The 144,179-nt window shown below is 40.7% G+C and overlaps 1 protein-coding gene across 1 annotated transcript; it reads right to left on the reverse strand.

The window, feature by feature from the left end:
- Positions 1–38,420: 38,420 nt before the first annotated feature.
- On the reverse strand, positions 38,421–109,585 carry LOC122810937 (chemokine-like receptor 1). The gene is made up of 2 exons (XM_044082467.1): positions 109,515–109,585; positions 38,421–40,886 (listed from the first exon to the last, which is right to left on the reverse strand). Exon 2 carries the CDS (start codon positions 40,828–40,830, stop codon positions 39,739–39,741), a length of 1,092 nt encoding a protein of 363 aa, XP_043938402.1. The 5' UTR covers positions 40,831–40,886; positions 109,515–109,585; the 3' UTR covers positions 38,421–39,738.
- Between the last annotated feature and the right edge of the window lie 34,594 nt (positions 109,586–144,179).

A 144,179-nucleotide genomic window follows, 5' to 3' on the forward strand; every position in this document is an offset into this window, starting at 1 on the left:
TTGGGAGTCCTATTGTTTGGCACCAGACAGTTGCTTAGTGTTAACAGCATCATACCTAAAAGATCATTAGTATCCTGTTATGGCAGTTAGACTCAGACAAAAATAAGGTGAGAGATGTGTTTCCTCATATTTTGCATGTTCTCCAAATTTGTGCGATCTCAGAGTTGGCATATGTATTCTTGCAGTCATACTGGGTGTAAAGAGACTTTGCACTGTGCAAAAAAAAATGTTTTTTCAGTTTTGCGATTCTGGAAGTGTCACTATTTTTACTAGTGACCAACCAAGGTTTTAGATTTTGGGTCTGAATAAAGTTTCATCTCAAATATTCAGTGTGGGTTGAAAAGTATGCTGATAATATCAAGTTAGGAATTCTGATGTGCAAGAAAGTTATGACCAGCTTAAAATGAAAATATAGTATTTGTTAAAATGATTACTAATGATCCCTAAGAAATATTGCTTACTGATACTGATCTGTACAATATTAAACTAAAAATAAGTGATCATGTTACATTTACATGAGAGTCAGGCTGGCTTAGGCCTAGTTATTGATAAACGTTAATTTAAAGCTCCCACATAAAATGTAGTACCAATAACAAAATCAAAGGCATTAACCTCATGGGAATAGTATCAGGAGTTCCAAAGAAATTTTACCTTTACCTGTAGAAATGTGGGAAAGTAGTTTGAGCCTTGTCTAATACTGGTCAAATAAGAAAGACTGATAGAATACTGAAGGGAATGACCATGTCCCTTAGGAGTTATTCCCATTTGCCATATAATGAAATATTAAAACCATTTGGTTTGCATAGTTAACACAAAAGAAGACAAACATGGCATTTAATTTCAGTGGCAAGAAACTGAAAAAAAAAAAAAAAGAAAACAAGTACACATTTGATCACATCCTCCTTTAGTGTATAGTGCTAAGGCCATTCTAATTGAGTACCGAAATGATAAAAGGACATGATCGTAACATTTGTGTGGAACTGGCTGCATTTAGTAAAAGCAGAAAATGGTCTTATTTATTAAATTTGAAGAAGCTATGTTTGCCACCCATTGACAATAAGTCAAAATACAGTTTCATGGCATAGTGGGTAAAACAAACAAGGATAAAAGTATGTCCATTTGTTCTGATAGTACTAAACACCCTTAACATGTTTGGTAACGTTTTGTTGCTTTTATTCACATGTAATTCATGCATTTTCTTCCCACATGGTTTGCTTGTTGAAAAAATGCTTTATGAAGGGACATAATATCCAGGTCTGAACTGATTGTTACACATAATGAAAAAAAGAGACTGAAAATGTATGAATACCAACAATGGAATTCTAGAGGAAATTAAAACAGATGATAGCAAATATGTTCTCTTGCTTTTTCACATATATTTGCTTGTGTGTGTACCTGTGTGTATCTCCACATTAGATATAGCTTTTCCCCATTAAATTTCTTGATACAGCATATCTTTAAAAACTATTGCTTTGTTTTTGGCTATCTTTTGATTGCAGCTTTGTCACATTGAGAAGAAGACGAGTTTTGGACTTGCTCTTACTGTTTAAAGACAGAAATAAAGTTAAGTGCTTACATGTATTGAGAAACAGTTCACTAACATTAATTTTTAAATCAGACCCATATCAGTACTGCATGTATATTGTATTTTAGCAACTAAACTTTATACAGTATGCCTATTAAATGCTCTAGAACTTTGTTTGATGTTTCTGTTTAGTGATTTTTTGATGTTATCCCAAAATACCCACATGAACACACACACACACACATATATATATATATATATATATATATATATATATATATATATATATATTTATTTTATTTTATTTATTTATTTGCAGTTGTTTAACCAGGATAGTCCATTGGGCCTAATGAACCCATTTTCAATGGAGTCCTGGGGAGAAAAGCTCTTAAATACATATTACACAAAGATTAATATACACACAGATTGCATGTAGATTACAGAGGTAAACAAACTATGCTTAATATACTCTTAAAAGCTCGTAAATACATGTTACACAAAGATTAATATACACACATAGATTGCATGAAGATTACAGAGGTAAACAAACTAAGCTTAATATACACACACACAGACTGCAGGTTCATTACAGAGGTAAACAGACTGATGAAAAGTACTTCAATCAAAGGAAATGATATCAACATTTTTTATATATATATATATATATATATATATATATATATATATATATATATATATGGTTTACCTTTACAATGTCAAGGTCCACTTTTGCGGTGCTCAGATGTGCAAAAGTCTGTTTTCAAAATTATGTATTAGAGAATGACAAAATGCTGAACTCACAAGAGCGAATGCTAGTCACTCTTGTGAATTTGGCATTTTGAGTGGAGATCACACTACAGTGGGGATTGGGACATATACCTTTTCCCTCACTGTATTTCCATCTCGGAGTTAGTATCTATAATTTGCAGGGGGTGTGCAGGATGCAGGGGGGATTGCCCCCCTGCATAACAGTTGTCGGAGACATCTGGAAGTGACGTCTGTTTCGCACAAAGTCAACTTTCCTGAGTGTAGACTTTTTTAAGTACCAGGCTCGCTTTTCCAAGCATTTGACGTTGTAATTTTTGACATTTCAAGTTGGTTAAGTAAACAGTCCCACAACTGTAATATATATATATATATATATATATATATATATATATATATATATATATATGCACACACACATATGCATCTGTATTTAATATGACTTACCTTCTCCCACTATACACCTAGAGCCAAGAAGACAAATTAGAAGTATTATTATATTTTTATTAAAAATATAAAGGTAATGATTTGATCAGTACATTCTCAACAGCACATAGTTTGCATACCCTCTGTATGCCAACATGTTTTTTTTCCTGAGGCTTCTTTTTTCTTTCCATATCCCAAGACATACAGATGCGTCAAACAGCAATATATAGCTACAGTGTACTTGTGACTGTGCATGCGTCTTGAGATCTTATTGTATCCCATCCAGAAATGGCTTGTATCCTTGCCTATTGCTTTCCTGGATAACCACCATTTCCTCATGACTCTGAATGTGATAAAACAGGTATTAAAATAGATAGATGTATACAAATGTAAGTCAATTTGTGAGACAATCTTGTCTCCTGTACTCAATCTGACTTTGTTCTTTTCTTTCTCTCCAGCTTATCATTTATACTTTAGTAAGTCTGTATTCATGACACGTCAGGAGATCTTTTACAAGTTTCCCTTTTCCTTGATTATTCCCAGTTATTGCTTTAATGACAGCATCACGATTGTGTGAATCACAGTACATGAATAAGGAATCTCCTTTTCAGTCATATTTTCCCTGTCTTCATGAAGTGACAGTACAGAAATTGATGTCATCCATTTTTGCTTTTATTTAGTCTGTTGTGACTTCCCCTTTTGTTGGTACAGTCTCAGACTGGGACAACTCTGGTTCATGGGTTCATAGGTTGGTACTAGGCTATCGGTCCTAGGGCCTATACAAGCCTAGCCATAACAATTCCCTGGCTATTTCTTCCCACACTATTTACTTCCCTGGACACCTGTCTAGCAGGGCAACTGACGTGATCCCCAGGGTGAATTTCCTTTCTCCCATCCAATCGTCAAGGTTCCTTTTGAAAAGGGCCAAAGAGGCACTCTGCTAGACATGTATGAGCAATCTATTCCTGGGGAGTCTCTGGGTCAGGAACCTATCCCTCTAGCATGTTTTGTTTATTGTAATGACAAGGTTTAGATTCCTGGAGCGTGTGGCTCTGAGGGATTGGGATTTCTTTAAGTGTAGCATGTCCAACAGCTCAGGGTTTGACATGGCTTTGTATGTTAAGCAGAGAACGCCTCTGAGTAGACGATATGCGACAGTGTATAGCTGGAGTTTTTTAAGGCGGTCAGCATAGGGCATCTGCTTTAGGCCTGTGATTCTTTTAGTGAGATATTTCTGCGGCCTTCCAGTTGTTGCAGATGTCTTGAGAGGTACATACCAAACGGAGCGTTGTATTCTATAATGGGTCTAATGAGGGATGAGTACAGTGGGACAATGACCTCCTTTTTTCTGGATGAAAAGCCCTTACTGATGAGGTGTGCCACATAGAAGGATTTCCTGACTGTTGTGGCAATGTGGTTATCGAAGATGAGACCACTGTCAACCTGTGTCCCTAAGTCTCTTGTCACACTTTCGGTGTTTAGTGTACTGCCACCTATATGGTAATTCACAAATACGTGTTTTTTTCCCAAAGGGGATAACTATACATTTCTTGGCATTGAGCTTGAGCCCATGGTTCTGGCACTGATTACCTGTTTCTTTAAGGCCCTTTTGTAGATTATCCACATCATTTGGGGATTCAATAATGGCTCCCAGTTTGCAGTCATCTACGAACTTTGTTAGCCAGAGTCCCTTAGTGTTGGCCTGTACTTCAGAGAAGTAGATGCCAAACAAGAGCGGTCCCAGGACTGAACCCTGAGGTACTCCACTTGTCACTGGCCTGGAAATGGATTTGGAGTCGGCTACTTTTACATTGTGGGTTCTATCGGTAAGCCAGTTAGCAACCCATTGGGTGACGTAGGGATTAATGCCCAGCTTAGTAAGTTTATCTATGATTCCAGAGTGGGGGATGGTGTCAAAGGCCTTGGCAAGGTCTAGATAGGCTGTGTGGACCACCTTACCTTTGTCCATGGCTCTGGAGACTGATTCGAAGAAGTCAGTCAGGTTCAGGAGACAAGATTGGCTCTCCACAAACCCAAACTGGGTGGGGTCCAGTGTTTGAAGGTTGCCAATGTCTTTGTTTATAAGTTCCATGATAATACGCTCCATGGCCTTGCAGATTAGGCTTGTCAGACTGATGGGGTGGTAGTTTCTGGGATCCAAGGTGGATGCCCCCTTGTGGAGTGGGATAACTGTAGCTCTGCACCACTCAGTGGGCATGAAACCTGAGGTGAGGCTATGATTAAACATGACACTTAGGTGAGGTGCCAGTTCATATTGTAGTTCATGTAGTACACAGCCCGGGATGTCATCTGGTCCCATGGATGCTGTATTCTTTGCTTTGGAGAGTGCGATTTTTACCTGTGTGGCCGTTATTACTAGAATTTGGCAATCTTCCGGTATTGAGATGGGCCATTTAGGGGGTGAGAGGGGGGTGAAGTTGGCACTGAATCAATTTGCTAGGATATTGGCAATATCCTTGGGATCAGTATATTTAATACCATTCTGTTTTAGCTCAGAGCAGATCTGAGCATTGCCATTTAGATTCTTGACATAGTTATAGAATGCCTTATGGTTGTCTTTGGAATCTTTGGCAATTTTATTTTTGTAACTAGCTTTGGAGGATTTATGAGGGATCTCAGTTTCTTACTGAGGCTGGTAAGGGAGTTTTTTGCATCCTGGGATTTTCCTCTTTTCTGCAACAGTTTCTTCCTTTTGTTGTAAAGTGGACAAGGCAGCATCACTGTAACTCAACTGGGCTTGAAATTGTAGTTGCAATATGTTTCTCCTGGTATGAGGTGGTGTTGCAGTTACCTTGCAGTCTTGTACCCTGGGATATGGGTGTTGCAGTTACATTGCAGGCTGGTACCCTAGGACATGGACATGTCTGTCCATCACCTTTGGAGTACCGTATTGATCAACTTTCCTTACTGGGGAATAGTACTGCTCACTCCTCATTCTTTAAAAATTCAACCATCTTTCAGTGGGATAAAGACCTCCCAGTAATCCAAGTACCGCAAGTCATACTGTATTCTGTCCCATAAACTCTCTCTCTCAGTACTAAATACATCAGCAGTGTGATCTGGTAGCTACTGATCGGTTCTGTTGTAATATTCTAGCACATCAACCCATCATAAAGGTATTGGTTGGCTTGTCATTTAGGTGCCTGAATATTAGTCTTGTACCTCTGTACAAACACCAGGCTTTCAAAAGGACCAAGTATGAGATAAAATTTTGAATTAGAAAAAGTATTATTAATACGAAGGCAATGGTTTCATAAGATATGTTTCAATATCCAATAAGCAAACATTGTTTGCCTCTTACTGCGGAGTTTTATTATTGGTGTTCACAGTTTTAATACCCTCTTGAATGTTTGAACTAATATCACATTTATGGTTGGGAAATGGGGAAAAGATATGAAGCCCTAGATGATGTTTGGTTTTATAACTGCTTTCCATTGTCAGTCCAGATCTGTTGTGATAGACCATTTTTTATAAGCATTGTCCTTACCACTGAAATAGTCTTTCAGAAATGGTTGAAGCCATTCAAAAATTACCTCTGCCAATTCCAAACATATAGTCCATAAACAACCCTGCAAAATCAGTGTGGATGTAGTGTCTTGATGCTGCTAGACATTCCCATGGAGAGCAAGGGTGCTTTTTGTGGTACATTTTGGACTATAAGGCATTCAGAAAAGATCCTGCCTAACAACGTCCCTTTCTTGTCAATATCTAGCCCCATATACAAGTTCAAGTTCAGAGCTTCATTGTCATAGTCCTGAGGTGCATTTTATATATGGTAAGCAACACCTTGGTGTACATCTTGAAATGAATTAGCTTTCTGGCTCCTCATTTTAGGGTTCCTTTACATAGGTTCATAGGTTCATAGGTAGGTACTAGGCTATCGACCCTGGGGCCTATATAAGTCTAGCCAAAAAAGTTCCCTGGCTTTCGCCACCCAAGAAAGTTATTTTTCTGTGCCCCTGTCTAGCAGAGCCACAGAAGTTATCCCCAGGGTGAATTTCCTACTTCCCATCCTATTGTCGAGATTCTTCTTAAAGAGGGCTAATGAGGAGCTTTGCTTGACATGAATGGGTAGTCTGTTCCAGAGCATGGGAAGTCTCTGGGACAGGAATCTCAGGAATCTATCCCTCTAGCATGTTCTGTTTATTGTGCTGGCAAGGTGTAGGTCCCTGGATTATGTGGCTCGGAGGGATTGTTTTTTTTTTAAGTGTAGCATGTCCAACAGATCTGAGTTTGACATAGCTTTGTATGTTAGGCAGAGGTCGCCTCTGAGTAGGTGAGAAATGATGGAGTAGAGGTGTAGTTTTTTGAGATGGTCTGCATATGGCATGTGTTTAAGGATGGTAATCCTCTTAGTGAGGTATTTCTGCGGCCTTTCTAGTTGTTGTAGATGTCTTACGAAGTACATGCCAAATGGAGTGTTGTACTCTATAATGGGTCTGATGAGGGATGAGTAGAGAGGAACAATGACCTCTTTTTTTCTGGAGGTAAACCCCTTTGTGATGAGGTGTGCCACGTAGAAGGATTTTCTGACTACTGTGGTGATGTGATTATCAAAGGAGAGACTACTGTCCACCTGTGTCCCAAGGTCTCATCACACTTTTGGTGTTTAGTAGGCTACCACCTATGTAGTAGTTCATGGGTACAACGTTTTTCCCAAAGGGTGCACTTCTTGGCATTGAGCTTGAGGACATGACTTTGACACAAAGCCTCAGTGGGGCCCCTTTGTAGAATGTCCACATCATTAGGCAATTCTATTATGGGACCTAGTTTACAGTAATCTGCGAACTTCATTAGCCAAAGACCTTCTGTATTAGCCTGGACTTCTGAGAAGTAGATGACAAGCAGGAGAGGACCCAGGACTGGGCCCTCTGGTACTCCACTTGTCACTGGTCTGAAGTTGGATTTGGAGTAGGCTACTTCCACTGTGTGGCTTCTGTCAGTGAACCAGTTGGCCACCCATCTTATGACATAGGGATTTATGCCCAGTTGAGTGAGTTTATCTATAATTCCAGAGTGCGGGATGGTGTTGAAAGCCTTGGCGAGGTCAAGATAGGTTGTGTGCACCACCTTACCCTCATCCACGGCTCTGGTGACTGCTTCAAAGAGGTCCAGCAGGTTTAGCAGACATGACCCACCTTTTACAAACCCAAACTGAGTGGGTTCAAGGGTTTGGAGGTTACCTATGTCCTTGTTTATAAGCTCCAAGATGATATGTTCCATGGCTTTGCAGAACAGGCTCATCAGTCAAATGGGCGGTAGTTCCCAGGGTTCGTGGTGGTGCCCCCTTTGTAGAGTGGGATAACCATCGCTGTGCACCATTTAGTATGCATAAAGCCTGAAGTGAGGCTATGATTGAACATGGTACTTAGCTGGGGTGCCAGTTCATTCTGTAGTTCATGCAGAACGCAGCCTAGTATGTTGTTAGGTCCTATGGATGCTGTGTTCTTGGCTTTGGAGAGTTCAGTCTTTATTTGTGCAGCCATGATTACAGGGGCTTTGCATTTTTCCAGTATAGTGATGGGCTCTTTGTGGGGTGAGGGGGGATGATGTATGCACTGAATCTATCTGCCTGGATGTTGGCAATATCAGTTGGTTCTGTACATCTAGTGCCATTGTGCTGTAGCTCAGAGCAGATTTGAGTGTCACCATTACGATTCTTGATATAGCTGTAGAATGCTTTATGGTTGTCTTTAGAATCAGTGGCAATTTTTATTTTGTAACTAGCTTTGGAGGATTTTATGAGGTATCTCAGCTTCTTTCTGAGGCTGACCAGGGAGTTCCTGCAATCAGGGGATTTTACTCTTTTTGGCAACAGCTTCTTCCTTTTGTTGTAGAGTTTGTTTATGACAGGGAACCACCAGATTGGCTTCCTTTTTTGGAGGATATCATCTTGGTTCTGTTAGGGATGGCACAATCCATGCACTGGTGTATGTGCTTATACAGTGCATTTGTATAGGATTCAGCAGTCGTACTTCTGTTTTCCATTTGTATGGGTGTCATGAAGCTTGCCACTTCTGTCTTAAGAATTTATTTATTTTATTTATTTTATTTTAATTTACTGGACAAGGTCCATTTACAGCGGAGGCCCGGGGAGAAAAGCTCCAGTTACATTAGGATAACACATTACAGAAAATAAGCATCTAATACAATATGTAGGCAATATTATCTATTGAACAAGAAATTTCTAGACGGAAGTGAAAAAGAGTAGACATTTGCAATAATAAAGAAAAGCAATTATATATATATAGTTAGCAAAGAGCACTGTCAGATTTTATTAGGTACATGTTTTTCATGTAAAATATTTTGAGGAAATATATTTATTGGGCATGAAAAGACAGATAGAAGTTGGATGTAAAGGTAATAGATTGTGGTCTATGTGATACATGGACAGAGCCAAGAACTTGTGAGATGGGCCTTAAGTGAGTTTTTGAATAGAGTGGTGCTAGCTGCAGAAGTCACAGATGGGGGGAGATTATTCCAAGTTTTGGCTATAGTGTGTGAAAAGAGAGATTTTCCTGCTGTATTATTTAATAGTGAGGAGTGACTTGTTGGCTGAGCGAGTGGACGATTTGGAGTGTGGTGGGTCAGTAGATGCCTTAATGCAGGAATTTTATCGGGTTGTTTTAGGATGTTATATGATAGAACAAGTTGGTGATATAGTAGCAACTGTGGCAGTTCTAGCCATTGAAGTTGTCTGAGAGGTATGCAGTGATGGGTTCTAAATGGGGTGTTTTTGGCAAACTTGGCAATTCTGTTATAACAGGACTCAAGTTTGTCTAGGTCAGATTTCCTAATGTGAGTGAGAATTGGGGCTGCATACAGTAGTGTAGATAGGAGATGGGTTTGAGCTAGGGTGACTTTAGCTTGATTAGTTAGAAAGTTCTTTTGCCTGTATAAGGAACCCATTTTTTTGTGCACCTTGTTTATAGTTTGAGAGATGTGGATGTTGAAGTGGAGGTTGTTGTCTATTTCAATGAAATGAAATGAAATGAAGCATGAAGTTAGCTTTGGAGAAGTTTTTTACAGTGGTTTCCTTAATGGGGGGTGGGGACGGTGTGAAGGCTGCCAGCCTAGCCAGATAGAATTTTATAGATAATGCTATCATTTGTAAATATTAATGTAAGGCACAGGTTTGTCTTAAATGGAAGAAACTTCTGTAAAGAAGATAAGTCAAGCATTTTGTGACCTTTGATCTAAAGTCAGCTCCAGCCTGTCTAGATGAAGACATTCTTTCTATTGTTTTAACCAAGAGTTAAATTGTTAGATTTAAACATGCACATGTATTTTTATTGTTCTGCTTCCTGACCAGCTGCAAGATAACACAAGAAGATGTTAAGAATGTAAATGCAGTTTCTGTTAGCCTGGCAACCCAGAGAAGTGTGAAGAATGATGTAATGGGAACCAGGAATGTGATTTTAAAAACAGAGAGAATCAAAGATTATTATGCATTTTTGTCTTGACCATCCAACTCAGCTCTGTCTTGCTCTAAATGTAAGTTATCTTAGACTTGTGTTTTCTCTTAGAAATAGCTAGAAACTAGAAAGATTAGACTAAGTGCTTTTCTGTGATGTAAAAACTGTACTACTGAATTATTTAAGTATTCTCTGTGATCTCTGAACTCTTGACTAGCACTGTGTAGAAAGAAGTATTGTCTTGTGTTTTTATTATTTATTATTAAAAATTTTTAAACCTTTCAACTGTGGCTGTTTTGTGTAGAGATAATTTAAGCTCTAGAGTACATTGCATATTTATAGTGATTGCTGTCTAAAGTCACTCCAAATAAGCCTTGCTGTTCAGTCACACTTACCAATTGGATAATAATATTGCACAGTAATAATTGGACATTCTTTTAAGGGCCTTTGAGTAGCTGATAAATATTAGCTGGGTGGTGGAAGTGATTTCTACTGTATAATCTGGGTAAAAAGGGGCACAGCTGGAGAAACTGTGCCAGCCTTCCCCAGGAGTGTCTGTGTGGTTGTACAAACTCTTCTCAAAGTGTGTGTGTGTGGGTGTGTGTGTGTGTGTGTCTGTGTGTGTGTGTGTGTGTGTGTGTGTGTGTGTGTGTGTGTGTGTGTGTGTGTGTGTGTGTGTGTGTGTGTGTGTGTGTCAGCTACTTGGGCAGGGACATGAAGCACTGGTTAGACAGAGAGGGTGCTGTAGGTTTTAGCTTGCCCACTAGGCTAAGATCTGGGCCCTATAGCTGTGCCAGTGGGGAGTCTTATTGGGGACCTGGAAATGAAAAGGAGTGACCAGCCCTGGACTGACTGTGATCTTTGCGTGCTCTTAAGGGAAATTGCACTTTACTGTGTGTATTTGTTATCCTTTCCTCCTATATGAGACGCCCCTCACTGGTGTTAGTGGTGAGGATTGAGGGTCCTTGATTGCTGGGCCAGGGCATGGGCATCACATATTAATTGTTTGGCAGTAGTGGGATATCCACATCACATATTAATTGGTGGAAAATACTAATTGGCTAGTAGTGGTGTGGGTAGAGTAAATCCCTGTAGCTTGTGTAACAGTGAGCTTTGAAGCTGTTTTGTACTCTAAATCAGCCACGCAGTGAATACTCAGAGTTGAGATCACAATTGTTTTATATCTTTTGTTAGCTTAGCTAGTCAGGGTGAGCAAGCAGCATGTCAGCAGAACAGTATGGAAAGCTGACAAGGAGCCAGCTGGTGGAGATGTGCCAGGCTAGGGGACTGGTGTATGGAAACCTGACTAAGGCAGACCTGATTGCAGCCTTGGTTACAGCTGCATCAGAAAACAGCAACCAGAAGGACAATCAAACTGACAGTGGAGATATAATACCCTCAGAGAATGGACAGCTCAACCTTTCTGCAGAGGACATAAAAATCCATCTGGAGCTAAAAAGACTTAAGTTGGAGGCCAGGCATGTGGAAATAGAAACAAGTGAGAGACTGCGGTGTTTGCAGGCTGAGGAGAATGAGAAACTGCTATTCCTGGAGGCTGAGGAAAAGGAGAGGCAGATGCAGCATGAGAAGGAGATGCTGACTCTTTGCCAGAGTCATGGAGGTAATGGGGAAGTAACTGGACCTCAGAAGCACAACAAGTCAGTAAATTTCTTCCGCAGTTTAAAGAGGGGGATAATTTTGATAATTTAATTCATATGTTTGAGAGGGTATGGTGTTGACCAAAGGTTCTGAGTACTGTTCCTGACCCCCTTACTCCATGGTAAAGCTGTAACTGTATTTTCAAAAATGTAAGATGTTGCATGTTTTGATTACACTGCTGTTAAAAAGCATCTGTTAGAATTATTAAAGCTAACACCTGAAATGTATAGGAAAAAGTTTCATGAGCATAAATGCAAGGCAGATGAAAGTGTGTGTGAATATGTTGCTGAACTGAGCACTTATTTCCATAGGTGGGTGAGTTGATGTCAGATCACAACTTTTGAAGGGCTGGCAGACCTTTTAGTGAGGGAACAAGCCCTTAGCACTTTGCCTGAGGACATGAGGATCTGATTAGCTGATAGACAATGTGCTACTTCAGATGAGTTGGGGAAGAAGGGTGACCTATACCTGTCAAGCAGGGCAGCCCTACACAGGAAAAAGACCTCCAGTACTGCTCATGGCTCTAAAGGAACTCATGGTGGGCAGCACAGACTGCCCTAACAGATTCTGCCAGTAGCAGGGGAAGTCACTAGTCCAGGTACAAATCCAGGAGCTAGGTTTAAATGTTTTGAATGCAATCAGTGGGGCCATCCGGCATACAGGTGTCCACAGAGGTAAGGTGGGGAACAAAAGGTGAGGGAGCCAGTAAGTGGGAAAGACAAAATGCCAATAGTAGGCTGTCTTGAGACAACAGGGGTACAGAATTACCAATCCTGTAGATGTCCTGGTAGGGAAGGATTTGGATGAAGCAGTACCATGTGCTTATAAAGTTACATGCAGTAAGGCTAGGAGACAAGCATGTGGGTCTGGTAGCCTGGGGGAGACCCAGACAAACTGCATACTTGCATCCAAGACTGGTGAGGGGGTTACTTTAGGGCGGGAGCTACTCTGTAGCAGTGAGACTGAATGTGAGCCATAGATGCTTGTGGGTAATAATGGTCCCTTGGGCAGTGTAACTGCAAAGGTAGAGGTGAGTAGTAGTACCCAGGTTGACAGTGAGGCACCACTGTCAGAGGATGCCAGACTTCCTGTGGAAGGGGAGCTGGGAAGGGTTACAAGGAGAGAGCTGAGACAGGCTCAGCTCTCAGACCCTACATTGCAAGGCATGAGGCAGGTAGCTAGGGATGCACCTGATTCTCAAGGAAAGGGGGAATCTGTATACTGGGAAAAAGGGTTACTATACAGAGAGTGGAACCCTGAGGGAGGACTAGAAGATGAGAGAGTACAGCAGTTGGTAGTGCCTAGAGCCTACTGTCTGGTGCATCTAGCCATAGCCATTGATATTCTCTTTACACATCATATGGGCATAAAACGTACAAAGAAGCGTATTATGCAGAACTTCTATTGGCCTGGAATTTCCAGAGATGTAACAGGGTACTGCAGGACCTGTGAGCAGTGCCAAAAGGTAGGCAAGGCAGGAGACAAGGTGAGAGCTCCTTTGATGCCTTTGCCTGTGATTGAGGAGCCATTTCAGAGGGTAGCTATGGATATTGTGGGTCCTCTGAGTACCCCAAGTTTCACAGGGAAAAAGTATATCCTAGTGGTAGTGGATTATGCTACACGATACCCTGAGGCAATTGCTTTGTCCTCCATTGAGGTAGAGAAGGTGGCAAATGCTTTGTTAGAAATTTTCAGCAGGGTTGGTTTCCCAAAAGAAATACTGACTGACAGAGGTGCCAATTTCATGTCAGACCTGCTGGCTTGTCTGTGGAAGTCCTGTGGGGTGAAACACATGAAGACCACCCCCTACCATTCCCAGACTAATGGTCTTGTTGAGAGGTTAAACTCTACAATCAAGTCCATGCTGCAGGCATTTGCAGATCAGTTTAAGAGGGAGTGGGACAAATATTTGCCACATCTGTTGTTTGCTTACAGAGAGGTTCCCCAGGAGTCCACAGGTTTTTCACCCATTGATTTGCTGTATGGGCATAGGGTGAGGGGACCTCTAGATTTAATTTGAGATGAGTGGGAAGGTGAGTGTGAGTCTCACAAGGAGTCTTTTGTGGCATACGTCCTAAACCTCAGGGCAAGGCTCAGGAAACTCATGGGCTTGACCCAGGAGAACCTGGCAGAAGCTCAACAACAGAAAAAGGTGTGGTATGACAGGAATGCTCGAGCTAGAGAGTATACTGTGGAGCAGCAGGCAATGGTTCTCATTCCTGTCAGACACAACAAGCTGCAAGCAGCTTGGGAAGGACCCTACAAGGTGGTAAGAAAGGTAAGTGCTGTTAAATGCATGGTGGAACTGCTAGGCAGAAGGTAGGGGCACAAATTGTACCATGTTAACATGATGAAACCTTGCCATGATAGGGAGGCCCTTGTACTGAGCATTTGTAGTGGATTTCAGGAGGAGTCTGAGGGAGATCTGGGGACTGATCTCCTCAGTGAGGCTCAGGCTGACACCTCAGTGGAAGGGGTAGCAATGTCCCAGCAGCTATCTCCTACCCAGGTTCGAGAAATCCGAGCAGTGTTGCAGGAATATGGGGACATGTTCACTGGGAAACCAGGGTGCATCCACCTGGGGCAGCACCAGGTGGATACAGGACCCTGAAGGCCTATTAGGCAGGCCCCTTATAGAGTGCATGAGAGAGTCAAACAGAGGGAGGAGGTACAGGAGATTTTGGAACTTGGGGTGATTTAAGAGTCCAACAGTCCCTGGGCCTCCCCAGTGGTGCTGGTGCCAAAGAAGGATGGCAGCACCAGGTTCTGTGTGGACTACAGGAAATTAAATAGTCACTCAGAGTCAGATGCTTATCCCATGCCTAGGACAGATGAGGCCCTGGAGCAGCTGAGTGTGGTTAAGTATCTTACAACCATTGATCTTACCAAGGGTTACTGGCAGGTACCCTTGACTCTCAGTGCTAGAGAGAAGTCAGCCTTTGTGACTCCTTTTGGCTTGTATGAGTTCACAAAGATGCTCTTTGGGATGAAGAATGCCCCAGCAACTTTCCAGAAGCTGGTAGATCATATCCTGGCAGGGGCAGGAAGGTTTGCCCTTGCTTACCTACATGATATTGCCATCTACAGCCATTCCTGGCCAGAGCACCTTCAGCGTGTCATGGAGGTGCTGGGCAGACTACAGAGGGCAGGGTTGACCATTAAGCTGAGCAAATGTCAGGTGGGTATGGCAGAGGTCTCCTACCTAGGATGTAGAGTGGGGAGTGGTAAGATAAGGCCAAAATTTGCCAAAGTGGAAGCCATTCAGGCATGGCCTACACCTGTTACTAAAAATCAGGTGAGGGCATTTTTACAGACAGCAGGGTACTACAGAAAGTTCATCCCCAGTTATAGTACCATAGCTGCTCCCCTCACAGACCTGACAAGGAAGAACAGGCCAGATAAGGTAGTGTGGACCCCAGCATGTGAGCAGGCATTCCAGAAGCTTAAAGAAGCTTTGGGAGGACATCCTGTGTTAGCCAGTCCAGATTACAGCAAATAATTTGCTGTGCAAGTGGATGCTTTGAACCTTGAGGTGGGGGCTGTAGTTAGCCAGATTTCTACAGAGGGAGAAGAGCACCCAGTGGTTTATCTCAGTTGTAGGCTCCAACCCAGGGAGGAATGCTATGCAGCTGTAGAAAAGGAATATCTAGCTATAGTGTGGGCACTGCAGAAACTTCAGCCTTATCTGTATGGAAGGAAATTCACTGTTATGACAAATCACAACCCCCTAACATTGTTAAACAGAGACAGCCAGCAAAATGTCAAGTTGTTAAGATGGGACCTGGGGTTGCAAGCATATGATATGTCTGTGCAGCACCGCAGTGGGATTAGCAATGCCAATGCAGATGGGCTCTCAAGACAGGGAATAGGGTAAGGTACACTCAAATAGGCCTAACCCTCTCAAGCAGTGTTTCTCAAGGGTCACTTGAAAAACTAGCTTGAGTTCTCCGGGGGAGAAATGTGAAGGCTGCCAGCCTAGCCAGATAGAATTTTATGGATAATTCTATCATTTGTAAATATTAATGTAAGGCACAGGCTTGCTGTCTTAAATGGAAGAAACTGCAGTAAGGAAGCTAAGTCAAGCATTTGGTGATCTTTTGATCTAATGTCGGCCCCAGCCTGTCTAGATGAAGACATTTTTTTCTATTGTTTTAACCAAGAGTTAAATTGTTAGATTTAAACATGCAAATGTATTTTTATTGCTCTGCTTCCTGACCAGCTGCAAGATAACACAAGGAAATGTTAAGAATGTAAATGCAGTTTCTGTTAGCCTGGGAAGACAGGGAAGTGTGAAGAATGATGTAATGGAAACCAGGAATGTGATTTTAAAAACAGAGAGAATCAGAGATTATTATGCATTTTTGTCTTGACCATCCAACTCAGCACTGTCTTGCTCTAAATGTAAGTTATATTAGACTTGTGTTTTCTATTAGAAATAGCTAGAAACTAGAAGGATTAGACTAAGTGTTTTTCTGTGATGTCAGAACTGTACTACTGAATTATTTTAAGTATTTCTCTGTGATCTCCAAACTCTTGACTAGCCCTGTGTAGTAAGAAGTACTGTCTTGTGTTTTTATTATTTATTATTAAACATTTTTAAACCTTTCAACTGTGGCTGTTTTGTGTAGAGATAATTTAAGCTCTAGAGCACATTGCATATTTATAGTGATTGCTCTCCAAATCACTCCAAATAAGCCTTGCTGTTCAGTCACACTTACCAATTGGATAGTAATATTGCACAGTAATAATTGGGCACCCTTTTAAGGGCCTTTGAGTAGCTGATAAATATTAGCTGGGTGGTGGCAGTGATTTCTACTGTAAACATGTATTTCTTTGATGTGAATTTATTTTAACTGTTTGGAGCTTATCTCCCCGGGCCTCTACTGAAAATGGACATATATCCAGCTAGACTAGCCCGGTCAACAAATGTAAAATAAAAATAAAATAAATAAATAAAAATAGTCTGGGTAAAAGGGGCACAGCTGGAGAACCTGTGCCAGCCTTCCCCAGGAGTGTCTGTGTGGTTGTATACTCTCCTCTCAAAGTGTGTGTGTGTGTGTGTGTGTGTGTGTGTGTGTGTGTGTGTGTGTGTGTGTGTGTGTGTGTGTGTGTGTGTGTGTGTGTCAGCTACTTGGGCAGGGACATGAAGCACTGGTTGGACAGAGAGGGTGCTGTAGGTTTTGGCTTGCCCACTAGGCTGAGATCTGGACCCTATAGCTGTGCCAGTGGGGAGTCTTATTGGGGACCTGGAGAGCAAGGGAGCAACCAGCCCCAGACTGACTGTGATCTCTGTGTGCTCTTAAGGGAAATTGCACTTTACTATGTGTATTTGTTATCCTTTCCTCCTATATGAGATGTCCCTCACTGGTGTTAGTGGTGAGGATTGAGGCTCCTTGATTGCTGGGCCAGGACACGGGTGTCACAGACAAGATATTGATGTCTAGGGTGATTAGCTTGTGGTGGGATCTGACCAGTGAGGAGCTGACATCTGGAGTGGAACATCGGTTGCCCATATTGGTAATGACCAGGTCCAGGATATTGCTGCCCCTGTTGGGGTTATGGACAAGCTGATCCAGGGTGTTGGAATTTATGAATTCCAGAAAGCATTGAGCAAATGAGTTAGTGCATGAGTAGTTTTCCCAGTTGATGGTGAGGTAGTTGAAATCACCCATTATTCGGGTATTGGACTGTACCTTAATATTACCCAGTATATCAAGAAACATGGAGTGTGCATCCTGGAGCGTGGCAGGGGATCTTTAACAAACTACAACCTGGATTGCAATCTTGCCCAGTGTTAGTTGCACTTGGATAATTTGGTATGCATTATGTTGTGCAACTAGCCTGGAGGTGTCGATATCCTTAACGAATATGGACACGCCTCCTCCTTTAGTGTTTCAGTCCAGGTTACGTGGCCGAAAGGTGTGGTATGAGTTATAGCCTGGTAATGCAGATGTGCTCTCTGGAGCCTTGAACCAGGTCTCTGCCACTGCACAAATGTTGATGTTCTCCATTTTAAGGAGTGCCTCGAGTGAGTGCATTTTGAGGTTTAGTCTTCTAGCATTAAGTAGCATTACCCTCAGATTTTGCTTGCTTATACCTGCTATGGTGGTGAGTTTGTCATTTGAACCTTGCCTAAAAAAGGCACTATAGGGATGACAATAGCCATAGCCAGGATCCAGAATCCCAGGGATGACAGGTGCTGGCCATCTCTGACAAAGCATAGTCGTCTGTCGATCATGTCATCCCAGAAAGACAGACACTGGATCCCCATAGAATGACACCAGAAGCTTAGCCAATTGTTGAAGTCAATCATTTTGTCCTTGTATTGTGGTATCATTATGGGTGATGGCAAGATGCGACTTAGGGCTAGAGTCGTACCTGCCTGGGCTACATGATCCGAGAGCTCCTCCATGTCTTTTTTCATGTAGGCCAGGGAGGTACATCTCAGGTCATTCACACCAACATGGACAATGACAGAGTCATCCAGGGAGGTACGTCTCAGGTCATTCACACCAGCATGGACAATGACAGAGTCATATTTGTACTTGTGGAGTGACCTGAGTGCTTGCATTATGTGGCGGATTCTGGCACCCGACAGGCAGCTGACAGTAACTTTCTCCTTGTTTAGCCTAGTGAGTAAGACATCAGTGTGCCTGACTATAGAGTCACCTATGACTAGTGTGTTGGGTACATTGTTTTGCCTTATGGGCTGAGGTTGAGTGCCACACTGATTTTGTGGGCTATGTGTCATTTGGGTAATTTTGGTGGTGGTGGTTGCTTGCATTTCAGCTTTGGAGGTCTCTGTTGTTTGGGCAGATTTTTATTGTGAGCCTCCACGAATGTAGGTGTGTGTTTTGTGTTACTTTGTGTGGGTTTAGGTGGCATAGGTTTTGCTGGACTATGTGTTGAGTGTGGTGTGGTGCAGGTGTTTACCTTCTCCTCTTGACTGTCTAGTACAGTCTTGGCTGGAGAGAGCTTGACTTCAAGTTTGGCTATGTAAGTGCATCTGTCACAGGCTGTAGTGTTGGGTGGTAGGAGGAGAGGGTTGTCAGTGTACATAAGGCAATTGCTACATTGCCCCAAGATGCCCAGATTCATCGGGTGGACAGAAGAAAATACCGGGAGCTGACCATTAGACATGTCTGGATAGGTGCTTATTAATTTAAGCACTAAAAACTGTTTTCCTCCCAAGTGGGAAAAGTTGAGTGCTGCAGTAATTTGTAGATTTAATGTTTGCAACAAGTTTTGAACAAGTGCTGAGCACAAGGAAACAGTTTTGAGTGCTAAAACTAGAAAACTGGCTAGTTCTAAAGGAAAATTAGAAGACCAGTCTTTCTGGCACCAGGAATAGTTTAACCCTAGTTAAACAGTGCTGCGCAATACACAAAACTGTGCCAACATGGCTTTTTAAACAGAAAGATGAAAGGGATAGAAATAGCCCAAAATGGCCAATAAAACTACAGATTCTGAGCTGAAACCACTCCTCCAGCAACAGATAGGCTGTTCAAAGCTCACCACTCTCACTGATGAACAGAGAAGCTTCTTTCTATCTTAGTAAGGTCTAGGCAACACAGGAACTACAAAACACCCCAGAATTCAGCAAAATCTGAAAAATGGACTCTACTGGTTATAGAAAGGTGGGAAACAAGTAGAGAGTTAGGATTTCTTTGTTTTTTTATTTTTATTTTTTTTTTCAAAAATGAAAACAGATACAGTAAAACAAACACTTTTAAAGCAGAAAAATGGCTATTGCACTTGAGTGTGTAGCCCTCAACAGTTCAACAGTTGAAAAACACTTAGAAACGATCAAAGTGCAAACAGTATCAGAATTCAAAAAACAGTTCAAATAAGTTGCAAAGTTAATAAACAAATGCTCAGAATAATGCAGCTAATGAAAATAAGCAAAACAGAGGTACTTAATCCACTCAAAGTCTCCCTTTTCTCTCTCTCTCTGCTGCTGTAGAACTCTGCAGGAGATCCAGGCAGGATCTTGCTGACGTAATACAAGCAAAAAAACCCAAAAAACGCACAAATCTGGGTTTTTAAACAGAAAGATGAAAGGGATAGAAATAGCCCAAAATGGCCCGTAAAACTACAGATTCTGAGTTGAAACCATTCCTCCAGCGACAGCTAGACTGCTCAAAGCTCACCACTCTCACTGATGAACAGAGAAGCTTCCTTCTATCTTAGTAAGGTTTGGGCAACACAGAAACTACAAAACAGCCCACAATTCAGCAAAATCTGAAAACCAGACTCTACTGGTTATAGAAAGGCAGGAAACAGGTAGATATATGATTTTTTGTTTCTTTTGTTTTTTTTTTCAAAAAATAGAACACATACAGTAAAACAAACACTTTTAAAGCAGAAAAATGGCTATCACACTTGAGTGTGTATCCCTCAACAGTTCAACTGTTGAAAAACACTTAAAATGATTAGTTAAAGTGCAAACAGTATCATAATTCAAAAAACAGTTCAAATAAGTTGCAAAGTTAATAAAAAATGCTCTGAATAGTGCGGCTAGTGAAAATAAGCAATAAAAAGCAAACAGAGGTACTTAATCCACTCAAAGTCTCCCCTTTCTCTCTTGGCTGCTGTAGAACTTTCCAGGACACCCAGGCAGGATCTTATTGAGGTAATACAAGTGCAAAAACTGAGCAAACATGGGCTTTTAAACAGGAAGATGAAAGGAAGAGAGAGAGAACTGATCTTGCCTAACTGTGAATGTAGACCACACTAAATCTGTATCTTTAAGCTGCCTTTTTACAACTGTATAATAGAATATGGACAGTAATGGAGTATTCTTTGGTTCCATTTGGATAGGGGCATTTGTTATTGGCAAGTGACTAATGACATTTGTGTAATACACATCTAATGGACTGGTGCTGCTGTGTTTTACTGCTGTCTGTTGTATCAAACAAAAAACTGAGGGTAATGCTACTCAACGCCAGAAGTCTAAACCTCAAAATGCACACACTTGACGCACTCCTCAGTATGGAGAACATTGATATCTGTGCAGTAACAGAAACCTGGTTTAAGGCTCCTGAGACCACCCCAGCACTACTAGGCTATAACGCATACCATACCTTTCAGCCACAGAACCAGGACCGAAATACAAAAGATGGGGGTGTATCCATATTCATCAAGGATACCCACACCTCCAGGTTAGTGGCACAGCACAATGCATCAGAGATCATCCATGTGCAACTAACAATGGGCAAAACTGCAATCCAAATTGTAGCTTGCTACAGATCACCCACCATGACCCAGGGCCCCATTCCGCATTTCTGGAGACACTGGGAAATATGAAGACCCTACCAAACACTCTAATACTGGGTGATTTCAAATACCCAAACATAAACTCGGAGAACTACTCAAGTACTAACTCCCTTGCCCAATGCTTCCTAGAATTTATAAACTCGAATGCCCTAGATCAACTAGTCAACACCCCCACCAGAGGGAACAACATATTGGACCTGGTCATCACCAACATGGGCGACCGGTGTTCCATACCGGAGGTCAACCCCTCGCTGGTTAGATCAGATCATAGACTAATCACTCTGGATATCCACATTCTGCCCCCACCCCCAATCAAGGAAACCACCATGAAAAACTTTTCAAAAGCAAACATCACGTTACTTAAGACTGAGTTGAAAAGGTTCACAGCCCCCATGCTAAAGAACAATGCTGTCCATGCTGCTAAAACCTTTACAAAGGCACTCTATGAGCATCTGCAGGAATGCATGGATCATGCTATCCCAAGTAAAACCAAGAATCACTCCTCCAAGGAAAGGAAACCAGTCTGGTGGACCCCTGCCATAAACAAGCTATACAACAGAAGGAGGAAACTAGTACAGAAAAGAGTAAAATCCCAAGAAGGAAAGACATCCCTGATCAGTATCAGCAAGAGACTACAATCCCTCATTAAATCATCCAAGGCTATTTTCGAAAGAAAAATTGCCAATGACTCCAAAGATAACCACAAAACATTCTTTAGCTATGTCAAGAACCTAAGTGGAAACTCTCAGATCTGCTCTGAGGTAGTGCAGAATGGCACAACATACACTGAACCGACTGATATTGCCAACATTCTGGCAGACAGGTTTAGTGCAAACTTCACCCCCCCCTCACCCCCTAAAGGGCCAATAACCATACCAGAAGAATGTAGAGCCCCATCAATCACCGACACACAGGTTAAAACAGCCCTATCCAAAGCCAAAAACACAGCTTCAATGAGACCGGACGGTGTCCCAGGCTGTGTCTTACAAGAGCTCCAAAATGAACTAACCCCCTCACCTAAACACACTGTTCAAACTCAGCTTCTCTACAGGCTATGTACCCACAGAATGGCACACAGCAACAGTTATCCCACTCCACAAAGGTGGAGCCACAACAGACCCTGGGAACTATTGCCCTATAAGCCTGACTAGCCTGGACTGCAAGGCTATGGAGCACATCATCATGGAGCTCATTAACAGAGACATTGGGAAACCCTACCCAGTTTGGCTTTGTTAAGAGCAGATCATGCCTCCTAAATCTGGTGGACTTCTTTGATACAGTTACCAAGGCATTAGATGAGGGAAAGGAGGTCCACACAGCCTACCTAGACCTCGCAAAGACTTTCGACACCATTCCCATTTTAGTATTATAGACAAGCTCACCAGCTTGAACATAAACCCCTACATCATGAGACGGGTTGCCAACTGGCTCATGGATTGAACCCACGTGGTGAGAGTTGTAGGCTCTATGTCCGACTCTAAACCGGTTACAAGTGGCATTTCCCAGGGCTCAGTCCTAGGACCCCTCCTGTTCAGTATATACTTCTCAGAGGTACAGGCAAGCATAGGAGGACTTTGGCTGACCAAGTTCACAGACGACTGCAAACTAGGGGCCATAACTGATACAGACACCCTCCAGAAGGGTCTCACTGAGACAGATACCTGCTGTCAAAATCATGGCCTCAAACTAAATGCCAAAAAGTGCATAGTCATCCCCTTTGGAAAAAACAAAGTACCCATGAACTACCACATAGGTGGTAGTCCCCTAAATACAGAAAATGTAATAAGGGATCTGGGGACACAAGTAGATAGTAATCTCTCCTTTGATAATCATATTGCCAAGGTGGTTAGAAAATCCTTCTATGTCACCCACCTAATCACAAAAGGATTCGCATCTGGAACAAAAGAGGTTATTGTGCCTCTCTACTCATCACTCATTAGACCCATCATAGAATACAACGCCCAATTTGGGATGTACCTTACAAGACACCTCCAACAGCTGGAAAGACCACAAAAGTACTTCACCAAGAGGATTACTGGCCTCAAACAGATTCTCTATGCAGCCCGACTCGAGAAACTCCAGCTGTACTCGGTTGCATACCGCTTACTCAGAGGTGATCTCTGCCTGACATACAAGGCCATGTTTAACCAAGAATTGATGGACATGCTCCACCTAAAAAAAACAAATCCCAGAGAGCCACACGCACTAGACATATAAACCTCACCACATAGATAAATAGGACATGCTGGAGGGATAGATTCTTGTCCCAGAGACTCCCCATGCTTTGGAACAGGATTCCAATATATATCAGGCAGAGCACCTCACTAACACTCTTCAAGAGAAACCTTAACAGGTGTATGGGAAACAGAAAATTTACCCTGGGGATCACTGCAGTGGCTCTGCTGGACAGTGGCACAGGGAACTAATGGCTCTTCTGTTCAGGGGCATAGGGAACTAATCTAAGAGGGTGGTGAAAGCCAACACATTCTGGCTAGGCTTATAAATGCCCTTGGGCAGATAGCCTAGTACTTGCCTATGAACCTATGAAATGTGACCATCCAGTGGTACTTATGAGCTGCGCTATGCCTTTGAATTTAATATCATATGAATGCATGCCTAGGAAAATGCCAAGTATTGTAGACATATGGTGATACTCAGTAATAAACTCATCCTGGGGTTAAAAAATACAAAAAACTGATGCTCCAGTTTAATGTGATTATTTATTTATTTATTACATTTGTTCACCAAGATAGTCCAGTTGCATCAACAAAAGTAAACTCCTTTTCATAGAATCCCAGGGCCACATACCTCTCAACCTCTTAGAGCAAGAAATCTGGACAAAGTCATAAATAAAAGTGGGACAAAGACCCAGAAATAGGGATACATTTTAAATATTGCTCCTACAAACTTAGAAAGTTGATAGAATAAGAGATTTTGCATTAGCATGAATGTTCTGAAGGGTTTGTAGTCTGAAACTCAAATGTCTTTCATTATTTTCTGACTTCAGTCTTTAATGATTTGCCACTAATTTGCCAGAAAACCACAATGTTATGAAAAACTGACCAAACATAGGAGGCAAAAATCTGGACATTCTGCCAAAATCTGTACAGTTGAGAGGTATGCCAGGGTGAAAAGCTCCATAAATTAATATGAATGCTAATGTAATGTTATATTAAAGGTACTCTACCTCATAGTAGGATAGAGATTTGTCTATCCATTTAAACATAATTAGATTTAACTATTTTCAAATACTATAAAGAAAATACATTCCCCTACTCTTTTCAATAGGGTGTGTGGAAGGGCTGTCCCAACACAGAAAGAGTTACCAAGATAGAGGTGAAGAGAAGAGTGGGGTTATTGTTGAATCCAGCAAGCAATGCATAAATGCTATTCAGAGTGAAGTTCTTGTACAGTCCAAGAAGGCAGTCATTACTATATTAAGCAAAGAAGGACAAAATGAGCCAAAGCTGGGGAATTTAATTAATGAGGTTAAGCCTGCAGGTGAAAGCATGTCTAATCAGAGGCAATGGAGAAATAGTTTTACTGCTAGAAGGAACCATTCAACAGGGTGCAGCTTCAAACAGAACTGGTATATATCAGTGAACCAGCAAGACATGCTGGAATGTTCTATTAAGCAGGAGGAAGTGGATAGCGAACTGAAGACTGCAGATTGCAGACACCAAGGCAGGTTTTTGCATTTCTTTGTTTCTGTGGCCTCAGAGTGAGAATCATGAGTGGACAGACACCTGTAGCAGAGAAGATATGCTGAGAACTGATCAAAGAAAGACTTGCCCATTATAAGTATGTCATTTGAGATAAAGTAGTGGAGTCTTGGGTTTCAGGATTAAGGACATTTGTTCACTTAGGTAATAAGCATATTCATGACTTAAATTTTCAGATACTGGAGAAGTTTGTTTTGCTAGTTGAAAAAAGGAAGACATTCAACCCTTGAATTAATATAGTTTTACAAGCATAATATTCAAATGAAAAAGGGAAAATAATAACTGCACAACTTAGATCAGATAAGATTTCTGAGAAAGAAATAAACGACTTTTCAAAGACATGCTAATATAGAAAATAGTACAACAAAGTTGGGAGAGAGACTGCTGTGGACTAGGGCATAGGAAGGTAAAAGAAAAGGAAGTACAGAATATTTCTTGTCTGGTTGTAATGAATGGAAAAAGGACTGTAAACTATGCTGGCCAAGCAAAAGATGTGCTGCTGTTGTGGAAAAGATGCAAATTTTATTAATGAATGCAATATGAAGCATTTTAACCAGCGTGGGGAGGTGGGACAGACAGCAGCAGTTTGATTATGTGCAGAAAGTGGGCAAACTGTTACTTAAAGTGAATTGTAGTCTGAAAATTAGGCAATATTTGTTCTGTGGACAAAGAGGATGAAAATGAGGGGAGTGCAAATGAAAATGAGTATCCCCTATTATGAATGATTATATTGTTAATAAAAATAGATATACATGTTTGAAAGAGAAGGAAGGTAGGGAAGGGGGGTGGAATGACTCTGGCAATGATGAAGAAATGGTAAAAAAGTCTACTGGAGAAAAAGTTAGGCAAAAAATTGAAGGATGTAAAAAGAATGAGCAACATTTTGTAGTATATCTATTAATGCTAATAATATAAAATCTAGTTAAGATGTTTTGCGTTCTTTTGACTAGTAGGTCATTATTAACAAGGGAAGTAGAGATAAAACAGGATAAGGTAGTTTGGTGTCAGAAATGCTTTGGTAGGTTATGTTAGGGATATATATGAAGAAAAGAGTAAGAAGGTAGAGATTATATGGATAAATAAAAGATTAAGTGAAAAAAAAGTAGTGACTGCAAAGGAAAGTTGAGCTGAAGGAATTGGATAATGCAATTAAATAAGGAAAACACAGAGTGCACCAAAGAGGATGTGTTACAGTACTTTTTCACAAAGGGATAATAGAAAACAAGTTTCTAATATTCTAAAGGAATGGATGACAGAAGGTCTGGATGCTGGAAAGATTTGTAAAGGAATAATTCATTTTTTGTGGAAAAAGGAGAAAGAATTGGATGTCAACAGCTTCAGGCAATGTGAACAATGAAATCTTAATAACATTGTGCAAAAAAGTGTGAGGTTGTGGTTGCTGTTATTTTACAAGAATAAGTGTATAGGATTAAGGGAAAGTGGTATAAGAAATGTTGGATATTATAAATAAGGTAATACACACTATTAGGAAAGGGGTGGCGGAGGACATTTTTTTTGCATGTGATGTTATGAATGGTTTTGGTGATGCTCAACACAAGTAATTGTGGTAGCTTATAAAGGCACATGAAATGAAGAAAAGCTGAAAGATGTATGCCAATACATATAACAATTCAATGGTTAAGGTACTAGTGAATGGATAAGTTAGTGATGTAATAACATTGTATAAGGATATGAGACAGACACATCTTAGGAATGTCATTTTCTTTGTTATGGTAATGAATGTAGTGATGGTTCAAGTGAATACTGAGGTGAAGGAGGCTGGAAAAAAGCTTAGGGAAGGAACAGAGCTATCTTTGATATTAGGATATACACATGTTTTGGAATTAAAATTAAAAAAATGTTATGGGCTAAGAAGATGATAACAGCGGTGGAGAAGATTTTTATTTTATGTGCGGTTAATGATAAGTAGAGAAAAGGATAAAGGATGGGAGGTTGGCATAATGGTTAAGGTGTTTACCTTACAGACACAAGTTGCAGGGTTTGATTCTCACATGGGATATAGCCTAGTACTAATCTATGAACCTATGAACCTATGAAGGAACTGGGGATATAATTACATTAGTAGGTATTTATTTTATAAAGAAAAGTATGGAGACATTAGAGAAAAAAACTGAGAGAGAGAAGTTAAAAGAGGTTAAAAGTAGTATAGGTATTAATGGTTTCTAAAATATTCTTTCAGAAAAAAGTTTATTTAATTCAATTTGTGATGATTTGAAAATTAGTTTATATGGGAGGGGCATTTTTTATAGTTACAACAACAACAAAAAAAAAAAAAGCAAAGCAATGTCTTTCGATTTTTCCTGGTTAGAGGTCGCCACATTGGATCACTGGTCCACAGATATAGTGGCAGTGAAGTTTTTTTTATGGTGCTAAATTGCCAACCTTGTTTCAGATTATTTTTGGCATAATAAACAGGTTTAGACTAAATTCAACTAAAAGGCACACTGTGTATAATAAGAAAGAAAAAGAATGTTTAGATTTGATTAATTATATGGTGTTATAGGTAACACTATATTTGTTTTGTGTTTTAAAATTAGCAAGGTATGAAGAAACAGTATAGTAGGTAAAATTTTATACAGTAAATATAAGACATTTTTGAAGATGGTAGGAGCAAAAAAGAAGAAAAAAACATAGAAGCTGAGGGGGAACCAGAGAAACATAAGAAAAATGTATGGCATGAGAAATAGAGGGGTGAAGATTGCAGAATATGGAAGAAATTGTGTGAGTAAATAATGCAAAGATGCTTTTATGTTACACCAAGGGAAAAGTTGTCAGATTATGAAAAACAACAAATAAAAGAAAGAGAATGAGAAGTGGGTAAGATGTGGAAGTAGAAGGATTTTATAGAGAATGATGTTAAAAAATATACCAATTAAAGTTTTGATGATTATAAATGAAATGGCTCATGTTTTAGGAGGAAAGGTAAAGCATACATTGTACTGTGATAGGGTTAGACATTTTTGGAAATGGTTGGATTCTCATCTGGGGTGCCTTCTGTGAGGAGTCTGCATGTCTCCCCTGTGTTTCCATGGGCTTCCTCTGTGTGCTCCTGTTTCCTCCCATATCCCAAAGACATGCAGTAGTAGAACTGGACACTCTAAACTGGACATAGGTGTGAGTGTGCGATGTGGAAAAATAAACACAGCAGAGCTACTCACCCAGTGTTGTGAACCTTGGGTCTAGGTGATTGTCACTGTTGAAGTGACACCCCAAACCCATGTGCAAAAATGGGAAAAGGGAGTTGTTGTGGATGGATGGGCTAAAAAGTCATGGAATGCAGAAAGGGTAGGGGAAATCAAAATTGAGATGTAATTGTACAGCAAATGTGATATTACAGGGGAAAGGAAAACTGAAACGATAGATAAGATTGTTTTCTCATGTATTTGGTGTATGTGGAAGGCAAGGTGTGGTAAGATTTTGTATAGCAAGAAGTGGAAATTACCAAGGATATTCACAAGAGTTAAGTTTTGATTGTGGTGAAAACAGTGGGAGATAAAGTGCTGCATTTGTAATTTTTTTTTTTTTTACATGAAAATTATTCCTGTAAGTATGCAAAGGGGGAGTTGTGAAAATTCTGGGAAGTTGGTAGCATTAGGATTCCCAATGTGGAATGTTTGTTAATAGTTTGTTTATGGGGAGATCACCCTGTAACAGCACTGACTAAGTTCTAAAAGTGTTTTTGGTTCTGTAATAAGGCTTTTTTTGTGAAGAGTGAATAACTTTTTGTCTTTTTTAGCTAGATATTTAAAGAGTTTGCTTTTTTTCTTTGTTTTCTAAGGAGGTGATCTTTTTCCATTATTTCCATGCAATATCTTTGAGTTTGCATAGTGTTTGCAATTATTTGATTATCCTTTGCTTTCAACTAGCTTTACTGATTCATGTGACTTTGGGGGAGTGATTATTTGTAACTGAAGTAAGATGGCAAGAGTTTTGGGTTCTAGTGTGACATTAGTAATTAGATAAAAGAGACCAACTGAAGTTAACTAGGTAATTTTTTAAGTTTGTAATGTTTGTTGTACTTTTGGAGTGAAAAGAGGTTAATTTGGAAGGGGGCTTCTTTGAAGGAATGCTGAAGGGAGAAAGCGATGATGCAGTGATCACTTAGATATGACTTTAAAATCATGATAAAAAATGTTATTGGGGTAATAGTGATTATAATGTTGAGAAGGGAATTACTTCCTGACCTCTAGGAGAATCTGGTGGGTTCCTGCACAATCTCATTGAAGGCTAGCATGGCTAAATAAGCAATTATAATGTTGAGAAGAGTAAAGAGAATGGAATTAATTATTATAATAACATTGTCAGGATATTTCACTTGCATTAGCGTTTGATTTTTTTGTTGTGCTTATTACGGCAAAAATAGGCAAGAATAAAGATAAAGGTATAGAAGTTATAGAAGTCATTCATAGGTTCATAGGTTTATACTAGGCTAACTGCCCTAGGGCATTTATAAGCCTAGCCCAAAGTTATGTGGCTTACGCCGCCCCTTATGTTAGAAATACTGTGCCCATTAGTTTGTTTTGCCTCTGTCCAGTAGTGACACAGAGATGATTCCCGGGGTAAACCTATGATCTCCCATCCACCAGTCAAGATTTCTCTTGAACAGAGCCAGCGAGGTGCTCTGCCTCACATGGACCGGGATTTTATTCCACAGCATGGGGAGTCTTTGGGTGATAAATCTATCCCTCCAGCACGTCCTATTTATATCCATGCTAAGGTTTAAATCTCTTGCTCTAGTGGTTTTGGTGGATTTGGTTTTTTTGAGGTGGAGCATGTCCATTAATTTCGGGTTGGTCATGGCCTTGTATGTCAGGCACAGGTCACCTCTGAGCAGACAGTATGCAACTGAATAGAGTTGGAGTTTCTTCAGTCTGGCAGCATATGACAGGTTTTGGAGTCCCTTTATCCTTTTGGTGAGGAACTTTTGGGGTCTCTCCAATTGCTGCAGGTGTCGGGTGAGATACATCCCGAATGGGGCATTGTACTCGATCATTGGTCTGATAAGTGAAGAGTACAGGGGAACAATGACCTCACTTGATCTGGATGTGTATCCCTTCATGATCAGGTGGGCAATGTAGAAGGTCTTTCGAACCACTTTAGCAACGTGAGTGTCAAACGAGAGGCCACTGTCAACCTGGGTCCCCAGGTCCCTGATAACCTCTTCTGTGCTTAGTGGGTTGCCACCTATATGGTAGCTTGGGGTTACCTTGTTTTTCCCAAAGGGTATGACTATACACTTTTTCGCGTTTAACTTCAGGCCATGGCTCTGGCACCAGCTATCAGTTTCCGTGAGACCCCTCTGAAGGATGTCTGCGTCAGATGTACTATCCACTATGGCACCCAGTTTGCAGTCATCCGCAAACTTTGTCAGCCATAGTCCTCCTATGTTTGCCTGTACTTCTGAGAAGTAGATGCCGAACAATAGGGGGCCAAGGACTGAGCCCTGTGGGACTCCACTTGTAACCAGCTTGGAGTCTGACATGGCTCCAGCAACTCTAACCCTGTGGGTTCTGTCCTTTAGCCAGTTTGCAACCCATCTTGTGACATATGGGTTTACATTTAAGCTGGTAAGTTTCTCTATAATACCCGAGTGGGGTATTGTGTCGAAAGCTTTTGCAAGGTCAAGGTAGGCTGTATGGACTGCCTTTCCTCATCAATGGCCTTGGTGACTGTTTCGAAGAAGTCGACCAAGTTCAAAAGGCAAGATCTGCCCTTGACAAAGCCAAACTGGGTTGGGTCCAAGGTCTGCAAGTCCCCTATGTCCTTGTTTATGAGTTCCATTATGATCCTCTCCATAGCTTTGCAGACCAGGCTTGTTAAGCTTATGGGGCAGTAATTACCAGGGTCCGTAGAGGCACCGCCTTTGTGGAGTGGGACCACAGTTGCCGTACGCCACTCCTTGGGCACATATCCTGTGGTGAGGCTAAGATTAAACAGCTGCCTTATGTGCGGGTTTAGTTCTTCATTAAGTTCATGTAGCACACAGCCTGGGAAGTTAAGTTCAAGCCAGCTGAAGTTAATATGATTGGACAATGTATTTTGAAAAGTTAAAGGATGCTTTTAGGTTGTTTTAATTAGCATAAGAGCTTTTCATCCATTCCTTTTTTCTGGTCAAGCATTGGAAGAATATTTGAAACCAGGGGATTAGTGGTTTAGGCTAGCAGTATCACTTCTAGCCCAGAACTTTGTTAGTCCTACAATGTGTGAGCTGTGGGGTGAGAGAAAGGATTCCAATTGTTCTAGCTTATTCTCTATACTTCCATCATTGATACGAGCGTATTTCATGGCTATCTCATTTAAATAAGTTAGTGTGAGATAGATGGAGTGAAAATACTATGTGTCTGGGTTACCTTTAAGATGACTATGGAAAAGAAGAATATTTATTATGGTGATAATTTGTATGGTGATACATGGAGATGTGGATTTGTAGGGACCTGGGATGGGTGTGCTGTGTGAAAGGCAGGAGAGGCTGTTGTAAAGGAGAGGTAATGGTGACATAGTTTAGTTGCAGCTGGTGGGGGAGGGTGAAACATCATTATTAGGATTGAAAGAGGAAGCTGTAGCAGTAAGACTGGTGGAGTGGATTTAGTGTGGTTTTGGTGTGACGCATTTTACATAAAAGAGCATGTTTGTAGGGAGAGGATGAGAAGAAAGAGACAGTACCACATGACTCATAGTGAGCAAAGATGGATAATGAAAAAGAAAAACAATGTACAAGTTTTCTTTGTTAATGGCAAAATCTGAAAGACAGTAAACATTCAACTGTAAGGCAGTTCGTGTTGGTTTAAAAAAGTATTGAAAAAAGAGCTGTGGATACATGCATTACCTTTATTTAAAGAGAGCAGGAGCAGTTTGTTTAAAAAGGTATTTGAAATCGTGGTTGTAGATGCACGTTAACTTAACTAGGAGAAAAGAGAAGCAATGTAAGGCAAGTAAGGCCGTTATTAGCTCTGCTGCAGTAGGATTCCATAAAAAAGGAGCGCTGCAGAAGTGTGTATTAATTTACTACAGAAGAGAAGCACAACACAGTGTAGCTTTAAACATGTGGCAGTTTATGTAGAAATGGTCTTGTTCCCATGGCTATATGGCTAGTGAGGATTCGGCAGCTGATGAGGGAGGGAGTTAGAGGTGAGAGATGTGGGCCTCCAATCAGATTGCATGGTAGCCAACCAGTTCAAGTATGCACACTGCAAGAAAAAAAATGGACAACACGCAGGTACGTGGACTGCAACTGAAGCCAGTAAATATTGGATTTAATACAGCAGTTCAGCTATAATTATTTAATTATCACTAAACACATTACTGTCAAGCAATGTAATGCAGCTTAAAATAGAATTTCAATGAATTTGCATGACACTCAAGCATTATATAAAAGGGGGTTACAGCATGTGCCCACAGACTAAGTGGTGTAGGTCACTAACATGAACTATGAGAAAAAAAAAGTTTTGCCAAAAACCTGCAGTATCCCACGGTGGTGGTGCTGCAGTAGCGTTGTCGTCTCACAGTAAGATACTGTCCGGTTCAATTCTCAGCTAGAGCGTCTTCTGCATGGAGACATGTGTGAATGGGCATACCTTCATTGAAGGTTGTGCATCAGGCCTGGCAAGCCGGTACATATAAATCAACTGCCAATCATTAGCGGACCGGAGTTCCGCTGTGGCGACCCCTAACTGGGAAAATCCGAAAGACACAAACAAACATAAAGGTTCTGCAGTAATGCAGCTGTTAAGGTGGCTCAGGAAAATCATAGCACAATAAAATTACTAAGTTGAAACTATGGAAAGTGGAGAAACATAGCTTGGAAGGATACCATCAGCTGTTGTTTGTATGCAACATTTTTACAAATGGGGCTGCTGGAGAAAAATGAGAAACAGTGTAGTTGCATGACTTTTGCATGACACTGGACGATCTTGACAGGGACAAAAACTATACTAGGTTCATTGCTAGTTACTAGCCATGTATTACAGGAGACTACTAAGGAGCCTAAACCCAGATTCCCTAAACATACCTCTCAGCTTCTTAGCACAGGAAATCTGGACAAAGCGGGTCAAAAGCCCAAAAATAGGGACATATTTTAAATATTGCTCTTATAAACTTAGAAATTTGCTAGACTAATAGGTTTTGCATTAACATGCATTTTCTGAAGAATATGAAGTCTAAAACTCAAATCTTCAGTGATTTGCCACAACACCAGAAATTTTATGAGGAATAGTACAAAATTATGGGGCAAAAATCTGGGAATTCTGTGAAAACCTGGACAGTTGAGATGTATGTCTGGTTAAGTGACTTACACAGTACACACATAGTAGGTAAATAAAGGCCGAGGGACTCAAGCCCTGTACCATGAAAAGTAGTTTGTTGACAGCTCATAACCTTAATCCTCTGTGCTAGCTGCCACTTCTGTGCTACTCTATCTTGCAATGACTATGAAGAGCAGCTTGGACATATCAAATGCAACAGAGTAGTGCTGCAGAAAATAGTTACGCAAGTAGAAGAAGAAAGGAAAATTACATAGTAGATATCAATGTGAAATGTATAGGTACTAAACACAGCGAAGAGACAGTCAATGTCAACCATCCCCCTGTGCTGCTGTTGTCACCAGTTTCACCATTTTATCAACTGGGGACCACTATGGGAGTTGTTTGCTGTAATCTGGAATGGCTCCCATAGAATTTCCTGCATAGAGGATGTAAGATCTATGGGCCATCCCTCTGCCTCATCATTCCTGATCCTTTCCCAAATGGTGGGTGACTGGGGGGATTAAGGGAATCAGCATCCTTTAAGTTATTAATATCTGAGGTAGGTGGCACTACAGGTGAAGCAAAATGCTTCTTCTTGCATTTTTATTTCTTAACAGGCCTTGAAGGTGACAGGTCTCATGATGATGAATGATGAACCACAAACAGATCCAAATATTCTAGAATGCCCATGCATGGAGTTTCCAGGCTATTTGTTCTTCTGTCTGACAAGCTGGATGGCTACAGGATCAAGGCCAGCATTGTAATGGATGCAGGTGTCAAGGGGAGGGTGTTGCAGAACTTCCTTAACCAGTGGTGTTGATACTGGTGCTAATATAGGGTTTGAGGCTGGGAGCATGGGTCCCAGTTGCTGAAGATTCTGCAGAAAAGGCCAACACTAAACCCAACAGGACTGGCATTGAGTTGAACCCCAAGGGATCAATCTTCACCATATGAGCCAACAAACTCATCACCCTAGGCCCAAAAGCAAAACAAATCAATCTGAAGGCCTGAAGGCTTACCCCACTGAGGTCAGCATTAATGTTAATAAGCATAGCATCAAGTGTGACCCTGAGGGGCCACCCCTTGATACTGGGACCAATGGTCCCACTAATGTAGGTAACACCGATGTCAAAGCCATTGATACCAGCATCAGCATGGTCAGCATTAGAGGTACTATAAATGTTCACATGCTAATAGCTTGTAACATACTTGCTCACTGCCACTTGCTGCAAATGGAAAGTACCCTAACTCCCACTAGCAGCACCATAATTAATTATCTAACTCGTCTATCAACGGACACTATTAAGCTACAGAGCCCTAGCAAAACCCTAACTCTAATTCTAAAACTCCCACTCAGTTCCTAACCCTAATCTGAAACTTCACTCCCAAATCACTTCCTAAACCTAAAATTCCAATCCTTCTTCCTGAATCTTAAGTTCCTGATCAATCCTTAAACTTAGAACTCCCGTCATGCTCCCTAAACTTAAATCACCCTCGCAATCAGTACCTGTAATCCTAAAATACTCTCCCAAATCTCTTAATCCCGCTGGACTGCTGCTGCACATACCTCGCTCAAACTCAGAAATTATATTCCGGAAAGGTGCTTCAGATCCATTCATGCCACATGGCTGATGCACCTTGTCCAAACTCAAACTCAAATTAAGTCTTAGATTTAAATCCCCAGCTCCATAAGTGATCAATATAGCCTTCATAGCAAATATTGTACCATTCTGCTGTGACTGAGTGAATGTCATAAGAAGGAAAGGTTCTGTGTGTTTTATGAAAGAGAGAGGGTGCCTGGCTGTGCGCAACAGTTACCAATGAATGCTATGAATGAGTATTATGAATGGAAGCTACATATGAGTGTGAGTATAACTGAAGGCACAAAGTGACTCACTGGGAAGCTATGTACTAAAGAGGCAGTGTAAATGCTATTTAGCCTTGTGATTTCCCCTGGAAATGGCAGCAGCATAATATTAGCTCAGCAGAGTAATTCAGAGTATAACTCTGCCATAACCTTCTAGAACTTCAGACAACATGAAAAAATATACAGCTTTTCTTCCACAAACCTTACATATCGCCCTTTATCCTTATAAGACATTTCAGTCAATGCCCTTTTCAGTCCCTATTTTGTATTTTATCCTAAAAAAAGAATGCATAGATAAGTAAGCAAAATAAAAAACAGTAAGTCTTTGCCTTAAGAGAAACCACTCCTACAATCTTTAAGCTTTATTAGTCAACATAAAAAAAGATTACATTAAAGATGCCCATTCAAAGTCAAAAACTTGCTCACTGCCACTTGCTGCAAATGGAAAGTACCCTAACTCCCACTAGCAGCACCATAATTAATTATCTAACTCAGTCTATCAACGGACACTATTAAGCTACAGAGCCCTAGCAAAACCCTAACTCTAATTCTAAAACTCCCACTCAGTTCCTAACCCTAATCTGAAACTTCACTCCAAAATCACTTCCTAAACCTAAAATTCCAATCCTTCTTCCTGAATCTTAAGTTCCTGATCAATCCTTAAACTTAGAACTCCCGTCATGCTCCCTAAACTTAAATCACCCTCGCAATCAGTACCTGTAATCCTAAAATACTCTCCCAAATCTCTTAATCCCGCTGGACTGCTGCTGCACATACCTTGCTCAAACTCAGAAATTATATTCCGGAAAGGTGCTTCAGATCCATTCATGCCACATGGCTGATGCACCTTGTCCAAACTCAAACTCAAATTAAGTCTTAGATTTAAATCCCCAGCTCCATAAGTGATCAATATAGCCTTCATAGCAAATATTGTACCATTCTGCTGTGACTGAGTGAATGTCATAAGAAGGAAAGGTTCTGTGTGTTTTATGAAAGAGAGAGGGTGCCTGGCTGTGCGCAACAGTTACCAATGAATGCTATGAATGAGTATTATGAATGGAAGCTACATATGAGTGTGAGTATAACTGAAGGCACAAAGTGACTCACTGGGAAGCTATGTACTAAAGAGGCAGTGTAAATGCTATTTAGCCTTGTGATTTCCCCTGGAAATGGCAGCAGCATAATATTAGCTCAGCAGAGTAATTCAGAGTATAACTCTGCCATAACCTTCTAGAACTTCAGACAACATGAAAAAATATACAGCTTTTCTTCCACAAACCTTACATATCGCCCTTTATCCTTATAAGACATTTCAGTCAGTGCCCTTTTCAGTCCCTATTTTGCATTTTATCCTAAAAAAAGAATGCATAGATAAGTAAGCAAAATAAAAAACAGTAAGTCTTTGCCTTAAGAGAAACCACTCCTACAATCTTTAAGCTTTATTAGTCAACATAAAAAAAGATTACATTAAAGATGCCCATTCAAAGTCAAAAACTCCGGCATCTTTACATTCCTCAGCAGGGGACACAGTCTGTAACTCACTTTCTTGGAGAAAGCTTCCATCTCCTTTTGTCTTTCAAGCAATTTCTTTTGGATTATGGGGAAGGGTTTCAACAAGAGTCTGGTTCCAGTCCTACCTTCAGATCTATTGGGTGTATCAGTCATGTGTGCTCGAGGATCCATCTGTTCACCATGTTGCAATAAGTGCATGCTCTGAGACTTTAGGGGTACTCTTAAAGCTGCTTCCACACACACATCTATGTTTTAATACCCTTAGAAGAGAAAAGAGCTGGATATAGAAGCTTGAACTTAAGGGAGAATTGTTTGCACATTTTGATAGCTGGTACAAATTTATTTTACTGTACGCGAGTTGTGGCTGAATAAGTATTCGCTACAAATAGGGTATTCTGCTGAATTTTAAGATTAATCCCCAGTCATCATAGCTGATCCTTTCATTGATATGACTGAAACTTGATTGAAGGTTGATTACTATGGGCCACGGTGTTTTCTGATTTCCTGCAGTCAGAATATATACTCTGTGTGCTCCTTCAGTCTTCCACTCACCTTCCAAGAGTCCATCTACTTTCTTGTCATGCTGCCATATATATTCTTTACATCTGCCACTTTCTGACCTTTTTAGGTATAACTATAAGGTACAGTTTTTTCTTTCTTGAGCGATCTAACTCTATTCATTTCAGTTTCATTTCTTCTTGAAGGGATTATTGCTCCTTGTACTTTTCTTTGACCTCTAATATGATGGGTTCCTGACTGTGTGTGTGTGTGTGTGTGTGTGTGTGTGTGTGTGTGTGTGTGTGTGTGTGTGTGTGTGTGTGTGTGCCTGTCTGTCTGTATATGTGCATGAATGTGTATCTGTATATGTGTATGTTTATGTGCTAGTCTGTATGTCAGTGTGTGTGTGTGTGTGTGTGTGTGTGTGTGTGTGTGTGTGTGTGTGTGTGTGTGTGTGTGTGTGTGTGTGTGTGCATATGTACGTGTGTGTGTGTGTGTGTGTGTGTGTGTGTGTGTATGTGTGTGTCTGCGTGTGTCTGTGTGTCTGTGTGTGTACACATGTGCATGTGTGTGCATGTGTGTCTGTGTAAGGGGGTGCCTATGCTACCACTATGCATGGCTGGAGAACACTAATGTAGTCAGGTATGACAATGCAGTGTTTGCTTTACAGGCATGGTAATGAGCCACTAATGAGGTGCGTATCTGTGTAACTTTACTATGTTTTCGAATCTGAGATTGTCACCGTTGTGCTAGCTGAGTAACCCTATTTGGCCAGTAAACATGGACGGAGAGAATCTCTCTGAATCAGTTAACCCTCAATGGCCAGTTAGCATGATGGAGAGAATCTCTCTGAATCATAGACATTGTGTGTTTCAAACTTCACAATATTTAACACAATGAACTCATAATAATTACTTTTTAACACTGAATCGCAAACAAGTGAATTATCACTGAAGATTCAAACTCTGATCTACCCCTCTCCCTGCAATAATATGCCTTCACATTTCTTTTGCCCCCATGCTAGATATATAAAACAAGAACATGTTCAAATTTAATCATATCTTATGTTTAAGGAATTTTAGCCTTAATTTTTAACTGATTTATCCCTTTTTTATAATCATATTTATTTTATGAAACATACCTTATTATGCTCAGTTTTATATGTTTAGTAAGTTTTTCATCTTCTATTTTATATAATATGTCTGGTTAATTTTTTTTTTCCCACTAGGCTCATCTGTTTTTTTGTAACATTTCTTTTCTAGATTTTCATAGGATAATACGTTCTTTATCAAATCAAATAATGATTTACTGACTATATCCCAAGCTTCAAACCAGGGTTTGTTGCAGTACACAAACAATTCCAAAAGGAAAAAACACATCTTTACTCCTCCAGTGAGCCTAACTAAGAACTGGCAGCTGTAGTGTTAAATGCTGAAGATAAATACAAGCACAGCAAAACACTTATGACACTGCTTTAACCATAAATTAAGCAAAGTTTATTCACAAAGTACAAAATCTTAATGCTTTCGCCTTGCTATATTTTATACGTTAACATTTTTTTACTGTTTCTCACTGTTGTAGGATTTATTATGGTATTTTAACATTGTTTTGTTACATTGTCTTTTTAAATGGAAGGCAAGTCAAATGCAACTGCATTCCAGGTTGGTCACATGTTTTTTTAAAGTTATGTAAGCCTCTATTAAGGCTAGTTCTTTTATCTCTGATGATGCCTTCTTTAGCAAGGCGATGTGTTCTTACTCCTCTAAGCTAACTTATATATCATATCCCATGCCAGGTAAAATGCACTGTTTCTTTTAACTGAAGAAAAATAAGCTATTGTATTAGGATCACATCTCCAGCACTCATAACAAGTGGTATAACTGCTCTTACGCTCTAGTACACTGAATTCACCTCTCAAGTATATCTTCAGATAACAGTGCACTTTAAAAAAGTTCCACAACAGTTAGTATCCCAGTTTGTTTGTTTGTTTGAATTTCGTCTTTTCCCAGTTAGGGGTCGCCAGCAGAACTCCAGTCAGCTAATGATTGGCAGTAGATTTTTTATGGTGACGAGTATCACAGTTACAACAATTAGAACATAATTCTCCATGAAATGATAATGTTTATAACAATTTGCAGTATCATAATCCCCATGTGAGCAAAGCCTACATATGTTGTTGTTGTATTCCTGCTTAAAAAAGAAGTCTAATGGATATTTTCCCTGTTCCACCTGAAAGACTTACTCTTAAGATAGGCTGTCCATATTGCTAGTGAAAATGTTGCCAAAGATGTGTGCCTCCATTAAATTCTTTTAACAGCATGAACAAGCATTACAGATCTGTAAGAAGTTAAATGCATGTTCTGAACTGTACAATTTTCCAATGAAAGTATACATCACTGTCATGATAAGTGTCAGATTTATTCAATATCACATCATTTCAGACTGTATTAATGAATGTTATGCAGTGTAACTATTAAAGTATAAAAAAGATGGACAGTGTTTAAAAAATGCCTAAACTGAACTTTAAGAAACTGATAACTGATGAGTTACTAGGAAAGAATTATCTCTGATCCCTCAGACAACTGATAGGCAGTCAACATTTGTTTCATTATTGAATGCGGATGAAATGTTGATTAAACCAAAGCAAAGATACATCCTAGTAACAGACTGAGACTGTGGAGTAAGCTGAAAGCCGCTGTTGTTTAAAACAGTTCAGCACTGTGCTCATCAGAAGCCAGTGGCTTATGCTGCCCATTCACAACACACCACCTAACAAGCATTATTTAAAAGTTCAAAGGTCAGGAACATGCACTGCAGACAAGGGCTGGTCTTGCGGGACTGTGGCTTGGGCTTTCCTCCTACTCCAAAGTTGAGTAGGACGCTTACGGATGGATATAGTGGATGACACTTCATCTTCAAATGCTTTCTGAAAAGTGGCAGTTAATGTTTGGAACAGTTTCTTTTTAAAGCCTTCCCCAAAGAAAACATAGAGGATGGGGTTGATGCAGCTGCTGGTATAAGCAAAGGTGTAGACCACTGGATAACCAATGTAAACCACTGGATGGTAGCTGCAAGCAGGGCTAGAGAAATGGACTATGTAGATGAGGTTGAAGACATGGTAAGGTGTCCAGCAGATGAAGAAGGCCACCACAGTTGCTATGGTAATCTTATACACCTTACTAATTTTTTTCAGTTGCATCTTGTGAACTTTCATACTCAGTATAGTATAGGTGCTAATTAGAACAATACTAGGAATGAGGTAACCCAAGACAAAACGTGTTATCACCATGATCCTTTCTCTGTTTATCTTCTGTGCTCCCACATCTTCATTGCCCAGTGTAGATGATCTATAGTTGATATAACAAATAGTCTTGTTTATATCTACAATCTGGATAAATGGAATATAGGGTGTACTTAAGGCAAAAGATATCAACCAAATAGCAATGATTCCTACAAGCGATGTATGTTGTGGACGCTTGTTGCGATGCCAGATTGGTAATGTAACCAAGAAGCATCTGTCCAAGCTGATGGCGGTTAAGAACAAGACACTGGCATACATGTTAAAAAAGGCCACAAAGAAGTCAAGTTTGCAGAGGAACTCTCCAAAGGGCCAGTGAAACACTAAGGCTGCATAGATGATTCTGAATGGCACCATCACTGTGTAAATGAAGTCTGCCACTGAAAGGTTGAGAAACCAAACAGTGATCTCTGTCCGCTTGACATGCCGGCTTAGCATCCAGATCACCACTCCATTACCAGCAACACCCAAAAGGAATATGAGGCTACTGCCTAATATGAAGATCCAGGTTGAGATCTTTACACCATGTTGAAATTCAGGATTAGTTGTGCAGCTTTCATTTACTTCTGACTCCAAACCTAGCATGGTCTGCTGAGCAAGGCTGGCAGGAAAAATACTTCAGGTCCAAACTGTCTCCACACCTGGAAGGGAAAATGCAACAACATAATTATACATCGTCACACCTCCTAGGTTCAGAGTGTCTCTATTATAACACAGGTTTTCACTGCTGACATTCAATAAAGACTAGTGCCACCAGCAAGTTGTATTATGATCTCAAATGCCTATTACTGTATCTATTTAAAAAAGCCTTTAAGGAAAGTAGTCAGCTGCCATTGTGTATCTGGATAATGGCGTGCAGTGATTGTACTGAAAATGTATATCTTTGCTGTTTTGTGCTATTGCTAGGATCCATAAAGTATGCAATAAAAGTAAATCAAGCGTTTCAAATAAAACAAGCCTTGGTATATTTAAGTAAGTTGTCCATGTTTAAGAAGAGCAGATTTATTTATTGTGGTTGTTTAAAGGTAGGTTGGCTGGGCCTTAGGTATCCATTTTCATCCAAAACGTTGTTGCAAATTAGTGATAAGCATCAAATGGCTGACAGAACAGTAAAACATATAGTATCACATCAGTAGCGGTTACTCTTCAACAACAGTTATTACAGTTGTAAGTAGCAATAACGCAAATTGTACGCTTTCAATTTTACACAGATTTACTCTCTTGTAAGTTTAAGAATCTACCACCGTCTGTGTTTCCTTAATTAAAATAATCAAGTATGCGACAAGGATTTCCAGCTGTCTTTCATCAGTAATTGTAATTGAAAACATTTTTGTGTATTAGTTGTCTTACACATAGGTAACTTATCTGCTAAGAGATTTAAAAACTGTTATAGAAAACATTTCCTTTCTTTTTGATAAGTTGATAAGTGCAAACCTGAAATAATACACTTCTGACTCAAGACTTCCACTTATTTAAAATAATTTACCCACCATCAAGTGTCCATAACTGGCATCTCTGAAATCACTCCTCTGACCTTCATATCTGAATTTCAAATAAACAATACAACCAGGCAATGTCCTATAACTATATATATATATATATATATATATATATATATATATGTGTGTGTGTGTGTGTGTGTGTGTGTGTCTATAAATAGGTACAGTAATACTGCCAGACCCTTAATTGGGTTCACAGCTTTTCTGCCTATACTGTTTGGTCAACAGGGAGTCTTAGTGGCAGTGCTCGTGCTGTGAAATCACTGTAATAGTGGGTGGGGTATATGCCATTTCACTGCTATTGTGGGATCTCAAACTTGGTGTATATATATATATATATATATATATATATATATATATATATATATATATATATATACACACACACACATATGTGTGTGTGTGTGTGTGTGTGTGTGTGTGTGTGTGTGTGTGTGTGTGTGTGTGTGTATATGTATATATATAATATATATATATATATATATATATATATATATATATATATATATATATATGCATACTTTACAGTAAATGCATAGCAGTGGATGTCAGTGATTAATGGTATTATGATGAGATTTACAAATAATTCATTTTTTTCTTTAGATAGCTGGTGTTGAATGTGGAGAGGAGTTTTGTCTGGGCTTGGAAACAATTTGCAGATATTTTGTGTGTATATTTTGAAAGATGGGGGAGTCAGATCAAATCCCTAAATATTTATAAAATTGGGTATGCTATTACTCAAGGGTGAAGGAACACTGGAAATGTTAACATGGGTCAGCCATTCTTGCATTCATAAAAGCATGCAATTTTGTTTTTCAGGAATTTATGTTAAGACTTAGTATTTGCATCTAGTTTTTCAGGATGGTCAATTTTTTAGTAGTCTTTCTTATATGAATTAGTCCTGACTAAAGATCCAAAACACCATGTTGTCTGCAAAAAAAAATAATAAATAAAATCTGTTGACAGTGTATTCTAACCTCTTTTAAAAACAAATAAAAAAGACCAGTGCATAATCTTGATTTTAAACCCTGAATTCAGATCAACTTAGGCTTTAATTATTCATAGAAAAGATGGGTAACTATGAAAGTACATACAAGTAATACAGTTATGAAATTAGATATTTAACAAGCATGGTGGTTGAACTTATGACTTCAGTGTGGATTTGCTAAAGCATTAAGGTCATAAAAGTGTCTATTAGGGTAAATTAAAATGAACTGTTCAGTTGCTGATGCCCCAGGGATCACTGGACTTATGTTGATGTAATTCTCACACAGGGTAATTGGCTGGGCTTGGAATGGCCCTTAGGGGCAGTTAGTCAGGTACTAATTTAAGGCTTTACTGGAAAAGCTCACCCAGAATCTGCTGCAACTTGCAGTTAGGGAAAGGTTAGTTTTCTTTTGCATTCTTGTATTTTATATTAATTTATTACCTTCCTCTATTTTGTATGTTGTGATTTGTCTTCTTTACACTATGTTTTACTTGAATTCTACTTTTAATTGCATATTAAAACTAGGAAAGAGATCACAACTCTGTCTCTTGTGAGTCACACAGAATTTTTTCCCATCCTACCACCCTGGTGCTGTTGTTTTTTAAACTCAACTGTCTTTCTAGTTGCCTGCCCCTTTTATTAATTTGACCACATATTTCTTTCCTGCTCCCCTTTCATTGGCTGTTGTGAGTAAGCAAAAAATTATCATTTTGCAAAATCACTCCCCTTCAACTATTTAAATTTATTGTCCATCCCACTTTATTCTATAGAACAAGAATACAAAATGCCCACTCCCTTTCAATCTATCTTTCTCTTTTAAAATTAGTGGCTCTCCACTTAGACAGCTAAAGCTTAAGTTACCCCCTCTTTCACATCTAACTACTTAGTGCACACTGTGGTGCTTAGGATATTGACCATCTTTTTCCATCTTATCTTTAACATCTGCAACATCTATTACAAGACCACCAATTATTGAAGAGCCCACATTCTGCCTATCAGTAGTCATCTTGGGATTAATGCTTCTGTTTTCTCCTGGTGAGAAAAGGGGTACAGGGATGGACATTTTTTTCCTGGAGACTGCTGATCACCGGAAAGCCTATTAACTGCTTCATAGGCAACAGCTTGGAATTTGTGCTTATATTCTGCTCCAGGTGACAGAAGGAGCAGAATGCATTGATTCCTGACTGTTTATGGTTAGGAAGTGAGTGTCTGTGTTTGATGTTCCTGATTGGTCTGGTTGCAATTCAAGGCATCTACTAGGAAAAGGCTACAACAAGCTTACAGAGCCTTGCAACATCTGGGACAAGACTGTGGATCAACAAACAGGCTGTGACCTGCTTATCATCTTGGAAATGATGCTAATGTTTTGCTTCTGGTGTGAGAAGATGCAAAGGAGCATTGTATTCCAGCAGAGTAAAGTTGTGGTCAGACCAACAATAGTAGTATCCAGGCAGTAGCCATTCATGCGATGCGCCCTTTTCATCATTCTTGACAATCTAAGTCTTTTTTTTCAGTAAGTACTGCTTGATTTGTTTTTAACTTCAGAATATCTGTCTAAATACTTCATCCTTAAATTTTCAGGGTCTACTTATTAGTTTCCCCTCAAGTGTTTGTAAGTGCCCTGTATAGACACAGATACTTTGAGTGTAATTTTTCCTGTAAAAGCATGATTGAAATTTCACCAATACCTAGTTGCACACAGTGCAGTAACAAGCACTGTCCCCAGAGTTGCAAACCAGATACTACTGACATTACTTTATATTCTCACTCCAACTGTTTAGTCAATAAAAAGGCTCTGTTGCCATGGGTATGAACTTTCCCACTATCTCCCAATACCAGCTTGGTGGATATGGGCATCCTAAGGCAATGTAGAAATGAATGAATGGGTGTCATCCATGGTAGTCACTCATAAGAAAGGCTCAGATGAAATCAGAATGTCCATTGTTCCTAAAGATTTGAACTAAGCATTAAAAAGGTCATATCATCCAATGCGCACAGTTGAGGACGTTGTAGTTCTAATACTAAATGCCACTGTATTTTCTGTTTTGGATGAAAAGAGTTCATTTTGGCAAGTGATGCTTGATCGCAAATCCTTATTTCTAACTACTTTTGGTACTCCATTTGGCAGATATAGATTCCTAAGGATGCCATTTGGAATAAATTCTGCAAGTGAAGTCTTTCAGCATGCAATGGAACACATTTGTTCAAGTTATCCTTGTGCCATAATAGTAGACAATCCATTAGTTGGATGCAATGGTGAAGCAGAGCATAACAGAAACAAGAAAGTTCTAGACAGAGCATGTGATGTAAACTTGAAGCTAATTCCTTTGAAGTGCAAATTCAGATTTCCAGAAGTTATGTACATAAGTCATTTAAAGTACAGGCTTAACAGCTGACCCAAATAAATTGTTATTTTAGAGGTGTCAGCGCCAGATAATGTGCAAGGTTTATAGTGTTTTCTGGGCATGGTCAACGATTTAGGCAAATTTATGCCAGACTTCAATGAGTTGACAGCACCTTTGAGAGAGCTAACATACAAAAATGTTGTATGGTCATGGTTGGAACATCATCAGAAGGCGTTTGATGACCTTAAGCAGAAAATTGACACCCTACCTATGTTAAGATACTATGATGTGAATAAACCAGTTATTTCCTGTGTTGCTTCAAATGTTGATCTTTGTGCAGTTATTTTTCAAGAGGGCAGACCAGTAGCCTATGCATCTAGGAGACTTACTCAAATTGAGATACATTCTGCTCAAATTGAGAGTGTATGGCGATAGTTTTCACATGTTCCAAGTTTCATGATTATATTTATGGTGGAACTATCCAGATTGAAAGTGATCATCAACCTCTGGTTACCATTCTAAAGAAGCATATGCATTCTGCTCCAGTGAGATTACAAAGAATGATGCTCAAATTACAAAAGTGCAATTTCAACATGGTCTACACTAAAGGCAAATTGCTCTATTTGGCTAATACCTTATCTAGATCACCTAGAAGTACAACAGAACAACTTCATGCTGAAACTTTTGACTTTGATGTAATGTCAGTGCATAATTTTTCTACCACTAGACTTGATGAGTTGAGAGATCACACAACTGATCCAATTTCAGAAAAGCATAATCATTACATCAATGTCAGATGGCCGTCAAAGCAATCTAGTGTACCACCTGAGGTGTGATCGTATTTTCCTTGCAGAGATGAATTGTTGATGGAAGATGGCATTATTTTCAAAGGTCCTAAAATTGTTGTTCCTGCTTCCTTACAGCAAGACTATATTCAGATTTTGCATCGTGGTCACCCAAGTTTATTATCCACTATGAGAAGGGCAAGAGAACTAGCATTTTGGCCTTGCTTATCAAAAGACATTGATAGAGTTCTTTCTTCTTGTTCAGTATGTAATAATACCAGAGCGCATTTGCAAAGAGAACTGCTTCAGCTAAATTCAATACCTGAACTACCTTGCTCTACTGTAGCAACTGATATTTTTGAGTGGAACAATCAACACTACTTGGTTTTAGTAGACTTTTACTTGAACTCTTTTGAGATTGATCTGCTACCAAACGTAAAATCAACAGCCGTTATTACTAAATTGAAACATCATTTCTCAGTTCATGGTAGTCCACACAAACTTTATTCTGACAATGATACTCAATTTACTAGTCAGTTGCTTCAGAAATTTGCAAAAGATGGGACTTTGTACATGTCACTAGTAGTCCTGAATATCCTCAATCCAATGGTCTAGCTGGGCGAGCAGTACAGAGTGCAAAGCAATTACTTGAAAAGTCAAAGTGTGACAATACTGATGTATTCTTGAATTTACTTAATCTCAGAAACATACCCATTGATGATATTCTTGACTCACATGCTCAAAGACTACTTTCCAGAAAAACTAGGAGTATGCTACCTATTTCATCAAGTTTGTTGCAGCCTAATTCTAAAAACAATAAAACCAGAAGCGTAATATTCTGAAATCTAGTTACAACAGATAGAGCAAATTAATTAATTCATTGAGGGAAGAAGAGACGGTATGAATTAAGACAACAAAAAGTTTTGATCGAATAGGACAGATTATAGGCATCTGTGCCGAGCCAAGATCCTATTTGGTAAGCTCTGATGGTGTGGAGTATAGGAGGAATCACAAACATTTTCTTCCTGTACCGGAATCATCATCATTGCAATCACAGCATTGTATCTGTGCTGCAAACTCTAAGTCAAAGAATGAGTCAGACATTGTTTCAAGACCAGAATGTGTTTAAAAGTCTGATTCTGTTCCAGAAAGTAATTTGAACATTCATGTGAATGGTCAGCCATTTTGCAGAGACTGTCCCAGTTGCTAAATCTGATTCCCAATGTTATGTCACATGATATGGACGAGTTTCTAAGCCTAGTGTGAAATACACAGTAACATGGACTTGACTGTATGTCTATATATATCTATATATATATATATATATATATATCTATATCTATATATATATATATATATATATATATATATATATATATATATATATATATATGGGTTCATGTCAGACGGTCGACAAGTCATAACATCGACATTACCATGTTCAAGACGAAATGAATGACAAGTCAGATGAACGACAGTTGAAATTACCGACTTTCACTTCTTCGACAACTGAAAATGATTATGAAGGACATCCTTGTGTGACCTGCACACCAGCTTTAAACTGAGTACATTATAGCACTTACAAACGGTTGCTTTTCAATCTGTAATGCTTACTTAATGTCCTGGTGAGTTACCGTTTGTAGGAAGTGTTTTGTGTTTACGTTATACGGCGAAGTGCTAACATAACCATAGTGCATTGCATAGCGCACTGTTGTCGGACTCTTCATTTTCAGTTGTCGAAGAAGTGAAAGTCGGTAATTTCAACTGTCGTTCATATGACTTGTCGTTCATTCCATCTCAAACATGGTAATGTCGATGTTATGACTTGTCGACCGTCTGACATGAACCCATATATATATATATATATATATATATATATATATATATATATGTGTGTGTGTGTGTGTGTGTGTGTGTGTGTGTGCTATGTCTTTAAGAAGTATGCGAGGCTATGCATGCACGTATAAATTCCAGACACATGCAGTCCCTAGTTCCACTTTGTAGAAGCAGCCAGAGAGTGAGCATGTATGATTGCAGTAGTTAGTTTGTATATAATGAAAAAGCAGCAAACCAAAGACCAGGAAGGAACCGGACCACAAAACATATAAGCTTTTGTTTGTTTAATAAAACACCATGAACTTCATCAGAATAAATACAAAAACTTGAAACCACCCTTTGAATACTTGTCATGTGCAAAAAATCATCCAATAACAAAATGCTTCAAATAAATTAAATAGCCACTCTGATGTCATGAAAATTTAAAAATACTCTACAAAATTTTTTAACATTGCATATGTATAAAAACATGAAAAAAAAAAAATATATATATATATATAATAGTCAACAATAACAAACTACTACACAGTGTTTCATCAAATAATGCCCATTTTGTGAATAACTTGGCTGACTACATCAAAGTCTTTGTAACGGAAGAAAACACTTGATGTTAATAGTTTCATTTAGTCCTGGTGGGTAATCTGCTCTTAAAGCTATCTGCCATTTAGTTTCCCTACATTTTAATAAAGCTTTAAAATTACCCACCAAAGGACCACAAACTACGTTGTCTAAAACAAAGAATATAAATTTCTTAAAATTGGTACATAATAAAACATGTCGTGCCAGTGCATTATTCCTGTCTTTGTTTCTGACTGCCAACACATGTTCAAAATCCTTCTACTTAGTAACCTGATGGTCTTGCCAACATAAAAACTGGTACAATAATTACATAATACAAGATAAATAATATCAACAGAATCACTTGTAAACCTGCCCTTTGCCCAAATAACTTTCTTAAAATGTTTCAACTCAACAAAACCTGAATTGGCTATGTATCTACATTGCCTGCAATGACCAGAAGCAAAAGTTCCACAGAGTCATTTACCCCATTGTGTGATGTATTAGAAGTACTTTCAAGTATACTTCTTATGCTACATATCTTTTTATAAGTGAACCCGGGACTTTCACCAATTCAGAATGTTCAAGCAACACCTTCCAATTTTCCTTAACAACACGCCTAATAATGTCCATTCCATTTGAAATGGGCAATGGGAAGGCAAGCTCAAACACCTTGTTGTTTTGATTCACCCTACTTGCTACACTGAAAATGCCTCTCAAAATGGTGCTAGGTAAATTATCTCTGAGAGTTATAACTTCAGCAACAATGTTACGTAACCAAAACAACTCATATGTCCTGGCTGTAAAAAATCCAGTCAGTTTGTTAGCCTCACCATCAAAAACAGAATCTTCACTGGTCAAACGACTGAACCTTATAAGTTGTCCCTTGACAACCCCTCTTTTCATATGTTGGGGGTGAGGACTGTCCCTGTGCAGGTGCTGACTGACAAAGGTAGATTTCCTGTGGATACCAGTACTGAAACTAAAACTGTCATCAAGTAGTTCCAAATGAATATCCAGGAAGTTTATTGTTTTCCTAAACCGTCCCAAGGTAAAGTTCAAAAAACTGGTTGAACAATTCAGGTCTTGTAAGAATAGCTGGAAACTGTCAAGGTTCCCTTGCCACAAAAAAAAAAAAAATCAATGTAACGCCTGTAAAATAAAATCTTCTTAGCCAAAGGATGTGTCACAAGAAATTTCATCTCCCACATAGCCATAACTAGATTAGCAAAAGAGGGAGCCACTCTAGAACCCATGGCCACACCAGAGATTTGTTGAAAAATACTAGTTCCAAACTTAAAACTTAATTTCCAAAATCATTTCCATCAAGGCACACAAAGTGTTGATCTTAACATTGTCAAAGTCAGTATAACCAGTTAAATACTCCCTAAATAAATAAATTCCAACTTCTTGATCTATATTTGTATAAAGGGAAGTGACATCAAGTGTTACAAAAATATACTTGACATATCAAAATTTTCCAAATTTCAAAATTGTATCTAACCAAATAGAAACTGGTTCAGTCTTAGAGTATGCTGCTGACACTATAGGTCTAAAGGGGGGGGGGGGGCAGTTCTGCATTTGTGGACTTTAGGAATGCCAAAAAGAACTGCTAACTTTGGATGTTCAACGTGTCAAAACATATACTGTGTCCGATATTACCTTGACAAAATAAATGAAATAATAAAGTATCAATACACTTGAAACACAATAAAACTTCATTTATATTGACCTGTTTGTAGTTTCTATAGTCACTCAAAGGTTGCAGCATAGCATTTTTATAGTCCACAGTATGCATAATGACTAGGACTGGACCCTTATCTGCCTTCATTACTCTCAGATTGTTGTTGGTAGCTAAGTTAATTAATGCTTTCCTCTCTCCCTGAGTAAGATTATCAGTACTGTGGGACCATCTACTAATGTCCCTGAAATGCTGTTCACATAGTGTACCAAAAACTTGTAAGGAAGAGCATAAGGCAGGACTATAAGTACTTCTACATTTACATTATTCTGTGGGTAAAACAGAGGTGGACAAACCATTAAAAATGAACTTCAAATTCAACATTCTTAAGTAGAACTTAAAATCCACAAACAAATTTACTACATTCACTTTGTTGGAAGGAATAAATGTAAAGCCATGTTGTAACATCTTGTAGGTGTCATCTGTTAAGTTAACATCATACAAATTTAAAATGTTTATATAAAAATGTAAGTTCTTTTTTTTGCTGTTTCTGTTCCTGTTGTTCCCTTTCTTGCCTCATTCTTTCTTGTGTGTAGCCTGAACTTCTTTCGACCACTTCGGGATTCTCTGCACCCCTGATTTGTCCACCAAAAAGGTCTATTCAATGTGTACACAACAGCATCAACATTGGGAGAATTATTAACAACATTCATGTTGCAAGCATCGCACTGACTAGAAACAGAAGTAGAAGCAACTGCCTCTGTAAGACCATTAGTATTATCAAATGCACCAGTTGGTTTCACAGTTTGTACTGATGCTAAACGTTTAGGTAAAGGATAGACAGTCTTGTCTTTATAGGCAGCCAAGTCCCTCTTCAGTTTTCTTTGTTTCCTATTAATAATGGTCGCCCTCTGCCTATCTACTTTGATGGAAATACCTTCATATAAAGTAGAAAAGTGCTGGAAACATCTGGACCCCCTAACTTTCATGTCCAGAGTTTCCATGTCAGTTTTTAAGTTAGTAATATTACATTTGTAATGGGCGACCAACATTTTCATCAGGGCAACACCAGTACCATTAAAAAGTTCAGTCAACTGCTGGTACAAAGTGTCCTCTTGTTGAACACAGGAAATTTAAATAATCTTAAGCCATGAGGTACACTGCAGAGTCTTACACATTCTTCTAGATAAGCCACTTCTAACTGCAAAGAAATAATTTTAAGGAAAGGCTTTCTAAAGAAAATGTGTCATTTTTGCAAATGTTACAGTCATCAGAGCAGCTACTTTCAATAGTGACACTTACTTGTATTTCATGACTGTCCAATTTGAAGGGGTTTTCAAACTCACTAAAAAACATGAGAAACCACATCTTTATGTGAAATTGTGCTAGCTGAAGTCCCACCAGCACAATTAGGATGAGAAACACCATCACTGGATCCACTGAATGAAGAAACACCTCCATCTTTGTTAACCCCAGCCAACTGACTGAGGGATTGTTGTACTGAAGTCAGCACGCTACTAGCAATACTGCTCTGTAGCTGAATTCCTCCTCCTTGGTTACCTTGACCACGAGAAAAGCCTTCACGGATAGCAGGAATAATGTTGTCCATGAAAGATTCGTTAGACACAAGGGATTTGTCTAACACTGAATTGGTGGTTAAGTTCAATAAACAGTCCTGTGTAAGTTCACTTTCTACCATAATGCTGCCCAAACACCTTCAAATTCAACCAAAAACTGCTAAACAACTCCAAAGAGCAAAGTAAAAATGAAAAAGCAGCAAACCAAAGACCAGGAAGGAACCAGACCACAAATCTTATAAGCTTTAGTTCGTTTAATAAAACACCACGAACTTCATCAGAATAAATACAAAAAATTGAAACCACCCTTTAAATACTTATGTGCAAAAAATCATCCAATGACAAAATGCTTCAAATAAATTATTTAAATAGCCACTGTGATGTCATGAAAATTTAAAAATACACTAGAAAATTTTTAACATTGTATATGTATAAAAACATGAAAAATATATATATATATATATAATAGTCAACAATAACAAACTACTACACAGTGTTTCATCAAATAAAGCCCATTTTGTGAACAACTTGTCTCACTACATCAAAGCCTTTGTAACTGAAGAAAACACTTGATGTTAATAGTTTCATTTAGTCCTGGAGGGTAATTTGCTCTTAAAGCTATCTGCCATTTAGTTTCCCTACATTCTAATAAAGCTTTAAAATTACCCACCAAAGGACCACAAACTACTTTGTCTAAAACAAAGAATGTAAATTTCTTAAAATTGTTACATAATAAAACATGCCGTGCCAGTGCATTATTCCTTTCTTTGTTAAAACATTTTGTAGTGTATTTTTAAATTTTCATGACATCACAGTGGCTATTTAAATAATTTATTTGAAGCATTTTGTCACTGGATGATTTTTTGCACATGACAAGTATTTAAAGGGTGGTTTCAAGTTTTTGTATTTATTCTGATGAAGTTCATGGTGTTTTATTAAATGAACGAACGCTTATATGTTTTGTGGTCTGGTTCCTTCCTGGTCTTTGGTTTGCTGCTTTTTCATTTTTAGTTTGTATATAAGTTAAGTAATCCAAATAGTGCCAGGCACCACTGAAACACAGTTCGCAAAGTTTATTCCAAAAATAACTTTAGATTACATGGAGGCTGTATAACAAACCACAGTATAAACGTTCTTAAAATCAGAACACCATATACGCGTTTTCGTCCTTGCAAATAGGACTTCATCAGACAAATTACATCAGTTGAATCACATTTAAATAACAAATTGAATAAAATTCATTGTTAATTATCCAATGAACTCTCTATTAAAATTCAAATAATCAAATCACTGTGGATGATACATGAATATTAATGCCTATCTTCTAAAGTGCAAAAGTGCTTATTGTGATTAAAATCATTAAAAATGTACCAATGTTATATACTTTCCTTGTTAAAAACTGTCATGAAATTTGATTTTATGAAGGTTATTAATAAAATGATTAAAACATTTGAATATTAAATATTAAATAATTAAATACTTTGATTAAAATTATATAAATGCATTGAAATTTCCTATATAGAGCCGGGTGTCTGGCAATGTATCTGTAGTGTATTGGCTCCCTCTAGTGTCCAAAATGAAAACTACATAATTTTAATCAAAGTATTTATTTATTTATTCAATATTTAATATTTAAATGTTTTAATCAATTTATTAATAACCTTCATAAAATTTAAATTTCATGACAGTTTTTAACAAGGAAAGCATATAACATTGGCACATCTTTAATGATTTTAATCACAATAAGCACTTTTGCACTTTAGGAAGATAGGCATTAATATTCATGTATCATCCACAGTGATTTGATTATTTGAATTTTAATAGAGAGAGTTCATTGGATAATTAACCTAATGAATTTTATTCAATTTGTTATTTAAATGTGATTCAACTGATGTAATTTGTCTGATGAAGTCCTATTTGCAAGGACGAAAACGCGTATATGGTGTTCTGATTTTAAGAGCGTTTATACTGTGGTTTGTTATACAGCCTCCATGTAATCTAAAGTTATTTTTGGAATAAACTTTGCGAACTGTGTTTCAACGGTCCCTGGCACTATTTGGATTACTTAATAGTTAAACAAAGTGCTACTCTGTTTTCTTGGTTGTATATAAGTTACTTAAGTCGTTGGGCCAGATTCATGAAGCCTCCGTGTAAGAGTTATAACTCTTACACGGAGGCTGCAGTGAAACTGTGTGATGTCAGCATGTCATGCATATGCATGAGGTGCATAAGGCATGCTGAATCACACTAGTAACTCTTACACGGTCCGTGTAAGAGAGTAGGGGGCGTGTCTGTAGGCTAAGCCCTGCAAGCGGACACGCCCCCGGAAGACTAGAATGGCTGAAAGTAAACAGCCACGAGAGAGGCCATGGAAATGTGCATAAACACACTACACAACACATGCCCCGATAGACCATCACTGTATAAAGTGAAGAGATGTAATAAAATTAAATTAAAACCTTTTTTTTTTTTAAAACCCCGTAAATGTTTGCTACTGTGTGCGCGGGTGTGCTACTAGCGCAATCACAGTTAGCAATCAGTGGAAAAGGATATAAGAACTAAATATGCAAAGTAAGCCAAGAAGTAATAGCTTAGCGGTAGAGTTGCCGGCCTAAGAGTAGGCAGGCAGGGTTCGAGCCCCCACAACAACCTTTTTTTTTTTTGTAAATAAGCACTAAAAAGCCCCCTGACAGTATTGTACACATGTAAATGTATTCCCTTTTGTAAAATGGAATGAAACGGAGCATATATTCTGAAGTAACACAATAACAAAAATAGTCAGAAATGTACTGATAGGTAAGCTGCTGTGAGACGGAGTGCCCATAGCTGAGTAGTGTTTAAAAAGCTGCAAACTGCGTGCCTGTTGCTAGGCATCGGTTTAACAGAGTGAAACTATTTGCAACTAGCTGTGCTTAGCTGAACATGTGTGCACTAGCCAATTAAGGTTTATCCCAGCGCACACCGTTTGTGCGGCGCTCCCACAAGCTAACTGCCAGTGCGCATGCGTTAGCTCCGTGCAAACGAGCGCAGACCTGGTTTTAAGTGCTTAAAAGTGCTTTTGGCATGTTTGATTGACAGGTCTCAACTCATTTCTGTCAGGAAAATCAAAAATCAGTTGCCAGATTCGAACCCAGGATACCATGCACTAGAGTCAAGGTACTAAACCACTAAGCCATGACAGCAATACCTAGAAATGCAGAAATAGCATATATATGGGATAAAATCCAGAATGGAGCATGATAAAGCATTTTCAGTGAAGTAGATACAATTCCAAAACGGCCAATCAGAGAAATGTGCGGGAAAATCGGCATATATAAGCCCCATAGGCGGAATACACAGCAGAAACGATTGTAGATCAGAGCTGCAGTCAGAATGAGTGGAGTAGGTGAGGGACGTTGCTTTTGAGCACAGCGTTGGGGCGTTGAGGAGTCCAGATACATGGTCTGGCTCCTTGTCCACCATCACGAGGCCCAACTCATGCAGGGCCAGGTCTCATGGGGAGCATATAGGGCAGAGGCATGGGACCAGTTGGCTCGTGATCTGACCAGTGCTACTGGCATTCCACGCACTGGTGAGCAGGTCCGTCACCACCATGCGGACTTGAAACGACGCAAGCAAGACCAGTTGTCCGAATGGATCCAGGAGGCCCGGGATATGCCCAACACCCCACTACTGAGTAAGTTACATTTTACTTATGTATGTAAGGATTTCAACTAGCTGATACCATGGAGATGTGTAGTCCAATATTACTTCTTTTGTATTACAGCTGCAGGTGTCCGCTCTATGAATCGCGAGATGCATGCCCGTAGGCTGGTGCGGATGCGCCACCGTGCAGGTTAGTAACCCCACCCAGTACTTGTAAATAAATATTATGCTGTAGCATGTATCAGAACACTACAGTGTATTGATTAAAAGTAATATAATGTGCAAGCAAGATTTGAAAGTCTGCAGGTATGGCTGCAACAAGTTCATCAGTATGCAAGTGTAACTGGAAATATAATTGATAGAATTAAACAGTGCTGTCATACAGATGTCCCACCATTAATTAAATATAGTGTAACCTGCAGTAGTCTCAAGAGTACAGCTTCAGAATCTGAGGTAGTCACATGTGAGATATATCCCCTGTTGAAATGCTGAATCATGACAGAAGTGAGGCTGTTGGAAAGTGTTTGAATCACCACTAGTCTAACATGTGAACAAAGCCTAGAAGTAGCAACCTGAACTGTGAATTTGCAGGAAGTGTGAGACTGACAGAAAGGGTCATGTATGAATAAATAAAGTAGTAATAACCCCGGAATATATTAGCCCCAGTGTGTTTCTACAGAACTAAATGCATGTGGGAAGTACAACTTAATATACCAAACTGATTTCAGTGTGTCAGAATCTGCAATGTCTAGCCAAATGCTGTATATGGTGATCACAGTAAACAATTTGCAGATAGAATGAATGATTATCTGACAGACTAAACAGCCATAGTTGTCCCCTGTCCTGTCATCAAAGTGTAGCAGGATGATGTATCTGATCAGATTCAAAATAAGTAGGATAGTGATGTATTTGTAACAGGTGTAGCTTGACAGTCAAATAAAATTTATTTTGAAACATCAGCCTCAACTTAATTGTGTACCTATTATAAATGTAAATCAATGTGTAACATATGAATGTGTCATCACTTTCTATCTCTGCCCAACCCTATAATTCCATATAACAACACCCACTAAATAATGGTATGTGAACATTTCATTAATCATGGACATTTGTCCGTTTCAAAAATATATGCATGTCTGTTCGTGCATGTGCCCTGTTCATACCTGCAAATCTGATGGCCTGTTGCCATTAATCAACCCTGCATGTTGTTTGACTGTGTATTTCTGTTCAAATAATGCATGTGATATTGATATGCCCCTTGTTCAATGGTGTTAATATCTGGGTGTTTGTTTGATGGGAATACCAATGCATGCTGTTACAACTAATCTGAATGGAATACAATGCCACTAACCCAAACTAACATAACTACTCACAAACCTAGAATGCTTGGGAAGGCAGGTCCCAGCGGACCCACCTCTCCCACCTCAGCTGGTGACTGCACCTGGCACTAGTGCCCAGGCCGGACCCCCCTCCGGTGGCCCTGTGCCACCTTCGGGTGGAAGCGCTGCAGGGGATGGGGCCCGTCCCCCCTCTGCAAGTGTGGCCGGAGGGGTTCGTCCACTCACCCTCTGCGGTGTCCGGTCTGTGGTGCGAAGGGAGATCCAAGACACTGTTCTTGGGCCCCTACGCCAGCTCGAGGCTCATGTGGCACAGCTAACGGCCCCGGCCATTGCCCCGCCTACACAGCCCCCAGCACAGCCCCGTCCTGGGCTGTGAAGGAACAGTGGCAACTGCCTATGGGTGGGGATATCAGTTCCACTGTTGCCATCTGTGGGCTCATGCATCTTGGAAATCCCAACCTCCGTCCCCATCAATTGTGTAACCCCCACGTGTGTCATACACCGCCCTGTATCGTCTTGTCTGTCTTGTCTGTTAACCTACCCAACCTACCTCCCCAGCTATACCGACTTCCTTCACCTGACATACCACTCTCACCTGAAAAAAAAAAAAAGGGCACTCTGTACCCACAAAAGAATTACGCCCCATACATAGCTGTCCATGTCGCACACATGTCTGCTTGACATTGAAACAGTTAATTACAATTGGCTCTACAACAACTATTAATGTTGTCCTGACACCTCTCTCAGGGGTGAAAGGTTTCTAATGTCTCACCAAAATACATGGAAATGCACAGTTGTTGCTGCCAAAGACATGGGCATCTATGGGCCTTACCTACATCCCTCCTGCAAATCCCACGCTTGTTTCCCTACTGTCTTACCCTCTTTGTGACCCCTTTTTCACCACTTTCCTGTCACCCCTTTTTCTTTTCTTTCAAAGAAATTAGCGCGGGTGTGTGCTTGTGTTAGCGGAGCTCACCGCCAGTGCGCATGCGTGAGCTCCGCGCAAACGAGCGCAGACCTGGTTTAAAGTGCTTAAAAGTGCCTTTATGGCACTTTGATTGACAGGTCCTGTACTCAGTTTGAAAGTTTGCTAAGAAAAATAAATTCCCACTGTCAGTCTCGAACCCAGGACCTTGGTAACATTAGTCTGTATGACCTACCACTAAGCCATGCCTGCTTTACAAGAACACACTGCTAAAATAAATATAACATGTAATAGTAGGAATCAGTATAAAGGCAATATAGGAGATGTACTATCTAAAGCATGTCAGGTAGGGTTTTAATGGCCAAATTACTGGATTCCCATACTAGTTCAGTGTGAACAGAAACAGCCCTGCTACCTGTTAGCCTGTACATAATAATGTAAGGTAATGTACATATGTGAAGGTATGTATATCTATCTACACATACATATATATAAATATATATTAATACATATGAAATATAGTCGTAGGTCTCAGTAGCCATACACACTCACTACAGGAAACAGTGAACATAATTGCAGCAACCTGAATCTGCAACACAGCCTGACCCCTGTGTGACCTACTTACCCTTCTAACTGATTAAAGGTGGCCTCAGCACTTTGATTGACAAGTCCTGTACTCAGTTCTGTCAGGAAAATCAAAAATCAGTTGCCAGATTCGAACCCAGGATACCATGCACTAGAGTCAAGGTACTAAACCACTAAGCCATGACAGCAATACCTAGAAATGCAGAAATAGCATATATATGGGATAAAATCCAGAATGGAGCATGATAAAGCATTTTCAGTGAAGTAGATACAATTCCAAACGGCCAATCAGAGAAATGTGGGAAAATCGGCATATATAAGCCCCATAGGCGGGAATACACAGCAGAAACGATTGTAGAACAGACCTGCAGTCAGAATGAGTGGAGTAGGTGAGGGACGTTGCTTTCGAGCACAGCGTTGGGGCTTGAGGAGTCCAGATACATGGTCTGGCTCCTTGTCCATCATCACGAGGCCCAACTCATGCAGGGCCAGGTCTCATGGGGAGCATATAGGGCAGAGGCATGGGACCAGTTGGCTCGTGATCTGACCAGTGCTACTGGCATTCCACGCACTGGTGAGCAGGTCCACCACCATGCGGACCTGAAGACGCAAGCAAGACCAGTTGACCGAATGGATCCAGGAGGCCCGGATATGCCCAACCCACTACTGAGTAAGTTACATTTTACTTATGTATGTAAGGATTTCAACTAGCTGATACCATGGAGATGTGTAGTCCAATATTACTTCTTTGTATTACAGCTGCAGGTGTCCGCTCTATGAATCGCGAGATGCCCATAGGCTGGTGCGATGCGCCACCATGCAGGTTAGTAACCCCACCCAGTACTTGTAAATAAATATTATACTGTAGCATGTATCAGAACACTGCAGTGTATTGATTAAAAGTAATATAATGTGCAAGCAAGAATTTGAAAGTCTGCAGGTATGGCTGCAACAAGTTCATCAGTATGCAAGTGTAACTGGAAATATAATTGATAGAATTAAACAGTGCTGTAATACAGATGTCCCACCATTAATTAAATATAGTGTAACCTGCAGTAGTCTCAAGAGTACAGCTTCAGAATCTGAGGTAGTCACATGTGAGATATATCCCCTGTTGAAATGCTGAATCATGACAGAAGTGAGGCTGTTGGAAAGTGTTTGAATCACCACCAGTCTAACATGTGAACAAAGCCTAGAAGTACCAACCTGAACTGTGAAGTTGCAGGATGTGTGAGAGTGACAGAAAGGGTCATGTATGAATAAATAAAGTAGTAATAACCCCTGAATATATTAGCCCCAGTGTGTTTCTACAGAACTAAATGCATGTGGGAAGTACAACTTAATATCCCAAACTGATTTCAGTGTGTCTGAATCTGGAATGTCTAGGCCAAAATCTGGATATGGTGATCACAGTAAACAATTTGCAGATAGAATGAATGATTATCTGACAGACTAAACAGCCATAGTTGTCCCCTGTCCTGTCATCAAAGTGTAGCAGGATGATGTATCTGATCAAATTCAAAATAAGTAGGATAGTGATGTATTTGTAACAGGTGTAGCATGACAGTCAAAAATTATTTTGAAACATCAGCCTCAACTTAATTGTGAACCTATTACAAATGTAAATCAATGTGTAACATATGAATGTGTCATCACTTTCTATCTCCAACCCTATAATTCCATATAACAACACCCACTAAATAATGGTATGTGAACATTTCATAAATCATGGACATTTGTCCGTTACAAAAATATATGCATGTCTGTTCGTGCATGTGCCCTGTTCATACCTGCAAATCTGATGGCCTGTTGCCATTAATCAACCCTGCATGTTGTTTGACTGCGTATTTCTGTTCAAATAATGCATGTGATATTGATATGCCCCTTGTTCAATGGTGTTAATATCTGGGTGTTTGTTTGATGGGAATACCAATGCATGCTGTTACAACTAATCTGAATGGAATAAAATGCCACTAACCCAAACTAACATAACTACTCACAAACCTAGAACGCTTGGGAAGGCAGGTCCCACCACTCCCACCTCAGCTGGCGACTGCACCTGGCACTAGTGCCCAGGCACCCTCCGTGGCCCTGTGCCACCTTCGGGTGGAAGCGCCAGGGATGGGGCCCCCCCTCTGCTGTGGCCGGAGGTTGCCCACTCACCCTCCAAGGGTGTCCGTCTGGTGCGAAGGAGATCCAAGACTGTTCTTGGGCCCCCACGCCAGCTCGAGGCTCGGTGGCACAGCTGTCCCGCCCTGCCCGCCACAGCCCCAGCACAGCCCCGGCCCTGTGAAGGAACAGTGGCAACTGCCTATGGGTGGGGATATCAGTTCCACTGTTGCCATCTGTGGGCTCATGCATCTTGGATATCCCAACCTCCGCCCCCGCAATTGTGTAACCCCCATGTGTCATACACCCCCTGTATGCGTCTTGTCTGTCTTGTCTGTTAACCTACCCAACCTACCTCCCCAGCTATACCGACTTCCTTCACCTGACATACCACTCTCACCTGCAAAAAAAAGGGCACTCTGTACCCACAAAAATTACCCATACATAGCTGTCCATGTCGCACACATGTCTGCTGGACATTGAAACAGTTAATTACAATTGGCTCTACAACATTAATGTTGTCCTGACACCTCTCTCAGGGGAAGGTTCCAAATGTCTCACCAAAATACATGGAAATGCACAGCTGTTGCCAAAGACATGGGCATCTATGGGCCCTACCTACATCCCTCCTGCAAATCCCACGCTTGTTTCCCTACTGTCTTACCCTCTTTGTGACCCCTTTTTCACCACTTTCCTGTCACCCCTTTTTCTTTTCTTTCAAAAAATAGCTGACACTGGAGCTCACCGCCAGTGCGCATGCGTGAGCTCCACAAACGAAAACAGACCTGGTTTAGTGCTTAAAAGTGCCTTTATGGCACTTTGATTGACAGGTCCTGTACTCATTTGAAAGTTTGCAAGAAAAATACCCCACTGTCAGTCTCAACCCAGGACCTTGGTAACATTAGTCTGTATGACCTACCACTAAGCCATGCCTGCTTTACAAGAACACAGTGCTAAAATAAATATAACATGTAATAGTAGGAATCCGTATAAAGGCAACATAGGCGATGTACTATCAAAGCATGTCAGGTAGAGTTTTAATGGCCAAATTACTGGATTCCCATACTAGTTCAGTGTTAACAGAAACAGCCCTGCTACCTGTTAGCTTGTACATAATAATGTAAGGTAATGTACATATGTGAAGGTATGTATATCCACACATACATATATATAAATATATATTAATACATATGAAATATAGTCGTAGGTCTCAGTAGCCATACACACTCACTACAGGAAACAGTGAACATAAATGCAGCAACCTGAATCTGCAACACAGCCTGACCCTGTGTGACCTACTTACCCTTCTAACTGCTTAAAGGTGGCCTCAGCACTTTGATTGACAGGTCCTGTACTCAGTTTGAAAGTTTGCAAAGAAAAAAATTCCCACTGTCAGTCTCAACCCAGGACCTTGGTAACATTAGTCTGTATGACCTACCACTAAGCCATGCCTGCTTACAAGAACAGTGCTAAAATAAATATAACATGTAATAGTAGGAATCAGTATAAAGGCAATATAGGAGATGTACTATCCAAAGCATGTCAGGTAGAGTTTTAATGGCCAAATTACTGGATTCCCATACTAGTTCAGTGTTAACAGAAACAGCCCTGCTACTTGTTAGCTTGTACATAATAAAGTAAGGTAATGTACATATATGAAGGTATGTATATCTACACATACATATATATAAATATATATTAATACATATGAAATATAGTTGTAGGTCTCAGTAGCCATACACACTCACTACAGGAAACAGTGAAGATAAATGCAGCAACCAGAATCTGCAACACAGCCTGGCTCCTGTGAGACCTACTAACCCTTTAACTGCTTAAAGGTGCCTCCAGCACTTTGATTGATAGGCCCTATACTCAACTCAAAAGCAGAATATGAGCATACTAGTAGGCCCTACCACAAGACCATTGTAACACTAGTCTGTATGACCTACCACTAAGCCATGACTCTCATACAGGAATATAGTGCTAAATAAGTGGAACATGTAATAGTAGGAATGAAGATAAAGGCAATATAGTATGTCTACTACCCAAAGCATGTCAGGCAGACTTTTATAGTCCCAATTACTGGATTCCCATACTAGTGTAGTGTTAACAGAAACAGCCCTGCTAATTGTTAGCTTGTACCCAATAATGTCAGCTAATGTACATATATGAAAGTATGTATATGTACACAGATATATATATATTTATATATATAGCAATACATATGACATATAGTTGTAGGTGTCAGTATGCATACACACTCACTACAGGAACAGGCAAGATAAATGCAGCAACCTGAATCTACAACACAGCATGAAGCATGGAGATGTACTAACCTTCACACTCACAGCTGTCAACAGCATACCAGCATGGTCCACCTACAATCTGAAAGGGCAACGCCTATCTCACATACCCTTTTATAGCAGTGTCCTGAAATCACAGTGAGACATGCAATCAGTACACACCCAGCTGCATGCAATTAGCAAATGCTGCCTTACAATTGGTGCAGAGGCCATCACACGGACCTATGCAGATACCTACAAAAGCATGAGTACCCACACTACACTCATGCAATACATTCATTGCACAAACCACAGAGAAAGAGAGAGAGAGAGACAGAGCAAAACAGAAATAAAGACAGCCAGCAGCAAAACCAGCAGCAAGCAGCAGCAGCAACTTCAAGCAGCAAGTGACACCAACAGCTGCCACAAACACAGGTAATGCAAAGTAGCAGGTTAATCCTGTGTACTGTGACACCTCCAAATGTATCATAGTTCACTATCTATAGGTATGTCCATGAGATAGGTTGTGTGACATAGTCATGAAATATAAACATATGTAATATTGTTGTACATGTGGGCCATAACTAACACTTCCATAGCAGAACACAAGGCCAGTTGCGATGCAGTAGTTCCCAGGGTCAGGAGGTTCCTCCTCACAGGTGACCACTGTATGTATGGCACTGTTCAGGTACATATCCTGTAGTATGGCCAGGATTAATCAGTCTGTCATGTGGTGCTATGTCCTCCAGGGGTGAATGTAGCACATCCAGGGATACCATCAACAGTGATGATGTGTTCTGCAATGATGAGGTGGCTCACCTGGACATGAGAGGATAGGAGGTTACAGTCATCTGGGATAACTAATAACACGTGTAGGACAATGTACCTGCACCTAAAACTGTCTGCAACAATGTTGCCAATATCTGTGCATTTGGTGAATGTGAAGCATCTTAACACTGCAGACAACAGATGCCTTCCGTCATGTGAATCTGCCACTGTGCTGCAGTAGCCTCCTCCACTGTTATACAATATGCCTGTATCTGTAGTCCACTGGACAGGATTAATAAGTGGTGTGCAGTTGTTCTGGGTTAGATAACTGTGTGCACAGTACATGCAGTATGTGGGATGTCTGTGGTAAGCATATGCAAAGGTGCAGTGTGTGTTGTGCGTTCCACTGGCCCAGTGGGCTGCATGGATAGCATCACTGTCATAACTACTGAATAACTGTGTAATAACATGCATACATAGCAAGGTAGTGTACTGTGCTTGTGGTGTTGTTCAGATATGTATATCCAGGCTGAGTAATGTGTGTCCACATCACAGGGTATGGATGGCAGCACACACATCCAGTATGTATGGATGAACACCTGTGAATGTGTCAGACGTCACCTCCAGCATGTGATCTGGCCATTACCTGTGCATCCCCACCCACACACACACACATGCAACATATGGCAGAAGTACTATAGCAGTACACACATGCACATGTTCATAGGTTCATACTAGGCTATCTGCCCGAGGGCATTTACAAGTAGCAAGAGTATTTGTGGCTTAACACTCCAGCCACCTTTAGTATGGGGAACCATACCCATTATTTTCCTCTGTCGAGCAGTGACACTGAGGTAATCCCTGGGTATATCTGGTGATCTCCCATCCATTGGTCAAGATTTCTCTTGAACAAGGCCAGCAGGTGTCTGCCTCACATGGATTTTGTGTTCCACAGCATGGAGTCTTTGGGTGATGAATCTATCCCTCCAGCATGTCCTATTAATTAATAGTGTGTTTAAGTCTACTGCCTGGCTCTGATGGATCTAGATTTTTTAGGTGAAGCATATTCATCAAATCTGGGTTTGACATGGCCTTGTATGTTGGGCAAAGGTCACCTCCTGAGCAAGGTGTTTACTGAATAGAACATACATGGACATGCTGAGGGCAAATTCTAACTGAGAGGCTCCCTTCACTCTGTAATGAGCACACATAGTTGAGAATGACACAGTTCATAGGTTCATACTAGGCTATTTGCCCTAGGGCATTGGTAAGCCTAGCAGAATGTGTTTGCCTTTGGCCCCCCAGTTACAAGTTATGCTGCTATGCCCTTGTCCGATGTTAGTATACTGTGCCTCTGTCTAACAGTGACATAGAAGTGATACCTGGGGTACAACTATGATCTCCATCCACTCATCCAGATTCCTATGGAAGAGAGTCAATGAGGGACTCTGCCTAACCAGTAGTGTGAGCTCATTACAGAGTGAAGGGAGCCTCTCGGTTAGGAATATGCCCCTCCAGCATGTCCATGTATGTCAGTGCTGAGGTCCAGCTCTCCTGAGCATGTGGCTGTATGGGACTCTGATTGCCTGAGGTGCAGCATGTTCATTACTGCTGGTAGGACATGGCTGTATATGGCATGCACAGATTGCCTCTGAACAGGCAGTATGCCACTGAGTCCAGCTGGATTCACTTTACCTGGGCAGCATATGACATCTGTGTGAGCCATTGCATCCCCTTGATGATGTAGGTACTGTTGTCCTGTACCTGTTGTCCTGTACCAGTTGCTGTAGGTGTCTGGTTAGGTACATCCCAAAAGGTGCATTGTATTGTACGCAATTATAGGCCTGATGATGGATGAGTAAAGAGGCACAATGACCTCCCCTGCCATACATGTGAATCCCTCATGATTAGCTGGGCTATATAACATGTCTGTCAATCCACGTTGGCCATGTGGTTGACAAATTACAGACCGCTACCATGTTTCTTCCTCAGGTCCCCAACTACGCCTTCTGTACTCAATGGCCTAACACCTATGTTGTACTGTGCCACCAATGTGGAGGCGTGGGAATCTGCATTGAATACTGATACTCCCTCCCTTGTTCAAGTGTTGGGGCCGACAAGAATGGTAACAGCTATAACTTGGTAGTACTGGTGTGCTCCTGTGAAACCTGAAACAGGTTCATGTTACTGCACAGATATCGATGTCCAGAATGCAAAGTAGGGTTTTGAGTGCATCCTTGGGTCTAGACTCCAGTGTTGAGTAGCATCACTCTTACTTCCTCATCCTTTGTGATACAAATGGATGTGGGTTTGCCTTATGAGCCTTGCCTAATACAGGCACTATGGGTGTAGCAAGAGGCTCCGCCAAATGTCAATAGGACAGGGGTGACAGGTGCAAGCTGTCCCTAGCAAAGCATACCACCCCAAGATGGCAGGCATTGGCACACCTGTGAATGACACCAGTATGTCAGTCAATTGTTGGAAGGGATCATCGTGCCTTGATATTGTGGCATTGTTCTAGGTGAGGGTAGGATGCTACTCAAGGTCAGGGTCAAACTGTCTTGGGCTACGTGCTCAGAGAGCTCTGTAATGTCTCATGTCATGTAGTCCAGGGAGGAATGTGTCAGGCCATTCACAGCAGCATGGACATTGACTGAGTCATACCTGTACCTGCCTTGGGATTTACCCTGACTGTTTGTGTTATGTGGCAGTTCGCAGTACTTGACGCAGGCTGCACACCGTGACCACCTCCACCTCGTAAGCCTGGTGAGCATTGATGTGGGGAGTGTGCCTGATGATAGAGCACCTAGTACAGGTGTATAGAAGGTGTGTTGTTAACTGTTATTATGGCTGTAGGTATTCAGCGACTGGCTTTGTGTGATATGTGTTGCTTTTTGTATTTGCGTTTTATGTGGTAGTGGTTGCCTGGATGTCACTTGGGAGGTCTCTGCATAGGCAGAGCTGTGGATCTGGAAACCAGAGTATGATCATGTGTAATCATGTGTGTTAAGTCGCTGTTGTGGTAGGTCTACGTGGAGACTGGAAGTGTGAGTAGGTGATCCCCTTTGCCGTGACTGGTTGTAGCAGTGTGGGTAGACAGAGCCTAATAGTCGGTATATGGTTGCATCACTCATGAGTTTGGGTATTTATTTATTGGGAGGGTTGTCACAGCCTTTTGTACATCACATTTCTAACATTGTCTCATTTCCTGCCTCACCAACTGGACTGGGAGACGACAACTGACTCTGGACATATGAATACTGTATGACTCATAATCTTAATGGTGAAAGGTCAGTGGGTGAAGGTGTACGCGGCATTACCTACAACTGCTGACTGATATAAAGCGTCAGTATGAGCAAATGCAGTAACCTAGTGCAATGTCACAATGAAGTAAATGCAACAACAAGTCATCATGTGTAACATGGAATACGTACAGTAAACAATGCAGGCATGATTAGTGAGTCTGAATGTGTTGCAAAGGTATTTTATGTGGATGCCAGTGAAATAACAAGCTAACAATTAACAAGCATATAAACAAAAGGTAGATGGCAGGAGGCCTGGATGTAGTGTTTGCTACAACAAACAAGGATGTAGCAATGTCCAGTAAGATACAGCTCAGATATGTAGGCACTATAAACCTGAAACCAGATGTCCCCTAGCCATGAATGGCAGAGGTACAGCCTATTGTCACACATGGGTGGCAATTTTTAAACCTGCGTTAATGTTAAATAGCAACTGGCCTGAAGGCCAACTGCCCATACCCAGAAGTGCAATACACTTGTACACTGGGGCCCACACAATCAGCAGTTTCCCCAACTTCAATGGATGAAAGATATGTGTCCTGCCACCACAGTGCTTGCCACCCAACCTCCCTAATGTAAAAACAACTGGTCTGAAGGCCAAGTACTTAGTACTTAGTACAAATGATTATAGAATGATAGCTACCTCTGTAATCATGTTTAATCCAATCAGTAATAAGTAGAAGTTAAACACTCACCTGTATAGAATGTGTACTGCATGTATTGTTGAGATACTATGCTGATAACCTGTTTGTGTACCTTTCCAGATAGACATGGTGACCTAAAGCGGAATACACTGCCTACTCAAGGCAGAGGATGACGTGATCCACCAGAAACCTGGTCATTGACTATAGCCATCCCTGTTCTACGCAATCTTCACCCTTAGAATCAGCAGGAGAGGTCTGCACTGTGGCAAAGTGCCAGTAGCAGGATAAATGATGTTGGCATGCATGATAGGACATATGAGCAGGTGAGACATCACTGCAGTGATTTGATAAGAAATGTCATCCGCCAGCGTGCTGCAGATATCCATGCAGGTGGCAACAGGCTGCCACAGGTGGGGGTGGCCCACACATCCCCCTCACCAGACAGGAGGGGCTACTGCTGTGTATTTGTGGATCCAGCCCCAGAACAACAGCAACCATCATGCATCCTGATGGAGGTTGGATCCACACAGCAGCAAGACACAGCGAGCGTGCAGGTAAGATGCCATATTCATTTTATTGTTTATTACTTTTACGGTTTTGTTGAATTCCAGATAGTCTAGCTGGATATAAGTTCATTTTCAGGTAGGGGCCTGTGGAGAAAAAGCTCCACACATAACGTTAATAAAGGACAGAGACAGACAAGTTGTCATTACAGACAGCCAACTATAATAGAATTGTACACCAGCCTGTTAATTAAATCAACATACATGTAAGGAAGTCAAACAGTTTAGAGAGTCATACACAATGTACCGTTTGGTTTCAAAGCAATCCTACCTAAAGCATAATGGTTATGCAATAAGCAAAAGCCATATACATAATAGTTAGGGCTCAGAAGGGTAGAGAAGTAGAAGGAGTATGACAGATACAATGATATGGAAGAGGCAGGGGAGTCAAGAAGGGAAGTGAGGAAAAGAAGGAAGGGCAGTCAAGAGGAGGTGGGAGGGGATGGGGAGAAGTAGGTCAGAGCATTATAGAAGGACATCAAGGTGAAAGAAAACACGAGGTAGAAGCTAGTTTCTATGCACAATATGAGGGTTAAAAAGGTAAAGAGAGGGTAGGGAGAGGGACGTTAGCCTGGACTCCAAGAAGAACAAAGCCAGTGGGTTTGGAAGTTTTAGTTTGAAGTTGTTGACGTTTGAAGAGAGGTGGTAAGAGGTGAGATTAGAGTTAACTCCTGGTATGTACATATGACTGTTCACATACACTGTTACTCCATGCACGCATAAGGTGTGCATGTGGTATGTATCTGTCATCATGATATATATACAGACATGATGGCAGCTGATGTGTATAAAGGAACTAGTGTACTACTGTACTGTTCATATCATGTGTGCAAAATGAATGGCTTTTACATGTGCCCACTGACATTACTCTCTTCACACTTCCAGGTCCTCCATATATGTAGCAAATGAGGCAGGCCATACATGCTAGGTGAGTCTTTTAAAATTATCTGTAAAACAATTTATAAAACTAGGAAGAGTAGTGTAACTCTGTAGTGCAGACATGCTGGCTGACTGGCAGGTTCACAATAACTGTAATTGACAGGTAGTATTAAATTAGGTAGTGTAACTGCAGTACTGATGGTGTGTGTTTTACTGTGGAGTGTGTACATTGCCGTGTTGCAAGTGTGCCTGTGCCTTAGGAGTATTGCATGTGTGTTAGTGTCCATGAGGTGCATGTGTCCATTTCTGAATGTGTGCATTACTACCTGTAAGTGTATCTCTTTCAAATATAACCCCATTGAGACTGTAATCTGCAGTTTCCATGTTTTTTTCTCCTCCGTAGGTTCTCCTGGTGCTGCTCTGGTGACCTGCAGCAGGGAACCCTGAATCTTGTGCCCCAGGTACTTTAATTTTGGAAGTGATAGAAATGTCTGTAATGAATTTGCAGGGAAGGTGTGTGTCTGGGTCTGCCATTGGTCAGCCAATTGACAGTACACAGCTTTCCAACCCGTCGCCACACAAGCAAGCACAGTCATCCTGCCGTTACATCCTTTGTCACATGCCATTGTCCCAGGTGATGGACAGTCAGCAGTGGGCATAGATCAGAGGTAATGTGGTACACCTGTGGTTACATGCATCCTCACAAGAGCAGCCATTTGCAGAGGCCTCAATGGTACCATTCACGCAGACAGTGCGCCCATGTAGGTTCTCCGATGGGGACATCCGGTCAGACGTGCCTCCTGGCCACCGACGTGTCTAAGGAGGTATGTCAACCTCCACTATGTTTAGAACTGTCATGCAGGCACAGGCACGTATGGAAGAGGTGTTACGCAGACAGGGTCTGAGGGAGCTGAAGAGCATGTCGCATAGCCATGACCTTGAGCGGCATGCGCTGATGGCTGCTAATGCTATCCGTAACTCTCACAGATGTACCGGCAAGTGACAGCGGAAGCGCCAGTAGGGCATAGAACAGCTGCTCCACAACCAGATAATCCATGGGCCAGGGCTTACGGTGTGGCGCTTTGACGCCGACGCGGCGGTAACGGCGCGCAGCAAGAGCACCAGCTGGCAGTGGCCGCAGACGACACAACAGGCTCCACTCACGCCTTCAAGTGTTGCGCACTGTAGCCCCAACAATGCTGGGTCTGTGCTGTCATCCAGACGCCCCAGGAGAATAACCACGCACGTGGCTCTGGACAGTCCCAACAGGGAACTGTGTCCAGTCAACACACCCTGCTTCCCATGACAGGTACCCAGTCTGGGTTGAGTACCCGATACGGCTCAGTAAGCACCCCTGCCAGGCACAGGTACCGTGGTCCGGTGCCCACAGACACTGATCTGATGTGACCTGACAGGTGCAGTCTGTGGCTGTCCACAAAACCCCAGTACATGGCAGCCATTATGCTTGGGACTGTGTGCGTGCTTACACACACATGCAGAAACCTGGAAACCTAACACCTAGGGCAAACACATACACACACACCGTGCATCTCAACAACGGTCCACCCTGTACTGCTGCCCCTCACAAACACACATACACTTACACATGTCAATTGGTGTTACCAGTGGCCGGCTTGGGCATACCTAACCCACACCCTGTGCATATGATGATGACACTGTGCCACCTCCTGCATACTACAACATCGGTGCAGGTAAAGGTAAACATGTTGCTGATGCTGGGGTGACTACTATAGATGTTATAAGTAGTAGCGCGTGTTGGTAACTGTTGACTATTGCAGTATAAATGTGTGTATATCCCAGCTTGAATCCTGCTGCAGTAACTGTATGAATGACCTCAATTGTTATCTGCATCCATACTACTTAACAAAGTGTACCAGCTGCACACCATCACATGCTAACATTGACTATGGCAATGCGCATCTTGTGCTGTTATGTAGATTCAGCTACATGTATCTGTTCTGTCACACATGCATCTATACACACCCTGCTACCCACACAGAGATGCACACACTCACTACCTGCCATTCCCATTTATTTTTATCACCCTACATTCGCAGGTAGCTGTTGATACATGACAGGTACACATTTCAGTGAAGTGCACTATGTTGTTTACTACTGGCATCCCCTTCTCTCACCTGTACTCACAGGGGTTTCAGGCAACCTCATCAGTTGGAAGATGTAATGTGCATCAGGTACTGTAGTACCCTGATTGCCACAACAAACATGTTTCCCAGTATCTGAGATACACACACAGACACATCCCACATCCACGCACTTGTCACATTCAGGCTTCAGAACACTATCTAGGTATATTCGATTTTGTACCAATGAAGTGTTACGGTAGCAGCATGTAACACTATACTCGGTACTGGCAGTTAGTTGTCTGTTGTCATGTTGTCTGTATAGAATAAAAAAGAATTGTTTGATTATCCTACTCCGTTTGTGGACATTACTTGAAGAAGTGTTACCTTACATGTGTTATCAGTACCACCACCTTCTGTTTTTGTAGTTTTGTTTGTATAGGGTGCTATCAACATCACTGCTTGTTAAGGGTAATGACCACCCTGCGGTGCATAGCCCATGTGGCAAAGCCACATCCCACCCCATCATTGTGCACACACACAACCCCACCAACAGTAAAACACATACTTTCCATTTGCAAGATTCAAACCCATACCTAACTGTGCAATGACGAGGCAGAAACAGACACATTAGCAGGTGTGCTATTTGCAGTAGTTGGAGAAATCTTTACTAATGCTGTACTTAGAGGGTGCTGACATCATCTGTGTGTAGGAGGAGGGATGTGCACCCTGTAGTGTGTTCTCCCAGTTGGCAAAAGGCAGTTAACCCTCCAGCATAGTGCACACACATAAACCACACTCATACTAACACACATACATTCCCTTTGCAGGATTTAAACCCTACCTAACTACGTTATGACACTGAAGAAAGACACATTAGCAGAGCGCTATGCAAATTATTTGAGGACTTTACTACAGGTGATATAGTTATACAGTCCTGACATCATCACTGTTTCAAAGGGAGATCTGCATCCTGTACCATACTGTCACAGTTGCTAGCGGGACATTTCCCACACACACACACATCGATGTTGGTGGTTTGCATATGTGGGGGATCCAGAACTCCAGTGTGATTAGTATATGGTTTGATTGCAACAATGAGGGATATACTCCCAGTGGTGAGCAGTTTGTACTCATGTTTGTAAAGATCAGCTCTACTATATCTGCCCCTCTTGTGGGAAGGTTGGTTACCTGTTCCATAGCCAAAGAATGTCCGATCAATGGGAACCTTAGAGCTTGGGTATTGTGGCTTGTGTAATATTCACAGTCTGTGTTTGGGTAGCTGGCATCACCCAGTATGATGGTGTTTGCAGAGTAATCTAAACTCTCCTGTGTCAGCATGAAGGCTGTGTGGGCGTCCTGAGTTTGAGGTGCTGTAAGAGCTCCTCTGTGTCTCTTTCCAAGTGGTCCATGCAGGTACCCAACAGGTAGCTGACTGTGACCCTCCCTTGCTCTGTCTGGAGGGCGCACGCCTGTCAACAGCTCATGTCAAGCAAGTGCACACCCCTCATAAATGATGTGGAAACCTTCAAAGGCCCAAGGCCTGTTGAAAATATGGACCAGACTGCAGATACCTGTATAGAGTCATTCTGTGGACACATTCAGAATGCATGGATCATGAAGCCACATATGAAAGCATGACCCAATTCTCCAAAGGCAGATGTCCTGGGCGCCGGACACCAGCCATAAACACACTATACAATAGAAGGATGGCGCCACTACATGATACAACAACCTCCCAAAAATGTGAAGGCACCACTGATGAGTATTGGATGACAACTACAGGCACCCATATGATTGTCTAAGGCCATCTTTGAGAGAGGATTCCACAAGCCACTGAGGATAATCACAAGGCTGCCTGTAGTTATGTTAGTAACCTGGGTGGTACTACCCAGATATACTCAGAGGTAATACAATATGTCACACAAAATATAAAACACACAGACATTGCCATCATCCTAGTGGACAGGTTCAATGCTGCCTTCTCTCCACCACACCAAAAGGGAACATATGTCTGCAGCACAGTGCTTCCCTGACATCACAGATGCTCAGGTAAGAGATGCCCTTCCCAAAGCAATAAACACTGCATCAATGGGACCAGACAGTGTCCCAGGCTGTGTTCTACATGAACCACAAGAAGAGCTACACCCAGACATAACACCACTGTTCAGTCCCAGCCTTAATACACGATATGTGGCCAGAGAGTGGCATACAGCAACAGTGGTCCCTCAACATGCAGGTGGTGCTGTCACGGATCCTGGACACTACTCGCCCCATATGTCTGACTAGCTTTGTCTGCAAAGCTATGGCAAGGATCATCATGAACCTCACATATCTAGATATTGTGGACCTACAGACATGTCACCATACACAGTTTGGCTTTGTCAATGGCAAATCCTGCCTATCAAACCTGTTTGCTTTGTTTGAAACAGTCACCAAGGCCACTGTCAAGGGGTAGGAGGTCCACACAGCCTACCTGGACCTTGCATAAGCCTTGGATACAGTACCCCACTTGTGCATTCTGGGAAGCTCACCAGTGTACATAATAACCCCTATGTCACTATGGGTATTGCACAGTGGCTCAAGGGCAGAACACACATAGTAGAATTGCTGGAGCCATGTCAGCCTCCAACCTGGTACAAGTGGTGTCCCACAAGGCACAGCCTAGGAGCTGTCATGTTCATTATATATTTGTCATAGGTACAGGCCATCATGGAAGTACTGTGGCTCAGCAAGTCGCATGGTGACTGCAGACCGAACACCATAATCAACTCAACAGCTAACACACGCATCCTCCAAATGGGACTCTTGCAAACACATGACTTGTGCCACAGCCATGGCCTCAATGTGAATGACAGAAAGAGTATAGTCATCCCCTTTGTCAAACACTAAGTGACCACAATGTACCACATATGTGTTAATCAGTAAGTGCAGACCAAGGAATTATGGACCTTAGAATACGCATGGGTTGATAGCATTCTACCATTTGACAACAACATGGACAAAGTGGTTAGGTAAGCATGTTATATGGGCCACATCATCATGGGATCCACATGTAGGCCAGGGGAGGACATTGTGCCCCTTTACTCATCCCTCATCATGCCCATAATTGACTATGATGAACCTGTCGGCATGCACCTTACCAGACACCTGCAGCAACTGGGGCTACCACATATGTACCTCAACAAGGGGATCAAAGTGCTCAAACAGATGCCACATACTGACTGGTTAAAGTAGCAGCAGCTCTACTCAGTGACATACTGCCTCTTCATAGGCAATCTGTGCCTGACATAGAAGGCCAGGTCATACCCTCACGTAATGGCCATGCTGCATCTCAGAATATCCAGATCCCACCAGGATACGCTGGAAATACTTGAACCTCAGGAGTGATATACATAGGACATGGTGGAGGGGCACATTCACAACTCAGAGGCTCCCTTCATTCCTGATTATTATCCCAATAGAGGTTAGGCAGACTGACTCAGTGACTATCTTCAAGTGATATTAATGACTGGATGTGACATTGTAGGGTTACCCTGGGTATCACTTATGTGTCACTGTGAGAAAGAGGCACAGTATACTAACCTTGGAAAAGGGCATAGCAAGACAGATTCACAATGCATGTTGAAAGGCACATTTCTGGCTAGGTGGATACATGCCCTGGGCAGATATCCCTGTACGAACCTATGGACCTATGTCTCTTTCACCATTGGCCCTATGTGCTGTCAATCACCAATGTAATCTCAATACTCTGGTAGCATGTGCAAAGGTCAGTTGTCAGTCACCTCTATGGTACAGTTGTGGAATATGTGTCATGTAGTAATGTCACAGCTGCCACATGTACACAGTCAACCCTATCCCCTACCCATTGATGTACATCACATGTATGAAATGGAAACACATGGCCAAACTGTAACAACAACATACAAGTCAGTCAGATGCATGGACACATGACTCAGTCATTGTCCATGCCACCACAGCTGATGTGGGATGTCGCTCACTGGGATACGTGATAGGGAACATGGAAGGGATCACTGAGCAAGTGACACAGGCTGGTAGACCCCTGACCTTGGTTGGCATCAGACCCTCACCAGGGATTCCGACAAATTAATGAATGCTAATGAATAAGTGTAGCTACAACACCTAGCTGAATGGTTCTTAGCATGCAGTCACTGCATTGCTATGGAATACTGTCTTACCACTCCCACAACAGGTGAGAACATGCAGCTCCTGTACATTAACAACATGTAGACTTTATGCCCCAGACCAGGTGTGCATCCCTCACTACTAGGCTGATAGCATCTACATCTCACACTGTATATACACATCCCACATGCAGCATCTGCACAGAAGACCACGGTCATAATGTTACCCTGTGCAAATACCATGTATTCACATGTGGCAGGCATCACACATGGTAACTATTGAAAGTCACAGGTACATATGTGTATTTGGCACACACATACAGCATGTGTTCATTGCCATAACCGGTGTAATCAATGTCATGCATTATTGTGAGGGACAACCCACACACATGGGCATTCTGTGTGTGCACAACACACATGGCATGTCTGTAATCAAAAGCCATACATAATTGTGATATCGTTTAGAAAGGGGTATGTGCATCCTGTAGTGTGTTTTCACAGTTGCCAAAAGGGATATATGAATCATACACACTTACCCCCCTTTACACACACTTGCCACCTGCTGGATTCAAACCCCTACCTAGCTATGTTAAGACACTACAGACGGACGCATTAGCGCAGCGAGCTATTCGCATTACTGGGGGATTTCTTTTCCCCTGATATACTTATAGGGTGCTGACATCATCAGAGTCTAGAAAGTTGTGGTGTGTTTTCCCAGTTGCCAAAAGGGATGTTTTTTTCATACACACTTGCACACACACTTACCCCCCCTTCACACACACTTGCCACCTGCTGGATTCAAATCCCTATCTAACTATGTTATGACACTACAGACGGACGCATTAGCACGGCACGCTATTCGGATTACTGAGAGAATCCTTTTCTCCAATATACTTATAGGGTGCTGACAGCATCAGAGTCTAGAAAGTGGAATGATCATCCTGTGGTGTGTTTTCCCAGTTGCCAAAAGGGATGTTTCTTTCATACACACTTACCCCCCTTCACACACACTTGCCACCTGCTGGATTCAAGCCCCTACCTAACTAGGTTATGACACTCGAGACGGACGCATTAGCACGGTGCGCTATTCGTATTACTGGGGAATTTCCTTTCCCCTGATATACTTATAGGGTGCTGACATCATCAGAGTTTAGAAAGTGGAATGATCATCCTGTGGTGTGTTTTCCCAGTTGCCAAAAGGGATGTTTCTTTCATACACACTTACACACACACTTCACACACTTGCCACCTGCTGGATTCAAACCCCTATCTAACTATGTTATGACACTAGAGATGGACACATTAGCACGGCACGCTATTCGGATTACTGAGAGAATCCTTTTCTCCAATATACTTATAGGGTGCTTACATGATCAGTGTCTAGAAAGGGGGATGAGCATCCTCTGGTGTGTTTTCACATTTGCTAGGGGTAACATTTGGACCAAGTGTGTGAGCATGCCCAGTTCAGCCTTCCCGTGGCATGTTGTGTGAAAGATGTCTCATTTATCTAAGTGTGTGAGCATGCCCAGTGTGGGCTTTACATATGTTGAACTCTGCAGCTCATCACATTTGTGGATTAGTGTGACCTTCAACAAATACCTGAAGTTTATGGTTGTGTGTTCTGTGCCATGTTGTGTAGTTACTGTCCGAATGCTTTTTGTGTGAACAAAACAGGGAGTATACTGTGCCTGCAGGTTTTGCATGGGATACTTTGCACACAATTGTCAACATCCGTTCATACTGACCTAACACTGTAGCACTGTCTAGTGTAGTGTTTCAGTACTTTCACTGTGGTGGTCAGTATCCTGGGCTTTAGTCCTATCACTGCTTTACATTTCCATAGTGTGCACAACAGCCTGGTTAGGGTCCAGTTGTGCACATCTGCACAAATGCAGTGCCTCTACAGACCCTGTTAATTGCTGCCCCATAAGCTTAACAAGTGTAGTCTGCAAATCTATGGAGAGGATCATAATTGAGCTCATAAACAAAGATATAGGGGACATGCAGACATTGTACCCATCCCATTTTGGCTTGGTCAGGGGCAGATCATGCCTTTTGTACTGGGTTGACATCTTCAAATTGGTCACTTAGGCCATTGTTGGGGAAAGGCAGTCCATACAGCCTACCTTGGCCTTGCAAACACTTTCAACACAATACCCCACTCAGGTATTGTGGAAAACCTAACAACTGAAATGTAAACCCATATGTCACAAGATGGGTTGCAAACTGGCAAGGACGGGACCCACAGGGTTAGAGTTGCTGGCACTATGTTAGACTCCAGGCTGGTCACAGGTGGTGTCACACAGGGCTCAGTCCTTGGCCCCATTGTTTTGTCATGTACTTCCCAGAAGTACAGGCCAACATGGGAGGACTTTGGATGACAATGTTAGCAGATGACTGCACACTGGGCACCATAGTGGACAGTGCATCACACACAGATATCCTTCAGAAGGTACTCACAGTAACTGATAGCTGGTGCCAGGGCCATGGCCTGAAGTCAGAGTGCACAACATGTGTAGACATACCCTTCAGGAAAAGCAAGGTGACCCCAAGCTACCATATAGGTGGCAATCCTCTAAGCACAGAGGAGGTTATCATGGACCTGGGGACCCAGGTTAACAGTCGCCATTCTTCTGAGACTCACATTGCTAAAGTGGCTAGGAAGACCTTCTACATTGCCCACCTGATGAGGCTGGGATTCACATCCAGATCTAGTGGGTCATTGTTCCCCTGTACTCTTCACTTATCAGACCGGTGATCAAGTCGAATGCCCTATTCTGGCTGTATCTCACACAACATCTGCAGCAATTGGAGACACCCTGACTGTCCCCCACCTAAAGGATCAAGGAACCCCAACAGCTGTCATATGCTGCCAGATTGACGACACTCACACTCTATTCACTCACATACCGTCTGCTTAGAGGTGACATGTGCCTGACATGCGAGGCCATGTCCAAACAGAGATTAATGGGCATGCTCCACCTCAGACTCAGAAGATCCACCTGAACCACTAGTGCAGGTGACTTACACCTTAGCAGGGATGTATGTTGGACATGTTGGTGGGATGGAGTTATCACTCGGAGACTCCGATGCTGTGGAATACAATCCTGGTCCATTTGAGGCAGAGCACCTTGCTGGCTGTGTTCAAGAGGTATCTTGACCTAATGCTAGTCGGAGAATGTGTTTGTCCATCAACACATTGTAAGCGTAGTTCGACATGTCATATGTCTTGTTTAGTATACTGTGCCTCTGTCTACCTGTGACATAACATTGATACCCAGGGTAAACCTCCCATCTCCCATCCACTCATTAGGATTCCTGTTGAGAGGACTCAACCAGTGTCTCTATGGACAACCTGTACTGGTAGTTTACTCATGTGTGGGGGTGGCTTCTGTGTTTTGGATAATGCAGTACAGCCTGTCCTATATATGTCAGTGCTGGGGTTCAGGTCCCTCATGCGCATAGCTCCCTGCCATTCAGATTGTACAAGGTGCAGCATGTGCATTGATTCCAGCTTGGACATGGCTTTCTACATCAGGCACAGCTTGCATCTGGGTGGACAGCATGGCAGTGTGTGGAGCTGCACTCTGTTTAATCAGACTACACATTACATGTGTTCCAGCTCTGTCATACTCCTGGTGAGGTACTGTTGTGGACTTTACAGGTGCTGGATGTGTGTGCATGAGGTACACCCCACAGGGGCTGTTGTGGTCATTTCTAATACTGATTAAAGATAACTGCAGAACCAGAATGACCTCCCCTTAGCTAGATGTCAGACAGCATGGACCATACAATCACAACTGAAAACAGGACCCTCTCCACAAAGGGAAAGTGTCCTGTCTGGTGGACCCCAGCCATAAACAAACTGTATGACAGATGAGGGTTACTAATGCAAGACAGAGCTACATCTCCAAAAGGGAAGACAGCTGTGATCAGCACTAGTAGAAAGCTACATTATCTCATAAAGACATGCAAGGTCAACTTGGGGACATAAATCACCAAAGACAATGAAGGTAACCACACTGCTTTCTTCAGTTATGTCAGACACCTGGTTGTGAACCCTCGGATATGCTCAGAGTTGGTACACAACAACATATATTCAGTGACCTGACAGATATTGGCAACATTCCGGACAGCTTCAGTCCGATTTACCCCCTCCCTCACCCCAAAACAAGATAGTTATCACTGCTGTATGTAACCTCACTGTCATCTTGGATGTCCATGTGAGAGCCACACTCAGCAAAGACAAGTACACAGCATCCATGGGACCTGCTGGTATCTCCAGTTGCATGCTATGTGAACTCCAGAAGGGCTGGACCCATATATACAACTGCTATTTAACCTTAGTCTTGCTACAGGATATGTACCTGAACACTGGCATACGGCAACAGTGGTCCCACTCCACAAGGGGGATGCCTCCACAGACCATGGCAACTACCACCACACAGGCTTAACCAGCCTTGTCTGCAAAGATATGGGAGGAGTCATGGAGCTCTTACACAGACACATTACTGACCTACGGACCCTTGTTCCCACCTAGTTCAGCTTTGTACAGGGCAGATCCTGCCTTTTGCACCTTTGCACCCGAAAAGTACCTACCATGAAGATCAGGGTTCTTCAACACATGTCATATGCTTCCAGAATAGAGGAAGTCCAGCTTTGTTCAGTGTCATACCGCATACTTATGACCTATGCCTGACATACAAGACCATGTCCAATCAGGATTTGGTGGACATACTCCACTGCAAGCAATCCAAATCCACCAGAGCCATGAGAGCTGAGTATTTGAACCTCAGCACATACATGTATAGGACATGCTGGAGGGACAGAGTCATAACTCAGAGGCATCTCACACTCTAGCAGAGTATCCCAGTTCATGTTTGACAGAGTCCCTCACTGACTCTCTTCAGGAGACATCTGGACAACTGCATATGAGACAGAGGCACAGACTAGACAGAGACACAGTCATGTTATTCAGTTACGTAAGGGGGTCATAATGTGTCACTACTAAGTCAGAGGCACAATATTCAGAATCTATTCTGTACACTTATTACCACTATAAGGGGTGGCAATAGCCACATCACTATAGCTAGGCTTATACATGCACTAGGGCAGATAGCCTAGTAGTACACTATGACACTATGAAACACCGGTGTATGTGTAGCTATTGTCAATCAAACAGTATGATGTGGCTTGGGGGGCTTGATATCTCCTGTATTCCAACATTGTTTTGTCTATTCCTTCTAGCATGTCTAGGGATCAGTTGCTAGTGTCCTCTCCTGCTCAGCTGGTGAACCTGGGAATATTGAGGCACTGTTACAGTTGCCTCATGTACACTGACAACCCTCTCCTTCTGCCATAAAACACACATACATGTGAGAGATGCAACTATATAGCCAAAGTGGAGGCTGAGCTCTCTCAACATAGGACTAGCAAGACCAGAGAGAGGGTGAAGGTAACCACACACACATCTTTAATCCAGTCTCACATGGCACTGTCACAACTTAAGATCATACACATAGACACACAGAGACACTTTCGGAGGCTCTGATCAGAGTGCTACCAGAATGGCGGTGGCCACCACAGCAGACACTCACACAACTGCCTCCACAGGGCACAGCACATGCAACACATTGACCACAGAGTTGGTGTGCCAAACAGTCACAGCCCTTAAGGCCAAACACAATGCTGGACACACTTGTCATAGGTGACTCCATAGTCAGACACACTGATGTCCCACTCACCAGATCAGGTACAGAGGAGGTCACAGTAAGCTGCCTATCGGGCACTGGAATCCACCACATAATGCAAGCACTCAGGTCACTAAACTGCAAGTACAGGTCTGACCCAGTCATAATCCATGCTGGTGTGAACGACCTGAGATGTACCTCCCTGGACTACATGGAAAGAGACATAGAGGATCCCTCTGATTATGTAGGCCAGGCAGGTATGACCCTGACCTTGGCAGTATCCTACCTTCACCAAGTATGATGCCACATAAACAGAGACAAGATGATCAGCTGTAGTATTTTGCTTAGACTATGGTGTCATTCTAAGGGGGTCCAATGTCTGTCTGCCTGGGATGACATGCTGGACAGGCCACGGTGATTTGCAAGGGACGGCTTGCCCTGTCACCCTGGGCTTCGGATTTCAGATGATGCTCTTGCCACCCCATTGTGCCTTTTTATGCAAGACTCAGATTCTACACCTACCACCCTAGAACACAGTAAAGGAAAGACACTAAGGGTAATGCTGCTCAATGCCCAAGGTCTCAACCTCAAGCTGCACACACTCTATGCCCTTCTCAGTATGTAGCACATTGATGTCTGTGCTGTGCCTGAAACCTGGTTCACAGCTTCTGACAGCACGCCGGCACTATCTGGTGTTACCTCATATCATGCATTCCGGCACCAGCATCCCGACAACACCAAGAAGGATGGTGGGTGTCCATATTCATCAAGGACACCCTCACCTCATGGTTGGTGGCAACACACGATGCATCAGAGACCATCCAGGTGCCAGTGACCGTGAGCAAGACTGCTCTGCAGTTTGTAGCATGTTACATGCCACCCGCTCAAACTCAGGTACCTCACACAGCTATCCTGCAAACACTGAAGGGGATAAATGTATCTCAAAACACCATCCTACTGGGTGATTCCAACTATCCACATATAGACTGGGATCACTAATCATGCCACAACACTCTAACACAAAGGTTCCAAGAGTTCATACACTGAAATGCCATGGAACAACTGGTCCCAATCCCTCAAGTGGAGGCAACATACTAGAACACATCATCACGAACATGGGGTCACACTGTTCAACACCAGACATATACCCATCATTGGTGAGATCAGATCATGGACTATTCTCAGTGGGAGTCCACATCCCACCCACACCCCAGATGGGAAATGAAACAGTGAAGACCTTCTCAAATGCCGACTTCACATTTCTGAGGACTGGTGTGGTCTCTTTCAAGGCCCCCAGGCCAGCAGACACCATTACCCAAGCCACTGTATCACTTAGAAATGCCTTCTACCAGCACCTCCAGGACTGCATGGTTCAGGCAATCCCAAATAATAATGACTCTTTGTACCACAGGCAAGCATCCAGTCTGGTGGACCCTAGCCATAAACAAGCTGTACAACACAAGGAAGGAGCTACTACAAGATAGGCGTAATCCGTAGCGGGGAAGGCACCCTGCTCATTGTGAGTAAAACACTGGGTTCCCCCATACAATCATCCGAGGCATGTTTTGAGAGTAAACCCACTCAGGACTCCAGGGACAATCATGAGGCCTTTTTACCTATGTTTGAAACCTGGGAGGAAACTCCCAGATATGCTCAGACTTAGTTCAGAATAATGTTGATATCACTGCACCTACAGACATTGGCAACATACTGACTGACAGGTTCAGTGCAGATTTCTCCCCCCCTCCCCCCAACTGGGAGGGTATGTACACCAGAGGATTGTAGCCCCCCAAACATCTCCACTGCTGGGGTGGGAACTGCTCAATCCAAGGCAGAAAACACTTTATCCATGGGACCAGATGGTGTCCCCAGTTGTGTGCTCCATGAACTCAATGAGTAATTACACCCGCAGTTAGGGCAGCTGTTTAATCTTAGCCTCACCTCAGGATATGTTCCCAAGGAGTGGCATACAGCAATGGTGGACCCACTTCACAAAGGAGGTGCCTCCACCAACCCCAGAAACTACCATCCCATCAGCTTGACAAGCCTGTTCTGCTAAGCTATGGAGAGGATCATAATGGGAATTCTAAATGAAGACATAGGGGACTTGCAGACATTGGATCCAATCCAGTTTGGCTTTGTCAAGGGCAGATCATGCCTTTTAAACTTGGTTGACTTTTTCAAAACACTCACCCAGGCCATTGGCGTGGGCAAGGCAGTCCACACAGCCTACCTTGACCTGGCAAAGGCTTTGACACAATACCCCACTCAGGTATCATTGAAAACATCACCAGCTTAATTGTGAACCCATACATCACAGCATGGGTTGCAAATTGGCTAAGTGACGGAACACACAGGGTCAAAGTTGCTGGTGCCAGTTCACACTCCAGAGCTGTCACAAGTGGTGTCCCACAGGGCTCAGTCCTGGGCCCACATTTGTTCAGTATCTACTTTTCAAATGCGAGCAAACACAGGAGGATTATGGCTGACAAAGTTTGAAGATGACTACAAACTGGGAAGCATAGCTGAAACCCATCTGACACAGACATCCTTCAGAAGGGTCTCATAGACACAGATAACTGGTGCCACGGCCATGGCCTTACATTAAACACTAAACAATGCATAGCCATACCCTTCAGGAAGAACAAGGTTACCACTACTTCCCATCTAGGTGGCAATCCTCTAAGCACAACGTGGGTTATCAGGGACCTGGGCACCCAGGTTGACAGTGACCTTTGCTTGACACTCACATTGCCAGGGTAGTTTGGAAGGCCTTCTACATTGGCCACCTCATCATGCAGTGATTCACATCTAGATCAAGGGAGGTCATCGTTCCCCTGTACTCATCACACCAATGATTGCATACACTGCCCCATTCAGATTGGATGGGCCCACAAATTCCTCGACAGGAGGTGAAAGGGTCTCAAACATATTTCTTATGCTGCCCGACTGAAGGAATTCCAGCTGTATTCAGTCACTTACTGACTGCTCAGAGGTGATCTGTGCCTGACATACAAGGCTATGTCCAACCCAGACTTTATGAACATGCTTCACCTCAAGACCTCTACATCCATCAGAACTACAAGGGCAGGAGACCTAAACCTCAACACAGATATTAATAGGATGTGCTGGAGGACAGATTCATCACCCAGAGAGTCCATATGCTGTGGAACAACATCCTGGTACATGTGGGGCTGAGCACCTCACTGGCTTTGTTCAAGTGAGATCTTGACCAATGGATGGGAGATTGCAGGTATACCCCAGGGATAACCTCAGTATCACTGCTTGACAGAGGCACAGCAAAATAATGGGCATATCCATCAACTTGCAGGGGTGGCAGACGCCACAAAACTCTGGCCTAGGCTTATTAATGCCCTAGGGCAGATAGCCTAATATGAACCTATGGACATAGGCCTGGGGCAGTTCCTGCTATTAGGACAGTGGTCTGCAGCAGGCTATATAGTAGTAGTCGGTTTTAGCCATTGTTTTTGACCATGGCTATTCCATGTTGCTTCTTGTTGTGGTACAAACATGGGTGTGTGGTTATCCATGCTATTTATTGCTAGACACCCTCATTTTGTATCTTGTTCCATGTTTTTGCATATGTACATCACTGTATGGCGTGCAGCTGTTTCCACAGGGTCATATGCGTGGATATGGATGTTAGTTGGGGTCCTCAGGTGTGCATATTGTACATGATATTACATTACTTAACACATGGCATTCATGCCTCAGGTGGTGCTGCAGGGCCACCTCTGTCGGATACACATACTACACTCCCTGTACATTTGGAAGCAGGTTGTGTCATGTTAGGCATCCCTGTTACTGTATGAGTGAGTCAGAGTGGGTATCAGTCCCAGTGTTCCTACTGACCAAGCGTATGTGCTATGCGTTGCCTCTTTGCCAAGGCCAGGGCATACTGGGCACGCCTCCATCTGCCTACTGGGACAAGGTCAGGTTGTTCCTCCTCCGAGTCACCCCCTGCCTGTGGTGGCCTTGGCAATGGTGGGGGGATGTTTGGCCCAGCCCTGTGCTGGTCCTGCTGCAGCTGTTTCCGCAGGATCATATTATGTAGCATAGCACATATCATGATCATTTGGGTACATGTAGTTGGTGTGTACTGCAAAGCTCCACCAGATGTGTCCAGACACCGGAACCGTGACTTGAGCAGCCCAAACACACGCTCTATGATATTACGTGTTTGTGCGTGTGCCTCATTATGGCGTTCCTGTTCAGGTATGTGTGCATTTCTGATGGGTGTCATCAGCCACGGCTCAAGTGCATAACCTGCATCCCCCACTAGGTGTCCGTGTGGGAAGTCCCCATTGGCAAATGATTGGTACAGCTGCGTCAGATGCCAGATGTGGGAATCAGTGGTAGCTCCCAGGGCAGCCAGCACACACATTCATTATTATGCCCTGGGCATCACACACGACCTGGCAGTTGATGGAGGGGTATCCCTTGCGGTTAATGTAGACTCTACCCGCTCACCGGCTGGTGCTTTGATGCGTATGTGCGTGCAGTCTATTGCACCCAGCACCTCAGGGTATCCCGCTATTTGCTGGAAGAGGCGATATTGCTGGCCACAACTTCACGGTCATTAGGGACATATATATGATCACTGACATGTGGTGACATGGCATCCAGGAACTGGTGCAGTACCCTGGAGGCTGATGCCTGTGATATCCCCATCATATCACCAGTTGGTCTCTGGAAGGTACCTGTTGCTAGTATTCTTAGGCCAACACATACCTTGGTTTCCACTGGGATGGGTTCCCCTCTGTTGGTTCTGTGTGTGAGGTGTGGCCTGCACAGCTCAACAATCTGCTGCAGGAGCTCTCTGTCCACTCTATAGCACTCTACTATCTCCAGCTCATGTAACCCATGGTAGGTGACCCTGGGCCTGTATACTCTTCTCCTTCTCCTCTCTCTGGGTTGTCTGTCAGCATCTGCATGCATTGTCACCACCCTCAGCAATTCGCCTATGCCTGATTATAATAGCCATGGCAGCCCCTAGCATTTCTGCTCTGAGTTCAGCTTTATTTCAGTTTTCAATTCTGATAGCTTAGCTTCTGGCAGTATCTCTTGTGAGAAACAGCCTTCACTGCTCTTTGTTGTGTTTTAAGTGCTGGGCTGGGCTTCTAGTCTGCCTGTGTAATTGCCTGCTTGTAATTGTTTCCACCAATTAACTCAGCAGTATTCCTGGCAGTTTCCTGTATTTTGGTTGTTTCCTGTTTCCTCTCTGTTTCCTGAGGGGAGCAATGTGCACACCAGCTTAAACACGCTCACAGTCACTTAGCCGCGCACACATCCCTACACAGTGTTACACGCGCACACATCCTTACACGGTGTTAGCTAGGTTGATTCATGCTAAAACGCGCGACACTGCCTTACACACGCACGCATAAACCGTTGTAAACAGTTTGCAACACGCCCCACATGTTGAACCTGCCTTACACGCGGCATACATGTATATCAAGAAACTTTGAGTGTAGGGATAGCGTACCCTCAATTTCTTGACTTTCCTAGTGTTCTGTTGGGACACACCTCCCCTGATGTCTGTCTGTCATCTGTTACCTTACATTGCCCTCCAATCTGGGACATTTCTTTCTATCCTTCCCTCCGTGATGTCACCTACCTCTTACTCTGTTCCTCCCCTTCTCTAACTCTTACACTACTCAGAAAGTGCTCATTACCTATGTGGCAGTGTGATTCAGTATTGTAACCCTCATTTACATAGGATTGCCTAGTAATGCTTAGTTACATATCTTACACGGAGCTTCCCCCCTTGACAACCACCAAACGGAGGCCATATTGTTTTAGTCTGCAAGTCCCTCCATTGACATTCCATGTAATACATAAATCCCACAATTGTGGGCTTATAAGCTTCAGTTTTCAGTTTTAGGTAGCGCACCCGTTTGCTGGGTGTGCTTCTGTTAAACACAATAATCGTGAAAAAAAAAAAGTTAAATAACTTATTTTTGCAACACTTTTCATGCCAATGGCCACATATTTGGCCATTGGCATGTAATGTTACATATGCACCCTTTATTTGGAGCTGACATAGCTCCGTTTTTGATTTTGCAGAAATGTACTCAGTTGTCAGCTGAGTACATTTCTGCAACTAACACGTCCGTTACGGACTGGTTTCTGCCGTGGATCGCTCAAATACCTCATTTGCATATCTTGGGCTGCAAATGAGGTATTGAGCATTCCACGCCAGTCCGTGTAAGAGACGTGTTAGCTGTCTCTTACACGGAGGTTTGGGCTGTACCTGAATCGGGAGGCTTACACGGAGGCTTACACTACTCTTGAACTCCGTGTAAGCCTTCCTGAATCTGGCCCATAGTCTATAAACCTCTATAGTGATGTGTTTGTATAGAATAAAGCTGCTTAAACAGAACCCATGAAGACTTGTTTATTTGTGTAGCAACACGAAAGCAACACCCACTATTAATTGGGAATCCTATAAGACACCAAATGTGCATGCACAGAGATTCCTGGATTTGTTAAACACAAACTCCCTGGACCAAATTGTCACTACACCAACCAGGGGTGCAATCATACTGCATCTGGTCCTAACTTATATGTGAGAGTGCTGCACACCCCCTAGTGTAATGTCTTCTCTGGTAAGATCAGACCACAAAATGGTCTCCTTTGAAGTAAAAATAAAACCTGGACTTTCAGCTAACCCTGGAATATTCAGGAACTACTCTAAGGCTAATTTCCCACTATTAAGTGATAACCTGGCAAAATTTGAAGCCCTCATAAACCATGAGAACACTGCTGCCTATGCAGAACTATTCACAGAAACCCTGTATAAGCATGTTAATAGCTGCATAGAGGCAGCTGTATCCACCAGGAAAAAGTGCAAAACTAACTCAAAAAACAAGCCACCCTGGTGGAATCACAAAATCAATAGGCTGTATAACAGAACAAAGAAAATCATGGCAAAAATTAGGAGGTGCAGCACCCAGCAGGATAAAAGCACTGTTGTCAAACTAAACAAACAACTCAGAGGACTAATAAAGGCTACCAAAGCCAAATTTGGCCTCCCAGGTCAAGGACAACCACAAGGCATTCTTTAGCTATGTCCACAATCTCAAAGGCAATACACATTTTGCATAGAGCTCACTGTAAATGGAGCCACTTGTACTGAGCTAGGACATATACAAACCTACTGGTTGACACATTCAGGTCAAATTTTACCTGTCTCTTCCCTTCAACCATCCCTTAGGAAATGCCATCCAATATAACTCTCCCTGCTATCACTAGGGAACAGGTCCTTAATGCTCTCTCTAAGGCCAAGAACACTGCATAAATGAGCCCAGACAATATCCCAGGGTGCCTTCTAAACAGCATGACACATGACCTATCAGGCCTCTGGATTTGCTACTTAACTATAGCCTCCAAGCAGGCTTCATGCCTTATGAATGGAGAACAACAACAGTCATGCCTCTACACAAAGGTGGGTCATCTACAGACCCTGGAAACTATAGACCCAGCTCAACAATCTGCTGCAGGAGCTCTCTGTCCACTCTATAGCACTCTACTATCTCCAGCTCATGTAACCCATGGTAGGTGACCCTGGGCCTGTATACTCTTCTCCTTCTCCTCTCTCTGGGTTGTCTGTCAGCATCTGCATTGTCACCACCCTCAGCAATTCGCCTATGCCTGATTATAATAGCCATGGCAGCCCCTAGCATTTCTGCTCTGAGTTCAGCTTTATTTCAGTTTTCAATTCTGATAGCTTAGCTTCTGGCAGTATCTCTTGTGAGAAACAGCCTTCACTGCTCTTTGTTGTGTTTTAAGTGCTGGGCTGGGCTTCTAGTCTGCCTGTGTAATTGCCTGCTTGTAATTGTTTCCACCAATTAACTCCAGCAGTATTCCCTGGCAGTTTCCCTGTATTTTGGTTGTTTCCTGTTTCCTCTCTGTTTCCTGAGGGGAGCAATGTGCACACCAGCTTAAACACGCTCACAGTCACTTAAACGCACACATCCCTACACAGTGTTACACGCCAAGACACATCCTTACACGGTGTTAGCTAGGTTGATTCATGCTAAAACGCTACAAGACACTGCCTTACACGTGCACGCGCAAACCGTTGTAAACAGTTTGCAACACGCTCCACATGTTGAACCTGCCTTACACGCTGCATACATGTATATCAAGAAACTTTGAGTGTAGGGATAGCGTATACCCTCAATTTCTTGACTTTCCTAGTGTTCTGTTGGGACACACCTCCCCTGATGTCTGTCTGTCATCTGTTACCTTACATTGCCCTCCAATCTGGGACATTTCTTTCTATCCTTCCTCCGTGATGTCACCTACCTCTTACTCTGTTCCTCCCCTTCTCTAACTCTTACACTACTCAGAAAGTGCTCATTACCTATGTGGCAGTGTGATTCAGTATTGTAACCCTCATTTACATAGGATTGCCTAGTAATGCTTAGTTACATATCTTACACGGAGCTTCCCCTTGACAACCACTAAACGGAGGCCATATTGTTTTAGTCTGCAAGTCCCTCCATTGACATTCCATGTAATACATAAATCCCACAATTGTGGGCTTATAAGCTTCAGTTTTCAGTTTAGGTAGCGCACCCGTTTGCGCGGGTGTGCGCTGCAGTTAAACACTATAATCCCGTGAAAAAAAAAAGTTAAATAACTTATTTTTGCAACACTTTTCATGCCAATGGCCACATATTTGGCCATTGGCATGCTTAATGACATATGCACCCTTTATTTGGAGCTGACATAGCTCCGTTTTTGATTTTGCAGAAATGTACTCAGTTGTCAGCTGAGTACATTTCTGCAGCTAACACGTCCGTTACACGGACTGGTTTCTGCTTCGTGGATCGCTCAAATACCTCATTTGCATATCTTGGAGCTGCAAATGAGGTATTGAGCATTTCCACGCCCAGTCCGTGTAAGAGACGTGTTAGCTGTCTCTTACACGGAGGTTTGGGCTGTACCTGAATCGGGAGGCTTACACGGAGGCTTACACTACTCTTGAACTCCGTGTAAGCCTTCCTGAATCTGGCCCATAGTCTATAAACCTCTATAGTGATGTGTTTGTATAGAATAAAGCTGCTTAAACAGAACCCATGAAGACTTGTTTATTTTGTAGCAACACGAAAGCAACACCCACTATTAATTGGGAATCCTATAAGACACCAAATGTGCATGCACAGAGATTCCTGGATTTGTTAAACACAAACTCCCTGGACCAAATTGTCACTACACCAACCAGGGGTGCAATCATACTGCATCTGGTCCTAACTTATATGTGAGAGTGCTGCACACCCCCTAGTGTAATGTCTTCTCTGGTAAGATCAGACCACAAAATGGTCTCCTTTGAAGTAAAAATAAAACCTGGACTTTCAGCTAACCCTGGAATATTCAGGAACTACTCTAAGGCTAATTTCCCACTATTAAGTGATAACCTGGCAAAATTTGAAGCCCTCATAAACCATGAGAACACTGCTGCCTATGCAGAACTATTCACAGAAACCCTGTATAAGCATGTTAATAGCTGCATAGAGGCAGCTGTATCCACCAGGAAAAAGTGCAAATCTAACTCAAAAAACAAGCCACCCTGGTGGAATCACAAAATCAATAGGCTGTATAACAGAACAAAGAAAATCATGGCAAAAATTAGGAGGTGCAGCACCCAGCAGGATAAAAGCACTGTTGTCAAACTAAACAAAAAACTCAGAGGACTAATAAAGGCTACCAAAGCCAAATTTGGCCTCCCAGGTCAAGGACAACCACAAGGCATTCTTTAGCTATGTCCACAATCTCAAAGGCAATACACATTTTGCATAGAGCTCACTGTAAATGGAGCCACTTGTACTGAGCTAGGACATATACAAACCTACTGGTTGACACATTCAGGTCAAATTTTACCTGTCTCTTCCCTTCAACCATCCCTTAGGAAATGCCATCCAATATAACTCTCCCTGCTATCACTAGGGAACAGGTCCTTAATGCTCTCTCTAAGGCCAAGAACACTGCATAAATGAGCCCAGACAATATCCCAGGGTGCCTTCTAAACAGCATGACACATGACCTATCAGGCCTCTGGATTTGCTACTTAACTATAGCCTCCAAGCAGGCTTCATGCCTTATGAATGGAGAACAACAACAGTCATCCCTCTACACAAAGGTGGGTCATCTACAGACCCTGGAAACTATAGACCCATAAGTCTCACTAGTCTTATATGCATAACCATGGAAAAAATTATCATGGAAATGAGCAATAATTATATAGTAAACCTGCAGACATTGGGCCCAACCAAGTTTGGTTTCATCAAGAGTAGGTCATGCCTACTCAACCAGGTGGACTTCTTTGAGAAGGTCACCCAAGCAATGGATGAGGGGAAAATGATACACTGCCTACCTTGACCTGGCCAAGGCATTTGAAGCAATACCCCACTCAGGCATTGTTGACAAATTCAAGAGGTAAGGTACCAACCCAGGAAGTTAAAACTGGGGAGATGTCCTCTACAAAGAGGCCAGTCACAAGTGGAGTCCCTCAGGGATCAGTCCTTGGACTGCTCCTTTTTGGCATTTACTTCTCAGAAGTCAAGGCCAATGTCAGTGGTCTTTGGCTGACTATATTTGCAGATGATTGCAAATTAGGAGCTGTCATTCAATCCCACACTGGCACAAGTGTTCTCCAGGAAAGGCTGACACAAACAACTGGTGTCAGAGCCACGGACTAAAACTCAATGCCAAAAAATGCATAATGGTATCCTTTGGGAAGTCTTCCACCCCTGGTAACTATCATATTGACAACACGCCCCTTAGAGCTGACCCAGTTGTCAGGGACTTGGGGACACACATACATAGTAATCTAGCCTTTGACCATCACTTGTCTACAGTAGTAAGGAAATCATTCTATGTTGCACAACTTATAAACAAAGGTATGACATCTAACTCCAAGAAAATCATTGTTCCATTGTATTTGGCATCTATCAGACATATCGAGTACAATGCCCAACTGGTATGTACCTAACCAGGCATATCCAACAAATGGAACATCCACAGAGGTTACTTACTAAAAGAATACAGAGCTAAGTAACATGTCCTACGCATACTGCCTCAAGGCACTATCCCTGTATTCTGTCTCCTACAGGCTGTTGAGGGGAGATCTATGCCTGGCATACAGGGCATTGTCAGACCCCACTAAGATGGACCTCATGCATATCACCAAAACAAACAGCACCAGAATTACCCATTCTAAAAACTTAAACCTTGCCTGTGATATTAATAGTACCTACTGGAGAGACTACCCTGTCTCTGAAAGAGGCTCCTCATCCATGTGAAGCAGAGTTCTTCCCTAACACAATTCAAGTTTAACTTGGACAATTGGAAGGGGAAAAGGGGAACAGGAAATTCATCCCTGGCTTGGCACCTGTCTCTAATAGACACAGGCAACCTGTAAATAGTTCATCCCAGACCCCTGCTGGTAAACATTTAATACCGACTTCCTCTGTCCAGGAAGGACATGGACACACCCCAGGAGTGAATTGAAGGTCACCCATCCATTGATCTAGTTTGCATTTGAAGATAGTCAGGGAGCTGCTGTGTTTCATATGAATTGGAAGCCTCATACTATGTTTTATATGATTAGGATCTGAGAATATTAATATTTATTGACATGCAACTCAACAGCCAAGCAGCAGTGGATCAAATAAAAAAAAGAAAAACCTGCTCTTCAGCAAGATAGAAATACAAACTTAAACTCCTCCTTTAATTGAATGGCAGGTACAAGAATAAGTTAAAAAGAAAAGCTTTAAGCTATAAATAAAAGGCTCAGGGATAAGCAGCAAACATAGTGGTAGTTTACCCATATTTACAACCTTATGCATGCTTCACTTCTAATATCATGTGACAGTTTAACTTTTCTAATGCATGATGTGCTTATCTAATGTGTTACTAACTGTTTACCTGATTCACCCAGTTAAACACAAGGTAGTTATGCTGAGGGGATGAGATCTCATGTCTCTGGCACAAGTTATCGTACTGAAAATGGCATCCAGTGCAATTTCTTCACAGGCACTTGAAATATGAGGTAATTAATAAGAATAATCCCAAAATGATGCTTGCCCTCTATTTGTGTCTCTGTACCAAGTACCATGCATGACTACTCCCTACAGGAATTTGACCACAATCTTCCTGTGAAAAAGAGCTTCTGCAACACCTACTGCAGTGGTCTAAAGCAAAGAACTTTTACAGAGGAAACCAGTTTCAACTTCCAATACCATCTCAGGTAATTATAACAGAGCAACCAGGCTATTACTGTGGAAGTCATTTTCTGATCATTTAGTTTAGGGCTAATGGACTCCTCTAGTGATCTCTCTTCTCATCAATTTGTTGTAGATACAGATGGCATGACTAAAAAACATTACATTTTCCACAATTGTCTGTAAATGAGGGAAGTAATGATATGGATGACACAAACGTCTGATGGTCTCTGAATAACCAATGTGGGAAACTGTTTCAACAGGTGAGTACCTAACCATAAATATGTAGGGGCAGAATTTACAAAGACCTAACTTTGACTTCAGTTTTATTTAGGTGCTTCCCACAAAGCACATTTAGTAAATATAAAAACATGTAATATAAAAAAAATATAATAAATAAGACAAACATAATCAATAAAAAACAGTTAAATGGAAAGTAGAGCTTCATTAAGTGCAAACAATGCATCTGATAAAAAAGTCTGTGTTTTTAGAGATGTAAAAAAAGCACAAGATGGAACATGAACTAGTGCTAAGGTTCTAAAAGAAAACCTTGAATAAGTATAAGTGGAATTCAAGCCTGCAGAGTCCACACTGCCACAGTGCATCTCACATTAGCAGCTAAGGGGGACTTGGCATATGTTGGCACACGTCTTCTGAGGATTCAGCAATGGGAGAACATAAAGAACTCACTGATGGTGGGTAGGGGATTGTTCCAAGGTGGACAGGGTAGGCTGCCCAGTACAAGATAGAAAGCCCATTTCCTACCACCTGACTCCTGAGAATGAACAATGAGTCACGTGGAGCAACTGGGGAGAAATTCATTAATGGGCTGTGGGGCTCTTGCCTGACCCGAGAATTCCCATCTACCATACCCTTGAAAGAAATGGATGGTCAATTGCCAATTGAACAACAGTAGTGGAGACAATGGGCAAGAAATTGGGGTGAGCAAAAAAATAAATAAATAAGAATGTATATTTCTAGGGTTCATACTGGTGGTGGTTGGAGTGATGTTATGTATTTATAGTTATATTTCAGCTGCATTAATTGGTTTATGTCACTGTATATCTGATGACTTTCCAGAATTTTTAATTGCTGATAATTCTTTTTTGTAGGGTCAGTCTATATATATATTTATAGTCTGTTATCTTCTTACAGGGTACAGTTTGAAACCAAATTCAGTGATTTACAAAGTATACAGCACACTAATAATACTTTACTGAGCTTACTGACATGCTATCGGCTTTATTGTGATCACCTCACAGAAATATCATCACAAAAGAGGGACTCCACAAGAATGCAAGCACTAATCACATTAAGAAAAAATTGCAAAAAAAGTTTTTTCTTTTTTTGCATGGGGGCAAACCACCTTCATTACCACTACTTATCCAACTATGAATTCACTCCGTCTCAGGGAACTGAGAAATACACCACAAAATCAATCTTCTGAGAAAATGGGAAAACACCCAGCAGTGTCACACACTAGTGTTTGCACGTAAAATTTGGTTGCTAGTGTTTCACAAACAAACATGGCTTCAGTTTTGCTGATTCCTGGACATTTTAGCCTGAAATGCTATGAATGCAAAAACTAACTAAAATAATAAAAATGTTGTTCCTGGCCTTTTCCAATTCATTTATAGTACACTACACCACAATTTCAGTTTCTACAACTTATCCTAGCAGACTGGATACTCACTTATCAAGACTGGTGACATATGCACTTGTTACAACTGTCTTTAAGGGAAAGGGGAATAGGAGAATCCCAGAGTCATACAGACCCATAAGTTAACTTTTATGTTGTGGATAAAATATAGACAAGGTCATCTGGGCTAAAATACTGTCAGAATTGGAAAAGTTGGGACTTGAAAGCATATATCAGCATGCATATTTTGAAAATAGATTTAGAACCACCTGTAACATCATGTTCTATAACAATATAATAACAGCATGTGACAGGGTAATACACAAAATACTCATCAATAAATTAGAACAATTAGGTATTGATGTAGTCTTTTTAAGATTGATAGCTACGTGGCTTAAAATAGGACTTGGCAAGTATCATCATGCAATTGGACAGGTGAAGTTCTAGGTGACAATCAGAGTATCCCACAGGTACTTGTTTAGGCTGTATGTTTCAGATATACCTTTTTCATCTGAGATGTTCTACAGTGAGTATGCAGATGACATGAAAATGATTTCATCTGTTACAGATAGGGCATGTCTGTAAAATACCTTGATTAAACTGACCATCTGAGCATGGAGGAATAACATGCAGATAAATAGATCAAAAACAAATCATATGAGACTTGGGAGACAGACTAAAAGATGGATATTTAAAGCAACACATGGTGATTGAAACTATAGATTCATTAAGGGACCTGGGTGCATTGTTTGAGTTTTTCTAATTATATCAACTAATTGGATAATGAAAGTTATATAACTATAGGTTGTATAAAAAGATTTATAAAGTCTAGGAAATCAGAAACTATGAAATCATTGCTTGCTAGTTACACTAGACTCAAACTTGAGTATGGAATAACAATATGAACAATTTATTGAAAGGCAAGTAAATTGGAAAGAGTAGAGAGGAAATATACCAAAGGCATCCATGGATGTGAAAATTTAAGTTATTATGAAAGACTAAGATATCTGAACTTGTACAGTGTCTCATATAGACATTTAAGAGGAGATCTTATTCAGGTATATAGAACATTCAGAAACAACTAATTCTGGCAATGTTTGGGGTTATCAGAAAGTAGTAGAAAATCATCTGGCAATCTATGTAGAAGATTCTATAGGACTGACAAGTGTACTAATTAGTTTTCTGTCAGAATAGCTGATACATGGAATAGATCAACAAATTACATTAAAGCAAGCACTAATTTTGATATTTTTAAGAACAAAATGGATTTTATTATGGGAATAATTATTTTGATATATTGGCAGGCTAGAAGGGCATTATTGCCTATGCCTGAAATATTTGTGTATATATATATATATATATATATATATATATATATATATATATAAGAGAGAGAGAGATGCATCTACTTATGTGATATGCTTGGGCTGCTGTGCCATGTGGTCTGGTAAAAGGATTACTGTACCTTCAGAAGTCGCTGACATTCATGATATCACTATATATTAATTTCCATCTCTTCTGACCAGTTAATTTGCTGGTCCTTGGCCTGCAGTTCCGTAAGATTATGGTACATTTGTCCATCATATTAACACAGTATGTCATCCCCAAGATAAACTCAATCTACATACAGGAAAATGGTAAAGGCTTTAGTCACAAAAATGGCTGAACCATTACATCATCAAACTATTAAACATCAAAGCTCAAGTCTGGGCTGACTGGAAAGCCAACTTCTCTACTCAGTCTAGGGAACATAATAGTTCACTCCTATTCTGGGATCAATAAGAAAAGAAAAAAGAGGTTAAGGTTAAAACATCTATCACATATATATATATATATATATATATATATATATATATATATATATATAAGCCAAGAGCCAAACACTTTAGCAACTCTGAACAGTCCCAAAGTGAGGTGCACCAGAGACAACATATCGGAATACTTTTTACCTTAATACTGCATCATGCTTTCTCTTTAATTATTTATGTTTAATTATTTATGTTTGTCATCCAGGGCAGAGCACTGATCCACGTGGCTTCTTTTTTCCACACTCAGTTTTAGAGCACTATCTGGTGAAGTGATTTCCTGAGAATTATAATGGCGGCTGAGGGAAGCAACCACTGAACTACAGGAAGCAGCTTATTAACAGCTGATATCCATAATATTCTTCACTAACTACAAGATTTTTTTCTATTCCAACAGCAATTTTCACATACTATTCTTACTAATATTTGCAATGGCAGCTAGATGATCATGAAGCTCTCCCTATCTATTTCAAAAAGTCTCAGTTTTAATATTTATGAAATTATTTGTCCATTTGACCTCTAGCTTGAATGCTGGATCAGACAGTTTATACCCCAGATTTCTAACTTCCTAAAACAAGTTGTTGGACTTACTATATTCATTATGATGCATGTTTTGTTACACTCTCCTTATCTACTGCATACTTTACCTCAATTTAGAGGAGGTGCCTCTCCTAAGTCTGGAGAGCTGCAAGTGTTTGGAAATCTCAGAACCCAGTAGCTCCACCCACTCTCTCCAACAGGATGAAGCCAGTGTTTTAGAGAGAGATAAGACCACATACACATATTGTCTCCTTACAGGAAACAGCATGATTTTCATTTGGGCCATGGACAATAGCTACTGCCTGGTATAATACATACACTATATTTAAAGAGCCACAGTGGCCAAAGAAGCTGATAAAAACATATGCTTTTATTATACTGTGATGTTTTTCTATACAGCGCCAATGTCTTTGTAACACATTAAGCTGTTAGTATTATTTTATAATCTATCCTACTCCAAAGAGTAGTCCCACAACAGTGTCATTTCCTCACGTAGGCTAAACAGCATATTCTCAGTCTCAGCCATGATGTGCACAGTAGCTGTCTGGACCTGGGTCAATACCCTAAACATCTGCTAACTTATGCCAAGTGTGACACCCATGTCAGGAAATTACCTGTAGTCATAGCAGCTATGTCCACCTACATGTCTGTCCTGTATGATGGGTGCTCAGAGGCAGTGCAGCTCACAGATGCCATCTGGGGTGGTAGCTCTAGTTTAGCCTTGGTCAGGCTATCATGAACAAAATCTTCAGTGCTAAACCCAAGTGATGCTGTAAGATAACTTTTTCTCTTCACTGTCATGTGCAGGGGTTTGTATGCATGCCCTCTAATGTTAATATAGCTAACAGTGCTACAGTATCATGAAACTGTGTCTTGTGCATGGTGCCTTCATTGCTAATCACAGGAATGTGATGACCTGTTGTGCTAGACCCTCCACCAATGGGAAATGTCAAAGCATAAAGATAACATACATGTGGCACTACTGAGACATAAGCGTTAGTCCCCTTAACATGTAGTACACATGCTGGCATGTTATATGCCTCTCTATTTACATAATTTACATGTAAGCATACTGGCACACATATACCTTGTAGCACAGTGTTGTATGCCACATGTATCAAATGAGACACTGAGGTTAGGTATTCGTTCATGCCATTTATTGTACATAAACACATCAGGACCTGTAACTGGAACATATACTTTGAATTTCATAAGCTAACTGACTGACTTGTTACTTCAAATGCACTCTTATGTGCATCTCCATTCATGCCTGCACTCACTATGACTGACTATACAAAATGGCATTGATCTTGCACATGCTCAGTAATTTATATGCACATGCCATCAAACTACATTGGCTGACAAGGTAAATACACGCAATGATCTACATCCTCCCTCTTTGATTTGTTCAGAATGTAAGAGGAGAACAAGATATTTTACAAGCTAGATATCACATCAACATTTAACAACAAATGAATTGAAGTCCAACTGACTGTGTATTTTGGACCGGGTCTGGAAATTCTACTCGATCTAGTCACATAAAAAATTTGACTGGGTTTAGCAACAGAGACACTATCTGGGGATTCTTTTACAGTTGGAATTTTGGGAATTATGTCAGGATTGCTTAAAGAAAGTACACTGTCCTCTGGAAATTGAACAAGTGTTAAGTTATTCTGAGAAATAGAGTCATTGGCACAGGTGATCGGCTGCATCACAGGTTCAGAGACTGGTAGTATGTGCCTTTGATTCTTTATGAAATCCATTCCTTCAGATTGTACAATGTAAGGTCTCTGTTCATCACAAATATTCTTGATGATTCCCACTCAGCCATATCCTTTAGCTGTTTGCATTCTCACAATCTCTCCCTGTCTTAATGGTGTGAGAGGTTTGCTGGATTTATCATAGTACAACTTTTGTGACTGGTGATTTTTCAAAAGTTGAGTCTTGACCATTCTGTTGTTCTTTGCATTTGGTAGCAATGTTGTTTACTCATTAGAAGAGTTGTTCTAGTCTGTCTGGACATTAATCCCTGAGGAGGTGAGCTAAGCAAATTATCTTGAGGAATGTTTCTGAGATTAAGTAGGTTAAGAAAAACATCAGTGCCGTCTCTCTTAGATTTTTCTAAGTACTTCACACTTTGAACTGCACGCTCAGCTAATCCATTGGACTGTGGGTACTCAGGACTACTAGTAACATGGACAAAGTCCCAAGACACAGCACATTTCTTGGACAGTTGACTTGTAAACTGTGCACCATTGTCAGATATGACTTTGTGCGGACTACCATGGACAGAAAAATGTCTCTTCAACTTTGTAATGACACTGCTAGACATTAAGTTAGGAAGAAGGTAAATTTCAAACCAACTTGAGTAAGAGTCTACTAAAACTAAATAATGTTGACCATTTCATTCAAAAATATCAGTAGAAACCGTCAACCATGGTAATTCAGGAATCTTGTTTAGCTGAAGTGGGTTTTTGTGTTGGTGCGATTTAGTGCTGTTCCAAATTGAACACGCTAGAGTTTCCTTCTCTATATCTTTTGACATAGAAGGCCAAAATACTATACTTCTTGCCCCTCTTTTGGTAGAATCTCTACCTGGGTGACCACGATGCAAAATTTTGATATATTCCTGTTGTAATGCTAAAGGAATTACCACTTTTGGACCTTTCATGATGATTCCATTTTCCATCAGAAGCTCATCTCTGTAAGGAAAATACTTCTGCATGTCAAGTGGTAAACTGGTTTGTTGTGCTGGCCATCCTTGACTGATAACATGCTTTAGCTTCTGGAGAACTGGATTTAAAGCTATATGATTTCTGACTTCATCAAGACGGGATGAGGAATAATTTCTGACTTCCATGACTCCCATAACTTCAAAGTCTGCTTTCTCATTGTCATACTGTTCTGTTGTTTGTCTGGGTGCTCTTGACAAAGCATCAGCAAGGTATAGAAATGTATAGAAAATGTTGAAATTCTACTTTTGCAATTTTAACATCATGCACTGCAAGCGTGATGGGGCTGTATGTATTGTTTTTTTTTCAGAATTGTCACTAAAGGTTGGTGATCAGTCTCTATTTGAACAGGTCTGCCACAAATACAATCACTGAACTTCACACATGCGAGCACTACCGCCAAAAGCTCTTTTTCAATTTGTGCATACTGCATTTCAGTTTGGGCTAAAGTTCTGGATGCATAAGGTACTGGTATGGCTTCCTGAAGACATGCTGCACCAAGACCATACTTTAAAGCATCACACAAAAGAGTTACAAGTTTGTGAACATCATAATAACTCAATGTGGGTGGACTGGTAATTTTATGTTTCAGAATGTCAAATGCTTTTTGGTGTTTTTCCAACCAGGACCAGTTTACATTTTTGCATGTCAACTCATGTTACGGTGCTGAAAGCTCACTCAGATCTGAGACAAACTTTCCTAAATAGTTGATCATATCAAGAAAACATTGTAGAGATGTGACATTTATTGGAACTGGCATCTCAGGAATTGCTGCTTTCTTAGAAGGATCTGGTTGTAAGCTAGAACTGGTAAACAAATGACCCGCATAAGTTATTTCTTTCTGTTTGAATTTGCATTTCTGAGGATTCAGTTTAAGATGTACTTCACGTGCATGGTCTAGAACTTTCTTGAGGTTTCTATCATGTTCGTCTTCACCATTGCACCTACAATAATGTCAACTACTATGACAGCAGATGGATAACCAGAAAAAATTTGCTCCATTGCATGTTGAAATACTTCAGTAGCAGAATTTATCCCACATGGCATTCTCAAAAATCTGTATCTACCAAATGGTGTACTGAAAGTGGTTAACAATGAAGATTTGTGACCCAGCAAAATTTGCCAAAAGGAATTTTTTGCATCTAAAACTGAAAAAATAGTGGCATTTGGCATGAGAGCAGCTACTTCTTCTATTGTGCACATCAGATGATGAGGATATTTAAGTGCTTTGTTTAAGTCTCTCAGATCAATACATATTTGAATACCATCTGAGATTTTTTTATGAGCTATGACCATGGAGGATACCCATTCAGTCGGTTCATTTGCCAGAGTTAGGACACCCAGATTCACCATTTTGTCAAGTTCTGCTTTTACTTTGCTTTGCATTGCTACCGGAACCTTCCCTGCTAGTCTGACAACTGGACTTACTTCATGATTTAACTTCATGGAATATGTGACTGGAAGTTTGCCAAGCTCATCTTTGAAAATATCAGCATATTCACTAAAAATATTCTGTGTAAAACTATCAGTGTTGTTAAGACATATATGGTGGACCTCTTTATTAAATGAAATAGGTCCCATTGTCAAACTAACTTTCAGGCCTAACAGTGACTGCATGTGTCTTTTGACTACCTAAAACAGCAAGTCATAGCTGTTCCAGCAGAATAGCATGTAAGAACTACTGCGTCATCATTTTGAATTTCTTCACCACCATAAGCAACAAGTTTTGCACACTTTGCTGAAACAGGTTTCTCACCAGTTTTTACTTTAGCAAACATTTGTGCTGATATAACATTGCTCTTGGATCCATTGTCTGCTTTAAGCTCTATAGGTTTCCCTTTAATCTGTACAATACAAAATATTTCACTCTTTGCTGCCAACTGATAATCTACTGTGTTAGCTGTTTCATCGATCACAGAGACATCAACATAGAAAGTTTGCTCACAGCTCTCTATCTGATCTACTTGCTTCTTCAGATACTCTCTTTTAATAAAAGTATGTGCCACTTTAGACTTACAAAGCCTTTTGAAATGATTCCACCTTTTACATTTGTAACACAGCTGACCAAAAGCTAAGCACCTCTCTCATTTAGGTTCATGACTGCCTCCACAATTACGACAGTTAACAATGAGGTTGTTTGCTACACCCTTTGGTGTATAGTTCTTTTTCATCTTAGCTTTATGTTGTACACTGTCAACATTTGCACTGGCAGATACTGCATGCATGCTTTTCTCATTTGTAAGCATATTTGTATGCTTTTCTGTAAGCTCATGTATTTGACAAATCTCGATAGCTTTGCTCAACATTAAATCACTATTGTGAAGCAAAATCCTTCTGACTGCATCATTAGTAACACCACACACAAGCCTGTCTTTTATCAACTCATGTCGTAAGTCACCAAATCTGCACATTTTGCTTTATTTTTTAACTCAATAATATATGCTGCTATAGTTTCACCTGGCTTTTGATTTCTTGTATAACACATTTTCCATTCCACTGTAATATTCATTTAAGGGTTACACATTTCTCTAAATTTATGTTTTAAGCACTTAGGATCCTCCCGCATTTCAGCCTTTATCACAATATGGCAGTTCTCCTCCTCCCCTGCATGCACATTAGGTGCATACACAAATGAATGTTCCCTCCCAATGGCTTCTGAGCCAGCTAAATTAAGAAGTATGAATGCCTTCGTATGTGCGTCTTTATCAGAAAATGCAGCCTGTATGAAAATATCATATTCTTGCTTAAACACTCACCAATTCTTAGCAATATTATTATCAAACACCAGCAGTCCAGGTCTGCAAAATCCCTCTACCATAACAACAACATTTGTTTAACTATAACTATAGACCAGGTACTTGTAATTATGCCCAACTGTACAACAATCGTTCTTAAAAAGCTTCACTTAAACACTACAAACATTGTGAACATTCCAGAAACTTTGGATACTTCAAAATGTTTTAGCTAATGTGCAAAAGTAGAACATTGCAAAAATATTTGGTCGTTTTACCCTTTTCGTACATTTTTAACACTTTGGAAATTATTTCAAACACTTCTGTAATTAATTATAATATTTTTATCAGTATGTCAGACATTTTGTTTATCTCAGTAATTATTTTGAATGTGTTGAATGCTTCACCACTTATTCAGTGACTGAAAAATCATTTAAATGAGTTTAAGTACCTTTGAATAACTGCTGACCTGTTTGCGAGTTGCCTCCTGTATATTTCTCCACTTCTGACTGTGAGCCTCATGGTTTGCAAACCTGAAGATGCTTCAGATCCCATTCTGACATCATGTTGCATGTCTCATTTATCAAATGAGGCACTGAGGCAGGGTATTCATTCAAGTCATTTATTATACATAAACACATCAGGAGCTGTAACTGGAACATATGCTTCAAAACTTCATATGTTAACTGACTGACTTGTTACTTTAAACACACTTGCATGTGTATCTTCCTTTATGCCTGCACTCACTCTGACTGACTATACAAATGTCAATGATCTTGTACATGCTCAGTAATTTATATGCACGTGCTATCTAGCTACAGTGGCTGACTAGGTACAATACACACAATGGTCTACACAAAGGGTATTGCAGTCACAGCCTCAATGTATCTGGAGAACACATCTGTAGTTGTATTGTGATAAATAATCCCTTCACATATGTGAGCAAGTATACAATAGTGGTAGGACATACTAAGACTAACTGATGACCCTGAGACACACCCTAATCCTGTCCTACTAAAACAGCCTACAGCACTGATGTCCTGCATCATAGCCTAACATACCTGGTCCAAAAAAGGTTTATCTGCTTTACACTGTCAAGAATACACATGTTATGTGTACATAGGGCCTGCAGTAACACCTCTAGCTCTGGTATGGGGAACTTTTCCAGTCATTGGTGTTCTCTTAGTCCTATGATAAGATGCGTGCACCTGTGAGCAACATGTGATCAATTTGTGTATATGCATGACTGTCTTTGGCAAATCACTATGTCTCAGCACTGTTCCCCTACTTCCGTTTGGTAGCTATATAACTGCCTGCTAATGTGCTGCCATCATTTCCACCCCAGGGTCTGACAGTAGCAATGAGCATGTAATCAGCAGGCCTCCTTTCCTTTGTAGCATGTTTTACAGTCTGTATGTATGTGCTACAGTGTACTCCTTCACCCCAACTACTGGATAGTAAGTTGTCATGCCCTTGTGCTCTGTGCCCTTGTCAATGTGAGCCCCTCTGCAGCAAGACAATAACCTGTTATGCCCTTGATCTTTGTTCCCTGTCAGTGTGAGCACCTGTCTCCACAGCAGATCAGTAACTTGCCTTGCCCTTGTGTTCTGCCCCCTATCAGGGTGAGCAGCTGCCCCAACAGCTGGCCACTAATCAATTGTCATGTCACTTTGCTCTCATCCTTGTCAGGGTGAACACCCCCCACAGAAGGACAGCAATTTCTCTTGCCTCTGGGCAATAATACCTCAATCAGTCTATTGTTCAGTATCTGTTCCTTTTGCTTCCATGAACTCATGTGTGCACTTTGCAGCCCTGAGTTACATTACCAGTTGTCTTATCTGTTTTCAGTATGACTATAGAGCTATTTATTCACTCAATTCCTGTCCTTGTGTTGCTTATCAGAATGCATTCTCCTGCAGTATAGTGAACACAATTTTTATCATGTTAAAACAGTCCTCATAGCATTTTAAGTGAGGTGAGTTAGTGGGATTGTCTCTGAATTGCTGCTTTAATGCATTACAGTGTCACCCACAATCAGTGTTACCTTGCTTATCCTTGCCTGAGATTGCATGTGCACAGTGAACTAATGTAATGAAACAGGAAATCCTGTCACACCACCGCTGTGTGCTAATAATACTTTCCATCATGCACCCTTGGTACCCAACAATACGTATCACAGGGTGCCATAACATGTGGCCATGCATATGGGCCTACCCCATTTTTCTCCTCATTCTGAGCTAGTTAGTAGATATCGTCTCTTCAGGTGCTGGGTTCAGCAGGGCTCCTGCCTTGTGTGACCAGGGGGCTAAAATCTTTATTTTATTGATAAGAATTACAGGGAGTACATAGTGAGAGGTTTATAGGGAGTGCCTGCTGAAAGGATTATAGGGAAGGTCTGTTTACTGAATTATAGGGAGTGTCTGCTGAGACATGATAGCCTCATGTATAAACCCAAGGCTCTGCATCAGCTTTTCAGTACAATGAGTGATGCCAATGGCAACACCCACTCAGGTGAGCTGTGCAGTCATAGATACAGTGACTTACAGGGTCGCCACCCTGAGCTGCTCCATCAGTGGGAGACATTGTTTACGGAGTGAAGGCTACCATTCTACAGTAAGTGTTTATGTGGTTGTACTTTGCATTTTCTGCACATTGCCTACTGTGGTCTTTCCTTTCTGTTGACAGGACAAATGTAACTGATTATTGAATGTTTTATACTTTATAATAGGAAATGATATTGCTTTAAAGTTGGAGGCCTGTCTGAGGAGAAGTGACAGGCTCTCAATGTGGTAGGGTAAGGTTAGTATGTAGATGTGTACTAATGTGCTGTATTTTTTCTCATGCTCTTGTTTGTGCCCTCTTTCTATTAGTTCAGCTGGGGTGCAGAATATGGTGCTTTGGTATTTACCAGCGTCTGTACCCGCTGACATGCCTGCTATAGGATCCCTCGCAGTCACTAGGTCTGCCTGTTTGCAGGGAGATGAAGGATACTCTACAGAAAGTAAGTCTCTGAAAAGCATCTCTCAGAATGCAGAAGCATGTTTTTTTTGTTTTTTGTTTTTTTTTTTTCTAGAAAAAAAAAATTCAGTCAATGGAACTTGCTAGCAGCAGAACTAGTGTCTTTATTACACAGCTGAGAGACATAAGAAAGAAAAGAAGGGAAAAAGGAAGAAAGGCAGGGAAGGTGAAGAGGGTAAGTGGAGATGAGAAGGAGGTTGTGGCACTAGTCTTTTTATGCTGGCTAATGCTTTTGTCTTATTTAGGTGACAAAATAATCAGACAAGAGACATCACTGCCGCTCAGTATACAATGAAGGCAAAATTTCATTGCAAATGTAAATCAGAAAAACATAAAGTGCTGATATTAAGACCAATAATCATGAAATTCAGTATAAGATAATACTATATGTTAGATTTACAAAAAAGGTTTATTCTTCAACTGCCTCATGAAAATGAGTGGGGGAAAGAGCTTACAAGAACTACAAGCTCAAAAATGTCATAACGCCTCAACAGGTAAGGGTTTAATTCCTGCAATCCCATTTGCTACCCTCATAGGATAAACGTTCAGACCTTTGAATGAGTAAAAATAGAGTGTGTACAGCCATAAACATGGAATATGGAATACTGTTTGGGTATGTGACTTTTCAGAATGGCAGTCAGCTGGCTATATGCTACACGTTTCCAGGGGCTTCAAAGGCAGTATTAGTAGTACCAGTGGTACCATCATGCAAAACAGTCCTGTGTCTGTGTGGTAACTGTTGCAACCTTATCTGTACTTGCAATGATGAAAACAAAAGCTTCCTTCCCCATTTATCAAGATTTGTTCAATCAGATGTTAAATGCAGCAGTATGCTATAGGAAATGGTAAAAGGAACCTAAAAACTGTAGTCAGTATTACACCCAGAGAAATGGGTAAATGTATTTCAGATCTTGACTGATTAACTACTAAAGTGTTCGGTCCCCATGCAAGCTCCTTAGTAGCACTGTTGGAAAACACATTGTGACTCCATTATTGTGACTCCATTATTTTTAGAGCTTTTCACTAAAAGTAATCCTTTAACAACTATATGTTTTTTGAAATAGCTGTAAGTATCTTGCTCGCCATTCTCTCAAAGAAAAAACAAAACAAGGCTTATAACACATAGGGAATTGACTGCTTATTGTAAAAGAAAAGAGAGATGTGAGAAAATACTGAATATTCCTGTTCTTTTCAATCTCATTAAAAGACGTGACGTTTTGCAATTCAGGTGAATTCAAAATTAATATAGCTTATATGGGATTTGTAGTGATGAGGGTATGTTTGGCTGATATGACAGGCAACATTTTTATCAACAATGAATCGTGAGTCAAAGTTTACAATGAACTACTAGCTATCTGCTGCCAGATTTTATATTGTGGGTGAGGAATTGTGTTTCTGCAGTTAATGGCAAAGAAAAAAATAACATATAACTAAACAGGATGCATAAATAGAAAAGTAGTGAGATAAAAGAGGCTGTCCTAGTCTTTCCTACATACAGAAGGCAAATGGTGGACTTGATTTTAATCATTTATGACACACACAGGCAAAACTCAGAAAATATTCTGATAACAGATTCTAAAGCTCACATTAGGCAAGTGATTACAAGATAATCTTTCATCTGGTCACTGCAGATTACTTACTATCCCTGTCCATAAGGGCTGTAAGGCCTGACCCAGGGTAAATTTATAGCTACTTATCTTACATCTAAATTAGATTTACTTTGCTTGTTATGGAAAGGGAGATTATTGTAGAAGTGAGGGGTCCTTTGGGAGAGGCATTTGTTTCACGAGCAGGTCCTATTTGTTTTGCAGTTTAGGTTTAGATCCCTAGTCTGGGTATTTGAAGTGTTGGCAGATCAGTCTGTTTGACCTCTGTAGACTGCATTGGGTCCCTACCCAGTGAATAAGCAATTTTATTAAATAAAAGCAAGTCCTTCTTCTTCTTCCCTACCCCTCATTAAGTCTGTTCCATGCATATTTAAAATCCAATATTTCTAAAACTATTACATACATAGAAAGACTAGTCCAATTAACAACCATTATTTCTGCAAAGTAATACCTCCTTATGACTCTCTTAAGCCACCCACCTTGCATCTTCAAATTATGTCTTCTTGTGTTTGAACTTCCCAGAGTTCATTGCTGAACTCAAGTCAAATGCACCACAAGAGAGGCCTGTTGATTACAGTCTCCTGTTTCCTTTCTTAGCAGTATGCACAGAAATAGAAAGAAAAACAAATATGATAAGAAAGCATGTAGAAAGAATAACAATTACTTAAAGATGGGGAATAACATGACCATGGGCAAACAAGAAGGTTCAACGATAGACAAGTTACTTAACCATGAAATCCAAAATCCGTAGTGCTAAAATCATGGACTGAAAATGCCAAAAAAAATGCATTATCATATTCTTTATATCAGGTAACTACCACATTAACAATACATCCCTAAAGGATAACTGAGTTGTTCGGGATTTGGGAACTTATGTGGACATTGACCTAACTTTTGACCAACATATGTCCATTGCTTTAAGAAAGTCCTTCTATATTGCATAGTTTATAAAATAGGGATTGTGTCTAATTGTGTCTAATTCTGTATAATTCTTGGGATGTCATTGTCCCTCTTTAATCAGCTCTCATTAGGCCAATCATTTAATGTAATTCCCACTATGACATGTATCTGCCAAGACACATGCAACAACTGGAACGGACATGAAGATAACCTATTAAAAGGATACAAGGCCTACATGTCATACATGGACTGACTCAGAGCCCTGTCACTTTATTCAGTATCTTTCTGACTGCTAAGAGGTGACCTGTGTCTGGTATACAAGGTATCCTCCAACCTAATGCTGAGGAATTTACTATCTTCACCAAGTCAAATGGCATCAGAAGTACTTGTTCTAGGGACCTAAACCTCTGGAAATTTATGCAGTTTCAGTGGCTGCAAAATGTTTAATGACTTCTAAGATGCATTTTCAGTTACAACTTCAGTTACCTGACTTTTTCATCACAACAAAAGTAATTTAGTTGCTATGCTAAAATGCAATAGGATGTACTCTCCCTCACTACAGAATAATGCATTTCTAGAGTAATTTTAATATTTAGCTAAGTCTTACATGAATATTTAACTAGACTGTGTATTATTAACTTACACACACTCTCTAATGGTTACCCTTCACTTCTACTAGTCTCCATAAAGACTCATTTAGCGCATCTATTCACCGCCAATGTCTTTATTTTGTGGGAATTATCAATGTAGATTTTCAGAACCACTTTCTAATCCACAGTCACAATACTTTGCATTCTGCTGCACTAGTTCTGACAGTGTTGTTCCAACTTCCACAGAGGTGGGGATGCTGAATATTCTTTGACAGACTAGAAGACAGTTTTCAAGAGATCAGCCAAATACCACTCTCTGCCAAGACTTCCCATTCAGATAACCTGCCAGCTGAAAACCACACAGTAAACCAAAGATAGAGAGCTAACCAGCAGGGGAAAAAAAATTCTTCTAAGATACTCCTTCATTAACCCTTAAGGTAACATTCCAATCTTTCTTTTCTTTTCTGTCTACCTGCAAGCAATTTCTAAACCCAGGACACCAAAATTCCTATACTTGTGAGATGCCCTCTGCCCTCCAACTCACTCTAATGCCTACATTATGTGTTAGGACACTGGATATGAATAATGATTGCTTCCCTGTCGAACCACATTCAGGAATAAGGTTGGACAGGACAGTGCTTTGACACAAGTGTACATCCATGCAAGCAGGCTCAGGTTTGGTAATTCAGAACTACGATCCTATATGTGGTTATGCTACCAGGCTATGGCAGATTGACATGGTTACTAAGATATTACTACTGGGGGGGAGGGGCATTCTGATGTTAGACTGCTCAGCATATGTAAATACTCAGTATGATGCTTAAGGTGTGGAATTCACAGGCTAGCAGATAAAAGAAAATGAATGCCCAGCACAGATGTGAAACAACAGTTTTTGTGGTGCTGTTGGAACACATTTTTCCAAACCCTGAATGTACAGAAGCCTACCTGTTTTGAATGGTAGTCATGGTTAAAAGAAAGAGGTAACAATAACAAAACTGCAGACACTATAAAGGCAATATGTTGTGAGTGCACATAGTTCCCAAAAGTAAAATGCATCAATATATTGAAATTCCATCCAAATGCTCAGTATAAAGAAAACATTGTGTCATCTTCTCCAATACAGCAAATTCAAAGTAAGTCAAATGTACATTTCTTAAAAATATGCAACAATTTAAAAAGAAAGAACCTATTCCACATGTTTTCTTACCTTGCTGATACTATACAGGATTCACTTGTGCCTTCTTTGACAATTACTTTCCAATATGCCTGACATTGCTGTCTTCTCTAAAGGAAGGCTTGTGGTTTTAATCTGGTTTTACTTGTCAGCATCAGCGGTTAATAAGGCCAAGAAAAGCATTTCCTGCTCCTAGTTGCATAAATGAGTGCACATGCATACGTGTTTCTTTTGCTACAAAAATGTATAACCTCACAGAGTATGATGCTTATTTTATTTTATTGTTATTTTATATACCCTTTGTTGACAGGGATAGTTCTACTAAGCTAATGACCTCTTTAAAGGGAGACCTGAAGTGGTATTTATTCAAGTCGAGGAAATTTGATTAGGGCATCGAGAAATTTCTTCAACTCTTTTCGATAGGTGCTGTGGGATCTTTTACATCCACCTGATCTACCAACAACTCAGACAGATGGGGCTTTGGTTTAAAATCTCTTTCAAAAAATGAAATCTTTTTTTAAACAGAGAAACAGAGTAAAGATGAAGTAGGATTCCCCACTGATCAGAGAAGGGAAATTGTACTTGGTGCAGAGAGCTGCATCTGGAAATACTGAGTGTATCCATTTGTATTCCAAGTGAAAGTCCCTCTCCAGTGTCAGTGGTGAGGATTCAGGCTCCTTGATTACTGGCCCAGAGAGGGGTCGTCACATAATGTAATAAAAAAGAGGGTGTTTAAAGAGACATATATTTAGATGTAAGCATGCAGCCCTGCTAAAAATGTTGTATAAGATGTATTCATTTTACCTCAAAAGATGGAAAGTCTTTTGTTTCTGAAAAAAAGTGAAGGGGTCCTGAAAAAAGGTGAATGTAATATCTATAAAAGACTAATTTATTTAGCCCCTATCAAAGTCCCATATGTATGGCATGTGGTCTGTTTCATGTACGGCACTAGGTAGAGTAAACTGATGAAGCTGTCACAATGCCACAAAGACTTATGACCAGTCACACCTCGCCAGTGCCCTTTGTCATGCCATACCACCTTTCTCTAGGAGGCCATAGCAGACAATCCCAGTGTAACATTGTGGTTACCCATCCAGTCATCTAGATTATGTTTAAAGGAAGATACTGAGTCACACTGCTTAATGTGCAAGGGAAGGATATTACAAATGTTCTGGAGATGTTATGCTTTAAATCTGTCCCTCCTGTGTGCTTTATTTATCTGTTTAGGTCCCTTGTTCTAGTACTAGCAGACATATTGGACTTGCAGAGATACAGGAGGTCCAGAACAACTAGGTCTGTATCAGCACAGTGAGACAGAGATCTCCCCTAAAAAGTCTATAAAACACTGAATAAAGGGATAGAGCTTCCAGCCATTCTTGGTAGCTTAGGGACTTTAGAAACTTTTGAAGTATTTTTGACTGTTTGATATGTTTAGTGAAATACATCATGGAGGGGGTGCTGTACTCAATGATTAGCTTGACTGATGCTGTGTATAAGGGGCTGATTAACTCTTTAGACCTTGATGATACTTCTTTGACTATTAATTATGTTAAATGGATTTCATAACAACAATTGCCACAAAATGGTCAAAAGAGAGGAGTTATCAACCCAAGTTCCAAGGTCCCTGGTTACATTTTTGTATTTCAGAGGAGTGTTTGTATACAATACGATGATGGGAGGGGTTGTCTACCAAAAAGGATGATACTACATTTTTTATCATTTAGTTTGAGCCCATTTTTAGTACACCAAGAGTTTACTAGGGAGAATACATTCTGAAAGGTTTAGGTGTTTCGTCTTACCTCATTATTCTGTTATTCAGCACTAACTGATAGAATTATTTTGGCCTTCTGTACTGACAACCTCTTCAATGCAGCTCACACTACTCTGATGGTCTGAAGAACACACTGTTGTGGCAGAATCCCCCACCCCAGGTAGAAGGAGTTGGTCTTGTTCAGCCATCAGCACAACTCCTGAAACACACTTTGGTCTCAAGTAACTTTTTTCTTTTTTTTTTTTTTTAATGTGATGGGGATGAATATTAAAACACATTTTCAGTGCCCTTAAGTTTCAGGTGTTTAGGTGGAGACTCCTTTCTAGTAACTCTGTCTACTGTTTGTAAAATTTTCTTTTCAATTCCCAACCCCACCACATACTCTTCAAAAGTAAAATTTAACCCTATGTGGACATTGCAAATCCAGTAGCCATCTTATTCTATGATTATAATTGCAGGAGGAGGCTGGCCCTAACTTTCATAAATTACTCATTTTCAAGGAACATGTAGGTAACAGTATGTTTATGAAAAATACAATGAAACAGTATAACGCATAACACGCTACATCAAGTGTACTTGTGGAGGACATACACTGACCTTTCAGCTTTTTCATTGCTGCCCATGCATGCTGAAAAATGAACGAGTGAACTAAACAAACATATCGTGAATAGTTTAAGTGGTCTGGGTAAGGGATCAGACAGTATCAGAGAGAGCATTTTGATTGACTTAACATTGAAAAAAATGTGTCAATCAGACAGTCAGCAAAAATGGGTTGTAAACAATTAAACAAAAAGCAAAAACATCAACTCAGTCTTGAGCAATGCCTGCATTTCAAAAAACATTTTCTTGGAAAATCTAAGACATTGAAAACATAAAAGATCACCAAAGGAAAACACTTTTCTTCTCTGATCTTAAAAGATGTTGTTGTTGTCTTTCGGCTTTTCCCAGTTAGGGGTCGCCACAGTGGAACTCTGGCCCGCTAATGATTGGCAGTATATTTTCACGAACGCCGAGGTGCCAGCTCGAAGTTCAACCATCAACGAAGGCACGCCCATTTATGCATGCCTTTTGAATGCCCACCCAACCGCAGGGAGGACATACAGACTCCATACAGAAGGCACTCCCCACACTCCAGCCGAGAATCGAACGGGAGAACCTCTTGCTGTGAGGCAACAATGCTACCACTGCACCAAATAAACAAAATCACAATCAGATTGTTTGTCTGAAAAGTGACAGTATTATGAAATATCTTCACCTTAACCTAACCTTAAACCTAAAACTTTTGTTATCTCTGAAAAGTTTCAGCATTAGCAGAATAAATCCCACTTACCTGCAAACACCTATCCTCCTTCATTCTTTATCACCTGTGGCATCACACCAATACATTCGACCATCACAATATTCAACAATATTAACAGCAGTAGCATACTTTTGGTAAAACTGTAACTTGATCAGCTCACAGGGAACTACAGAAATGCAAAATACCAGATATTAATGTAAAGTACTGGTTTGCCTGTAAAGCAGAGTTCATGTTATCTAACATGGAAGGGAACTAATTCTTGTTAATAAGCTATTACTGGTGCAGTAGATGTGGTATAAGTAATTACTAGGAGGGGAGGTCAGCAGTATGAGGACAGGTTAGTGTAGATGAAATGGTTAGGGAACATACGCCCTATGAGTCCAGTAAAAATAACAAGGTATATATATATATATATATATATATATATATATATATATATATATATATATATATATATATATATATCTATAGGAGGAGCCAGGGATCATGGACTAAACTAGTCAGGGGCAGAAAGAGATCTGAAGAAATGTCAGGCATATAGGTCTGACAAAAAGAGGAATCCTTCCATCCATCCACAACCCTTTTTGCCACTTTCCATATGCGGTCAGGGTGTCACTTCAACAGTGGCAATCATGTATGACAGGGAGATTTTATTAAACTATTTTTGGAGGGAACAATGCTTGCACAATTCACTTTTTGCCCAATAAGACAGTTAAACATGTGCTAAAATTAGTCCTTCTGACATTCCTAGAGAAGTGGATGTGCTTCATATCCAAGAACTGCTGTTCTTATTGTTCATTCCCTTGCAACCAGCATAAAACCTAGTAGGTTAAATGAGAACTACTAGGCAATAAACACTGCAATCCCAATGGTACATCCAACTAATGACTTAACTGTCTATAAGGGATGGGGGGGCAGGACCTGGAGAAAATTAACAGTTTCCCATCCACTCCTCTAAGTTAGAATTAAAGATAGCGAAGCACATGCTTTGCTTTAAAGAACCTAGGAGTTGGTTTCAGAGGTGGAGAACTTTGAGAGATATATGTTATGCCCACACGTCCTAGTTATGCTATAATATAGATTAAGATCCCTTGGTCTTGTATTTGTGTTACTACCAGTTTTGTATATCTGTAGTAGAGCAAGCAGAACTGGGTCATTTATAGTTTTGAAGACTGGCATAGACTGCCCATTATGAGTCTGTAGGAGCAGAAAAGAGAAGGAGGGCTTTTAGATGTACTTGGTAACATAGTGAGGAACCAGTGAGTTTTTTCATGTTGGGTTAGGTTTATAGACAAGTACATACCAAAAACGGAATTTTATTCTAATAGGTACACACCAAAAATGGTATTGTATTCTAATAGGTACACACCAAAAATGGTATTGTATTCTAATAGGTACATACCAAAAATGGTATTGTATTCTAATAGGTACCTACCAAAAACGCCATTGTATTCTAATAGGTACACACCAAAAATGGTATTGTATTCTAATAGGTACACACCAAAAATGGTATTGTATTCTAATAGGTACATACCAAAAATGGTATTGTATTCTAATAGGTACATACCAAAAACGGCATTGTATTCTAATAGGTACCTACCAAAAACGCCATTGTATTCTAATAGGTACCTACCAAAAACGCCATTGTATTCTAATAGGTACACACCAAAAACAGCATTGTATTCTAACAGGTATATTCCAAAAACAGCATTGTACTCTAATAGGTACACACCCAAAATGGCATCGTATTCTAACAGGTATATACTAAAAATGGCATTGTATTCTAACAGGTACACACCAAAATAGTCTCCTAATGAACAACGAGTAGAACAATGACCTCTTTCGACAGAGAAGACACACCATTAGTAATGAGGTGGGTGCGATAAAATGATTTCCTAACAACAGTGGATATGTGGTGGACAAAGAAGAGTTTGTTATCCATGGGGGTGCCTAAGTCTCTAATGACCTTATATATTTTAAGGGGAGTGTTGTTTCTGTGGCAGGTGTGTGAGAGTTCCTGAGTCCAAACTGCACAATGCTATATTTACTGGTGGTCAGGTTTAGAGCATGATCCCAACAGTATGGGTTTTACACTTTAAAACCTCAAACACAATAATAGTCTCTCATTGAGAATAAAACAAAACTTGCATTTCATGTTGAAATACCAATTAGCGTCTTGGCTTTTGCTCTCACAAAGTTAGCACCATAATGCTAAAGCACTACATACATACTCCCTGGTACAAAAGGCAAATACCAAAAGGGGGAGATATATTCAATAGTAATTAAGTAATTAATAATGTAATTACAAACAACATTGTCATAATTAATTCATTATTTAAGCCTTTTGGTTAGAAAGTTTCTTGACAAAAGTAAATGCTTTATTTTTGAATAAAATGTCAGAATCACCTAAATAGAGCTATGCATTAGACCAATAATACATACAAAACTTTCAAAGCCCAATGCGACAGTTATGCACTTGTTTAAAATGCAAAGCTACATGACTAACCAAGCATGCTTTTTAATATCTCTTATATGTTCCTGTATCTTAACATGTACTGATTGTATTGCTTGCCCAGTATCATACAAATTACGTGGACATCTCAAAACATAAACTACTGTTTTGACATAACACTTCTTAATCTTATCTAAGTTAAATAAATGATCGTTAATAAGATGCCCATCCATAACATCCTTATATATCACCATCAACATCATCATCGTCATCATCAGCCGACTTTTTCCCATTTTTTTCTACATGGGGTTGGGGTACCATGTTAATTGTTTCCAACTCTCTTGATTCAGTGCCACACCCCTGCCTTCTTCAACACTCATGCCTGACTGTCACAGATCTTCCTTCACACAATCCATCCACATCTTTGCTGGATGTCTTCGCTTCCTCTTACCTTCTTCCAGTCTGTCCCGAAACTTCCTCACCAGATTGTCTTCTGCTTTTCTGCACATTTGTCCAAACCACCATAATCTGTTCTCTGTGATCTTTTCTGCAATTGGAGCTTCTTTGGGTTCTGCTCTTATGTCCTCATTTCTTCATGTGCCCCACAGTGTGCAACTGACCACCGTTTTCAGGCATTTAATTTCCATCACCTCTTGTTTCTTCAACTGTTCTGCCTTCACTGCCCAGATTTCTGTACCATACAGTAGTACTGGTTGCACCACTGTCTTGTACACTTTACTTTTCAGCTTCTTTGGAATTCTACTGTCACAGACTACACCTGACACTCTATGCCAGTTGGCTGCAGCCCCTCTGATTCTAGCTCTGACCTCTTCATTCAGACTTTGCTTCTCCTCAACCATCCCTCCCAGATGGTTGAAGCTGTTTACCTGTTCCAGTATTTCCCTTCTACCTCTATTCTCAGCTTCTTCTGATTTCTCCAGTTTGCTGCCATTACCACCATCTTATCTGTGCTTAGTTTGATCCCATGTGCCTTCAGTTTTGCATTCCATTCTCCTATCCTTTGCTGAAGTTCTTGCTCAGAGTCTGCCTGTAATGCCACATTGTCTGCATACAGCAACTTTGTTGATCTGCCCCCTCCGACCTGTTTGCTAATGTAGTCCATCACCAGTATGAACAGCAGTGGGCTCAGAGCTGAACCCTGGTGTACACCCACTCCCACTGGAAACCCCTCTGTGAGGCCAAACACTGTTCATACTTGAGTCATCCTTATATATCGTCATATGGAGTAATATTTACAATAATGAAGATCTTCTGATGTGAGACCTAAGTCCAGATACAAATCAGAATGTTCCAGTCTATCCATAAAACTGGATAAATTTCTATGTGATATCATTGGGGCAGTTTTGATAATGCCCTCTAGGATATTATCAGTTTCCAGAATATCCCAGTGTCTTTCAAGTATCATAAATACCATTCCATAATTGGAATATTATGTCACAAAGAAAATGTTCACCCTCTGATCTTTCTACAGTGCCCAGCTGTGGTATTTGCATCTATTCCTGGAGATTCCACCCCTACTTAAACCTTTCAGTAAGGAGATCCAAAATATCCTTGTACCTCCTGTCCACCCTGTGCTACCTGACAAGAGATCATGTCTTCCAAATAAAGTTTCCTTGTTTGAAAGAATTCTCATAGGGCAGGAAATATATCAAATTAGAAGAATAAACACTTGTACCATATGGAAATTATTAGTTGCAGTAGGTTTTCTATTGAAAGACAGTCATGTGTAATTGCCCTGTTTATGTATAAACCTTGGCAACCAAAAATTCTACTTCCGTAGACTAAATGTTAAAAAAAATATAATCCTGAATTTGTTTTTCTGCATCCTACCCAAAAGTCCCTTAAATTTTCCACTATCCCCTTGACAAACAAATACAAATCACCTATAAAGTGCAGACACATCATTATGAAATGCTGATCAGAATGAAAATACTTTGTTCCATATAGTCTCATACAGAAGCTGGAATAGATGAGGGCAAATTTTATACCCATTCCTGTACACTGACATTGCAAAAATATATTTCCCATTAAAATAAAATACGTTTTCAGTAAGGCAAAATTCAGGCAACTGTAAAATGACAAAAGGTATATGAGGTTCCTTAGCAAAACCTACAATAAATTGGAATACATTTCTGGAGTACATGAAACTGTACAAAGGAGAAACATATACCATTATAAATAATGAATTATCAATCTATTAAATTCTACTCAGTTCCTCTAAAAAATGTTTATTGTCCTTAATGGAATATTTCAGTTCCAAAGCACAAATATGCAAATGCCATGGGTCAGATTCAAAAAGAGTTGCTCTCAGTGTAACTGACTTGCTCTGGTATAAGCTGCCTTGATTCCGAAAGACCTGCTCTCAGTGTAAGTGACTTACATCAGTGTAATACACCATTGCTGTTTCCCTAGATTGTCTAAACAGATGTCCCCCAAACATAACAAAAATATTGGTTAAACAAAAAATAAACTGACTCCATTATATATGGGTTATAGGAATACCATAAAAAAATCTTTGGAATAGGTTACAAACCATACAGATGTTTATAAACTAGTTACATAAATAGTAACCTAGTACATGTCTTGCTACCATAATATTGAGGAGATCTTTTTTAAAACATGACTGCCGTTCCTAATATAAGAATCTAGTCTTCCAGTGGTCTCATCATATAATAAACAAGAATCTTTCTTACATTTACTAACAGGGCACCACTATATTAACAATAGGTCTTTTGGGGGAGGGTTCATTCATTTATTTATGATATTTAGGTTAACACTACAGATGCAATGTTTGCTCTGGGGGTGTTGATGGAGAAGTATAGAGGAGGTCAGAAGGAGTTGCATTGTGTTTTTGTGGACTAAGAGAAAGCATATGACAGGGTACCTAGAAAGGAGTTGTGGTATTGTATGAGGAAGTCTGGAGTGGCAGAGAAGTATGTAAGAGTGGTACAGGATATATATGAGGGCTATGTGACAGTGGTGAGGTCTGTGGTAGGAATGACAAATGTGTTTAAGGTGGAGGTGGAATTACATCAAGGATCAGCTCTGAGCCCTTTCTTATTTGCAGTGGTGATGGACAGGTTAACAGACGAGATCAGACAGGAATCCCTGTGGACTATGATGTTTTCGGATGACATTGTGATTTGTAGTAAGAGTAGGGTACAGGTGGAGGAGACCCCGGAGAGGTGGAGATATGCTCTAGAGAGGAGAGGAATGAAGGTTAGCCGGACTAAGATAGAATATATGTGTGTGAATGAGAGGGAGGATAGAGGAATGGTGAGGATGCATGGAGTAGAGTTGGTGAAGGTGGATGAGTTTAAATACTTGGGATCAACAGTTCAGAGTAATGGTGAGTGTGGAAGAGAGGTGAAGAAGAGAGTACAGGCAGGATGGAGTGGGTGGAGAAAAATGTCTGGAGTGATTTGTGACAGATGAGTACCAGCAAGAGTGAAAGGGAAGATCTACAAGATGGTGTGAGACCAACTATGTTATATGGGTTGGAGACAGTGGCACTGATGAAAAGACAGGAGTCAGAGCTGGAGGTGGCAAAGTTAAAGATGTTAAGATTTGCATTGGATGTGATGAGGATGGACAGGATTAGAAATGAGTATATTAGAGGGTCAGCTCAGGTTGGACAGTTTTGAAACAAAGCCAGAGAGACAAGATTGCATTGATCTGGGCATGTGCTGAGGAGGGATGCTGGGTATATTAGGAAAAGGATGCTAAGGATGCAGCTACCAGGTAAGAGGAAAAGGCTTAAGATAAGGTTTATGGATGTGATGAGAGAGGACATGCAGGAGGTTGGTGTGACAGAGCAAGAAGAAATGAAAACAGATGATCCGCTGTGGTGACCCCTAAAGAAAAAGAAGAAGGTAAACAGTAAAATGATGTAACACAAGCATTAAGATTAAACAATTTCTTTTAAAAGTCTTATTGAAAAGAATATCCCAATCCTAGTCATTTACTCTCTGATCTCCAAATAATCACTGATAGTGTGCTTATATGTTTTCATATTTACCACTTTATAAGTAACACTACCACTGAGGTGTTCCATGCATATTTTATAATATTAACACTAAATAATAATAAAAAGGAAAAGACTGTTAACAAATAACAAAATCCGAGAAAAAACGGTCCAGGCAGGAACAAGGATGGTGGTAAAAACATCTTTAATGAAGTAACACAAGCGACTTGAAAAAGCTCTGCATTTGAGGTAGGGTGAAAGCGCTTGTGTTACTTCATTAAAAATGTTTTTAAAGCCATCCTTGTTCCTGCCTGGGCTGCTTTTTTTTTTTTTCTCAGATAATATTAACACTCATAACTATATTTTTCTGTCCTTATCAGCCTGTTTTATAATAATGTTATGATTATGATGTCAGTTCATTGAAACATGCAAATATTTATCTGAATTGTAATTCACTGTTACTCTTTTAAAGCAACTAAGAAGATTGTCCAACTCATTATTTACCTTTGTTGAAAAACTTTTAATTGATTCTACTAGGTATTTCAATAAAATATCTACTTAAACAAAAAAAAAATAGTTTTTTCTTCACAACAAGGAACAAATGAATCCTCACTATAAACACTAGATCAAATCCACATATCTATTGCATAAATCATTAAAAATTGTTACTAAAATGCATTAAAAGATGCAATTTCCTGCAAAGTTTAAAACAGTAAGTTTTACAGCAATAATAGTTCAACAGCACTGAAGGAACAAATTTAATTTCTAAATTCAAAACTGATCGCTTGGTCTTGGTAATAGAGACAGAAGGGATGTCCAGAAGATAACTATATCAGGGTTTCTGCCTCGCAAAGAAGTAGATTTTCCTATCTTCTAGGCCTAGACAGGATTAACTGGGGCATGCAACAAATTCATGTGAAGGAAGAAGGTAATGAGAAATGGCAGAGAAAAATTACCTAAGAATGGGAGTTTTAAAGTAGAAGAGAAATTCCTATAATGTGTAAGAGTTCTGAAAGGAAAGAGTTCCTATTCTGAGTGATTAGTGTAAAGTCATTGAAAGCTGCTGGGGTTTCTAATAAAGCAGAAGCATAGAGAAAGACAAAGACATACAAACAGAGACAGCAAAGGCTATTAGCCTAAATAATCTCATAGACTAATAGAAACATAAAATACTGTTTGATTTAACAACTGTTTTATCTAGGGCTAAATACTTAAAACAAGATTTTGTTATATTTTCTTGTGAACGTGTACATTTCAAATTGATTTTTTTTGTTCTGTGAGTTAAGTATATTTTAGTTCATTTTAAAAACAGAAAATGGAATTATGTGTCCTAATGCAACTAGTCATTCGTTTCTTTTGCTTAGAGACTGGGGTTGTTGAGTTAATTCCACTTGAAATATTACAATGATGGATTACAGTGGATAGAAATTTCTTCATAACTGTGAATTTTTAGACAAATTGCTCTGTCTAAATTTGATTAATTCCCCCATTCCACATCAGAAAGAAATGCTACCCCTTAAAGTGGTAGGGGAGTCCTAGCTGAACTGCACAAAAAGCTTTCTGAATCTTAAATTGGCAAATTGATAAAATTAGTGAACTGTTAAAACCCCTTGTATTCATATAAGGATTTGTTATGGGAAAAGAATTCTCATGTCAGTGGGAAAGGTTGACTTGAAGATTTTTTGGTGGTTACTGTGAATCCAAAATGCATATGTAACTGTTTTTTTTTCTATTTGGTGAACTTTTCCTGGAAGTGTAGCTATGTGTCCCCCACAAGTACAACAAGAACTAATAATAATAATCTTTAGTGAGCTCTACGACAGTTCTGCAAATTGGTGACCTAGAAAATGTACAGTCATTGATCAATACTTAGTCTTTCACAAAGACCTAGCCAACACCTACTCAGCCTTCAATAGCAGCTCTAGGCTATGATGACCTAAACATCCATGTTGATGAGAAAATCCAGTAGATATTGAAGAAACATGAGACGCACAATGACATCAAGGCTGAAGGCATTCAAGATTCCAGATAGAAAAAAATGTTCATAAACTGAGTGTGCCAGATCTTTGTCCTGACATTTAACCAGGGACACAGTAAAATCATGCATGCATCTCAAAGATGCTGATACACATGACTACCACATATTGAAATGAAAAATGTTAGCTGTGACTAGGGTTTCAACTGAGGCTCAGTCACTTTACTTTTGCAACTGGGCATTCAGTATGGACAGACTGGTAAGGTCACAAGCGTGTTTTTATTTATTTATTTATTTATTTATTTTAAATTGTGGCTAGACTCTTTTGTAAATAATGTGAGAAACCTTTTAGAAATGGTGGCTTTAGATAAACGGGCACACCCAAGCACCTTAAGAAAATTATTATCCCAGAGGGATGCCAAGCCTTCCAAACAGCTACACGTTGTAGAAAACATTTGTTGTTAACTGAAATTGCAAACTCTAAGTCAAACTTGCATGTACCAAGGGCTAATAGTAAGCCTTCATGATGTATATTCCCTTACCTGCAAAAAAAAAAAAAAAGAAAAGTTATCAGCTGAGCTGATTTGCTTGCAATGTTCTAGAAAAGGGCACATAACAAAGTACTGTAGCTACAAACAAGAATAGTGACCTGTAAAAACTACTAGCCAACAATCTGTACCCAAAAGCATGACTAGGGAATATGACAATGCTGAATTTTTAACTAATACAAGTATAGAATAGGTCTTTTTCACTTTCTAATTACTTAACTTGTTAAGAGGGAAAAAGGTAATGATCTTTGGTCTCTGCACAATGATCTCACTAGTTACATCCCAATAAGTGTATGTTTAAACAACTAGTACACAGAAAACTGAAGTAATATATGTTCCTGAAGATAAAAGAGAGTACCCTGTCTAACAAATAAAAGAACAAAATATTTTAGCCAAAATGTTGTACACAGGAGCTCTAGTGCCTAATTTAGCGCAATGTGATAATTGGCTAAACAGTCCCCCAGTTCAAAGAGATATGGAAGATATGAAGAGAAAAAGTTCACCAAATGAATATGCAGCCACAGTGCTGCAGAGGTTAGCAATGTCACCTCACAGCAAAAGGTTCTCCGGTTCAGTTTTCAGATGGGGTGCCTTCTGTGTGGAGGCTGCATGTCCTCCCTGTGGTCACATGGATTTGCTCCAGTTTCCTTCCAAAGACATGCAATAGGTGGACTGAACACTCCAAATTGACCGTAGGTATGTGTGTGTGCATGTGTGTGAGTGTGTGTGTTTTTGTGTGTGTGTGTGTGTGTGTGTGTGTGTGTGTGTGTGTGTGTGTGTGTGTGTGTGTGTGTGTGGTATGGATGAACTAACATGGCAGGGCTAGCCACCCAGTGGTATAAACCTTGGCTCAAGATGATTGTGACTGTTGGAAGTGACACTCCAACCCCATGTGCAAAATGGGAAAAAGGGGTTGAGGATGGATGGACACCCCCTCCCCCCATAAAAGAAAAGATCTAGAACTAGAAGACACATAAGGAGCTAAGATCTTTGTTTTGAATGAAAGGTCGGACAAATCTTATATTGTCTCTTTTAAAAAGACTCTGTTAAAACAAAAACAGAAGTCATTGCAGAAAGTGATAAGGAGGAGCCTACTGTTAAGCATACAGTAAGAGAAGTTGGTGTAGAAACCGAGGAAGATTTGGATGAATCTCATGATGAAGAAAAAGGGAAACCAGAAGATGAATGGATTCTTAAGCTTTTGCTTGCTACACCAAAACAGAGATCCAGTCAGAAACAGAAGTCGGGCCACAAGGGTAAAGCAGGTAAGCAAAATAACTATTGCAGAAAAGAATAGAAACCTATAAGTACCTCTATCAGAAGAGGATACACTAGATAAAGGAAAGAAACTTGTTCCTGTATTTATAGGAGAACAGTCCATGGTCTCCAGTTCACATCCGAATACTAAATAAAGTAATGCTGACTTGGACAACCTCCAGACAAACCATATTAATTTAAAGAAATGCCAAGTGAAAATATAATACACTAAGCAGAGCTAAAGAAAATATAGCAAGAGTAGATGGCAAACCAAGGGAACAGAAAAGCCATGCTTCATACCTATACCTTGAACTAAGAAATGGCCTGCACCATAGGGTAACCAAAGACATAGAACAAATACTGAGCCAGTTATTATTTTCACACCCTAAACAGCACTTGTGATGAAATAGCACATAGCCACATTTTGGTTGGTCATTTATGAATGGGTAAGTCAAATAACAGGATTTTTAACTAGATTTTACTAGCTTGGTTTTATGAAGGACATGAAAGGACATATACATCTTTTGTACAGCATACTGAGAAAGTCAAGAAGTGGGAGACAGAAAATATGGACCAGGCCAAGAAAGAATAGTGACTGACTAACAAAGAATTTAAGAGATCAATTGCAGTTATAATGGCAAAGAACAAGGCAATAGAGAAACTCGATCAGCTTCTGGGAACAGGCTTAGCAGGTGGCACAAGGAAGCATTATCAGGTTGTGAGGTAATAACCGAAGGATAAAAAATATTCTCATTAAACATCATTCATAAGGGATGCTATCAATAATCTGCTCACCAGTCCAGACCCCATCAAAGGCAGATGGTAAGAATACTTCAAGAATTTTCTGAATGAAAACAAAACACATATGCTGAATTGCCCAATGCACAGCCTATAGTGAAAGAATAAAGGATCCATTTTATAAGAAATAAGAACAGTTGTAAGGAAAATTAAATCAGAGAAAGCATCAGGTACAGAGGGAGTTATGGCAGATGTGATCAAGATGTTGGGTACATTACGGGAGAAATCTAAAGTCCAACAGAACATTCATAGACTTGAAGAAAGCATATAACAAGGTCACAGTAAACCTAATTTGTCCTGTGATGGTTTGAAGTCCCAGAAACATTGGTAGAATTAGTGTAGACTATGTACAAGAATCCAGTGTTAAACATATGAACAGCTTTTGGACTCACATATGTTTTTTATAGACATTTGATTACTGAGAAAGTCATCTAGTTAGAAGCCCATTTTAGGCAGAGGCCTGGGAAGAAAATCTCCAAATTATTACAAAAATTTTAAGATCAATATTTTTACAATCTTCAAAAATAAAATAAAGGCATCTGCAATTAAAAAATTGTAACAAATTAGATATAACATAAAAACATTGGTTAAGAATTGATATAAGTAATATGATAATCATTTAATATTTAGATACATTTTGGAGAGATTGTAGAGAAATTTTCATATGGAGTCGATCTGCATCATGCTCCATCTCTAAGCCCTCTACTGTTCATACTGTGGCTGGACTATATTAGCAAACAGTTCGGGGGAGACCAACAAAGCTGTTGTATATGGGCAATGGGCACTACAAGAAGACCCTGAAAAGAAACTTATCTTGAAAAGGAAATTGGCTAGGCTTAAAATGGTTCTAGAAAGCTAAACTGATGGCACATGGGATGAAACTAAGTACAGACAAGATTGTTGTCATGGCAGTCAATAGGGGAAGCAAAAGAAGCTGAAAACTAAGATAGAATGGAAAACGATGGAATAGGTTAATATCTTCAAGTATCTAGATGGTGTAGTTGAGGAGAAGGGAAGTCTGAATGAAGAAATCAAAGCTAGAATCAGAGTTGCAACCAACTGACACAAAGTCTCAGGGGTGTCGTATTTCACAAGAATGCCAAAGAAATATAAGGGTAAGTTGTGCCAAACAGCAGTGCAACTGGTGCTTCTGTATGGGAGTGAAGACAGAGCACCTAAGGAAGCTTGAAGTCACAGAGATGAAGTACCTGAGATGGGTAAGTAGGATGTCCTTTGTGAGATAGAGAAATTAGGACATCAGAGCAGAAGTCAAAGTAACCCATATTATAGTGGTCAAAGAGAGTAGATAATAACAGGTTGGTCACATGTACAGGGAAGCAGAAGATGATTTGGTAAAGAGGATCTGTGAAAAGCAAAGAAAGTAATAGAGGGGCATGCAGCCAAGAGAAGGATGGATTATTAAAGAGAAGACCGATGACAGTCAGCATGAATGATGTAGGTCTTCTCTCAAACAATCCATTCATCTGAGGCAAGACCTGAAACAGTCAGCATGATTGTCAAAGAAGGTAAGAGAGTGGCTGTGAATCAAGAGATGTGGTGACAGCTAACACAAAAACCCAATCCCATCCAGAAATTGAAAAACTTGGGGGTTGTTGATGATGATGATGATACTCAGAATGTCAAACAACAGCACCCAAGCCAGTGTCTAAGAGCCTTGTGGTTTTCCCACCTATTGTGGAAGTGCTGTTTGAGAGAACAGCAATGGAACCTGCAGATATACTTGCAAATCTGAATAATGGCCATCAGTACATCCTGGCTATTATTAGACTGCAAAAATTCCTGAGGCAATACGCTTGTGAAGATTTATTAAAAGTCCACATCAAAAGAACTTGTGCTGCTCGTTTCTAGGAATTCCCTGAGAAATTTTTACTGACCAAAGCTCCCCATCCATGTTAAAAGCAATGTATGAACTTTGTCATTTGTGTAAAGGGAGACAGCTAAGGGTAACTGTATGCCACTTTTAGTCAGATGAGTTAGTTGTATGGTTTAACAAAACTTTAAAGTCTATGTTATGAAAGGCTACAGACATAGAAATGAAAAATCTGGAGCCATCTTCTTCCATGTTTTTTCCTTTGCTGTAATAAAAGTACTCAAGACCTCAACTGGATTCACGCCATTTGAACTGATTTATGGCAAATGTGTCCAATACTTGCTTGATATAGTACAAGAACATATGGAAAAAGCACCAGACAGCATATGACAAAAATGCACATCTCAGACAATAGTACCAACTACAGAAAATGAATTCATTGTAAAGTGTCAAGGGACTTTTGAAAGTGTGGAAAAAGTAAGTGAAATAAATCATAGAATAAAACAACCAAGAGAAAGGAAACCAAGATGGCTATACTGCACAAATGCTCTTAAACCATGGAGAGAGAAAAAAATGAAGTTTCTTTAGGAAGTATTTTTGTTGAGGATAAGGCCCTGCAGATTGTTCTGAAGTCAAAACAAATGAGGCATTAAAAGTAAAGTTGAAATGGTCCCAAATACCAGAATCCCAATCCAGAGCAGTTAAGAGAGCTACAGAGTATGGACTATGTGGTACTATATATATATATATATATATATATATATATATATATATATATATATATATATATATATATATATATATATAATATATATATATATATATGTTTGCTCACTTCTTTTCCCATGCAGATGACTATCAGTTGACTCCAGTGCTTCTCCTCATACACTGGGTGTACCAACACCTCCTTACTCACCCATACTTTCTCCAATATGTGTCAGGGTCAGCGAGGCGATTCATATGTCCTGGAACAGTGTCATGTTGCTGCCATGCTTTTTATTTTTTTTTAACTCTTGCATGCACTTGTCAGTGCTACAGGATGGGATGTACAATGGGTGATCCATGTTGAACTGGTCCTCAATTCCACAAAAGGATGACATCAGCAAGCTGCCCTGCTTATCTATGGTAGCACTCTGTGATAGCTTCTCTGGTCACCACCAAGAAAATCATATTGCATTGTGACACACACCCCTTTTACCCTCTCTCCTGCATGCACACACTCATTCTCCCTTGCCAGGCCCTCAGATGCCTGGGCCACTGATCAATCCCAGGGGGTGTAGCCAGGAATTTCAGACTGTACACACTGGATCCATATTGCACTCCCATCCTCCCAAAAAAGGTGTAGTTTAGTCATTCAACAGCATCATGGCACAGAGCCATAGCCCACCACCTGAAAAGTAAACAGTATAGCTAACACAGTGGATTATAATACACAGTCTCTTTTTTTTTTGCTGTACATTACTTCCTTGTTCGTATCACACAGACTTGCTTTTGGTTGCAGTGCTGTTTTGTAACAAAGGTCTGTACAACAATTTGCAGACTTTGTACTATGACAAGCCTCTGCAGTCTGCAGCAGCCTTGGTAGTCTGTCCCACATCTGGGGGTTAGTATAATGGTTAGGCTGTGTGCCTCACAAGCACAAGGTGCAGGGTTTGAGTCTTATCTTTGAAAAGGAAATTGGCAAGGCTTAAAATGGCTCACAAGGGCAGTTAGCCTGGTAATTACCTATGAACCTATCAACAGAGGTCCACTCACACAAGTGCTGATGGTCAGCACTGCTCTGTGTCACATCATGGGCAGTCATAGAGGTCCATTCTCACAAAAGCAAATATGCAACACTGACAAGCATCTTTGTTACAACATGGCAGACAAACCCAGAGGTGCACTCATAACAGTTACATCCATTCTCCACATTCCTATCGTAACACACTGACCAGTTTATATTTCAGCAATAAAAGTAATCCAAGCTGTCCCAGGCTAGTCTACTCTTACAGTACTGATATGACTGTTATAGCAAAGTGTCCAGTTTACATTTCACTAAAAAAACAATGACAGAGGGTCAATAAAACCATAGTCAAAGTAAGTAAGAGTCACAGTTATTAAAGTGATGCAATTATAGCAGTATTCTATTTGCAAATAACCAGAATGAAATATTACTGGGAAAAGGTTTGTGTTAACCCACATGGCTCTCTGGTTTACAGTAACACACCTAAGCCAGCTGCATGAAGTAGGCTACCATCATTTCCTTACAATGGTCTTGTATGTTATCATTAATTACGAAGAGTCACAGAACAGCCTTACAGCAGTAGGATGATTAAAATGATAAAATTAATTCTTTACATAAGTGTCTGTAAAACACAATTAAGGGGTAGGGTCATTTTGTGGTACTACTTATGTTACATACATAATCCAGTCACACAAAGTAACTTGTCATTATGCAGTCAACAATACTTACATCAGTATATGATGCACCAGTACAGATATCTCCCAAAACAAGCAATAAATTTATATATGATACACCAATACAGACACCTCCCAAAACAAGCAATACATTTATATATCATACACCAATACAGACACCTCCCAAAACAAACAATACATTTATATATGATGCACCAGTACAGACACCCTCAAAAAACAAACAATAAATTTATATGTGATGCACCAGTACAGACACCCTCAAAAAACAAACAAATGTATATGTGATGCACCAGTACAGACACCTCCAAAAAAAAAAAAAAAAAAAAAAACAATAAATGTATGGTTTTCATTATGCTTACTGTACTTATTTTCAGTTTGTTTAAAATGTATGGCACGCCTAACCTAAGTGGTACTCAGGAAGACATTCTGCTTGTATTAGCCTCCTAAACCATTCAGACAGAGTAGCTTACAACTGATCTAAGTGGCTTTTCAAAAAAAATGTGTCTACATGTAGATCAGTATGGACAGTAAAGCTGCAACAAGTGACAATTCTAGACATAGAAACAGGAAGATAATGCAAGCTCAGTTCAGGCACATTTTTTTAAATGGTACTAGTTAGATAAAATATGACCTTACAGCATAAATTACACAGCCAAAGCATCTACACCAACAAGTTTTAATCATCACACTCAGACTGTTTTATAGAAGACTTCCACTGTTGTTGAATATTTATCATGCAACCACAATTACTCAGTCTAGTGACCCAGCTAAGATTAGCATGTACATCAAAGCAAACCAAGCATCCATGGAACAAGAAGTCGTCTGGTGACAAAAGTCACCCAAAGATCATTGCAGGGGTCAAATTCTTTCAACACTCGTTCCACATTGACTGGGATATGCATATAGATGCATTGACACCAAGTCCATTACTCTGCTCTTTCCAATAGTATTCCATAACCAGGTCGCGATTTGGCACAATGCACTAAAGGATCTCTCAGCTGAAGCAACACTGAGAAGCACAGTGTCAAGAGCAGAAAGCACTAGTGAAATGAATGGATAAAATGAATAAATCACTTCAGATAATGTTTCAATGATGGTGCATGGCTGTTAGTCTTCTCGTAGCAACATCCACTTCATCTTTCAACTCTGTAGCCCTCCTTTAAAGATGACCAGACTGGGAAGGTTAAACCTGTATACATTATATACAGCTGTAACCATTTCATCTAACTATATTCTAGATAGCCTACATGGCAACAAGTACTAATCAAGAAATTATAGCTTGCAGTCAGTAAGTTACTCAGTGAGCTTTGAAATGACATGATCCAGAAAAGGGATAAATAGGTTCTTCCTGTAATATTCCACAGGCTCAACAGCAGTTGGACTGCCACATATTCTGAGCATGTCTTCATTAGCAAACACTGAGTCTGCCAGAAGTTTTGCCTTCTCAAACATTGCAGTAAATATGATAGCATCATTCCTCATGCTCCAAAGGGTCTTGAGGATGATGTTTGCCACATTATATGCCTTCATTAGGTTTGAATCTTCATGTTGAAATTAGATAAGGAGAGGTTTTGCCAGTTCTAATGTACAATCAGCAATGAACAAACAAGAAAAGTAAACTTGGTGCAGAAATACTTTAGTCTGTTAGCCTCGTCATCAAAGTCTGCAATCTTTTCCAAAGTACTTACTATAGGTTTATAGGTTCATAGGTGTGTACTAGGCTAATGGCCCTGGAATATTTACAAGCCTAGCCCATAGAAGTGACCTGGCATTGTGCCACCCGACATTAGTTCCCAGTGCCTCCGTCGAGTAGAGCCACTGGAGTGATCCCCGGGGTGAATTTTCTATTTCCCATCCACTCATCAAGATTTCTCTTGAAGAGGGCCAGTGAGGTGCTCTGTTTAACATGTATGGAAAGTCTATTCCATAGCATGGACAGTTTCTGCTTTATGAACCTGTCCCTCGAGCATGCTCTGTTGATTGTGGTAATGAGGCTGAGGTCTCTGGAGCGTGTGGTGTGGAGGGATTGGGATTTTTTTAGGTGTAGCATTTCTAACAGAGCTGGGTCAGACATGGCTTTGTAAGTCAAGCAGAGATTGCTTCTAAGTAGGTGATATGATACAGAGAATAGATGGAGTTTTTTGAGTCTGTCCATATAGGACAACTGTTTAAGGCCTAGAATCATCTTTGTGAGGTACTTTTGCAGCCTCTCCAGTTGTTGCAGGTGTCTAGTGAGGTACATGCCAAATGGGGCATTGTACTCGATGAATGGCCTAATGAGGGAAGAATAGAGAGACAATGACCTCTTTCTTCCTGGATGCAAAACCCTTAGTAATGAGATGTGCCACATAGAAGGATTTTCTGACCACAGTGACAATGTGGTGGTCAAAATAGAGGTTGCTGTCAACCTGTGTTCCCAGATCTCTTACAGGTTTATAGGTTCATAGGTTGGTACTAGGCTATCAGCCTGAGGGCCTATACAAGCCTAGCTATAACAATTCCCTGGCTACTTCTTCCCACAGTATTTACTTCCCTGGACCCCTGTCTAGCAGGGTGACTGACGTGATCACCGGGGTGAATTTCCTATCCCCCATCCAATCGTCAAGGTTCCTTTTGAAGAGGGCCAAAGAGGCACTCTGCTTGACATGTATGGGCAGTCTAATCCAGAGTATGAGGAGTCTCTGGGTCAGTAACCTTTCCCTCCAGCATGTTTTGTTCATTGTGATGACAAGGTTTAGATCCCTGGAGCATGTGGCTCTGAGGGATTGGGATTTATTTAAGTGTAGCGTGTCCAACAGCTCTGGGTTTGACATGGCCTTGTATGTTAAGCAGAGAATGCCTCTGAGTAGACAATATGTGACAGAGTATAGGTGGAGTTTTTTCAGATGGTCAGCATAGGGAATCTGCTTTAGGCCTGTGACTCTTTTAGTGAGGTATTTCTACGGCCTTTCCAGTTGTTGCAGATGTTCTTGAGAGGTACATACCAAATGGGTGTTGTATTCTATAATAGGTCTAATGAGGGATGAGTACAGTGGGACAATTACCTCCTTTTAAAGCCCTTAGTGATGAGGTGTGCCACATAGAAGGATTTCCAGACTGTTGTGGCGATGTGGTTATCGAAGGTGAGACCACTGTCCACATGTGTCCCTAAGTCTCTTATCACACTTTCGGTGTTTAGTGTACTGCCATCTATGTGGTAATTCATGAGTACATGTTTTTTCCCAAAGGGGATAACTATACATTTCTTGGCATTGAGCTTCAGCCCATGGCTCTGGCACCAAGCATCTGTTTCTGTAAGGCCCTTTAGTAGAATATCTACATCATTTGGGGATTCAATAATGGCTCCCAGTTTGCAGTCATCTGCGAACGTTGTTAGCCTGAGTCCCTTAGTGTTGGCCTGTACTTCAGAGAAGTAGATGCCAAACAAGAGCGGTCCCAGGACTGAACCCTGAGGTACTCCACTTGTCACTTGTCTGGGGCTGGATTTGGAGTCAGCTACTTTTACAGTGTGGGTTCTGTCAATAAGCCAGTTGGCAACCCATCGAGTGATGTAGGGATTAATGCCCCGCTTAGTAAGTTTATCTATTATTCCAGAGTGGGGTATGGTGTTGAAGGCCTTGACGAGGTCCAGATAGGCTGTGTGGACCACCTTACCCTTGTCCATGGCTCTGGAGACTGATTTGAAGAAGTCAATCAGGTTCAGGAGACAAGATCAGCTCTTCACGGGCCCAAACTGCATGGGGTCCAGTGTTTGAAGGTTGCCAATGTCTTTGTTTATAAGTTCAATGATAATACGTTCCATGGCCTTGCAGATCAGGCTCATCAGACTGATGGGGTGGTAGTTCCCAGGATCCAGGGTGGATCCCTCCTTGTGGAGTGGGATAACTGTAGCTGTGCACCACTCAGTGGGCACGAAGCCTGAGGTGAGGCTATGATTAAACATGACACTTGGGTGAGGTGCCAATTCATTTTGTAGTTCATGTAGTATAAAGCCTGGGATTTTGTCTGGTCCCATGGATGCTGTATTCTTAGCTTTAGAGAGTGCGTTTTTTTACCTGTGTGGCCATTATTACCGGAATTTGGCAATCTTTCTGTATTGAGATGGGCCCTTTAGGGGGTGAGGGGGGGTGAAGTTTGCACTGAATCGATCTGCCAGGATACTGGCAATATCCTTGGGATCAGTATATTTAATGCCATTCTGGTGTAACTCAGAGCAGATCTAAGCATTGCCATTTAGATTCTTGACATAGCTATAGAATGCCTTGTGGTTGTCTTTGGAATCTTTGGCAATTTTATTTTCGTAACTAGCTTTGGAGGATTTTATGAGGGATCTCAGCTTCTTACTGAGGCTGGTAAGGGAGTTTTTTGCATCCTGGGATTTTGTTGTAAAGTTTGTTTATGGCAAGGGACCACCAGATTGATTCCCTTTTTTTTGTAGGAGAGTGTTTTGGTTCTGTTGGGGTTGGCACAATTCATGCACGAGTGGATATGCTCATACAGTGCCTTAGTGTAGGATTCAGCAGTCGAACTTTCAGTTCCCATCTGCATGGGTGTCATGAAGTTTATCACTTCTGACTTGAGTAGCATGAAGTTGGCTTTGGAGAATTTTTTTTACAAAGGTTTCCTTACTGGGGAGGGGGTGGAGGTGGGATGTGGATGTCAAGGGTGATTAACTTACGGTCAGACCTGACCAACAAGGGGGTGACCATAGATGTGGGGCATCAATTTTCCATGTTGGTAATGACCAGGTCTAGGATACTGGAGCCCCTGGCGGGACTAAAGATTAGTTGATCCAGGGCGTTGGAATTTATGAATTCCAAGAACCGTTGGGCAAAGGTGTTGGTACATGAATAGTTTTACCAGTTAATGGCAGGGTGGTTGAAATCACCCAGTATTAGGGTGTTTGGTTGTATGTTAATATTTTTCAATATGTTTAGAAAGGTGTAGTGAGAATCTTGGGACACGGTGGGGGATCTGTAGCAAGATACAGTTTGGATTGCAGTCTTACTTAGTGTTAGCTGCACCTGGAGAATTTCAGATGCATTGTGTTGGGCAACTAGCCTGGTGGTGTGAATATCCTTGGTGAATATGGACACTCTTCCACCTTTAGTGTTTTGGTCCTGGTTTGGTGGCCGAAAAGTGTGGTTATAATGCCTTCTGTGTTCAGTGGACTACCCATTAATGTGGTAATTCATGGGAACTTAGTTTTTCCCAAAGAGGATGACAACACATTTTTTAGCATTGAGCTTAAGGCCATGATTCTGACACCAGTCATTGACCTCAGTGAGGCCTTTCCGCAGGATGTCAACATCACTTGGAGAGTTAATAATAGCTCCCAATTTGCAATCATCTGTGAGCTTTGTTAGCCAGAGTCCCTTCATGTTGGCCTGGACATCAGAGAAGTAGATACCAAACAGGAGAGGACCCAGGACTGAACCCTGTGGGACTCCACTCGTGTCTGGTCAGACTTGGAGTCAGCTACTTTCACACTGTGGGTTCTATCTGTGAGCCAGTTTGCAACCCACCTAGTGATATAGGGGTTGATGCCTAGCTTAGTGAGTTATTCTATGATTCCTGAGTGGGGAATGGTATCAAAGGCCTTGGCTAGATCAAGGTAGGCTATATTGCCTTCATCCACAGCTCTGGTGACTGACTCAAAGAAGTCAACCAGTTTGAGAAGGCATGATCTACCCTTTACAAAACCAAACTGTGTGGGATCCATAGTTTAGAGATTCCCTATATCCTTGTTTATTAGGTCCATGATGATGCGTCCCATAGCTTTGCATATCAGACTCATCAGGCTAATGAGACGATAGTTCCCAGGGTCTGTAGTCGCTCCTCCTTTGTGAAGAGGAATGATTGTAGCAGTGCACCATTTGGTAGGGACAAAGCCTGAGGTGAAGTTGTGATTTAACAGGGCACACAGGTGTGGTGCCAGTTCACTCTGTAGTTCATTTAGAACACAGCCAGGGATATTGTCAGGTCCCATAGAAGGTGCATTCTTGGCCTTGGACAGTGCTGTTTTAATCTGTGCAACAGTAATACTGGGTGCCTGGCAATCTACTGGTATTGTGATTGGTCCTTTTGAGGGGGGGGGTAAAGTTAGCACTGAATCTATCGGCCAGTGTATCTGTTGGCTCGGTATAGGAGATACCATTGTGCAGTAGCTCAGAGCAAATCTGTGTATTGCTGTGGAGATTCATTACATAACTAAAGGCCTTGTGGTTGTCTTTACTATCTGCTGCAATTCTGTTTTCATAGCTAACTTTAGAGGATTTGCTGAGGAATGTCAACTTTTTGTTGTGGCTGATAAGGGAGTTTTTCCAGTCTTGGGACTTCACCTTATTCCGCATCAGTTTCTTCCTTTTGTTGTAGAGTTTGCTTATGGCAGGGGACCACCAGACTCGCTTCCTTTTTTTGGAGTAGAGTGTCTTGGTTCTATTGGGTATGGTGAGATCCATGCACTTGTATACGTGTTCGTACAGTGCATTGTTGTATAATTCAGCAGTCATGCAACTATTTTCCATTTGCATGGGTGCCGTGAAGTTAGCCACCTCTGTTTTTAGGAGCCCAAAGTTAGCTTTGTAGAAGTTTTTCATGGTGCTTACATTTGTGTGTGGGGGGGGGGTGATTTCCAAGGAGATTAGTTTGTGGTCGGATCTAACCAGGAAGGAGTTGACTATTGGTGTAGAGCAACAGTCGCCATGTTAGTAATGACCAGGTCAAGGATGTTGCTACCTCTAGTGGGGGTAAGAATGAGCTTGTTCAGGGCATTGGAATTAATGAATTCCAGGAAACATTGGGCAAGTGTATTGGTACATGAGTATTTTTCCCAGTTAATGGATGGGTAGTTGAAGTTGCCCAGTATGAGAGTGCTAGGTTGGACCCTAATATTCTCCAGGGTGCTTAGGAATGCGGAGTGTGCGTCTTGGGACATGGTTGGGGACCTATAGCAGGCTACGACCTGAATCTCTGTCTTACCCAATGTTACCTGCACCTGAAGTATCTCTGATGCGTTATGTTGGGCTACCAGTCTGGTGGTATGCACATCCTTTATGAATATGGAAACACCACAGCCTTTGGAGCTTCGGTCCAAGTTCTGGGTCCGAAAGGTGAGGAATGAGTTATAACCTGGTAGTGCAGAGGTGCTTTCTGCTGCTTTGAACCAGTCTCTGTTACAGCACAAATGTCAATGTTCTCTATTTTAAGGAGTGCTTTGAACGAGTGCATTTTGAGATTTAGACTTATAGAATTGATCAGCATGACCCTCAGATTGCATTTATTTGTAGCTGTCATAGTGGTAATTTGGTCTTCGGAACACAGCCTAAAAAGGCACTATAGGGGTGGAAAGAGCTTTGGCCAGTATCCGGATGCCCAGGGGTGACAGGTGCAGGCCATCTCTGGCAAAGCATCGAGGTCTGTCAATCATGTCATCCCAGGCAGACAGATACTGGATCCCCTTGGAATGACACCAGAAACTTAGCCAATTGTTGAAATCAATCATTTTCTGCTTGTACTGTGGTATCATTCTGGGTGATGGTAGAATGCTGCTCAGGGCTTGGGTCACACCTGCCTGGGCTACATAATCCAAGAGCTCCTCCATGTCTCTTTTCATGTAGTCCAGTGAGGTACGTCTCAGGTCATTATCATCCACATGTACAATGACAGAGACATACTTGTACCTGTTGTTAAGGGACCTGAGTCCATGCATTATGTGGTGGATCCTGACACCTGACAGGCAGCTGACTGTTACTTTCCTCTTATTCAACCTAGTGAGTGAGACATCAGTGTGTCTCACTATCAAGTCACCTACGACAAGTGTGTTGGGCATGCTGTTTTGTCTTAGGGGCATTGGTTGAGTGGCACACTGTTTAGGAGAGTTATGTGTCTCATGATTAGTGTTGTGTTGTGGTGGTTGAATGCATTTCTGCCTTAGAGGCCTCTGATGTTTGGGTAGATTTTTATTCAGAGCCAACGTGAAGGAGGGTGTGTAGTTTGTGTTTTCATGTGAAAGCAGTGCTGGTGTGTGTTGTGGTGTGTTATGCGTTCCATGTGGTGTGGTGCAAGTGTTGACCTTCTCCTCTTGACCAGCTATTCCAGTCTTGGTTGGAGAGTGCATGGCTTCCAATTTGGATATAAAAGTGCATTGCTCACAAGTTTGACTGTTGGGAGGTAAGAGGACAGGGTTGTCAGTGTACATGAGGCAGTTGCAACATTGCCTTAGGATGCCCAAGTTCATCAGGTTAATATGAGAAAGCACAGGTAAGTGACCTTTAGATATGCCTGGAGGGGTGGGCATTAATAATAAGTACTGGAACTGTTTCCTTGTAGAACGTTTAGTGCTGGTAGCACTTTTGTGTGGTACAATAATTGCTACAAGAAGTCTGGTAAAGCGCTAGACTAATAACGTAATAAAAGTGCAGGAGAGGAGAGAACTAGCAGATCTAAGGGAAAAATTGAAGAGCAGACTTTTTGGCACCACTTAGAAGCTTACAAACAGTCCTGGATACAGCAAATATGCATCTGGACTAGACTTTTTACAGGAAAGGTGGGAAACAAGTGCAAATGTGGGCTTTAAACCAGAAAGTTGAAAGAGATGGAAAAACTGCCCAAACGGCCAATAAGCTACATTTAGTAGGCCAACAGACTACTATTATGACCAAGGATTTTGACTTGAAGCTTTTGAGACAGTCTGATTGGCTCATCCCCAACATATTCCCAGGGACAGGCACTTCTGTAGTCTTCATCTTCTTCCTCCCATTCACTGGGCAGCTTCTCAAATTCATTCAGTTCTGACAAGTGCACAGTATTGCACTTTGCTGATGTGGTTACATTTGCAATGCTCTTCTTGCATACATTCAACATATTCAATTTCTGGTGCAGATTGCATGACTGAACTATCTCTGGGTTCAAATTATGGGTTCAGCAAGCCACATAGTTTGTTTCTGATGTTACAGTACACAGTCTTGCTTGTGCTCCATTAAATTTGCCACTCATGAGGCTACCTCTATCATATCCTTGGCCTCTCATGTTTTTTTAATAATTCAGCCAGTGTTTTGTCCCATGGTGTTAAATGCTTCCACAAATTCGATAAAATCTTTTCTAAGTTCATCTCCTCCATGTTCCCTCCTGTGTAGACATCAAAATGCTGAGGTTATTTCTTCCTTTCTAGAAATGTCTGTGATCCCATCTGCAATTAGGCTGAAGAATTTTGCCAATTTTAGTTTAGCTAAAATTCTTCTTTATATTGACTGACCTATTAACTGAATAATTTTGTTCTGCAATTGTGCAGATGTATATAGTTCATTTCATAAAGCACAATCCAAGTGTTCTTGGAAGACAGCACCCAGCACACCAGCAAACTTATTTAGAGCACTGAACTTTTGTAGATGGCTTTCCTTTTAGTGGAATGTTTTCTGTTCACAAAGGATAATTATTTGCATGATGCACCTCATAGCATTTCTTCTGTGTTCAAGGAGTTTATGATCCTACTTCAAAAGGCAGTGCAATGCAGTCCTCTGCTGTCCACTGCATACATTTATGAAGCTATCTGCCTTTACAATAGCATTCCCGTGGTCTTTTAAAGAAGGGTGCCTTTGAAGTATTTTCTTGGCATTCAACCAGGTGCAGAAACCAAAAGAGAGACCTTTGAAATGCTGAAAATAAAACATGTTCCACAAAATATTACATCCAAATGCACAGAGTATCCACTCAGCAGGTGTCGCATAAAATGTCAAAATTGCTGCTGGCCAGTGCAACACCACATAAGCTGCTTTGGATACTGGTAATGTTGTGGTGGTACCATTTGGCTTGTCAAAATAGTCACTTTCAGGACTTCTGTCAACGTCTGGTAATTATATAAGCCAATATCTCCTTCATCATGCCACTGTGACCTTGCTGTTGTCAGTGGAGTTTCAGATATGCTGCTCTGTGACATTGCTATGTCACTATCTTCAATAGGCATGCTACAATGCATTGACAGTGCAGGTAGCTGATCAGGGACAGCAGTAAGGTGCTTCAGTTATAATGCATCAACAGTGCAGGTAGCTGATCAGGGACAGCAGTAAGGTGCTTCAGTTACAATGCATCGACAGTGCAGGTAGCTGATCATGGTGCTTCAGTTACAATGCATCGACAGTGCAGGTAGCTGATCAGGGACAGCAGTAAGGTGCTTCAGTTACAATGCATCGACAGTGCAGGTAGCTGATCAGGGACAGCAGTAAGGTGCTTCAGTTACAATGCATCGACAGTGCAGGTAGCTGATCAGGGACAGCAGTAAGGTGCTTCAGTTACAATGCATCGACAGTGCAGGTAGCTGATCAGGGACAGCAGTAAGGTGCTTCAGTTACAATGCATCGACAGTGCATGTAGCTGATCAGGGACAGCAGTAAGGTGTTTCAGTTACAATGCATCGACGGTGCAGGTAGCTGATCAGGGACAGCAGTAAGGTGCTTCAAGTTGTGCAGAATCCTGCAGTTCATTAACTTGTCTATACCACATGCCAGGGGAAAAAAAGGGAAAAAAAAGTTAAATAATCCTCAGGTATAATTCCCAAAACTGAAGTGCATTTTATTACATTATGTGAGAATAACAATATATCTATGATGATGAGCTGTGTCCATCATGGTGTTGTGCTGTGGTGGAACACACTAGCATTTCAGCATAGCTGCACAGAGAAAGAGTCATCATTAATGCCACAGAGCCTAAATAAGCTCACATGTCCAACAGCTATAGAGACTAAAAATGTAAACACTGCCACCAGTAATGCCCTACAAAAAAGGGGGGGGGGGGTAAACCTATAAATGTACAACACAGCCAGTATTTTAGGCGGTATCAGACTTGAAGATGGTCCTTCAGCAGGGACTTCTTCGTCCCGTGACAGATCACTTGCTTGTTTATCAGCGCACCTGGAAATAAACAATATGGGCAGTTATACAAAAGGTATAACATCACCAAGACAGTATGATAACCACAGAAGGTGTTAGTACAATAGGCAACATTTGCACACACTAACCGAATAAGAAATGCAGAGAGTCCTTTGGACAACTGTGCTCCTGTTCTTTCCTTGTACGTTTAGCCTTCCTCTGATGAGCACTAGAAAGTTTTCTGTTCTGCTTGACTTCCATCATACTAAAGCAAACAAGGCATCTTTTAGGTGTTCAACATACCAATATCACATAGTAATGCAAAGTCTGTGTAACTAAAACATCTACTTACACACACACTAAGACCCACAGTATACAGGGACAAAGTCCTTACTCTGCCCTAAATTACCAGTGTTTGAGTGGTGCTACAAGTGTTGGAAGGGCTGGGTGCTTTTTGAAAGACCAACAACAACTGATCAGACCACCCGGATGTTGTCAGCAAGGATGTAGCCTTAACTCTAACACTGTGTCCTTCACCTGAGGGTCATGACTGTACTCCTACAGCAGGTATTCTTTCTGTAGCTCCTGCAAACAATCCCAATGTGATTGGCAGTTACCAAGATGTGCTACACCTGATGTACTTAAAATATGAGCCTACTACTGCTTGTCACTGCAGGATCCTGTCCAATTTAAACAGAAGCAGTACCTCACTTCTGTGCAACTAAGCTTGACTCACAATTGGGTGCCAGTCTTAATATCACTGCACTGATCCACAGTCCTATTATCAATAACTAGTGTGAGATTACAATGTTGCTGCAGTAAAAACTGAGATTATGCTATCATGAGAATTTCTGTTTTCCCTGAGATAGGGAACAATCAAAAGTGGTAAAAGATAATGAAACATAAAAAATGAATGAGCTGAGGTAATGTAACAAGTAATCAGTAAAAAGAACCCTCATCTACTCCAAATTAAATTAAAAATAGCTAGTGTGCAGAAACATATCATCAGTAACAATAATTACATAAATATGCACAAACACACACAGACACATGCACATACATGCACGCACATACACTGTATGCTTACTTACAGGAAAATTACAGGAACACCAATTCACCTTTGGCATGACTTTTCAGTGCTGATAGAAACCTCAGCACCTCAATAAAAGACCCACAATGAGAGGAAGTAAATGCAGACACTACAAAGAAGGGGCCTCGGCCAAGACCTGAACCAGACGAGACCTAAGCAGTCTGTCATAGCAACAATACTGTGCCAGTGATTGGTTCTTTCACACAAAAGCATAGCTGGCTTAACCAGGTCCCTGTGCCAATACCAGGAACCAGTACTCTATCCCCTCACCTCTTCAAGTGAAGAGCAAAAAAAAACACTTCACTGTATTAAGCCAATTGTGATCGGCTTATTACAGGTCCATGCCCTCCCCAGCTCCTCCATTGAAAAGGGAAAAAAAAATAAAGTTAGAAATAGACATTGCTTCTGTTGGCACACTAACCAGGTAGCTAGATACACAATACACTTCCCCCTCTCCAGCCTGCCCAGCAATTCAGGTCCTATTTCTGTGCCCTGTCCACAACCCTCCTTGAACATAAAATATAAAATAAAAAATATGGATCAAGTTGTATTCCTCTATGTACTTGAGAAAGTTATTTATAATGTATGGAGGAAGTCATCTGATTTGTACTTGACAAACTAGTTGAGCTTATTTTTAAAGGTCAGTAGGTGTATTAATTATGAAGCTTGATATGCATTCATTAAACATATTCATGTAAAGACATTTTATATTAATATTTTTAATAAGAATTGTTTTATTATGTTTTTTTAACGCAAAAACCGAAGACGAAGATAAACATTCAGTTTCTTAATGCATTTATTTATACCTGTGGGATAAAATATATTTGTGGGGGATAGCCTAAAGGTGTTTTTCACCTTTAAGAATTACTCATGTGATGTAATTAATCCTATTCAATGGGGGAGAGGTTTTCAATTTTATTTCTGAAGAAGTCTAGCATTCAGCTTGAACAAAAGTGTTCTGTCCGTATTGTATGTGTGAGATCGCTAAAATAAATTAAAGAAGAATTGTGTTACTGAGGTCCTAGTTGTGGTTCCTATTTTTGCCTGACACTGCTAGACTGGTGGACGATTTAAGTGTACTTAGTTTCCAGAGGTTGGATGTCCTTATAAAGACCCTAAACTAATAGTGCAGTTATTCAGATTTAAGGAGTTATATGCATCACAAATGGTAGGTGGGGGGAAACAGATTTCTACAGGAAATAGAAATATTAAGGATAACAACAGATGAATGAGAACAGCTACTAAAATTCATAACAAGACAGAGGATGAATTAAAAGGTTACACAGCAGGAAAGTCCCCTGGGATATATGGATTACCAGTCAAGTTATGGGTACAGAGAAAGACAAAGTAAAGAGAATATCCTGCGGGTATGGTATAGATTTTTTAACAGAACATTGTTGTTGTATCTTTTGGCTTTTTCCTGGTTAGGGGTCGCCACAGTGGAGCTAATGATTGGCAGTAGATTTTTTTACGTGCCGAGTTGCCAGCCTTGATGCACAACCATCAACGAAGATACGCCCATTCACGCATGTCTCCACACAGAAGACGCTGTAGCTGAGAATCGAACAGGACAACATCTTACTGTGAGGCGACAACGCTACTGCAGCACCAAAGAGTAAAATCACTGTTTCCTAGAAGACAGCATTGAAGGAAGGGAAAGACCCAGCCAACATGTGTCATGCCACCCAATCTTTGTCTTAAATCATGACTACAAAACATTTGCAGGTATAATTGCTAAATGTTGACCAAAAGTTCAACTATAAATCATCAGTTTGGATGAACGCAGGTTTATACAATGCAGACAGACATTTGATAACATAATAAAAACATATATGAAACACCAGGAAGCTGAAAGAACGGGAAACTCATCATTACTAATTAGTCTCAACACAGAAAGGGTGTTCAGCAGGGTGCAATGGGATTACTTATGGGAAATACTGGAAAATGAGGTTTCCCATTGACTTTGCCTTTTTGATATGGGAGATCTATAAAGATTCAATAGCAGTAATTAAAGTAAATGGTAGGATAACTGAAGAAATGAAGACAGAGTGAGGTACAAGGCAGGGATATCACCTCCCTGCATTTCTAACTGTGCTTTAGTTAGAACCCATGCTCCAAAAAATAAGTCAAGGGAACTTCTAAGGTTGTCATTGGTATGGCAAGTAAGAAACATTAGCCTTGTTTGCTGACAATATAATTCTATATTTAACTAACTCTAGTGGAATGTACCACTTTATTTTCAAATTGCTAAGACGGTTTGCAGGAATATCAGGAAATAAAGTAAATGAAGGTAAGACTGGAGCTATTTGTATAAACTACTCTCCAACTTGTGAACTGGTCCAAGAATATCTGAGCTTATGGAGTCACTACAGAATAAGATACGGGTTTGGATAGCCATGAAAGATACGGGTTTGGATGGCCATGAAAGCTAAGGTTTCTTCTAAGGAAATATGAGATTGGACAAGAAATACAATTTTCAACTTAATTAAAAAAAATGGACAGCTATGACAGTGGACTTAACTACAAATTCAGGCAATAACCATGTTTATTCCCCTTTTAATATAATATGGGATTCAAACATTTATTTATGACCCAGAAAAAAACACATTTTGGGCACTACAGAGAAAAACTCTGAAGATTATATGGGAAGGAAAATGTCCAACAAACAGTTGTCAGGAAACAGTTTTCCCCTCTGGATCAGGGAAGATTAGCTTTACCACATCAATGGGAATAACATAACACCACCCAACTGAGACTGAGTTATGCAGAATAAAATTATAATTCCAACTCTAAACTGAATATGATGATGCTCACTTGGGGGAGTTACAGTCAACTAGTTTGGAAGCTTAATATGTAGTCCCAGGGGTAAATTCAGAACAATCTGAAAATTACTTAGTATTATTTGTACAAAAATGAGTTGTTTTCTCAACACTAGAGAATATTCACCCTGGAAGTTTGAGGTGTGGCTTATTGAAATAGCTAAACACAGACTACCTGCTGATAATATTATTGACAATGTGGAGTATGGAAGACAAAATATTATTTTGGAACTGACTGAAAGAGGGGAAATAGAATGGATTGGAATACATTTATAGATAGATATAAATGGAAATAGGATATTATAAGATATAGTAGGCTACATTAAATTCTAGAAGAATATGATAAAGGAATTAAGAAAGATGGCCTTCAAAAATGAGAGCTGACTCAAATAACTGAAGTAAGACTTACTGAAGCAAATAAGAAACAGGCAAGTAGAATATATGGAGGAATGATAAACTACAACAAAAAGCTAACACATAAGCCAATTGTGGAGTGGTAAAAATTAACATTTAGATTAATATCAGACAAACAAGGGCCACAGACTTGAAAGACCCTAAATTCATTACAAAATGTAGGATTTCCAAAATATTTCCTTGAAAGTGCCTACAGAAATACTTTTATATGCTAGATAGGCTTCATAGGATGTGGTTGACAAAAATTGTTAGCGATGTAATAATTAACAAAAAGGGGATTGTTGGTATATACTCTAGAATTCTTCTAAACTAGATACATCTCAAAGTGATTTATGCTAATTAATACAAAAAAGTGCAGTAGGGATGGTTAGAAAAGATTTTGGGCTGCTTCAGGAAGTGGATTTTTACTTTGGTTTGGTAGGAGAACTCAATGAGTCACCTCATTTAAAACACTAATATCTTTGACATTGCTTATAGTTTAAAAGCTATAATAAAATAAAATGGAAAGCCCCAGATAAAACTAGGTTAAGGGAGGTTCTAGAATAAATGAATTCCCAGGAACTGTAATTGTAGTCCCTGGAGATAGAAGACTGCGGCTTACGTAAGAATACCTGGAGTATTTGATGAATAGATACAGAGATATAGATATCTCTCTATCTATTTATCTCTCTCTCTCTTTATATATATATATATATATATATATATATATATATATATATATATATATGGGTCTACTTCAGTCCATCGAAAACACACTTAATTGAAGTTCAAGTAGATGCACACTTTCATGAAAATCAAGTCACTGAATCACAAAAACAAATACAGTAAACACATTTATGCAGGGGAACAAGCCCCCCTGCACCCCCCACACCCCGACTACTTAGATATGCTAACTCCAGGATCAGAACTACTGTGAGGAAAAGGGAACATTACTGTGATCTACAACAGCAAGCTATCTGTACACTACAGGTTCCCCTCCCATATACAGCTTAAGAAACAACGTACCTCCACCAGCACAGGATCCCAGAACTGGTGACCTCTCTTCGCTAAACTGATTTTCGCAACAGTACATTTTCGAATAGCTGCACTTTTGTGAAACTAGATTAGTCTAATTGAACTTTCAGTGAAATATGTTTTTGATGAGTCAAAGTAGATCCATATATATATATATA

The sequence above is a fragment of the Protopterus annectens genome, chromosome 9.part0 (assembly GCF_019279795.1).
Source record: "Protopterus annectens isolate FY-2018-M chromosome 9.part0, PAN1.0, whole genome shotgun sequence".
Taxonomy (NCBI): Eukaryota; Metazoa; Chordata; order Ceratodontiformes; family Protopteridae; genus Protopterus; species Protopterus annectens.

Bases quoted from the DNA above. Each gene is read 5' to 3' on its own strand.
- LOC122810937 (XM_044082467.1), bottom strand. From the start codon at position 40,830: ATGCTAGGTTTGGAGTCAGAAGTAAATGAAAGCTGCACAACTAATCCT.